Source organism: Parasteatoda tepidariorum, chromosome 1 (genome assembly GCF_982258835.1).
Source record: "Parasteatoda tepidariorum strain Cologne lab strain chromosome 1, Ptep-v5.0, whole genome shotgun sequence".
Classification (NCBI taxonomy): Eukaryota; Metazoa; Arthropoda; class Arachnida; order Araneae; family Theridiidae; genus Parasteatoda; species Parasteatoda tepidariorum.
In genome coordinates, this window is record NC_141755.1 from 62667759 (window position 1) to 62796642 (window position 128884).

The window sequence follows — 128884 nt, forward strand, 5'->3', positions numbered from 1 at the left end:
AGAAAATCATTTGAAGGAAATCCGAGAAGACGTCGTCCACGAAATTTAGGAACAGTTTTGTGTGAAAGTAAATTATTTGCAAAATATTTATGGAAAGAAAATGGATGGAATACAGGATTTGGATTAAATCTTAATTTTAAAATTGCATTCTCAAAGCTACTCAAATTGAAAATAAAAGATGGAATTTTAAGCTCGTCATTTTGTTCTATTAGTTGTGAGTAATTTAAAGTTTTTCTATCAAAAATAGTTTTAAGACAATTGTATGCAAAGTTTGTCACTTTCTTATTACACATATAATTTCTTATACATTTCAGTATCGTTTTCTTTTCTCCAGATGATTCAATGTTATCAATTCCATTTGATAAGATTGATGGTAAAGTTGAAATCTTTTCAAAGCATTCCCTAGCTATTATTTTATATTTCTCGTTCAGACATTTGTTGGAAAATTTACCACTCTGCAAGTTTTTAAAAGTTTTGTTTGTTTGCCTCCTATCTCGAACCCTATTATGTAAAATAGTTCTTTTAGAAAATTTGTTTTTTGATACATATTTTTGTTTATACATCCAGCCATCATTGGCACTGAGAAAGTATGGCGATGTGATTCTTCCATTTTTAGCTGTTGTTTCCGATAGCGTGTTATAATCCAGAATCCTCTTTGGTTTAAAAATTTGCAACCAACTTTCCCATAGAATTTTATTATTATTCGATAAATCTTCGTTATCATTATTACCTGAAAATAAGAACAAATTTATATAGTTTCTGAAACCATAGAGTAAGTTTTATTATTAAATAAAAAATTTTACTATTTCAGTTATATATTGCAGTTACAAAAATATAGATGACTGCAAATGTAACAATATAGGCAATGCTTATAAGTAATTGAATGTATGTTGTACGTTGCTGCTTTCAAAGCCATTTTTTGTAACAATGCTGTTTAAATGCTAAAAAAACGTTAAATTAAAAGTGGAAATAAAATTTAGATAAAATGCTATTTCTACTTTTAATTTAACGTTTTGAACAAATACTATAAGTCTCTGTCCCCTGGTAACTTTGCTCGCCAACTCTCAAGTAAAAAATCATTTTTGTTTCATGTTCTGTTGAAAGTTTATAGTACTAAAATACACAGTCCAGTCACATTAATGTGACCACCACCTACTTTCGACATCAACGTGAAATAACCAATCACAGAAGGCAGGTGGCAGCACATTACAGTGGAGTGTATATAAAAGATACCCTAGGGCATCGGAAGGCATTTCAATCGTTGGCGTAATGCAGAAACGTAGCGATTTATCCGACGTCCAAAAGGGCATGATTACTGGCTTTCGGGCCAAGGGTGGAAGCATTTTGGAAGCGGCTAATTTTGTGAACTGTTCGCGTGCCGCCATTTTAAATGTATACCGTGCGTGGCAAAATAGCACTATCCAGAATCAGCGGCGTGGAGCATGTGGTGCACCACGGGCTATAGATGACAGAGGCGAACAAATGCTACGGAGCTGCATTCGGGTGAATAGACGTACAGCTGTTGAGCAACTGACCGCCAGATGAACCAAGGGGCTACCAAGAGTAAACCTAATTGACTCTCTTCCTGCACGTCTCACAGCGGTCCGCTCTGCCAAAGGTGGTTCTTCTGGCTTTTGACAAGTGGTCACATTAATGTGACTGGACTGTGTATTTCCCAGGATATTATTTTGTAAAGACCACACTTAATATGTGTTTTTAGAATCCTTATCAAAAATTAGAATAAAAATTCATACACACTGAAGGACGCAAGCTAATATTTAAGGGAGGGAAAAACAAGAACGTTGTCGAAATCTGGCATATGCGAAAGAGGAAGACTGATGGAATAAACATCATAACAGGTTTAATGGGAAGTTGAAACTTGAAGGTTTTATAATAATCGTCTTTCTTTCCGCTCTTTTTGTTCGACAATCAAACCTGTTTTGTTTAATTTACCCGCCTTTCTGTATTGAGATTTGTCATATTCCACAGAGTTTTTTCCCTGTGCAAAATATTAATTTTTAACCTCTAATGTGCATACTTTTTTTCTTTTCAATTTGATAAGGATTATAAAAATCCTTATTAAGATAAAATCTATTTACGAGCCCACCTCCCTCCTCACTTTTTTATGAAGTTCAGCATAAACATTAAACTTTGAACACTCTTTTGAGTAAACATTTTTGCCTTAATTTATTAGATCCATGATTCAAATGTGATTTGTAAATTATATGATTTTTACAATAGTATATTTGTGATTCAAATGTGATTTAGTTATAGTGATTATTATGGTTGGAAAATTTAGCCAGTTGAATTTTTTTACGTTTTAAATTTGCCCAATAGCAGCATGGCAATTTCGGAGCATCATAAAATAGTATGTTATTCACCATACCTAATAGCAAAAGTATGAATAATGTTACGTTCATTGCGAAAAATTTATTTAAATTATAACTGATGAAAAAAACATAGAGAAAAAGTTTTGCGTGGAAATAGTCATACGTTATTTGAATTCATTTAAGTACCTCTTAACATACAATTCTCATGTTTAATCTTTGCTCTGAAATGATTTTTTTTCCTTAAAAATATTTACATGTTATACCTTAAATCAATTATAAGCAATGAGATAGTTTCATTACTATAAGTTAAAAAAAATAATTTACCTACTTAAACTTGCATATTTCACAGAATATCATCATTTTATCTTGTCCATTTTAAATCATTAATAATTAACGTAGCATCTTTTTTCAATCAATTTTAGCGAAAGTTCAAAAAAGAAAACAAACAAAATAAGTTTAAAAAGAACGTACAAAAAATATAACGTTGATGGTAAACTGTAATGATACCAACATCAGTAAACAAACAAATAATTTAACTCGGAAGGAAAAGGACACCAAAAACCTTTTACATTTATACTAATTTAATTAAATGATGACACTTTAGCATCCGGGTAATAATTTCCGAAGTGACTATCTAATCCTCTGTTCAAATTATTAGCGAATGATAGAAATGTTTTTTTGTCGTCAACTTACCATTTTCCTCGCATAGTTTCCACCATACAAAACAAAAGAAATTGTCTCTGTCACGCAAAAGTTTTTGGCTCATTAACCATTGTAGCCTCTTTTGAGTATTTGTAGACCACACAAAGTCATTCGCCAATAAAAGGCCGATGAAAAAGAACAGCAATTGGATATAAATGTAGTTTTTTGCCTTGAACACAAGCATGAACTGATTTGGAGTGTCCTACCATATGCATCCATAGAAAACGATAATACCCTGAAAAAACAAAAATTATTTATATAAATATTGCACTTTAATTGATTGAAAAAAATATTTTTTTTGGCCTATATCTTAAAATAATTTCGAGGTTATCCATGATAAGTAGAGTCTGACATTATTTTGTTTCTATTAAATCAATAGCCAATATACACCGAATAGACATTACATTATGACCACCCTCCATCAATAACAATGAGCTGGCCCAGGTTTTCATGGTTTCTCGCCCAGGAACAATGTTTTCATGGGGCACATTAGGACCCATAATCCTCATAGAACAATCCCTGGCGTCTGTTAGCTACTTGAACATAGTTGCAGACCAGGTTCACCCACTCATGGCAACAGTTTTTCCTGGGGGGAATGGTGTTTACCAACAGGATAATGTACCATGTCATAAGGGTCGAATCGTTCGAGGAACATTCCAGTGACTTTCAAGTCATGTCTTGGCCCCCAAATTCACCTGACCTTAATCCAATAGAGCATTTGTGATCCTACTTGGAAAACCATGTTCGTGCTGCCATGCTACCCCCTCGCAATGTGAGGGAATTGCAGGACCAGTTGATGAGCGCTTGGTACCAGATACCTCAGACTACCTATCAGCACCTTGTGGAATCAATGCCACGGCGGGTGCTAACAGTTTTGAGGACTAAAGGTGGTCCTACGTGTTGTTAGCAGGGTGGTCATAATGCAATGGCTCTTCGGTGTATATGAATATTATAGATAAATCCATACAAACACCTATCAGAATTTTTCTGAAACCAGCACAGCTTTAATCTATCCCTTCAATTCAAAGCTACTTCCCTGTAGAAGTGTTTTCACTTTTATTTTAATATTTTTTTATTTGCGTATTTTTGCCAGCAGTTGGTTATGAATTTCCCCCTTAGTTTCAATTAGGGAAACTGCCAATGAATGAAACAATGGGAATTGAGCTCTTTACCTTTAAAAGCGTTAGCGTAGGGAATTCCGGACAATAGCACTTAATGTTGAAAGTTACCCATGCAAGGAATGCTGAGAATGGGAAATGAATCTTAACATTCAAAATAAGTGTATTCCGGAATGCGAAAATTATGCATTTTTGCCACAATAGTTAAATAGTTTTTATCACAATAGTTTAACATTAAAAAAATAACCGGATTAACTAGCATAAAAACCTGTCAGAAATATTTGAGTTATTGTCTGATATGCACTGACCTGCTATTTTCACGCACTGCTATTTCTTATGGTAAAGGGCCATTGTCTGGTATACACTTGCCAGGTATTCTTTACACTAATGTTATTTTAAGGTTCAGAGTCATTATACACTAAACTGACATTTTTTTAATCTAACCTCAGAGTGAAATTTGTAGTCATTATTTTCTAGGGAAAAACTTTTCTCGACAATGAAAAAAATCAATGAATGTTATTTACAATATAAAATAAAATCCTTACAGAATATAACAAAAATACTTTTGGATGCATTTTGTTATTAAAAAAAGAAATGTTTTACTTTTTCCAAACTTTGAAACTGGAAATAAGTTCTGTATGCAGAATCTGTCTAGGAAGAAATAAAAACAACTATTCTTCACTTAAATAAACAACAATCCCGTAGGGATGAATCTTGGAACAGAAAGGTTTGTCTATGAACGGAGCTGGTTTCTAAACAATACCTTCAAATTTAAAATGGCTTAAATATTGCTTTAAATTTTAAAATGTTTCAATTTAAATGACAATGTCTTTCATTTTGGTACCATATTAATTTTGCAGAGCATTTGCATTATATTGTGATACAAAGTGATTCAAAATCTCGAGGAATAAACCGCCGAGATACTATCTGTCTGTCGAAAGAACTACTCTCGTCACAGTGTCTGTTGGTTCTTTACTGTTACGGAAACAAGACAAAATGCATTTCAATGAAAAGAGCTTTGGAAGCTTCTATTTGCTGACTCGAGTCAAAACCTGTTGAACCATTCAAATGTGGAAAGTCAAAACAAGTTGACCCATTCAAAACCTGTTCACCCATTCAAACACGAAATATTTTAATTTAAATAAGATCCCAGTTTACTACATTCTTTTAATTGATGTATTTTTCAAATATCGGGAGACATGTACAGTGCACTAAATATTTACTCCGCACCCCAACAGTTTACCCTCGTAATCATAGTCACCTACAGTGCTCTGCAGTTTGTCTATGAAAAGAACTCCCCTCACCCCGAAGTCTAGAGTCATCTGCTGCAACAGAAACGAGAAATAGCGTATTTCAAGGGAATAATTAAAAAGGAGGATATTAAAAAGGTGAACTTCTCTCTCCTTTGATTCCCATTCTCTCGCCGACCCGAGCCAAAACCACCCTTAAATATTGACCCAAACATCCCTATTTGAAATAGTTAAACCTCGTAACCATAGTCACCGCCACTGTTTCAAACGAATGGTGAGGGGCGTTCTTTCGATTGGCAGACCGTAGACAAGGTAAGGTGATTTATTTCCATAGACAAACTGTAGACAAGACGATGAGGTTCTTTAGTTAGACAAACAGTAGTATAGGATCCTTCTAATGTGTCATTTATTAATTTCTCACCTATATTGTAAACATTGAAAAATAACGTCTTTTAGTGTTTCGTAGTCAATAAATATAATGGCTAATGTACCGTATTGCCAGCTAGTCACTAATAGTAACCATCGCAAAACTAGTTGTAGTATATTAGTGTATAGTTTTCGTAGACAGTATAGACGATTTTAAGAGTTATATTTAACAAAAGATTATAAAGTAACGTTAGTATAAGATTAGATAAAAAAGGTTAAAAATAAATAAAGTAATAAAATAAAATAACGTTAAAAAGATTAACTACGTACGTTATAGATATTAATTTTTTTAAGTTAGGTTTTGAATTAATTGTTCGGCTGACCACCTGACCGGAACATCTGCTCTTGCACCCCAGAGTCCAAGGTCAAGAAAACTGAGATGGGCACAGTAGGCCTTGGCCCTCTAGGGCTGTCGCGCCACTGAGTTCAGTTTTTTGAATTAATACTTTGGTACAATACTTTTGAGATATCAGGTTTCGGTACGAAGCAGAAAATTTAAATTAATTTTTGAACACTTAATGATGATATTTAACCATGCAGATACAGATTGTATATTTAAGTTGACATTGAAACTAGCATTAATCGATTTAAAATGTGACAAAATTGATAGATAGCATTATTTTTTCCTTAAAATAAAACTCGTTCAATCTGAAAGTTAAAGTAGCTATGCAATTCCAAGAAAAATTTTACTGAAACCAATCAATGTAGAAAAATAAAATGTAAGAAAAATAAGTGCAAAAAGACACACGCTTACGACAAATAACAATAAATTTTGCGTGAGTTTCGCGGGTTTCCATTATTTCTTAGAAGTTTGTCATTGATGCTATTGCTCACACGCAAAGGTTAATCGATTGATTTATTATGAAAAAGGTAGAATAAAAAAAAATACTTTTGTAATGACGACAATCTCTGTTGATAAAATGTTTTTTATCACTAACAAATCTTATCTATTTTTTTTCACTTGTGCATAAAATTTGAATAGCTATTGCCTTAAAAGGGAAATTCATAGGATAACGTAACGGTAAAGGTAGTGACATCAGTAACAAAGAATTACTAGTTTTAAATAGAAAAATTTCATAGTTTAGATTGTAAATCGTAAAGGTAGTAAAATCCTTATTGTATATTTATAAAATGTTTGTAAAAAATTGAAATCACAGAAATTCACGTAGGTCGCAAACAAATACTTTAGCCATGATGCAAATAAAAATGTTATAATATACTGAATTTGGAGTGAGAAAGCTAGGACTGGTTATGTCAAAACCTGTTTGATTGCCGTATGGTTATTAGATGGTTATTAGAAACGAGTGCGAACTTTATCTGGAAATCATACTGCTTTTAAGATTACATTTGGTTTTCCTCATTATGGATTGTCAGATTTTAATATCGCTTTTTCTTCTTCCTCGCTTGAATATTAATTTACGAATCCTTATGTGCATGTTTTTTTTTTCTACTTCGTCTTTTGAAAAGTATTTCAACAATAAGAGTAATGATTAAGGAACAATCAGTATAGCGATATTTGTTATTGTGCTTTATTATTACAGAGAAAAATTTCATGAATGTAAAAGGTAGAGCGATTATAATTAAATTCCATTATTAATTAGAAATAATTAATTTTTAAATATAAACAGAAGTTATAATAATAATATTCATAAACTGTCTATTTATTATTTCTTTAAATATGGTCTTCAACCCCACTTGCTACCGCTCGCCATTTTCCAGAAATGAGATTACTTCGTTTGTTCATGACGCCTTACCGCATCTTTTATACATTCAGATCGCTTCGCGATAAGAGCGTATGCATTTTTAATTGTTTTAATTTTGTCCAAACTTAATTTTAACCATATTAAAGGCTAATCCTTGCTCGCTAGTACTCGCCAACCCTCAGAACTGCTTGCGCAGTTGGCTTCAAATAACCTTTCTTGCTCCTTTCACTTCATCGACTAATAAAGCAACGGGTTGGTTGGTTGGTTCTAATGCCACTTGCCACACGGGCAAGCCTACTTGGTGAAACCGAACAAATTTAAGGCAGAGTGTGCGATTCTTGTACTTCAGTGGCGCCATCTATAGCTAAGAATTCGACTTCTGCCACATCATACGTCACACCTATTTATAAGGCTGTTCCATTCATTCATCCACAGATCGTAATTTTGACCTGATTCAGAGAACGCTCGATCCAGTACCACCAGAGGTATTGATTTGTTATGGGAACATGGAGGACTTTGCGACTAGACAGAATTTTAACGTTCATCAGTCACCAACTACACGAGGAGTCTTCGGCCGACGGGGTTCGAACCCACGAACTCTCGGACATGGGGCTAGCGCCCTACTGACCAGGCTATCCCGCAATAAAGCAACTGAAATTAATATATAAAAACCTTTTACCACAAATTTAAAACGAGTAAACTAAAACCCCTTAGGACTTTAGCTTCACCTATGTGATTTGAATTTTATATTTTAAATAGCTGAATTTCCCTTTTGATTTCTAATGAAAAAGGAGCATTTTTCTAAACATAGAACGCAACTGAAAAACGGGGAAGGAAATATCGCTGGAATAAAAGGAAAAATTGAAAGAAATAAGTATTTTGTTTATCTTTCAACATAATACAATAAAATTAAAGAACTTTAAAAACCATAAATTTAAATTTTTATCTTCTGATTTGGAGTACGTGGCTGCAAAAAATCAATATTCTTCTGCTAATAGCTTCCACGCAACAAAATTACGCAGCCAGGGAAAAAAAAACATTGCATGTTTGCAAAAATGAAATTTCTAAAAATGCGTAAAATTTCAGATTATATCATCTAAGTTTTTTGCTTTAGAAGTCAGAATAATGAACATTAGAATCCTCTTATTATGGAGAGATTTTTTTTTAATAAACAGAAAAAACCTCATTCATAACTCCACTTTCTAGAAAAAACATTTACTTGTCATCTCTTGGCTGAATTACAATGGGTTGAGTTAGAAACAGTTTCTATAGATTCAGTTTCTAAAAAGTTGGACGTGGCCGTCTTGCACCGAACACAGTGCTCAAGTAAAATATCCTCAGTGGTAGACGGATCATGGGTTAAAGTCCCCCTTGCTGTCAGGCTAGGCGTTGGAGGTTTAACTTGTTTTCTTCTCCGCGTAACGCAAATGTGAGTTAGTTCCATCAAGAAGTCCTCCACGAAGGAAAATTTTTCTCAATACTTGGACCAGGAGTTCCCTTGTCTTCTGGATTTGATTCAAAATTACAAAGCTGAGTTGAACATTAATAGTCGTAAACCCAAAATTGGGTCGGTTGTTCAACGACGGTTATAAAATAAAATACAAGACCTCTGGTATAATACATATTGAATTCTCTATTAATGAATATACCTCACAAATTTGTAGGAACAAATCAGTTTTCAACCATTTTGAATAATAGTATCAACAATATAAGGTTAATGTTGAGCTCTCTGTATTTAATGTAAACCAATTTTTATGAAACTAGTATTTTTAAGGTCTGCTAAAAAGAATTTTATAATAACTAATAAATTTTTTTTTTGCTTATGTTTCAATAACCTTTTTTCTGCTTATTTTGGTTAGTTATCATTCAGTTATCAAACGTTGGATAAAAAATTACTCGAAAATAATTTAGTTCTGCGCTCTTTTAACCGTATATTTTGAAGTCACATTTTTATTTTGTAATACCATGGAAAATCTATGAGGCTAAATTTTCAAACTACACTACGAAAACTTTATTTTTTTTTAAAAAAAAAGATGACAATAATTAATTGAAGTAGTAATCAATTCTCGAATTCATCACGAAATAATAAGGAAAAATTTCATATCATAAAAATTAACTTTGACTACTAATTTTACAAAAGTGATATCAAAACCTGTAATTCTGGAGAAAGATAATTATCATAATTTAAATAAATCATTATCATTATTTGAATAAATGTATCATTATTTGAATAAATGTAAAGCATTCTGAAATCGAGTTTCGATTAGTACTACTATCACAAGAAAACACGTTTGAAGTTGATAAATACTTTATGAAAGATAATAAACTACTTTTTAAGTATATTACATCATTTCCGTCAGTGAAATCTTTCGCTAGTTAATTTTTAGGTAGTTAGTTTCGTTACTTATTCATTGGTTAAACTATTTTTCACCTTTAATATTGAATTCAAAAAAGCAGTTACACAACGAAAATTATCTATTCTCTTACATATTTGAATGAGTTCAATGTATGAGTATGAATGAGTTTTCCAAAAAAATCCCTTTCTTTTAAAAAATATTACTTCTGAAGGGAAGCAACAGACGTTAGAAAAAAAACGATACGAAGAAAATTGCCTATTTACTCACACATAATTAATTGTATAATTTTTTTTCAATTTTATTTCCAATATTCTTTAACTTTCCTTTTGTGTTGTCTTTCCTTGTCGCAGAAGCTATTTCGAATCGTTTATAACTACATAGAACCATCAATGCTAGGGTTCTGAAATTTAAACAACACAAGGAGCGATTTTAGCTCCTGGTCCGCAAAATCATTTAAAATTCATGTTGATTATTCCGCTTGGGATAGATGTTTTAAAAAGGATTTTTTCGTATTAGTTTAACATTAGCCATGCTTATAAAAAATTATAAACGATTCTGTTTAAGATTTTCTCGCATGTTCTTTGATGTTTAATTGTTTTTTCACAAGTTCAGTCATCAATGTGAATGGCATGTGGATTGGTGCCACGTCATCGAATTAGTATTTCTGAAGTTATCTGTAACCACGTGCTTCTTTTGTTTGGAGCAGTACTTTCAAAACTTGTTTCGGGAAAAAAAATAAGGTACAAATTTTTTCAAAGACTTAATGAATCCTAACATGAAAAAGTGTGAAATTTCTAAAAAAAAATGTTAATGACATTTTTGAAGAAAGCTGATGAAAAGTTTGTGGCTTGTTTGGATTTTTATAGTTGTTCTTATTATTGTTGTACACCGACTTTTTATCTGTTTCCTTTAAAAATTTTATAAGAAATTCTTGCAACACATTTTAAGATAAGCTTTAAATAAAATGAACACAATACCTGATAAATTTGTCGAGACTATCTAAACTCACTTTTTTTTAAATTGTACAAATTTTTTTATTCATCACATTTTCATGCAGAGATAAGTTGTTTCTTGAAGTTTTAAAATTATTTTATTTCAATAAATAATGTTAAAGAGTTTAAAAATAATGATCTTCATTAAAAATTATTTTAAAATATATATATTATTTAAAATATTGGTATTTCGTATTGGTATAAAGTATATTTTTAATTTAGCATTTTATTATGTTAAAGTTAAGTAAACATTTATAAAAATGTTTGAAGCATTTCTCAGAATTCAGAATAAACATACTGAGACAAAATAAATATTCCGAATATTTAAAAAGTATAAAAATAAAAACTTACTTTTAGATGGAAAAGTTGCTCTAAAATCAACTCTTTAAAGAATTTTATAATGTTTAATTTAAATTTAAAAAATTTAAAATTACAGAACAGTAAAAATACCTACAAAAAGAATAGTTTATATTTCTAGGCTTAAAGATTTTACCGAGTCTACTATAGCTGCAAATTCAGAGAGTGAAAAATATTTGCTTCGTGTGTCGAAGACTATGTTAAAAACAATGCTTAAGCAGAATGAGAAGAGGTTGTTTTTGTCTTCCCGCCATATTAATTCTATATTCAAAAAATAGCAAAGTAGTCATGTGACTGGCACTGACATTGTCATGGCAATTGATAAACAAAGTCGATCGGTCGGAATAAAAACTATTTTACTCACGCATTAGTTAGGAAACAATGCCGTATAAAATATCTCACACCATTAATTTAAAACGAAAACAAATATGCATTTTAAATATTTTGTTGTAAAAAATTACTTTCTTTTTTAGCATTGCGAAAAGTGCCAGCTAAAAGCACAGCTTATGTTATTTATTTATTTTTTTAAAAGCTAAAACAATGAATTTGTTTTTCCTTTTATACTTAAATTTCTAAAACTATATAATTACATGGAATAAAAGGAAATTAATAAGTATTTTCCATGCTTACAATTTCTTATTACTCGCAACTTTAATTCATTTCTGACTATGGAAACAGCCTGCGGCTTTCCTCCATTCTTATAATCCTTACTTCTAATTCCCTAATCAAAACAAAATTGCCTTTCACACATTTGTTTACCATGCCTCTAAAATCTGTTCTAAATGCACTCTCATAAAGATTTTTTTGTTCTTGAAGCTATCGTTGCTGACCTAACATCATTGATTCTGCTGATCGAAAATTAATCTCGCAATCCAATAAAATTTTTAATTAAAATCTTGATAATTTGATTGTTTTATTTTATTACACCAGAATCAGTCTCCAAAGTTTATGATGATTAAATTTGAGTTTAAAGAAGTTTTTATTCTAAAAAAAAATAATCAGGAGGTCATGCCGCACAGCGTCGTGATCAAAGACATGCAAGGAGGTCAGCATTGCGCTTAAGCCGCCTTAGCTTCATCTTAAGTTTGTAATCATCAATACTATATGAAAAAGTGCTGACTTCAAGCCGCCACTGAGAATTGAACACCAGTCCTTCACGATGACAGCTCAGCGCCTTTTACCTTTGAGCCATCGCTACGTTTACTATTAACCAACTTAACCTCCCTCATTTTAAATATTATAGAACTGACGTAATTTCAAATTTGTTCACACTCCCTATTAATCAATCCGATTTTTTTTAATTATTATTATTATTTGCCGTAACTTGTGCTTACGATTTTTTCTGAGTTTTTAATTCTGTATTTCGACACAGATGCTTATGTGGTACTAATTGTGCTTTTTCATGCTGTATAATTAATTCTATGCAAGGATTTTTATTCTTGGATATTTCCCCATTTAAATGGTGCATTTTAGACTCTGTAGTCCTTCCAATACAGCATGTATTTAAGTTAATGTTTTAAGAAAGTAACATAAAAAACTTTATCCTTATAAACGTGCGAGCCATTTCTAATGATACCAAACTCCAACATTTTGTTTAAGAAGCTGGAACAAAAAAAATCAAAAACTTACATAATAATTTCACTAGATAATAACTTTTCTTATGTATATTTGAGAGCCTTTCTAAAAATAGCTTATTGAACGAAGTAATCAAACTTTACTATTACAAATGGCTTTTCTTTTTAATTTTCAACGTAACTATTACACGTCATATGATATCGGGATAAATTATGGATCCCTTAACCTCAATTTTTTACTCGAAAAATATTTCGCAATTTTTTTTTCTTTGTAAGATTTATAAAGTTTTTAATGTAGAATATCGTAATGAAGTTAAAACATCAATTTATAAGAAAATACCACAAAAGAGTTGAAAAAAAGTTTTTGATTTTAATATTTCTACAAAATCTGTTATTATGCAACCGCACATTCGAAAACATTTATAAGAAAATAACATAAAATCGTATAAATAATAAAGGTATAAAGATGACTCTCAGATTCTTTGAAAAAACCTTCTCAAACTTAAAACAGCGTTTTTTATATTCGAAGGTAAATAACTTAACATTAATCAATTTAAGGAAATAAGTTAGAACAGCACTGTTTATTACTAATATTATGTAAATATTAGTTTAATTAGCCAATTAGGATTTTTATCAAATATAGAGTTTTACAATTTAATTATATAGGTCTGTGACCAAAAAAAAAAACTCTTTTGAAACCCACTAGGTGATTCTGGTAGATTTTTGGATGTTGATTTCAGGTAAAATAGTAAAATAGTGACAAATTTTCCTCACGTACCCTTTTTTTTAACAAATTCAATTTTATTCTTTGCCACTAATTCTATGTACTGCTATAGAAACGGGTAAGCATAAAATGTAGTTTATTACTACTGGCTAAAACTTGAGGTATTTAGGCTAGTCTTTAATGAGAATAAATCAAAGCAAATTTTTATGTAATACCGTGTGCAAATTTTTTTTCTAGAGAATTTAGTTCAAAATTGCTCTTTATCTGCGAAAGAAATTAAACTAAATATCAAGAGGGGAAAATGGTCCATTTTTCAGAAAAAAGATAAATGGATCGCCATTTGTTACATTTTGAGGTTTACTAGTAACAGTAATCCCTATTACTAATAATTTACTGAAAAATGTTTGACAAATGAATAATGTGGAAAATCGGTTCTCCTTGAGAGTTATTACATGATGAATATGATCTGCGCTACGAAATAAATTTTTTTGTATATTTATAATATAGTATTTTGCTAATTTTTTTCCACACAAGCTTTATGACCTGGAAAAAGAGCGGCAAAATCATGAAATTAATTATTAAGCTTATTGTTATTTCTGAAATTACAAATAAAATCAAATTTAAAATAATTTTGACCTAAAAATATGAGTCTAGAATAAATAATCTTAACCACGTTTATTTCAAATTATGTTAAAACCAAATAAATATTAATTTATTATTAAATTATATTCCAACAAATAGAGGAAAAATAAAATACAAGCTGCTGCAATTGAAATCTATTTCTACTGTTTATTTAGTAGGAAAAAAATTACTTATTTTTATCACATTTTAAACGAAATATAGTTTTAATTTTTAAAAATAGTTTGACAAATAATGTTAGATACCAACTAAACGGCGTTTAATAGAATTTTAGGAGAACACATTTTACAACAGTTATAAAAAATTATATAATTTCTTACAAAGAAAGTTGACAAAAAGCATTTAACAAAAAATAAATACAAAATGTAGAACATTCTTTTTTCACTTTTTAAAATTTTTAACTAAAAATTCAAGTGTGTTGTGATACTAGCAGAACTGCAAATTCGCAGTCTGTCGGCTTCGGCAAATAGAAAGTTTCTAACTAGATCTTCTTGATCGGTCACTTGTACGAGCTTCCAACCATGAGAGAGGAGCTGTGATACCTGTCAATATAGACCACAAATCTGGATGATCCATCGAACCCGCAACTGTGCTGACTGACTGTCCGCTAGTTGTTGTAGCCATAATACTATCGGCGATCTCTGCCAGCTTGTCTAGGTTATCGTTGGAAATCGCCAAAGTCTGCTGAACATTAGTGAGCAACCTACGCAAAAATAAAGATTTAAGAAGCTCATCGTTAATTCTTGCACCGGCTTTATTCAGCATTTCTAATTTAATATTGATTCTTGATTTTCATTCCGAATTTAATATTGATTATGGGGGTTGGCTTTATTTTGGACTATGATTTTTCAATAATTCGCCAACCATGGATCTCTTCCCATGCTGTCCGTTGGGAACAATTCACTTACTTTCAATTTGGAATTATTGGCGATTGAATTGTTGGTCCCAACCGTTGAATAATTAATCTCTACATAATATTCTCGATGTGAAGAGAATGATTTTCTTGATCCCTTTAAGAGACTTCTTTTCTTAATTTTTATACTGTTGAATGTGGTCATACATATTCTATTTTATATTTACCTAATAAATCAATTTTTCCTAAACGATTTTATTCATTTTTCTGAGATAAATATCCCTACAAGCTTTCCAAATTACAATGTATCTGAAACGGCAAAAAGTATGCTTAATACTACAATGATGCTACCTAACCTAACCACTAAATTAACATAAAACAGATTTGATGGTGTCCTTACAATTTTTTAATAGAGAGAATTTTTTTTAAATTTTTTTTCTACTTTAAAATTTGCATTTTATTTACTTTTAACTAAAATTAATATACAATAAAATTAAATTTTGTTTAAACTAGTCAATGTTGTAATTCTTTTTTTTAATATTGAAAAGGTTTTGTTTCAAGCAACGGTGCGGAATGGATTGAAGAGCGTCGGTACGTTATGAGAGTCATAAAAGATATAGGTATGGGGAAAACAAGATGGGAAGACGATTTAGATGTAAGTTAAAAATTTCTTCATTTTTAAAGGCATGTCAATCTCACATTGATGACTTATGTTTCGTCTAATTCAAAGATTTTTAGTATGTCTTCACGTCGAAAATGGTAGCAACTACTCTACACGAAAGTGATGTAGTGCAACGCCATGCAACTCTCTTGGTTCTTAGTATTTCCGGACAATGTTTTTTTTACACTACTTGGAGTAAAGTAACCATCACCATTTTCGTCATTCAGAAAAATTGAAATTTGTAATTGCAATAAGATAAGATACACATAAGAGTCAGTAAAGTTATACTTACAATGCAATATGAAATAAGAATTATTAGTTTAGGATTATATACAATAATTCCATTTGCTAAACACGATGATTAAATATTATGACGATATATACAACAAAATGATCCATATCATAAGAATAATTTTATGTCAATAAGTTCTTACAGATCATACTTTTGACCGTTCATCAGAACTTCTTTTTTTCATTTCATCAATAAATATTTTGAGCCACACTCAGATTTATTGTGAGTACGCAATACTCCAATACAAATTTTTATAATATTGTTCAGATAAACATAAAGGGCAACCAATGCGTTTTTTTTTCACGCAAAACACGTAATAGGTGGTATTTTTTCCTGTACTAAATCTTGATGAAATGCTAAAGTAATATCTTTGGTATATATCTACATGTAATACGACTTGGAAAAAAAAATTTCTGATAACATTACCGTATGTTGCAAAATATTTGTATATGAAACATTAATATGATTGGCGAGTGACACTGTAAACATCCTGAAGTTTTAATCCTAAAAATTACTGAAAACTATTTCACATAAGATAGGAGATTCTAGAGAAACAGAAAATTTAAGTATGATAAGTTGGTTTTCTAATAGACAAATATTTTATTAATATGTTTTTTCATAAGTACATAAGACACAAATTCAATGGACAACTAGTTAAATTTTTATTTGGGACGTAACTAAGTCAACTGCTAACCGAAATCAAAACCGAAACAAAAATATGCTCCTCACAAAGGCCTCATCTCTGCTCTGAATATAAACAAAAACCGGCTCTGTAGCGAGCAAAGACGTTTTCCATCTCTCAAACATACGCAAAGCAAAAGCAGAGCTGGTTACGTGATAGAACCAGTTGAGACTCTTTCCTTGTTTTGAAGATCACCTTAAGGGGCAAACCATTCGAACCGAAACTGTTAAAGCCTTCTTAAGTTGCCCAAGTTCTTGAATCCGAGGATTTGGAGAAATTTATCTGTCCATAGAATTTGAAAATTTCCGGACACTACACATTTTCTGGAATATCAGTAATTGTTCGGATGATTAACTAGCACATGTATACTGTTCATGTTCAAGATTATAAAAATCATTCCTTACATAAAGACAAAATTACAAAATAAAATCAAGTGAAACCATAATAACACAAATGGATACTAAGAGATTAATTTATTTAGATCAGAATACCTGGAAACGAAGAGTAAAATGAAACGATCATATGCTCGTTCGCTGACGTCATAAAATTTCAAAAGCTGATTGGTTATGGAAGAAAAAACTTGGATGTCGTAAAATAGAACATGCTCTACTATTATCCAAGGGTTTAGACCAAGAACACGGAAAATCGCTTACACGATCCAAGCAATACAAATTTCCATCAATTTCAATCACTCTTAGTCCAAGAATTTGGGCTGTAAAAACAGGACTTGATACCCTGAACAGAGCGTATGAACAGGAAGGACAGGACTGGCCTCATCAACAAAACTTGGCGGCTCCCTCTCATTCGCATTTTAACAATTATTTCACACAAGTTTACGATATGCAAATACTATATGAATTGCTTTTATAACTCAAAAAAAGTATCTTTTTACTGTTCTTCCATATTTTTTAAGTAATTTACAAATCTAACTCATGTATACTACTAAAAACGCTGTAATATTGTAGGCAGAAATTGAAAGTTTTCTCAAAAGTGTATCTGAATTTGATGGAAAACCTGTTGATTTGCATAACTACCTTTCTCACAGTGTATCAAATAACATGACTAGCATGGTTTTGGGAAGACGCATACCGACTGGTGATTCTCGGAATAAAATGATAAACGAAGCAGTAGATGGTCTTTCTGTTTTTGGACAGGCTGGAGCGGTAACCTATTTCCCAGATCTTATGAAGTTTTTGGCAAAAACTGGTTTTTCTAAACTTAGAGTTCAGTATAACAATATGAAGAAACTATATGATTTTATGAGGTAAGCATAAAATTTTCAGCATATGCATTATATATATATATATATATATATATATATATATATATATATATATATATATATATATATATATATATATATATATATATATATATATATATATATATATATATATATATATATATATATATATATATATATATATATATATATATATATATATATATATATATATATATATATATATATATATATTTTTTTTTTTTTTTTTTTTTTTTTTTTTTTTTTTTTCAAATTTATATTATCGTTGGCAATGCTAAAATTCATTTACATTTATAGAAACGAAGTAGAACTAAGAAAATCGAGCTTTGAAAATTCAGAAGAATTAGTTTTCATCGATGGATACTTGAAATTAATGAAGTCATCTGAAGAAAAAAACATCGAAAGCAATTTCTCTGGTAATGTAGGCAATGAGTAAATCGAAGGACTAACCAGAAACAATTTCTGATGCATTCTAAATTGTCCTTTTGGAATTTTTAATGCCACTTTTAGATTGAGCAAAATTCGCAAAAATCAGTTTCAATTAAAAACGCTAATAGCCTTAAAAACCAATTTTAAATTTTTTTTTGTTACCCAACTATATTTAGGAAATTGCTTGCATATATACTTAAATGTTTAATTTGCCTTTTAATTCTAAAAAATATTATTCAATTATAAAAAAAACTATGCTTTGAAATGTGAATCTATTATTTTTTTGAAAATATGCTAGTATTTGATTTCAACTTATCTGGTTGGATAAAACCAGGTATATTGAGAAAAAATTATAATAAAATAAAAAATTCTTCCCAAATTAAATATTTATTTATAATTTTAAATTTATAAAATAACCTTTACAAGGAGATGTTTAAAAAACAAGGAGATATTATACAAGGAGATTATAAAAAAATCTTGAAGATTATTTTTTGGCGACATGTTTTATAAAATGTAAGAAAGCTATTATGTAAAATATAGGAAGTTGAATAATAAACACTACAAAATTTAAAGAATAAATATTAAATTTTAAGAATAATCTTCTTAAGAATTCTGTCTTGTAATGCTTAATTATCGGAAGCCTCTAAATTGATATTTTTAATAAGAAAAACAGGAAACATTTATTTTTAAATTTTCTGTATTGAATAAAGAAAGGCATTGGGTGTTTTCTAATTATAAACAAGAAATATGTCAATGCATTTGAGATTTTAATTTTGGTAGCTCTATTATACATGAACGCTAGGAACCAGAGCCTTAAATCAGTATAAATTTTTTCATACATTGTTTGGACTATTTAAAACATCGTAATTTTCAATAATTTGTATCATTAACAAAAACATGCCGATTGAGAGTTAGTTCAATTAATTATTTTACAATTTCCTTTCTTTGCAGTAAATAGCCTTATTGCTAATTCTCAAGCTATGATACTTGCTGGCAGTGAAACGATCAGAACGTCCCTACTGTGGTTATTTCTAGATTTGGCGTCTTTTCCTGATATTCAAAAAAATTGCCGGGATGAGATACAAGGAGGTTTAGGTAAAGATGGAAAATTTCGATGGTCTGATGCAAAAAAGCCTCCTTACACGTACGCTACAACAATGGAAGGTCAAAGATGGAAAACCGTAGCACCATTAGGACTTTCACCATTAGGACTTTTTCGGTACAAACTTATTCTTCCACCTCTTACAAACTGCTAAATATAATCATAACTTTTGAACTTTTTTCTCTGCTTAATTAAAATAATAGAGCATTATTTATTTCGAAAATCTAACATCTAAACGCAGTGTTGACTTTGCAATTAACAGACTGCAATGCAATGAATGGACTTGCAATGAATTGACTGAACGGAGAGAAACAAATATTGAAACAGTCTAATCAGTTTTTTCTTCATACTTATGCAAATGAGATTTATTGAGTAGAGACGAAATGCAAAACCAACTAATTTGCATTTTACACGAAACCAGAGATATTAAGAGGTGTGACGAGAGACAAGAGGACTCTAATCCTTGATCCGTCAACCACAGAGGATATTTTATGTCAGCACAGTGGTCGCTGCGAAAAAGGTGCGGAATTCGTATCGACCAGCGATCGCTGAGATTTGAACCCGGGTCACCTCATTGAGAGGTGAGCGCTCTATTCTCTGAACACCACGGTACCTCCCATTGTATTTATTTTAAGTAATTATACTATAATCAAACATACTATTTTTAATTTAGAAGATTGTTAATATCTGTAATAAATCTATAACCCATAACGTTATGACTTTTTTTGTTAAAATTGTTAAGTTACTTTCTTACGAATTTCAATGATTAACTTGAAATGGTTTAATTTCAAACCCCAATTCATTTGACTTTAAATTCTTCAGAGCAAGAGAAGACACAAAGATTGGAGGTTATCACATTCCAAAAGGAGCTATTGTCATTTCAAATGCATGGGCTCTTCATAATGATCCAGAATACTGGCCTGAACCGGAAAAGTTTGAGCCGGAAAGATTTCTTTTAGAAGATGGAACTTTAAATAAGAAGTCGGAAAGCTACATACCATTTTCATTAGGTATAATAGTTTTTTGTTTCTGTGTAATTGAAATATAATTGATATAATATAATAATTAATATAATATAATTGAAATATGTTACTTTAACACAATTTATAGTTTCCGTTATCAACTCAGGATTGCCATCACAAAAATTTTGAAATCCATAGTAAACTGGGTGACCTTCATTTTCTGTTCGAAGTTTAAAATTTTTATGGCCTGTTTTATGCTGTATAACTTTGCGGTATTTATTTTTTGCATTCAATAATTCACTATTTTCAAATAAAAATTTAAAAAATTAATAATAATTGCATTTTTAACCTAATAAAATCCCTGTAAAGTGAAAAAATAAAGTGTTTGATATTTTAGAGAATACTGAACCATAATATCCCTCAAATTAGCTTCAGCCTTAATATGGTGCTAAACAACCGTAGTTTGACCAATGATCGTCCTTTTTAAACTTGATTAAACAGTATTATGGTTCAACTTGAATGGAAATATGATTAAATTCATCACCTTATTAAGGTTGTAGAAAATTGCACCACGTAGGTTTTTTTTCCTTGCATTTTTATGGATAGAATTAATGAAACTTTGTCAAGAGAGAGTGTCAAATTTCTCAATTTACTTAAGTCATATTATTAAATTTTCTAAGCTAAAAACATCGATAGTGTTCCACAATTTCTGGAAAAGCTTCTAAATTTTTATTGTGCACTAGCTGTCAGCTCTATTTAAAAATTATTAGATTAAATTCCGATTCCAGTTATAGTTTTAAAAATTGTTTTTTCAGATGTGCTGTGCGCAAAAAAAACGGATGACCCTATATAACTTTTGATCTAATGATAGGATTTTCACTATCTGGGACTCAATTTAAATGCCTCGAGGGGGGGGGGTAATTTCAAATATGCTAATTAATAGAAGCAGACTATATTTCAAGTTACGAAATCCGACACAAAAACGTACTTTCTCTGAATAAACATACCTTTTTTGACGAATTCGGATTTTCAACCCCCGAAATATAGGAGTAACCGTAATCTAGGAAATATGTTTCCCTCAGTTTGGTCCGAATTAGATAGTTTCAAATTTTGGAACCTTTAATGTTAATTTTACTAATGTAATTTAACAATGTAATTTTACATGACAAAATACAAAATTTGAGCGAAACTGGTCGAATAGTTCCTGAAAAATCGAATTTTAAGATCTGACTTTTTAGAAACTCTATTTTATCTGACAACTGTTTTATCTAAAACTGTTTGTTTTATATAAGGGCAAGGTATAGGAGTTAGAGCATTCCCTTTTAATCAAGTTTTCCACAATTAATTCCTGGCTTTTGCTGAGCATTCGTTTATTCTTCCTTCTTTTATATTTAAATTCGGATTACCAACGAATTTTTTTAATCGACATATTTGCATTAAGATTCGCTTGCAAAAAAATTATTATTATTAAAAGTGACGATGTAGTTATTTTGTAATTTGATGAAATATTTGCTTGGAGCATTTTTTTACAAGAAACTAATTATTAACTATCTATATGTCAACAATATGCGGCATTTACATAAAATCAAACAAGCTATAAATAGAAAGTGAAAAATGGAAAAGTGTATAGCTATTCACTCCACAAAGTCAAACATAACACTAGCAGATTCTATGTCACTACTTTGCTTAAAATACAGTGTCATGACCATTATTGTACTATAAGGAGTTGAAATCTCAAACTTCCCGTCTACTGCCTAAATATAAAGAACTTAAATTTTATGATGGAAGTATTTTAGACTGAAATTTTTCTACTAAAGGATTGTAGTATTTGATAATATTAAGTTATTAATTTCACGCAAATTAAACGAAATTTTTTTTGTTGAATTATTTTTCAAAAAAGTTAATGGTTTAATGCGTCGAACCTACCCTCATCTAGGTCTTTTAAATATTTTTTCAAAAATAAAAAGAGAAAAATTTGTATACTTTTTGATCTTTTTTTGTAAAGAAAGTTATGTACGCACCTGAGCCTTGAGGAAAAATATCTATAATGAAACTACCAGAGCAGGTTTTCATTTTTGAAACTTCTTTTAAATGAATTGGTGGTTTATATATTTTTTTTTTTGCAATATTGTGGGGACGATATGCTACTTTAAGCAGCTTTATTTATCGAGACTGGGTAATCAACTATAACGAAATGTAGCGAAAGACATAATGCATCGTGATACGGGCTAACTGTTACATGTTTTTTACATCACTTTCATCTCAATATGATTCATCTGTTTACGCAATACCCACTTGTTTCTGCATAATATTTTCAAATTGCTTCTAAATAATCAACGAGACAATCACAATGTTTCTCATTTTAACCAATGATAAATAGTTAGAGTTTGTCCTGAAAGTATTATCACCAAACCAAATATAAGCATATTAAAATGTTTTACATATTCTTCTCATGGTTGATAGATCACTTCTGGCAAAATTTTCAGACACCAAACGCGTCATCAGAATTGGTTTTCTACGGAATAACTTTTAGAACCATGACTCGACTCAAGGTTCGATATCTCGAATATCAAAAAGATGTGCTTCGATTGTGATCGTTTTAGCACGAAAACAGTAGAAGTCTAGAGGAGACCCTTGCCAAAATTGAAAGGTAGCTGAGGAACATTAGAATTTTTGATTGGCTGGAAAATAGGCAATGAAAAAAGCAAAACAGCAAGAAGAGTTGTCAAGGAAAAGATCACCCGCGATTTTTCGAAATGCTTAATGTCTGTGTTACTGAACGAACACACATACCATAGTTTGAGTTTAAACTTCAGTTATACGACTCACCGATGGCTTCCAGAGCTATCGCCTTCATCTCTGACCTCTACATTGTCTTTAAAAAATGCCTTAAATCACTTGCGGTAGACTTGCCATTCCGATAAACAAAAATTACCAATAGCCTTCTTAATCAGAGGGAAACTCCCACTAAGGACTTGTTGAGTTTCACGCAAAACTTGATGACAATTTATCGAGCACTACATGGTGCACAGGAATTGAAAATAAGCTTTCAAGAAATGACTGTCGTTACTCTACTAATGGTCAGAGATGACTAAGTGACCAAACATGCGTTAGTTGACTGCTCCATTTACCGATTTCAAGTGACACGTATTCCCTCCCTAATAAGATCAGTGTCATTACTTTTTGGACAAACCTTATTGATAAACCACATACGATGTTAGTGAACCTACTAATATAACTTATTTAGTTTCCAGTATATCAGAACGATATTTCTTTCTTTAAAGGTCGACGGAATTGTCCGGGAGAATCGATTGCAATGATGGAGATCTTCAGGTATCTGGTTTCCATTCTTCAAAAATATGAAATTCTTCCATTAGAAGATCATCTTCCAGCTCTGGAAGGGGAAGTCGGACTTACTTTTTATCACTACAGACAAGAGATAAGATTTATTCCTCGAGACTAGAGGGACTACTTCTTCTTCATGAATTTTTCAGCATCGCTATGGCAAGGATATTTATGAATAAAGTAACGTTTTTTCTATGTATATTGCAGCTTTCATATTTTCATTCAACAATTTCAAACAATACAATAAATTTCTTACAATAGTCCCCCTTCCACATTTATTTATATTATTTTCACCGGAATCAGACAAATAGGTTTTTTCTTCTGTGTAATGTTTCGAAATGTAATATTTGTATAGAGGATTAAAGAACATATACAGACAATACACATTAAACAACCAACTATCTCAGTTTTATATTTTTGTTTAAAGCAAAAGCTTTTGAATGTATTTTTTTCTACATCTTTTATTATAAGCAATAATAAATATTATCATCATTAATTTTCTGTCTCAATTGTCAGTATTAATGTAGTAATAACTGAGATAACTAACGTGCAAGGTGTTTGCTTTAGGTCTGTAACCAGCTTCTTAACTTTTGAACTACAGCTAAAGTTACGTAACTGATGTCATATCTAAATGAAAATGAGTATGCATTCAAATTAATTTACTATATTTTTGAGTAAATGTCGATACATAGAATTTAGTAGCTTGAAAATAATGCCAGTGCAATCTATCTCAAATCTGTCAGACGCGGCTAAATTTCTCAGAGAGCTCGCATTGCGTAAATTGCACTTTCAGTCCAAAGTAAATATTTTTGAAAAATAAAAAAGTCGAAAAAAGTTACCTATTGATAAAAAAATAATTCCCAATCAGAATCAAATTTTAAAAAAAAAGTTATTGAATGTTGACGATCAGTAACTACTACTAAATCCCTACTGCGAAAGAAAGAGATCAAAATGTTGTTAAAATTCACTCCCTCTCTGTTTCAAAATTAGTGAAAAGATTTTTTTTCTTCATTTTAGTGCACTAAATATTAAGAAGAGCCGAGGTAGCTCAGGAGATAGAGCACTCGCCTCCAAATGACGTGGTCCAAGTTCGGACCCCAACAATGGCTAATCTATACGAATTCCGCTCCCAGCTCGCACTGACCACAGTGTTGACGTAAAATATCCTCAGTGACAGACGGATCATGGGTTAGAGCAGGGGTCACCAAACTTTTTTGATCATCGACCCCTATATAATTTTTCGAAATCTCCATCGACCCCCACAGAAGTAATTTTCTGTTAATTTAAATAAAACTCTATTAGATACTGTGTTTGTACATTTATTTTATGATTTTTAAACATTTATTAAAGTAATAGTACATTGTGCAACAATAGTTTTATGAAAAATATATTAATATTGAAATTTAAATACCTTATTATTAAATGATAAGTAATTATGCATAAGTAGATATAATAAGTAAAGTAACTAAAGATTTACTGCTTCTTGATCAATGAAATGGGTGTGCCTGGTGCTTTTTTTATTTTTTTTGCAAGGTTTGCTATATTGGGTTCAAAATTGGTCAATTTCAAATTTCGTCAAAATTGGTCAATTTTGTAATTTTCGTAAAAAAAAAAAAAATACAAAGTGTGCTATAGTTTTTTCGCGGGCTGTACTAATCCATATTATTAATGCTTACCTTCTTTTTTGTGCATTGATAATTAAAATTGATATCTAAACTAAACGAATGGTTTTATCGAAACAATAACTAATTATTCAAAGCTATAAAAGTTTTAATAATGACACTGCAAATATTCAAAACAGTTTGCAAAGATACCTGAAACTGCGTATGATATTTGCATTTGTGACGTCAATGCTCGTCACACGTGACATTTGGACAAGCGCACATATGCATATGACTTATAAACTGCGCTGAGTTCGTGCCACTGCGCGGTGGTACGTAAATACTTGTTTCACCCCAATAAATATAGGTTTATTAATTTATGTTTTATAAAGAAACTGATATTGAGTCAATTATAAAAAAAAAAATTCGCAAATTTTACATACTTAATTCGGTATGTGTGATTTGCGTATTGAGAACTGTTTTTTTTTTCGACGTACAATCGACCCTTCCGATTCGGATCGACCCCCATTCGCCCCCCTGTCTCAGATCAACCCCCGCTTTTGTTAAATAGACCCCTGGGGGTCCATATAGACCACTTTGGCGACCTCTGGGTTAGAGTCCCTTTTCCTTCAGGCTAACCGTGGGAGACTTTCGTGTTTTTCCTCTCCCCGCAACGCAAATGTAGCTTAGTTCCGTCAAGACACCCCGACACGAAGGGTAGTTTGTCCGAAGCTTGATCCGGGAGTTGCTTCTGGATCGGCTTCAAAATTACGGGATTAAACATTAGTAGTCGTAAACTAAAAATTGGGTGGGCTGTTCAACAACAGTTATAAAACAATCTAAAATAAAATATTAAGAAACTATGAATATGATGATTCTTGGTCATATATTCAGTTTCCTTCTCTAGATTTAAATAAGAAATATAAATATGCTACAAACAAGGAATGGAAAATTTTTCTTGAATCAACTTCTTAATAAATTTAACTATCACTTATTGCATGGAAAAACCTTTAAAGTCGTAACATATCGACTGTAAGTTTAAAAAATCACAATTATAATTGCGATAAAAATTACAATTATAATTGAAATTATAATTTACGATACTAATATGCAATTGTTATGACTAACACTAACCGGAAAAAAAAATTTAAAAAAATTCCAAAAGTGTTTGATTGAACCAGCTATTTAAAACTGGACTTTCCAATATAATATTTCTTTTCATTAATCTTCATCCTTTTATATGTATTTGTAATTCTATAACAATTTATTTATCAAATTTTGATGTATATTTGTTGCATGCGCACATTTTCGTTTAATCGGTTAACTCATATCAATTAAGTAAATGCTGAAAATAAGACAATGAATTTAAACTCATGTATAAAAAAAAAGAAACTTAAAAAGAATTTTTTCAGGGCACATAATAATTTTTTAATATTTTCATACCAGCACAATAGGAGAAATAATAAAAGCTTTGGGACAATTGCTTAAAACTTTCAAAAGACCTAATGTATCAACATTATACAGTGAGAAAAAAGATGAGAATTTTTTTAATTTTATATTAATTGTAATTAGCATTATAGGTATGTTGGGGAAAGGGAACTAATGCGAAAAAATATTATCAAAAAAATGGGTGAATCATTATTCTTTAGACACATTTAATATTTTTTTAATTTAAAATTGAAACGTACGCATTCCCCTCATTTTTAATGGAACTTCAGTTAATTTGTTTGTATATTTATAATAGTATTTTTTCCCACAATCTTTATGTCCTGGAAAAAGTGTGGCAAAAGTATGAAATTAAATATTAACCTTATTGTTACTTCTGAAATTACAAGTAAAATCAAAATTAAAATAATTTTGTCCTAAAAATATGAGTCTAGAATAAATAATAATCTTAACCATGTTTATTTCAAATTATGTTAATACCAAATAAATATTAATTTATGATTAAACTATATTCCAACAAATAGAGAAAAAATAAAGAACAAGCAGCTGCACTTGAAATCTATTTCTAATGTTTATTTAACAGAAGAAAAATTACTTATTTTATTGCATTTTAAACTAAATTTAGTTTTTAGTTTTAAAAATAGTTTGACAAATAATGTTATATATCAACTAAGGAGCGTTTAAAATAATTTTTGGAGTACGCATTTTGCAGCAGTTATAAAAAATTATATAATTGTTTACAAAAAAAGTTGACAAAAAACATTTAACAAAAAATAAATACAAAATGTAGAAATTTCTTTTTTTTTTTACTTTTTAAAAATTTTAACTAAAAACTCAAGTGTGTTGTCATGCAACTGCATATGATATTGTATAATTATATGTTTATATGATTATATGTTTTCAACATATTCCCTTAATTATTAAAATTTGAAATATTCATTGAAAATAAACTATCAAAAACTTATTTCTAGTTTTCCTGAACACTTATTTTATTTCCATTTCCCTCTATCGTGAAAAGCACACTAATTTTTTATTCAAGCTATTATTCTTTTATGAATTAACAGATGGCACTACCAGACAGAATATTTCTCGTACACTTTCTAAAACATTTTCCAGTTAAGTGATAAAATGAGAGGATATCTAGTATTTTTCTCCGTATTTCGAAATTACGAATTCTGAAAAATGCGTTATAGTCGATCTAAATCTTAAATGTTTTTGAACAACTAATAACATCAAGGTATAATTTTAAACAATTTATGTTGAAAAAGTTTTATATATTTTCTACACTATTACATAAGACGCACTTTTTCTCGAGATTTTTTAAAACCTAAACCAACTAAATTTGTAAACTGAAGTTTATCCCACCTTTACTTCTACTGACCTGATTAATCTATTTAAAGGTCGGAAATGTTTTCCCCCTCACTTTAATAATAGTTTGCGGCACCAAATGTTTAGTTTTTACTTAACTTTTTAGGTTAATTCTAAAAGTATACATTTAAGGCGGCCATTACAATCTACCTTAAGTGCATGTTTTTTTTACCGACAGTCGAATTGAGAAATTTTTTATAAAACTTAATGCTCATGAAAGGAATGAAAAAAAAACACGCAAAATTTTATTTTTACAATATTTAAATTACTTTTCATAAAATTAAATGCAGTAGTTCTAAATACGATGAAAGCTGTCAAATTGACTACTGATCTAATTTGTTTTCTTTTATCATGTAAATCGTATTTATAATAAAAGGGCGAAAACATTTGTGTCTTGTCGATCTGTCGACATGGACATAAATGTAATGTATAATTTTCTAACTGAATTACACCCTGTGTGCTGATATTGTGTGCTGATTATTTATTTATATTCCAAAATCGTCAATCAGCAATCACTAATCAAAAGCTAGAACTGGTTCAACGAATTTTCTAGTGTTGTATTTCAAACTTTAACGATTAAGTAATTGTTATTCTATAGAATACCCAGTTAAATCATAGAATTAAATCATTTTATATACTTAAATCCGACTTGCCTAGTTATTTCATAAAATATCAAGTTTTTCTATAAAATAACAGATTTCACACTTTATCGGTAACCTATATAGATATATATGTAACATAAAAAGCTTTAACATATGTTTTCATGTTATTTCTTTATCTAAATTCTCTTTCTTAATTTGTTATTCTAAACTAAACACTTTCTCGCACTTAATTAATCACATCTTGTCTTTTAATCCATTTTTAGTTCAAGTATGCATTAATTAACATTTTAACTTTTCCCCACTACTAAGACTGAGAACTATATTATTCATTTTGTAATTACTAAGGTTTTTCTTTTCCTATGAAACCTACAATATCATCAGGGCTATTTTGCAAGATTTTCCTTAATTTTTATTCAGAGGCACTTCGATTTAGAGTCACTTGGATGTAATATGGATATATAACGTCCAAGGATATATATATATATTAGGAGTGGGCGATATAAGAAATTTTATATCATGATGCATCGTCAGTTTTGCATCGCGATATAGCGATGTATCGCGATATAGTATTTTTGAAATTCATTTACTTGTAAGGCGCAGAAAGTCGGATTTCTATCAAAACTTCATACTCTGATTGATTTAAATCAATTTATGAATTTGATGTATATGTTTTGCTTTAGAAAGATATTAATGTTATATTTTCTAAAAATGATCACGCAAATAACTTAATAAGATTTCTTAGTTTAAAAATAAATAATAAAAAAATAAATAATAAAAAAATAAATAATAAAAAAAATAAGTAATAAAAAAAATAATAAAAAAATAAAAAAAATTTAAATTTATCAATATATTTACCTAACAATATAGAAGGAAAATTTAAAAAATAATTTCGTTAAAAATTATTTGTATGCTTAAAACAAAGCGCTAAACAAATTAAACGAAAAAACACTATTTTTTATCATTATTATTTCACATAAATAATAAAGTTAAATTGAATAATTACCGAATTCTGAACGAAAAAACAAAGTAAGGTTTAATTTCTTAAAAATAAAAGCAAAAGAATTATGATATTCGATAATAAATTCAACTGACAATATTGAAAGAAAATTAAAAAACACGATTATACTCTTTAATAAAACGAAATGCTAAATGATTTTAAGAAAAGAAGTCGCAATCGCAAACATTACTAATTTTTTTGAATAAACAAAGTTGATTGACTTATGTCCAAATCCAAAAGAGGAAAAATAAGTTTTGTTATAATGTTATTTATAAAAACGAAAACAACTATTGATTTATAAATTTAAAATCAGTAATAAAAACCCATTAAATTATTATTATTTTATCCAAGAAGTTTTAATAAATTAAAATAAAGTAAAAAATAGCCTGACAAATTTAATTACTCTTTAATTTAATTCTTTATGGGCACCTTAAATCAGATTTCCGTTTGTAATAAATTCAATAATGCAAAATAATACTTAAACATATAATATCAAAATTAATTTTCACATTTAAAAATAAAAAAAGTTTTGTTTCAAAAAAAAATTTACCTAATTATTTACGAAACACTTCTTTATGTATTCTTCTCAGTAATAGATTACGTTCAGAACAAGGTAACGACGACGATCTCAAAGTCAGTCCCACTGAAATAATCTATCAAGTCGTGACAAAGAAGAAAAAAAACTAAGAGGTGCGGAAACGAACATGCGAGATCACGATATATGTTCTCAAAACTGATTCTGATTCTACCACTCATCAATCAAGGCCGTTTCAATATAACGATACGAACATCGTCTTCCCCAGCGCGAGTTGACATCGGAACGTAAGAGATACTTGCGTGTCTTGTATCGCTATATCGTTTGTCTTCTTTACTCGACGGCTAAAATCAGATTTCTGATGCATCGCTGGAACGAAAATCGCTGTATCGGCCTGCCGATTCAGGCGTTAAATCGATATGTCGCGATATATCGATTTATAGCTCAGTCCTAATATATATATATATAAATATATATATATGTAATTACAGAGCTCCAACCCTGTAATCAGTGTTGTATTTAGCTTGAAATAATTGCAGTCTTAAGCCATCAGACGTTCTAAACAGGTTTATTTAAATATAGGCTGGTATTGCTAACAGTTGACGTCCACGCTCCCTACGGGAGGGGAATGGACAAGACTCCGGACAATTCCGGCACAGCTTACTTGGATCACATCATTATGAAAAGGACACGCAAAACTATGCGTTCTTACGTTTTATACCAACATAGATTTGAAGTAAAAAGGCACATTCGTACATTCCTTGTAACCTTACGCATTAAGGAAAATCATTTCTGCTTCCTTATATGGAATTGAAAAAGGGAACGATTCTAAAAATAACTCTTCCCTTGAAATATAAATCTATTTATATTTCAATGGTATGTTTTCAGCCTTGAATTCCCAAAATAGAATCTCTCTACGCTTATTCTTTAACAAAGACATTTTATGAAAACGAAAGAGATTTAATACTTTTATTAATACAAAAGTATTTACCTTTTGTATTACATATATATATATACATATATATATATATATATATATATATATATATATATATATATATATATATATATATATATATATATATATATATATATATATGTATATATATATGTATATGTATATATATATATATATATATATATATATATATATATATATATATATATATATATATATATATATATATATATATATCACAGAAATCAAACTCACCTATAACTTAATGGATAAACCGCTGGAAAGTTGTTGCAGCATTTGATAATCCAAAAGGTATATACAAAAACTCGAACAATCCAAACGGGGTTGTTAGCACAATTTTTCGCACGTCTTCCGTGCGCACTGGAATCGGATATGTTTTTTCCAGGTCCAACGTAGAAAATACCCTTTTACCTTCCAAAACCTGAAAACAATCTTGTATGTGGGGTACAGGGTATCTATTTGGCACGGTCACGCCAATAGACGACGAAAATCACCACATGGTCACCAGTCGCCATTCTTTTTTAGAACCATGTGTAACGGACTTGCCCAACAGCTTTTGGAAGACTGTCAAACCCCTGATGCTACCAGAAATTCGAACTCTTGTTTTGCAGCTTTCATCTTTACCGGCGAAAAACGTCCAGGTTTCGAAAAAATAGGCGGTCCTTTTGTGACATCTGACCTAATCAGAGCAGAAAACTCTGACAACAAATGGTAGAATTTAGAGCTCTCTAAAATTACTTTTACCGTTGAAGAAATCCCAGCATACCGGGTACCTCTTGTTTGAAACTTGGTCAAGGGATCAATTACTGCAGCATTTTTGATATCGACTAATAGCCCAAAATTGCGTAAGAAGTCAGCTCCGATAATTTGATGGGGCACGGCACCTATGATATAAAAGTCCAGGTGAACTCTCTTCTGTGTCCCAGGTCTAATTTCAACAGGCGTTGGCCAAACGTTGGAATGGTCGTCCCGTTTGCTGAGAACAATTTCATCTGCGCAGTATGGTCACTAGATGCATAGGCAGCACGAGGTATAACAGAGACGTCCGCTCCCGTATCGACGAGATACGTGAGGATGAAGACTTGTCTGTCAGATAAAGCCACTGAATCATCGCTTCGCCGTCACGCATTTGACAGAATGACGGCCTCGACAGCTTTCCGGCTGCAACGAACATGGAGGTCGGCATTTTGTCGCTCGTTACTGGAATTTTTTATGATACCAGCAGAACTGCAAATTCGCAGTCTGTCAGCTTCGGCTAATAGAACGTTTCTGACTAGATATTCTTGACCGGTCACTTGTACGAGCTTCCAGCCGTGAGAGACGAGCTGTGATCTCTGTCAATATAAACCACAAATCTGAATGATCCGTCGAACCCGCAACTGTGCTGACTGACTGTCAACTAGTTGTCGTAGCCATAATACCATCAGCCATCTCTGCCAGCTTGTCTAGGTTATCGTTGGAAATCGCCAAAATCTGCTGAACATTAGTAGGGCAACCTCTGCAAAAATAAAGATTTAAGAAGCTCATCGTTCATTCATGCACCGGCATTATTCCGAATTTCCAGAAGCAGTCTTGAAGGACGGCGGTCGCCGAGTTGCACTCCCGAAATTAAATCCCTTAAACGCTGTGCTTCAGATTCAGCATATTGAGTTCGCATTCTTTCTTTCAGTGCGATGAAATGCTCATGTACAGGTGGACTGATAATAATATCGCTGATAATCGCTAGTTCCTCCGGTTGCAAAGCAGAAACTACGTGGTGAAATTTCGTTGACTCTGTTGTCACTCCAGCAAGCGTGAACTGACTTTCAATTTGCCGGAACCACATCTCTGGGTTAGCTCTCCAAAAATGTGGCGGCTTAACAGCGATACGAGTAATTTCTGGATCAGCAGTTTCCGTAGACTCGGGCATTTCTTGCATTAATCCAAAATATCCAAAAGTCCAACAGGAAATTTGCACTCACAGTGGTTTTTTCTGATACCAAAATTTTTAAAACTTGAAAAATGTCAACATTCCTTCGCAATCCACCAAATAGTACAGCTTCCTATATGCAGCTTGTAGAAACAACAATGCACGTATTCATTCACGGGTCCCCAATTATTGTTTAGTGATAAACTGGAAGATGTCAAATAAAACACTATTGCACTGGGGCATACTTTTTTAATAGAAAAAGTTAACAATCTATCAATAAACAAATAAACTCCAGAAAAAGGTTATTCGTAAAATCATTTTAAAGTAGTTATTAAAACAATTAAAAACTTAAACTGTCGAATGCAATCATCTCCTCCTGAGGGTGGGCGTCACCGGGGAAAACGGAGTATCGGGATGAGGTCTCAGACTCTGCAACAACCGCTATGGCAAAATATCCACTCCTTAAGTACCGGACAGCAGGATGTTTGCCGTGGTTATCGGTTCTATTCATCTGCAAGTATCCTTCCGAGCAGGAACGTGGTGCTGTTTGGTCTTCCTACATTCGGCCTTCGACCTAAACCTCGATCCCTCCACCCCGGACTTCCACGGTTCCCTAGCCGTCACAGTTAACAATATGTTGTTGCTGTAGTTCATTTACGTCGCACTAGAGCTGCACAATGGGCCAATGGCGACGGTCTGGGAAGCATCCCTGAAGATGATCCGAAGACATTCCATCACAATTTTGATCGTCTGCAGCAGTTTTGATCCTCTGTAGGATGGTAGCCCCGACGACCTGCACGCGAAGTCGAGCACTTTACAATAGAACAGTTTAACGAGAACCAATACCGCATACCTTCGGTCCCTACGCAGACTGATCCAAGTTGTAGTTCATTTACGTCGCACTAGAGCTGCACAATGGGCTATCGGCAACGGTCTGGGAAACATCCCTGAGGATGATCCGAACCCTTACGAAAATTTAAGGTATATTTAAGGTTGATTTGAGGTATTTTTGAGGTATTAAGGTTGATTTGAGGTATATTTGAGGTATATTTAAGGTTGCTGAGAAAACAGCAATAAAAATTATATCTCGTAAAGGTTGTAATTAAGGTGTACAAGGTTGTTTTATATATACTTCAGCTTATTTTGAGGTTGTTTCAAATCAACTTCAAATCAACCAGGCTGTTAGGCGATTTTCAAGGTATACCAGGTTGATTTTCTGACACTTGCAAGAAAAGAGGTATTTTTGTGGTATAAAATTTTTTTACCTTATTTCAACTAAAGAGAGTGAGGTATTTATTGAAGTATATGAAGTCATTTTATTTATACCTAAGCTTGTTTTAAGGTTGTTTAAAGTACACTTCATATTAAGTAGCTCACTTCCCAGAGTTCCATGCGAGCCGGCAAATGGCGTGTGTGTTGACAATCGAAAGTCTATTCGAAATTCTGTAAGTGTGCTTGACATTTATTAATTTAGTTTTATCACTTTTAATCAAATATGCTTCAATTTTCAAACTTAAATTTTATTATTTTTGTTTTAAAGACACGTCCTGATCTTAAATAATTTAAGTTGGAGGATATTCTTAGAGGTTATCATTGTAGGCTTAGCAATAAGAGAGAACAATATAAATATTTCTCATCGCTGTTAAGGGTAACGTTACTGGTGAATCATTACAGCAGGTTATACACAGTATATTTTATTTTGTTTAAATGTATATGTTTTAACAGCCTAGGTCATCTCAGCAATATCAGGGAACTGTGTATAAGCCCTGTAAATAAATAAATAAATAAATATATATATATATATATATATATATATATATATATATATATATATATATATATATATATATATATATATATATATATATATATATATATATTTATTTATTTATTTATTTATTTATTTACAGGGCTTATACACAGTTCCCTGATATTGCTGAGATGACCTAGGCTGTAAATAGCACATGCGCAGCGGCACAGAAGAAGAGACTAGCAAGCTACTGCTCACCCTTCCCCTAGGAAATAGATCTAAATTTATACCTAAAAGAAAACGTAAACTACAGAATTTATGTAATTGTATATAACAATAGTTTGCTAGATATTTGATAATTGAAAACTAGTAACTGTAATAGCTCACTTCTTCATGTTTGATCAAAAAACTGCTATTTTCACTACATGTTATTTTTTCGCAATTTACCCACGTTAATTATTTACTATGTAGATTGTTATTACTTATTAGAATATTGAGCAGAATTAAATTAAATCCGATTTCAAGTTTATATGACAATTAGTTTCAAGTTTGCGAGCATTTTTATGCAGCTGTTTATGACTTCAAAAATTTGCGAATTTCGGAAATCTTAAATTTTTTAGAAATAAGTCAGTATTGTGCAATTTTAATCCTGAATTGAATAAAATCAATTGCAAATAAAAACATTTATTGTTGAAAGTAATATGCATTTTTTGGAATTTCATCCAATGGGATGTGTATTTTTATTTAAACAAGTGTTTGTAACAACTAACTATTAATCTTATTCTGCTCGGTGTTATAAGTTATATAGAAGATATTATTCTCAACTTATTTTAAAAGTATTATTTCAAATCATTCTCTCTCAGACATTTTCTTCACATAAAAATGACTCACAATTTTAAAACAAATGCTCCTTATCAGCTTGTAATCTGTTCCATTCGATTGAGTGTAAAATAAGAATAAAAATTGGCACATAACATTAAATGTTTAATTTATTAAACGATTGTTGATTCTTGATTATATTGATTAAAAAATATTAAAATAACTATTTTTTAAGAAACTCTGATGTGATTGACAAAAACGTAAGTCCTTCTCAGAATCAGCGTCAAAAATTTGAAAAAAGCTATTAGATTCATGAAGTCTGACAAAAAGTTTAAAAATATTGACTTGGTTTATAAAGTTTAAAGATTTGTAAAAAAACAAAGAAAGAAAATCTAATTATCAAACTTACAAGTTAATGTTACCAGATGTACAGAAAAATAAGAAGTGCTAAGATTTACTAATTTGTATTTTTTTTTCCTTTTAGGTTCCAATAATTACAAGTTTCAACATGTAGACGGAAACAGTATTTAAAATAATTTGTTGGTTTGTAAAAAAAATGAAATTTTAGTTTTAAATAAAAGTAATTTGATTTTCAGCTGACTAATTATTTAAATTTGTAGTTTTATAGCTTTAAAAATTCAAGCACCTTAAACAACTATCTTCTAAAAATACGAGTATGAGTCCCCATAAATAATTTTTACTAACTGTAGAAAGTGTTATTTTAAGATGATTTAATTCACTCTATTAAAATTATAGAAGAATTATGCATTTGAAACTTTCTTTTACAGCTTAACAAAAGAAGCAATTACTGCCGAAGGTTTAATATTAAAAACTTCAGGTTGATAAATGATCTCTACTAGTGAAAAAAATGTAATGATACACATTATTCTTCATATAATATATATAATATCCTTATATATATTATATTTTTTATGTAGTGAGTCCAAAAATTAATAAACTAGGTGGTCCGTATAACAACCTCACCTTCGTAAGTGCTAAAAAAATTAGGTTGAGCTACATAAGCCTGAAGTGCAAAATGTCACATCGTTGGTTGATAAATTAATACTTCACAAAATACAAAAGTATAAACTTGAGGTTACGAAATAATAACTTAAGGCAGAACATGGAACACATGGCGTTAATAAAAAATAACCTTTCCAAGTGTTGAAAATACACTTCAGGTTGATTTATTACAACCAGAAGTGTAAAATGGCACACCTTAGATTGAAAAATAATTACCTGAGGTGGAACAAAATACACCTGAGGGTGATTTATAATAACCTGAAGTGTAAAATGACACATCATAGGATGAAAAATATATACCTCTACAACCGTAAAATTAGATACCTGAGGTTGAAAAATAATTACCTGAAGTCGAACAAAATACACCTGAGGTTGATTTATAATAACCAGAAGTGTAAAATGACACACCTTAGGTTGTTGAATAAATACTTCCACAAGTGTAAAAAAATATACTTCAGGATGATAAGTAATAGCTTAAGGTTGAAAATGAAACACTTTAAAGTAGTAAATATCTACCTCTCCACAGATATAAATTTAAACACCTCAGGTTGAAACATGTATACCTCTGGAAGTATATTTAAGGTATATTTGAGGTTGATTTTGAGGTATTCTTTTGCACCCTTTTCAACCTTAACGACGTATTTAAATAACAACCACCTTTATACCTTCAAAATATACCTCGTTTATACCTCATTTATACCTCGATTTTTTCATAAGGGAAGACATGCCATCACAATTTTGATTCTCTGTTGAGGGGATGGCACCCCTACTTTGGTAGCCCGACAACCTGCACTCGAACTCGAGCACTTTATGGTACAGTTTAACGGGGACTAATACCGCACACCCTCGGTCCCTACGCAGACAGATCCAAGTGGTCACCCACCCGCACACTGACAGCAGTCAGTGATGCTTGACTTCGGTGATCTGCTGGGAACCGTGTCTTAACGATCAGCCTACTGCGACACACACACACACACACACATATATATATATATATATATATATATATATATATATATATATATATATATATATATATATATATATATATATATATATATATATATATATATATATATATATATATATATATATATATATATATATATATATATATATATATATATATATATATATATATATATATATATATATATATATATATATATATATATATATATATATATAACGTCGTTGCCGAGTGGAAGGATTAAAACAGGTCATAGGTCGGGAAGGAGGGTACAAATTTTATTTATTAATTATTAGACAAGAGCAGTCATGAGAATGAGTGAAAGTGCACACGAAAAGTTGCGCTCCTTGGTTATATGTTAGGGAAAATCTTGCAAAGTAAAATCCGTAAAATGTCTTAATTTAGGGAAAGAGGGAAATCTTAGTAGTTGCTATTGGTTTATGAGATAGATCGAACGTTTCCCACACAAGAGCAAAGGGGAAAATGTCCTGCTCTTAATTAAATGCATACTTGAGCCAAAAATAGATTTAAGAACAGGATGTGGCTTTTAAAAGTGTGAGAAAGTATTTCAAATAGAATAATTAATTAGGATGAAGTTTTATAGCAAAGAAACTAACATAAAAAGATTAATTGAAGCTTTTTATGTTACATCCCCCTTCGCCAAAATGTTTAGTTAGAATCCAAAAATTTTAAAATTATCCATTTGCAAAATCTTCCCTATGGTAGAAGCACATTTAAAATAATCAAATTTGTAATGTTGACAATATATAAAAGTAATATAAATTATAAAACATTTACATATGTTCTCATTGTAAAAATTTTAACAATTAAAAACCTGTAGTAGCTTTATCAGCAAATTTAAAATTTTCATTTTCAACAGTTTTTTTTTTGACTTAACAGTTTTTTCAGTTTCAAAAATCTTTTGTTTAAAAATCACAATACAGCTTTTTCACTATAAGAAGTATTCTTCATAAAAATACAATTTAAGTTAACTCTTCAATCATGATAAAAAATAATAAACATTTGTTAGAAATGTGTAATTTAAAATGTAAAACACAAAATGCAAAATACAGTTTTACAGGAAAAATTTCAATCTGAATTTAGATTTGAGTATTGTTTACCTTGTTTGAAAACAAAATAAAATAAAAAATCTCACAGTGGTTGTTATTCTGAAGACCAAGACTTCAGTATTGTCTTTATTTCACTTTATTTATTATTTACCTTACATATTTATCACTTTAATAGCAAAATATCGACAAAAATTTTTAATTTTATTTTACTTGTTTTTTTTTTTTATGTCCAAAATTTGCCTTTCTGTAACAATTTTTTCTTTTCCTTTTCTCTCTTATTTTTCTTTCTACTTTCTTTTCTTTCCTTTCTACTTTCTTTATATTTATTTATTTGTACTTTTATTTTCTTTCTTGGTATTTTTATTGCAATTATTAACCCGGATTTCAGGAAATATGTGTACAGACAAATTGCTTTTATAATCAGAAAAGGTGATCAGTCTTCTCAGATTTTACATTACAACCCGTTTAACACAATTTATCACTAATTGAAATCCAAAACAAAGCTTTCAAATTTAATATGGTATTAAGGTAAATCAGTTTTTAAATTTGACTGATCTAGCTATTTTCCTTATTTTTAATCTGAAGTGCAAGTTAGGTTTATTTGCAAATTACCTTTTTTTTTTTTTCTTTTCATTTCTATCTTTCTTTTTGGACATAAATATTTTTTTTTTTCAAAATTTTAGTTTGGACACTTTTTAAAGTAATTTCTGTGCAGAGATCTTAATTGGTAATTCAATTTGTCACAATTGTTAGGGAATTCAAATATTTTATTTCTATTTCTAACGTGTTTTTGAAGTGAATTTGGTTACTAATACCTTTCAATTTGTGTTTGATCATTTTCCTATCTGTATGCTGGAATTAAACATCAGAAATAAAGAAACGATTTGTTTATGGAAATTACTGAGCTAGAACAGAGCTTTGAACTAATTACCAACGTTGGACTCAAGCATTAATGTTTGGTTACTCTTCAATTCAAATTCTAACAACAAGTATTTTGTTCATTTTTCTAACTATTTGTATGAGTTATAACATTTCCTAATTTAATTTTTGTCACACCGTAATTGCATTCATATATCTAAAATAAATTTCAACAATTTTTGCAGTTGCATTACGAAGAGAAAAAAATTTAAATGGCATTTTCATCTTAACCCTAATCACTGTAAAACAAAAATATAATTTCTACTATTCAAAAAATCATAGAAGCTGTAACACATAAAACAATATGAAAATAATTTCTCGAAACACTTTTCAATCAAATAAATCAATTAACTGAAAATAAAAATTTAAAGAAATAAAAATTTCAACAGTAAATACTATCAATATATAAAAAGTAGTTTCACTTTGAAACATCAAATATGGGAAAAATTAAAATCATAATCATTTAAGAAATTGATTTATGAGAAATGTAAAAAACTTTAACTCAAAGGATACCTGAAAAAGTTCGAATTAGTCCGAGATATTTTGAAAACCACAACAGAGATGGGAATGCGTTGAAATTCCGTAAACACAATTCCAAAACCAAAGACGTGAGCTGCTAGGGAAAAATTTGTTTCTTCGTTAAGATGAATCGTAAATTAACACCAATAGTGACGGAGAAATTGAAGCTTATTTTTCTTTTGAATGTCGAATATTTAAGTAGACCATCGTGGGTGTGAGAACAATTATTCATCGACGATAAGATCCAGCTCAGCACTTAAGAGTGGCAAAATCAACGCTTTCTCAAAGGGATAGTTTCAATAAAACATTTTAATTAACAGGAATTCGATGCAGTTTTTCTTTTTAGTCCAAGGAAGGAATTGAAGCTCAGCTTTCTAGTATTCTCAGGAACGTAGACAAAATATGCAGCATAGACATGGAAAACGGATGATCGTTTAGTTCCACTGTGCGTAGGTATAATTTATAATAAACTAAACGTTTGATGATTGAAGAGATTATTTTTTTTTTTGATGAAGATACAGGATGAATTAATTATTGCCATAAGTTGAAGAAGAATTTGACTGCTTATTTACCAAATGTCCATTTGAATAAATGATTTAAAGTTATTCCATATTTTTGAAGTACCCTCTTCCGAAGTTGATTTATTTAATTTCAAATGAGATATTAAATATCTTTAATGTACCGTACGAACTGTACCCCTTCCCGACCGTTAAATCCTGGCGACTTATAACGTCGTTGCCGAGTGGAAGGATTAAAACAGGTCATAGGTCGGGAAGGAGGGTACAAAATTTATTTATTAATTATTAGACAAGAGCAGTCATGAGAATGAGTGAAAGTGCACACGAAAAGTTGCGCTCCTTGGTTATATGTTAGGGAAAATCTTGCAAAGTAAAATCCGTAAAATGTCTTAATTTAGGGAAAGAGGGAAATCTTAGTAGTTGCTATTGGTTTATGAGATAGATCGAACGTTTCCCACACAAGAGCAAAGGGGAAAATGTCCTGCTCTTAATTAAATGCATACTTGAGCCAAAAATAGATTTAAGAACAGGATGTGGCTTTTAAAAGTGTGAGAAAGTATTTCAAATAGAATAATTAATTAGGATGAAGTTTTATAGCAAAGAAACTAACATAAAAAGATTAATTGAAGCTTTTTATGTTACATATATATACATCGAAATTGATCACTTATGGAAATTTCCTGAGTGCAAAATGATTCTGATCATTATTAATTTAGAAAAATCTTAAAAAAAGTGAAGTGGAAGTGAAACTCGAATAACATTTCTACAAATCAGAGACTCGTATTCTAAAAATATTGCACTGTTGCATTAAATAATTCAATTTTCAGTAATCATAATTTTCCTATTATTAGTCAAGGAATATCGAAATATCATAATTGATTGTTTACTTGTTATCTCAGCAAACAGGTTTGCGAAGAGATAGTAAGCAACCTTTACACAATTTGTGATAAAAACAACTTATTCTTGTTACCAGACTAAAAATAGTTTCCACGCGTTTTGTGAAATGACGGGGACAGCTTTCTCATTTTTTGATATAATTCTGATTCTATTAATTTTAATTTCTGCATTTTATTTCTTTAATAAATATGTTGAGCAGCGCTATGTTAAACTTCCACCAGGACCAGTTGGACTACCATTGGTGGGATATTTGCCATTTCTGGGAGATTTGCCTTTTAAAGCATTCAAAGAACTCAGTTTAAAATATGGAAATATTTTTGGGTAAGTCATTGATTTTATATTATAAAATATCAAATCTCTTGTCTGGTGTTACTGATGAGTAGCGTGCAGGTAAGACCTGGATAACTTCTCTATTGAATGCCCTCGAAACAAGGAATATAATTTCTGAAATATCCTGTATCATTGGGAAAATACATAATTAAAAAAAGCTTAATCCCTATTTTATTAAAAAGAAACTTAACGCCACGGTAAAAGATAATTATCTCCAACAGTATAAACTTTATAATTTTTCCTCTTTAACTTAGAAAATATTTAAACTTTAAAATGTTTATTTCTCTCTATTAAGTCAACTCAACTTCGTAATACTTTTATTCAAAATCATATTAAATTTTCTTTAAAATGTATTCCTGGAGCCAAGCTTTTAATTGTAAAAAAGTGTAATTTAATAATCAAAATAAAAGTAATTGATTTAAACTTAATCAGCTCTTTAGTCAACTCAGTTTCGTAATACTTTTCTTTAAAAATCAGACTATATTTCCCTTAAAAATATTCACAATGGAAGACGAATCATGGATTAGAATACCCTTGCTATCGGGCTAACCGTGTACAGTTTCAGTGGTTTTTCCTCTCCTTGTAACTCAAACGCGGATTAGTTCCCTCAAAAAGTCCTCCACGAAAGCTAGTTTATCCCAATGCTTGATCCAAGAGTTCCCTTATCTTCTGGATTGGGTTCAAAATTACAAAGATAAGGCTTAGGATATAAATCGGAATTAAAAATCATAAGATTTAATTTAAGAATATGATGAAAGGTGATGGGGTTTCTAAAACCGCCCTTCAACTACTATTTGCTTTCTGTAACAGTCCAACTTTTCTCAAAAGAGATTCATTAGATTTCGAAGGCGATTTTTTCTCTTGCTTAAATATTAATGTGGAATCTTGAATGGGTATACTTTGTTTACTAGAATTCCGTAAGCTATTATAATGAAAAGGATTGCAAAATTTATACTAAAGCTAGTAATTTTGGAGCACTTATTGATTTGAAAACCATATTGAGATTTCAAAAATCAACTGTTTATATGATCAAATCGCTGCTTCAAAACTAAAAAGACGCATCTGCAGGTATAATACATTTGCAGATCTGTCGTTTTAGTTTTAAACCAGCGAAATGAAGGTCATTTGTTTCCTCTCATTATAAATTTAATATTTTATTGCATTAAAGACTTTTTTTGTCTATATTTTGTGTGGACTTCGTAGTCTTGTCGAAGCTAGAATACCTAATTTTAAGATTCGGATATACAGTTCTTAAATTTTAAACAACTAGTTGTCGTTTGTAAACGCCCGAAACTACTAACGCAGTTAGTTCACTTCAGATAGCGAAACAATCTGAGCTTGATCTACTTGACTATCTGAAAAAATCTGAAAAAGAAATATAATTTCAGCAAACGATTTTTTACTGTGTTTTTGTTTGATATTATTCGCGATCGCAACGCTCGAGTACGCCGTCTAGCGGGAGCCTGTAAATATCGGACATTAATTTATCACGTTTTCATTTAGTTCCATCAAAGTCATTGACTGAATCAGACGCCATTTTTTAGCAGCAAATAAGAAACAAAATTTCCCTAAGGAAAAGGCCGAAGAACTTGAAAAAAATCTACAGAATATTAGTAAATCTTTCAGAAACAGAACACGCCAAACATTTGAAGAAACATTGATCAATAATTTTTTATTTCTATTATCAACAAACTTACAACTGATGACTTCCGATTTCGGATACTGTTACAGATGTGTGTATTAAGGTAAAATGCATTTCTTCTGTCTTCAATTCATTACGAATTAAAGTGAAGTCAACATTGCTTTCGTCATTCCAGTGAATAAATATGAATTCATAACATACAGAATTGTAATAGTTATAGCATATTCTTTTTCGTTATAGAATAGTATATATTTCTGTATCCATATAATTCGGAAAACAACAATAAAAAATTATCCAATTTACTTGAAATAGTGCCATTTGTGCTGATTCTCAATTAATTTTAATCGTTTTCTTGGTAAGTATTTTTTAGTTTTGAAAGAATAAGTTCAACTAGAATTCAGCTATTCTGTTTTTAGCTACATATTCAAATTCATATCAATTATAAAATTTTGCTGTGTAGTATGTTATCTAAAAGTATTGAAGGGATAAACTATGTATCTATTATTTGAGAATAAAGTTTTCAAACAAGGAACTTATCATTTTGGAATAAATCAGGTAAGTGCAATGATTTTTACAATAAAAAATTTGCTTGTAAATATTTTTTTTTCATTTGATGATGGTTCTCTACTGAATGGTTTTTTACGTCTGATTAAGAACTATATGAATAATAAAAAAAGAAACAATATGAAAGTTTTTATTTCAATGTAAAGAATTCTTAAAATCGTTTTTTTTATCCTAAGAATTCTTTATTTTCCGTTTTTTAGTTTATAATTTTTTGATAAAAATTGTTCTCAAAATACTTTTTTTTAAAAATTAAATGGTATAACATTATGTGTTTACGTATACTTCTTGTATATTCCAATGTTTGAAGTAATATGATTCAGAAAAGTATAGAATAAAAATTCGGTACTTCCGTATTAACGCCACCGCCGCTACAGATTTGGCGGTTTTTATGTGCCACCAATCTACACTTAAAATTTTTGCGACAATTCATAAAATAAAACACTTTATTTAAAATCAAAATAGTCAATCGGATTTCGGTGGAAAATGAGCCGATATAGAGTTTAGCATAGATTCAAAACAATCATATCACCATATGAACTCTGATAAATAAGATTCCAAATGAAATAATAATTCCAAAAAGCACGTTTACCAAGATAAAGTTTCATGTTGTGGGAATTGGTACATTTTCGTTTTTTCGGTAAAATATTTCCCTCCTGAAAAAATAAAATTGCATCTTGTTTTGTTTTTGGCAAATCCCAAAGACGAATTTTCGTAGCACTAAAAATGGCGACAAAAAAGAATTGTTTTTTTGTTTTTGTTTCGTCAGCATTCTTTATTTTACGTTTCTTAGTTTCTAAATAATGATTTTTATTGAAACTTGAAATTTTTTGATAAAAATTGTGTCAAAAAACTTTGTTTACAAAATTAAATTTCATAAAATTATGAGGCTTATGTATACTTTTTATTCATTTTAATTTTTGAAGTAATGATTCTTAAAACTATAGAATGTAAAGTTTAAATGGGCCTTTCATGTTATATCATTAAATTTAGTAATACTATTTCTCGGGCATTAGGTTTAAACTCTTATAAGAATATACATATTTTTTTCTGTTAATGTACAAATATTTTTCCGATGTGTTTTGGATATTCCTTCTCTAATAAAAAGAGATACCATTTTGTTTTCGTTTGCATAGGAAAGAATATGAAGCATTTTTCTTTTTTAAATTTAATTAGCCACAATAAAGAAGGAACGTTGCAATGCTACGTGCTACATTAACGACGTCTCTAGAGACTGTTGACCGTCTCTAATGACTGTTCATATAGAAATCGCAGGTATTAGTCTCATACAACAACGCCCCCTATAGTTCGTTGCGATCGCGAATTTAAAAAAGATAATAACATTATGTTAAAAAAAAAATTTCTTTCCCAAGATAAAAATTTTGAACAATTATGTAACATTTCTAAACAAAATTGTATTTCATAATTTAAAATATAATGTCTTATTTTCTTTTATCATTTGTAAAATATAATTAATTTTAAAACAAAAACAATTTTTCAAAAGGACTAATAATTAAACTGAAAACGATTTTTTAAAAAATATTTTTATCGTAATGTTGGATGTTATTTGAGAATTTATTATTAATTCCGGAGTTATAAATATCAATATCGGCTGCAATGTCTGTGTCGCTTCTACAATATCTTATTCGCGATCGCAACGCTCGAGTACGCCGTCTAGCGGGAGCCTGTAAATATCGGACATTAATTTATCACGTTTTCATTTAGTTCCATCAAAGTCATTGACTGAATCAGACGTCATTTTTTAGCAGCAAATAAGAAACAAAATTTCCCTAAGGAAAAGGCCGAAGAACTTGAAAAAAATCTCCAGAATATTAGTAAATCTTTCAGGAACAGAACACGCCAAACATTTGAAGAAAAATTCCTCAATAATTTTTAATTTCTATTATCAACAAACTTGCAACTGATGACTTCCGATTTCGGATACTGTTACAGATGTGTGTATTAAGGTAAAATGCATTTCTTCTGTCTTCAATTCATTACGAATTAAAGTGAAGTCAACATTGCTTTCGTCATTCCAGTGAATAAATATGAATTCAGAACATACAGAATTGTAATAGTTATAGCATATTCTTCTTCGTTATATAATAGTATATATTTCTGTATCCATATAATTCGGAAAACAACAATAAAAAATTATCCAAGTTACTTGAAATAGTGCCATTTGTGCTGATTCTTAATTAATTTAAATCGTTTTCTTGGTAAGTTTTTTTTAATTTTGAAAGAATAAGTTCAACTAGAATTCAGCTATTCTGTTTTTAGCTACATATTCAAATTCATATCAATTATAAAATTTTGCTGTGTAGTATGTTATCTAAAAGTAATGAAGGTATAAACTATGTATCTATTATTTGAGAATAAAGTTTTCAAACAAGGAACTTATCATTTTGGAATTCTCCGGGAATCATAAATCAGGTAAGTGCAATGATTTTTACAATAAAAAATTTGCTTGTAAATATTTTTTTTTCATTTGATGATGGTTCTCTACAGCAGGGCTTCTTAAACTTTTTTATATAGCGACCCCCTTCAAGCTTAGGAAATTTTAAACGACCCCCTCCTCCATATAATGAAATATATATTAACCGTAGATGTAGATGTAATATCGCACTATTTTACAATGTAAATAAAATAAGGATTAAAGAATACGTACCCATTCATTTCACATATATATAATTGGAAACGTTGACGGGATATCGGTCGTAATAAAACACAATAAATAGAATGACATAAAACTATATATATATTTATTCAATAGAAAAAATAAACTTTTGTAACAATTTTTTTTATAAGAAAACATAAAACTATATCTATATATTCAATAGAAAAAATAAACTTTTGTAACAATTTTTTTAATAAAAACATATTATTAACATCAAACAATATTAATGTGACGGATGTGATTGTTTATTTTTACACAAATAATTAAATCTAGGCTCAATTTGAGTTAGTGCAGATCGTAATAAATTTTCAACGTTTATTAAAGTTGAGCGGTATTTTGATTTTATGTAAGTTAATGTGGAAAAGGCTGATTCACATAAATATGTTGTACAAAATGGCAGTAATTTGTTCATTGCCATTTCCGATAGTAGGGGATATTCTGATTTGATTTCTATCCAAAATTCATGCACAGGCACTTGAGAAAATCTAAGTCGCAAGGTAGTATCACTTGTTAATTCGGCAAATTCTTCTTGTGCTTTTAAGTTTAAAAAATTAATTTCTTCCATTTCAATTGAAAATGGATTGCAAATCCATTGTTGTGTATCGATATCATTGGGAAAATACCTATGCATGTAAACTTCCATATCCTTCAAATGATTAACTATAATTTTTGTTATAGGAGTATCTTTTTTTGAAATATTGTTACCAATTATATACTTGTCAGTAAATGGAAACATTTCGAGCGATCCACTTTCCACTCTGTTCTTCCATATAAGAATTTTTTTAACAAAGGCCTCAAGTTTATTTTTTAACATAAACATATTAACGCAGACTCCCTGCATTGATAAATTCATATCATTGATTTTATCAAAAATATCTGCCAAATAGCATAGCTTGAGAAGCCATAAATTATCTTGAAAATAATCGGCCAAATTAGAATTTTGCTCTGTTAGAAATATAAGAACTTCATCTTTTAAAGTTAATAATCGTTTCAAACTTCGACCTCTTGATAGCCACCTAACTTCAGCATGTAGCAATAAACTTGTATAATCCGAATCCATATCAATGCACAAATTTTTAAACAATCGACTATTAAGTGCTCGACTTTTAATAAAGTTAATGATTTTGACTGCATCAAAAAACACAGTGTTTAATTCTGGTGCAATTTTTTTAACAACAAGTGCTTCTCGGTGAATCATACAATGTGTAAATGTAATATGATCATTTCCAGCTTTAACAAATGCTGTAAAACCAAGATCTTGTCCGGTCATTGCTGCAGCACCGTCCGTGCACACACCAACACAATTTTTCCAATTTAATCCTTCTTTTTCAAAAAACTCATTTACTTTTTTATATATATCTTTTCCACGAGTATGACCTTCCAGAGGACGACAAAACAGTATATCTTCATGAATGCTTCCCTCATAAATATATCTTACAAAAAGTAACAACTGTGCCATTTTTGAAATGTCTGTCGACTCGTCCAGTTGTATTGCAAACTTTGAGCTGTCTTTAAGCCTCATAAGAAGCTGTTGAAATTGATCATTGCTAATGTCTGAAATTCTTTTGGACACAGTGTCATTTGATAATGGAATTTTACTAATTTCAGCAGCATACTGTTTTCCATGAACAATTTCAGACATTCTTATAGCTGCAGGTAGTAAAAGTTGCTCTCCAATAGTAAAAGGCTTTTTCGTTTTTGCTATCAAATACGAAACTTCATACGATGCCAATAGATATTTATCATTCAAAGTAACATACTTCTCCAAAGTGTTCTTTTCTTTATTTGATGTTTGCAAAAGACGCTCAAAATATTCTATTGGCTTTTTTGATAACGTTGCATGTTTAGTATTCAAATGTCGTTGCAGTTTTGACGGTTTCATGCTTTCTGCAGCCAAAACTTCTTTGCAAATTAAGCACACTGGTTGTTCTTCATTGTTGTGAGAAGAGCATGTGAAGCCATACTGCAAATATGATTCGTCATATTTTCTTTTTTTTGTATTGCTAGAAGTCGGATTTGAAGCACTGCAACTTGGTTGTGACGGCGTGGCAGACTTATTAGTTGGAATTTTAATTAGCCATTTATCCATGATGGTTAAATAATAATAAATAATTAAACAAAATGTAGTTGAACTTTAACGTAATAATTAAAAACACCAACTGAAAATTACACAGTAAATACACACATGTCACTACGAAGACAAAGCTGAGTCCAAACTGAAGTACAAACAGAAAAATAACTACACTCGAATCTTTACCAGTGCAATGACAACAAATTACGATCAGATCAACCCCGACGCATGGCGTGTTCAAAGTGTGCAGCGCACAAAGGCACCGTATCACAAAGACGCCGAAAAAGAAGCTTTCATTTAATTTTTTTTATTATTCTTTTATAAAAATAATATGCCGATTCGCCTAGCCTAGCTTGATTATGCTTCCGTATTGTATGTGTAAGCTGTAAGGCGACGCGGCGTCTGGGTACTTATAATCACTAAGTTATCTTGCAAACACTGACGCCGGCGGCCAGACATCAATGTCGAACGTTCAGTTGAAAATCGAGGAGCGCGTTGTATTTATTATTTTAAATGCTACTTCCATATTTTCATTTATAGGCCCCTACATAACAGTTTTGCATTGCCACTTTTTTCAAAAAATAGTTATAATAAAACTACAATAGTATTTTGTATGATTTTTATTTGTATTTATATTTGTACGTAGTGTGTATACTAATTTTAAAATTTTATTTATAATGATTGAAAAGTATCAGATCTTTGCGACCCCCTTTCAGTAGTCTCGCGACCCCCCTGGGGGTCGCGACCCACAGTTTAAGAAGCCCTGCTCTACAGAATGGTTTTTTACGTCTGATTAAGAACTATAAGAATAATAAAAAAAGAAACAATATGAAAGTTTTTATTTCAATGTTAATAATTCTTAAAATCGTTTTTTTTATCCTAAGAATTCTTTATTTTCCGTTTTTTAGTTTATAATTTTTTGATAAAAATTGTTCTCAAAATACTTTTTTTTAAAAATTAAATGGTATAACATTATGTGTTTACGTATACTTCTTGTATATTCCAATGTTTGAAGTAATATGATTCAGAAAAGTATAGAATAAAAATTCGGTACTTACGTATTAACGCCACCGCCGCTACAGATTTGGCGGTTTTTATGTGCCACCAATCTACACTTAAAATTTTTGCGACAATTCATAAAATAAAACACTTTATTTAAAATCAAAATAGTCAATCGGATTTCGGTGGAAAATGAGCCGATATAGAGTTTAGCATAGATTCAAAACAATCATATCACCATATGAACTCTGATAAATAGGATTCCAAATGAAATAATAATTCCAAAAAGCACGTTTACCAAGATAAAGTTTCATGTTGTGGGAATTGGTACATTTTCGTTTTTTCGGTAAAATATTTCCCTCCTGAAAAAATAAAATTGCATCTTGTTTTGTTTTTGGCAAATCCCAAAGACGAATTTTCGTAGCACTAAAAATGGCGACAAAAAAGAATTGTTTTTTTGTTTTTGTTTCGTCAGCATTCTTTATTTTACGTTTCTTAGTTTCTAAATAATGATTTTTATTGAATCTTGAAATTTTTTGATAAAAATTGCTGTCAAAAAACTTTGTTTACAAAATTAAATTTCATAAAATTATGAGGCTTATGTATACTTTTTGTTCATTTTAATTTTTGAAGTAATGATTCTTAAAACTATAGAATGTAAAGTTTAAATGGGCCTTTCATGTTATATCATTAAATTTAGTAATACTATTTCTCGGGCATTAGGTTTAAACTCTTATAAGAATATACATATTTTTTTCTGTTAATGTACAAATATTTTTCCGATGTGTTTTGGATATTCCTTCTCTAATAAAAAGAGATACCATTTTGTTTTCGTTTGCATAGGAAAGAATATGAAGCATTTTTCTTTTTTAAATTTAATTAGCCACAATAAAGAAGGAACGTTGCAATGCTACGTGCTACATTAACGACGTCTCTAGAGACTGTTGACCGTCTCTAATGACTGTTCATATAGAAATCGCAGGTATTAGTCTCATACAACGCCCCCTATAGTTCGTTGCGATCGCGAATTTAAAAAAGATAATAACATTATATTAAAAAAAAATTTCTTTCCCAAGATAAAAATTTTGAACAATTATGTAACATTTCTAAAGAAAATTGTATTTCATAATTTAAAATATAATGTCTTATTTTCTTTTATCATTTGTAAAATATAATTAATTTTAAAACAAAAACAATTTTTCAAAAGGACTAATAATTAAACTGAAAACGATTTTTTAAAAAATATTTTTATCGTAATGTTGGATGTTATTTGAGAATTTATTATTAATTCCGGAGTTATAAATATCAATATCGGCTGCAATGTCTGTGTCGCTTCTACAATATCTTATTCGCGATCGCAACGCTCGAGTACGCCGTCTAGCGGGAGCCTGTAAATATCGGACATTAATTTATCACGTTTTCATTTAGTTCCATCAAAGTCATTGACTGAATCAGACGTCATTTTTTAGCAGCAAATAAGAAACAAAATTTCCCTAAGGAAAAGGCCGAAGAACTTGAAAAAAATCTCCAGAATATTAGTAAATCTTTCAGGAACAGAACACGCCAAACATTTGAAGAAAAATTCCTCAATAATTTTTAATTTCTATTATCAACAAACTTGCAACTGATGACTTCCGATTTCGGATACTGTTACAGATGTGTGTATTAAGGTAAAATGCATTTCTTCTGTCTTCAATTCATTACGAATTAAAGTGAAGTCAACATTGCTTTCGTCATTCCAGTGAATAAATATGAATTCAGAACATACAGAATTGTAATAGTTATAGCATATTCTTCTTCGTTATATAATAGTATATATTTCTGTATCCATATAATTCGGAAAACAACAATAAAAAATTATCCAAGTTACTTGAAATAGTGCCATTTGTGCTGATTCTTAATTAATTTAAATCGTTTTCTTGGTAAGTTTTTTTTAATTTTGAAAGAATAAGTTCAACTAGAATTCAGCTATTCTGTTTTTAGCTACATATTCAAATTCATATCAATTATAAAATTTTGCTGTGTAGTATGTTATCTAAAAGTAATGAAGGTATAAACTATGTATCTATTATTTGAGAATAAAGTTTTCAAACAAGGAACTTATCATTTTGGAATTCTCTGGGAATCATAAATCAGGTAAGTGCAATGATTTTTACAATAAAAAATTTGCTTGTAAATATTTTTTTTTCATTTGATGATGGTTCTCTACAGAATGGTTTTTTACGTCTGATTAAGAACTATAAGAATAATAAAAAAAGAAACAATATGAAAGTTTTTATTTCAATGTTAATAATTCTTAAAATCGTTTTTTTTATCCTAAGAATTCTTTATTTTCCGTTTTTTAGTTTATAATTTTTTGATAAAAATTGTTCTCAAAATACTTTTTTTTAAAAATTAAATGGTATAACATTATGTGTTTACGTATACTTCTTGTATATTCCAATGTTTGAAGTAATATGATTCAGAAAAGTATAGAATAAAAATTCGGTACTTACGTATTAACGCCACCGCCGCTACAGATTTGGCGGTTTTTATGTGCCACCAATCTACACTTAAAATTTTTGCGACAATTCATAAAATAAAACACTTTATTTAAAATCAAAATAGTCAATCGGATTTCGGTGGAAAATGAGCCGATATAGAGTTTAGCATAGATTCAAAACAATCATATCACCATATGAACTCTGATAAATAAGATTCCAAATGAAATAATAATTCCAAAAAGCACGTTTACCAAGATAAAGTTTCATGTTGTGGGAATTGGTACATTTTCGTTTTTTCGGTAAAATATTTCCCTCCTGAAAAAATAAAATTGCATCTTGTTTTGTTTTTGGCAAATCCCAAAGACGAATTTTCGTAGCACTAAAAATGGCGACAAAAAAGAATTGTTTTTTTGTTTTTGTTTCGTCAGCATTCTTTATTTTACGTTTCTTAGTTTCTAAATAATGATTTTTATTGAATCTTGAAATTTTTTGATAAAAATTGCTGTCAAAAAACTTTGTTTACAAAATTAAATTTCATAAAATTATGAGGCTTATGTATACTTTTTGTTCATTTTAATTTTTGAAGTAATGATTCTTAAAACTATAGAATGTAAAGTTAAATGGGCCTTTCATGTTATATCATTAAATTTAGTAATACTATTTCTCGGGCATTAGGTTTAAACTCTTATAAGAATATACATATTTTTTTCTGTTAATGTACAAATATTTTTCCGATGTGTTTTGGATATTCCTTCTCTAATAAAAAGAGATACCATTTTGTTTTCGTTTGCATAGGAAAGAATATGAAGCATTTTTCTTTTTTAAATTTAATTAGCCACAATAAAGAAGGAACGTTGCAATGCTACGTGCTACATTAACGACGTCTCTAGAGACTGTTGACCGTCTCTAATGACTGTTCATATAGAAATCGCAGGTATTAGTCTCATACAACAACGCCCCCTATAGTTCGTTGCGATCGCGAATTTAAAAAAGATAATAACATTATGTTAAAAAAAAATTTCTTTCCCAAGATAAAAATTTTGAACAATTATGTAACATTTCTAAACAAAATTGTATTTCATAATTTAAAATATAATGTCTTATTTTCTTTTATCATTTGTAAAATATAATTAATTTTAAAACAAAAACAATTTTTCAAAAGGACTAATAATTAAACTGAAAACGATTTTTTAAAAAATATTTTTATCGTAATGTTGGATGTTATTTGAGAATTTATTATTAATTCCGGAGTTATAAATATCAATATCGGCTGCAATGTCTGTGTCGCTTCTACAATATCTTATTCGCGATCGCAACGCTCGAGTACGCCGTCTAGCGGGAGCCTGTAAATATCGGACATTAATTTATCACGTTTTCATTTAGTTCCATCAAAGTCATTGGCTGAATCAGACGCCATTTTTTAGCAGCAAATAAGAAACAAAATTTCCCTAAGGAAAAGGCCGAAGAACTTGAAAAAAATCTCCAGAATATTAGTAAATCTTTCAGGAACAGAACACGCCAAACATTTGAAGAAAAATTCCTCAATAATTTTTAATTTCTATTATCAACAAACTTGCAACTGATGATGACTTCCGATTTCGGATACTGTTACAGATGTGTGTATTAAGGTAAAATGCATTTCTTCTGTCTTCAATTCATTACGAATTAAAGTGAAGTCAACATTGCTTTCGTCATTCCAGTGAATAAATATGAATTCAGAACATACAGAATTGTAATAGTTATAGCATATTCTTCTTCGTTATAGAATAGTATATATTTCTGTATCCATATAATTCGGAAAACAACAATAAAAAATTATCCAAGTTACTTGAAATAGTGCCATTTGTGCTGATTCTTAATTAATTTAAATCGTTTTCTTGGTAAGTTTTTTTTAATTTTGAAAGAATAAGTTCAACTAGAATTCAGCTATTCTGTTTTTAGCTACATATTCAAATTCATATCAATTATAAAATTTTGCTGTGTAGTATGTTATCTAAAAGTAATGAAGGTATAAACTATGTATCTATTATTTGAGAATAAAGTTTTCAAACAAGGAACTTATCATTTTGGAATTCTCCGGGAATCATAAATCAGGTAAGTGCAATGATTTTTACAATAAAAAATTTGCTTGTAAATATTTTTTTTTCATTTGATGATGGTTCTCTACAGAATGGTTTTTTACGTCTGATTAAGAACTATAAGAATAATAAAAAAAGAAACAATATGAAAGTTTTTATTTCAATGTTAATAATTCTTAAAATCGTTTTTTTTATCCTAAGAATTCTTTATTTTCCGTTTTTTAGTTTATAATTTTTTGATAAAAATTGTTCTCAAAATACTTTTGAAAAATTAAATGCTATAACATTATGTGGTTATGTATACTTCTTGTATATTCCAATGTTTGAAATAATATGATTCAGAAAAGTATGGAATAAAAATTCGGTACTTACGACGTATTAACGCCACCGCCGCTACAGATTTGGCGGTTTTTAAGTGCCGCCAATCTACACTTAAAATTTTTGCGACAGTTCATAAAATAAAACACTTTATTTAAAATCAAAATAGTTAATTGGATTTCGGTGGAAAATGAGCCGATATAGAGTTTAGCATAGATTCAAAACAATCATATCGCCATATGAACTCTGATGAATAAGATTCCAAATGAAATAACATTTCCAAAACGTACGTTTGCCAAGATAAAGTCTTATGTTGTGGGAATTGGTACATTTTCGTTTTTTCGGTAAAATATTTCCCTCCTGAAAAAATAAAATTGCATCTTGTTTTGTTTTTGGCAAATCCCAAAGACGAATATTCGTAGCACTAAAAATGGCGACAAAAAAGAATTGTTTTTTTTTTTTTTTGTTTTTGTTTCGTCAGCATTCTTTATTTTACGTTTCTTAGTTTCTAAATAATGATTTTTATTGAAACTTGAAATTTTTTGATAAAAATTGTTGTCAAAAAACGTTGTTTACAAAATTAAATTTCATAAAATTATGAGGCTTATGTATACTTTTTGTTCATTTTAATTTTTGAACTAATATGATTCTTAAAACTATAGAATGTAAAGTTTAAATGGGCCTTTCATGTTATATCATTACATTTAGTAATACTATTTCTCGGGCATTAGGTTTTAACTCTTATAAGAATATACATATTTTTTTCTGTTAATGTACAAATATTTTTCCGATGTGTTTTGGATATTCCTTCTCTAATAAAAAGAGATACCATTTTGTTTTCGGTTGTACAAGAAAGAAGATCAAGCATTTTTCTTTTTTAAATTTAATAAGCCACATTAAAGAAGGAACGTTGCAATGCTACACGCTACATTAACGACATCTCCAGAGTAACTGAATGACGGTTCATATGGAAATCGCAGGTAAGCGTCTCATACAACAACGCCCCCTATAGTTCGTTGCGATCGCGAATTGAGGTAACTCGAAGCATTTTGAGTTAAGCATTGTTCTGCAAAAATATTTGTATGTTAAGCTAAATTGGAATACTAATTTTAACGTACATAACAATGTAGGATTTTCGAATAATTTGGATTGGAACCCCTTAAAAATTTTGATTTCAATAGATTTTTGCAGATTTGATGAAATATAATTGAAATATTTGTAACTGATTGGGTTAACAATATCAATATTTTAATTGTAGTTCTGGTTTCAAAACCTTTTTTTCTTAATCTAATAAAATTGAATAGATATTTTTACAGGCTATATATGGGAAGAAGTTATGTTGTTGTACTCAACAATTATGAATCAGTAAAAGACGCTTTCTCTAATCCAGTAATTCTTGACAGACCCCCAAAATTTTTTGATTTCCATCCGGGTGGCTTAGGTAAGTATTCGTAATTTTTTTTTAAAGAAATAATAATGTGATGCCACAATATACATTACGTATTTCCAAGCTTTTAAAATTTCTTTAATTTCTTTAACTTATTTTTTTTAATCATTCTTAATCGAATTTTGATTAAATTAAACCAATTGTTTAATTTTATTGCATTTCAAAAAGCGAATATAAAATATTAAATTCTTTTCTTCACAATCAATGTAACGGCTAACTTTTTATTTCAGTACTAATGTAAGACTCATTAATTTACTGTCGCGACTAAATCGAAAACAAAAATCTATTTATAACTCTTTATTCTTTATTTCTAACTGCAAAATATGTTTCAGTTACATGGTTATACTAATTCTCAGTCTTTTTAGCGATTCCCTTTCGCCAAATTATTTTCAAATTTAATATTAATTATGGGGGGTTGGCTTTATTTTTGGCTTTGTTATCTTTCGATAAATCGTCAACCATGGATCTCTTCCCATGACATGACATGATTTACTTTCAATTTGGAATTATTGGCGATTGAATTTGTCAGTCCCAACCATTGAATAATTAATCTTCACATAATATTCTCGATGTGAAGAGAATGATTTTCTTGATCCCTTTAAGAGACTTCTTTTCTTAATTTTTATACTGTTGAATGTGGTCATATTCTATTTTATATTTACCTAATAAATAAGTTTTTCCTAAACGATTTTATTCATTTTTCTGAGATAAATATCCCTACAATCTTTCCAAATAAAGATTTATCTGAAACGGCCAAAAGTATGCTTAATACGACAATGATGCTACCTAAGCTAACCACTAAATTTGACTGAATAAAATAAATAAAAATAATGTTCAAAGATTTGAAGCTTCAAAAGTTATATCTTATCGAAGGAATTGATTAAAAAATATCTAACAAACTTATGTTACTAGAACAATGATATAAACAAGGGAGTTTGAGACGTTCGAAAATAAAATCGAAACTTTTCCATTCTTAATCCAAGTCTACAAAATTGAATTGAATAACTGTTCTGGAAATTTCAATGGGATACCTGTAAGTGACGTAGCATGGGTCTCGATCCTGATTGGTTGTAGAAACGTGGCATTTGTTTACGTTCACAACTGTACTTCCCATTTTATTTCGAGAGCTTAGCCCGTCAAGTATCAATTCTCTTGAATAACACGTTCTAAATTCTTTCACAAAGACTCTTTCTCTAAGATTTCAATTCTTTCACTATATATTTACGCAGAAATTTAACACAAAGACAGGCACGAAACCATGTACAACACAAACAAAAAAATATGCATTGAATTTTGCCAGGTACACAAAACAAAAATATATTACGATTACAATAAAATACATAGACAAATAATAAATCTAAGTTAAATAAAAGAAGTCGATGAGAAAGAATTATATTTCAATTAATTCGATGTGCGATACAGCTGTGTATTTAATTAACTTATAGTTAATTAACATTCCAACTTATGTGAAGGAACTCTGTATCGTAATTTCAAGTTAATGACTTTATACATTTTGCATACCAGAATAAAAAGTTGAACTCCCAAACGAGATTTTGCGATGTTTTTTCAACTTTTTAATATGGAAATTTTTTTTTACAATTTTTCTACTTTAATATTTGCATTTTACTTACTTTCAACTGAAATGCTATTCAACTTTCAACTTAATATGCTACAAAATTAAATTTTGCTTAAACTTGTCTACGTAATTCTTTTTTTCTTATATTTCAAAGGTTTTGTTGCAAGCAATGGTAAGGAATGGATTGAAGAGCGACGGTATGTTATGAGAGTCATAAAAGATATAGGTATGGGGAAAACAAGATGGGAAGACGATTTAGATGTAAGTTAAAAATTTCTTCATTTTTAAAGGCATGTCAATCTCACATTGATGACTTATGTTTCGTCCCATTAATAAAAGTTTTTTAGGACACTTCCGCCTCGGAAATGGTAGCAACTACTTTACACGAAAGTGATGTAGTGTAACGCCATGCAAATCTCTTAGTTCTAGTATTTCTGGACAATGTTTTTTTACACTACTTGAAGTAGAGTAAAGTAACCGTCACTTGGATGTTGAAAAATAGAACATGCTCTACTATTATCCTAGGGCTTAGACCAAGAGCACGGATAATCGTTTACATGATCCAAACAAAACAAATTTCAATCACTCTTGGTCCCAGAATTTGGGCTGTAAAAACAGGACTTGGTTACACAGAATAGGGCGTATAAACAGGCAGGACAGGACTGGCCGTATAAACAGGACTTGGCGATTCCCTCTCATTCGCGTTTTAACAACTATTTCACAAAGGTTTAAGTAAAATTGAAATCTGATAAGTTGGTTTTCTAGGAAGCAAATATCATATAAATTTCTTTTATAACTGAAAAAAAGTATCTTTTTACTGTTCTTCCATATTTTTTAATTAGTTTACAAATCTAACGCATGTATACTAACGCATGTAAACGCTGTAATGTTGTAGGCTGAAATTGAAAGTTTTCTCAAAAGTATATCTGAATTTGATGGAAAACCAGTTGATTTGCATGACTACCTCTCTCACAGTGTATCAAATAACATGACTAGCATGGTTTTGGGAAGACGCATACCGACTGGTGATTCTCAGATTAAAATGATAAACGAAGCAGTAGATGGTCTTTCAGCACTTGGACAGGCTGGAGCGGTAACCTATTTCCCAGATCTCATGAAGTTTTTGGCAAAAACTGGTTTCTCAAAACTTAGAATTCCGTATAACAATATGAAGAAGCTATATGATTTTATGAGGTAAGCATAAAATTTTCAGCATATGCATTATATATATATATATATATATATATATATATATATATATATATATATATATATATATATATATATATATATATATATATATATATATATATATATATATATATATATATATATATATATATTCATTTTAACATATATATACTAAAAGAAATTATGTTTGCTTACGCTTGTGCCTCTACTTCCAACGTCCAAATATTACTATTTATTAGTATTATAAACAATTAGATCTCTTGGTGAACAGAAGTGATTTTTCGAAGTAATCATTTTTTAAAATAACATTTATATTCTTATAACATTACATTGTCCAAACAAATTTCATGAGTTTACAACCATAAATTAACGTTTTCGCTAATAATAGCAGTACTGGAAAATAACTTTAAATTAAGGATACAAAAATATTTAAAGGAAAGCAATATCTTTACAACTTTTGTTAATTTTATACTGATCACAACCAAAACCATAATGAAATGAATGAGGAAAAACTGGATCCACTCAGCTTTAGATGGTAAGTTTAGTTGTAACATTTTGGCGAGAAGCATTATTAAAAATTATTACCTTTTCACACACATGCGTTCTCAATTTTAATTGGCTGTTTTGTTTGTTACTAACCGCAAGTGTTCTGTGATTGGCTATTTGTGATCATTTTACTCTTCTTATATTACTATAAGATATATATTATTCTCATATATATATATATATATATTCAAGCTCATATTATCATTTTCAATGCTGAAATTCATTTACATTTATAGAAAAGAAGTAGAATTAAGAAAATCGAACTTTGAAAATTCAGAAGAATTAGTTTTCATCGATGGATACTTGAAACTAATGAAGTCATTGGAAGAAAAAAACGAAGAAAGCAATTTCTCTGGTAATGTAGGCAATGAGTAAATCAAAGGACTAACCAGAAACAATTTTGCATGCATTCTAAATTGCCATCTTGGAATTTTTAATGCCATTTTTAGATTGAGCAAAAAATAACCAAAATCAGTTTCTATTAAAAACGCTAATAGCTTTAAAAACCAGCTTTAATTTTTTTTTTACAACACAACTATATTTAGGAAATTGCTTACATATATATTTGAATGTTTAATTAGCTTTTTAATTCCAAAAAAATAAATATTATTTATTTTGAAATGTGAATTTATTTTTTGAAAATATGCTAACATTTGGTTTCAACTTATCTGGTTGGATAAAACCAGGTATATTGTGAAAAATAATAATAAATTTAAAAAAAATCTTCCCAAATTAAATATTTATTTATAACATTAAATTTATAAAATGAACTTTATACTCAGAGAACTACATTGGGTTGAAAAATCAAACACAAGTAATTTTAAGTAGTGGTGGTACCTTTTTTTTTGTAGTGGTAGTACTTTATTTACGTCACACTAGAACTGCACAATGGGCTATTGGTGACTTTCTGTGAAACATACCTGAGGATGATCCGAGGACATGTCATCACAGTTTTGATCCTCTACAGAAGGGATATATCTCATCCGCTTTGGTAGCCCAACAACCTGCGAGTGCACATTAATTGAGTTGAGCACATTAAATTTAACGAAGGCCGATAAATAAGTATCCTAACAAGCTGATTCAAGTGATGTACTTTCTATTATGTAAAAGCTATTATGTAAAATATAGGAAGTTGAATAATAAACACTAGAAAATTTAAAAAATAAATATTAAATTTTGCGAATAATCTTCTAAAGAATTCTGTCTTGTAATGCTTAAGCATCAGAAACCTCTTATTATTTAATTGATATTGATATTTGTTAATTGATTTTTTTAATGAAAAAACAGGAAATATTTACATTTTAATCTTCCTGTGTTGAATAAAAAAGCCATGAGGTGCTCTTGTGATACAAGATCTATAATGAAAATAAATATCTAAGTTCATTTGAGATTTTATTCTAAAAACTCTATTTTACTACATCACTAGAAACCAGATCCTTAAGCCAGTATAATTTTTTTCATACATTGTTTGGACTGTATAAAACATCGTAATTTTCATTAATTTGTATCATTAACAAAAACGTGCCGATTGACAGTTCAGTTAATTATTTCACAATTTCCTTTCCTTGCAGTAAATAGTCTTATTGCTAATGCTCAAGCTATGATACATGCCGGTAGTGAAACGATCAGAACGTCCCTGCTGTGGTTATTTGTCAGTATGGCGTCTTTTCCCGAAGTTCAAAAAAATTGCCGGGATGAGATACGAGGAGTTTTAGGTAAAGATGGAAAATGTCGATGGTCTGATGCAAAAAAGCTTCCTTACGCTTACGCTACAGTAATGGAAGGTCAACGATGGAGAACCGTATCACCATTAGGACTTTCGCATAGGTACAACCTCATTCTTGCATCTCTTGCAAACTGTTAAATATAATCATGGCATTTAAATTTTTTTTCAGCTTATTTGAAATATTAGACCATTATTTCCTTGGAAACTCTAACAACTAAACGCACTGCTGGATTTTGCGATGATAAAAATTGGCAACCGTCTAACCAATTTTTATTTTCTTCATACGTTTACAGTTGAGAATAATTGAGTAGAGCCGAAATGCAAAATCAACTAATTTGCATTTTATACGTAACCAGAGATGTTAAGTGGCTTGATGTAAAAAAACTATTGTAATTGTTTCCATCGTTTCGCTATACAGGAATAAATCAGAAAACTATCATATCGTTGCCTCGTTTAACGTCAGGAATAAATTTTTTGAATACGGTTTTACATTCTAGAAATATTCCACCCGAAAATATGTTTGAGCCATATTTAAGTTATGTTTAAACTGAGGAAAACTCTAACGCCATTATTTACTCTACCATTTTATTTTATTATTGGCATTAAACAGCTTACCCCTTTTTATGGTTAAATATCATGTTCAACTTCACAGTCTTGTTTAATGAACCAAACTCAGAAGGCAAGGAAATTCCTGAATCGAGCATTTTGGCAAACTGGCCTTGATGGATGACTTTTTTATGGAACTAGCCCGCATTTGCGTTACTTGAAGAAAATCTCAAAACCTCCCATGGTTAACCAGACAGCAATTGTATTCTAACCACTGAGGGTACTTTAGGTCAGCGCCTTGTTCGGTATTAGCTGGGAGCAGAATTTGTTTTTGTTGTAGAAATACTCTAATTGCATTTATTTGAAGCAGCTTTCTTCTGCGTCTGCATGCAATCAAAATACTCTTGAGTGGACGCTAAGTTTGCCCCTAAAAGGCTATGAATACAAATTAATTCTTAACTCAGATGTTTTTTTCCCTATTCGTCCTGTCCCACTGTACGTTCCAAATGTATTACTAACTGTTTAATGTACTAATAATTATGTCATTCTCCGATCCACTGATCTCTGAATTCCATTTCAATAACAGTATCGACTAACCATTGATGAGATTCGAGCCAGGGGCGTTTCATTAGGAGGTAAGCGCTTGAGCTACTGCTGTTCTCCTCTCATCGTATTTTTGTCTATTATTTTTATAACCGTCTTTAAACAGCCAGTCCAACAACTTTACGGCTACAACCAATGTTCAACTCCATCGCCTTGTAATTTTGAACCCTATCCAGAAGACAAAGAAGCTCCTGTATGAAGTATTGGGAGAAATTTGCAATCGTGGAGGACTTCTGATGCGACTAATCCGCATTTATGTCACACGAGGAAAAAAAGCACGAATACCTCTTATGGTCAACTTGGTGGCAAGGGAGCTGTAACCCTAAATCCGTCTACCACTAAGGATATTTTACGTCAGCGCTGTGGTTGGGGCGAAACAGATGCGGAATTCGCATCGACCAGCCATCGCTGGGATTTGAACCCGGGACACCTCATTAAGAGGCAAGCCCTTTATTCTCTGAACCACCACAGTTCCTCCCATTAAGTTATTTTAAGTAATTATACTATAATCAAACAGACTATTTTTAGTTTAGAAGATCGTTAATATCTATAATAAATCTATAACCCGTAACGTTATAACTTATTTTATTAAAATTACTCATCTAGTTACTTAAATATGGATTTCAATGATGAACTTGAAATGGTTTAATTTCAAACCCCAATTCATTTGACTTTAAATTCTTCAGGGCAAGAGAAGACACAAAGATAGAAGATTTTCACATTCCAAAAGGAGCTTTTGTCATTTCAAATGCATGGGCTCTTCATAATGATCCAAAATACTGGCCTGAACCGGAAAAGTTTGAGCCGGAAAGATTTCTTTTAGAAGATGGAACTTTAAATAAAAAGAAGCCGGAAAGCTACGTACCATTTTCATTAGGTATAATAGCTTTTTGTTTCTATGTAATTGAAGTATAATTGATGTAATATAATCGATATATATTATAATTGATACATAATATAATTGATATACAGGGTTATTCATAATTCCCTCCGAAGTTTCGAAGCGTTATAGTTAAAAGACGAAGATGAATATGGCAAAAAAGAGCATATGAAATTATTCCGGAAGTATTCAAGTTTTAATTTAAGCAGTTGCCGGTAGATGGCAGTAACATGTACCACTGAAGTCAGTTGTAGTAAAGAAAAATGGCGTTTTCAGGCGGAGGGAATTATGAATAACCATGTATATATATGTTACTTCAATACAATTTATTGTTTCCATTATCAACTCAGGATTAACATCACAAAAATTTTGAAATTCATAGTAAATTGTGTGACCTTTATTTTCTGTTAGAAGTTTAAAATTTTTATTCAGTACAGTTTCGTGGTATTTATTTTTTCGCATTCAATAATTCACTATTTTTAAATAAAAATTTAAAAAAGTAATAATAATTGCATACTTTACCTAATAAAAATCCCTGTAAAGTGAAAACATAAATTGTTTGAAATTTTAGAGAGTACTGAACCAAAATATCCCTCAAATTCGCTTCAACCTTAATATGGTGCTAAACAACAATTATCGCCCTTTTTAAACTTGATTTAACAGTATCATGGTTCAACTTGAATGAAAATATGATTAAATTCATCACATTATTAAAGTTTAAGAAAATTGCACCACGTAGGTTTTCCTTTTATTTTTATGGATAGAATTAATAAAAGTTTGTAACGCGAGAGTGTGAAATTTCTCAATTTACTTAAGTCATGTTATTACATTTTCTAAGCTAATAAAATCGATATTGCTCCACAATTTTTGGAAAAGCTTCTAAATTTTTATTGCGCCTTAGCTATCAGCTCTACTTAAAATTTATTAGATTAGATTCTGATTCCAGTTATAATTTTAGAAGTTGCTTTTTAGATATGCTGTGTGCTAAAGAAAGGACCACCCTAAATAACTTCTGATCTAATGATAGGATTTTTACTATCTAGGACTCAATTTTAATGGCTCGGAAGGTGGGTAATTACAAATATGCTAATTAATAGAAGCTGACGATATTTCAGGGTACGAAATCTGACACAAAAACGCACTTTCTCTGAATAAAAATACCTTTTTTTTTGACGGATTCGGATTTCCAACCCCCGAAATATAGGAGTAACCGTAATCCGGGAAATATGGTTCCCTTAGTTTGGTCCAAATTAGGTAGTTCCAAACTTTAGAACCTTTAATGTTAATTTTACTAATGTAATTTAAGAATGGAATTTTGCATATCAAAATACAAAATTTGAGCCAAATTGGTCGAATAATTCTTGAGGAATCGAATTTTAAGATCTGACTTTTTGGAAATTCTATACCTGATTTTAAAATTATTTGTTTTATTTGACGGGATGATACAGGAGTTAGACCATTCCCTTTTAATCAGGTTTTCCATGATTAATTCCTGACTTTGACTTAGCATTCATTTACTTCATTTACTTTTCCTCCTTTCAGTTTCAAATTCGGATTGCCAATCATTTTTTAATCGACATAATTGCATTAAGCTTTGCTTTTAACCAAATTATTATTCTTGAAAGTGACAATATAGTAATTTTCTCAATTTGTTGAAATATTTGCTTAGAGCATTTTTTATAAGAAACTAATTATTAACTAGCAATAGGTCAACAATATGCGGCATTTACATAAAATCGAAAAAGCTATAAATAGAAAGCGAAAAATAGAAAAGTGTAGCTACTCACTCCACAAAGTCAAACATAACACTGGCAGATTCTATGTCACTGCTTTGCTCAAAATACAGTGTCGTAACCATGATTGTACTATAAGGAGTCGAAATCTCAAACTGCCCGTCTACTGCCTAAATATAAAGAACTCTAATTTTAATATGGAAGTATTTTAGATTATATCGGCAATCTTTTTCTACTAAATTATAGTAGTATTATTAGTAGTAGTTGATAATATTGAGTTATCAATTTCAGGCAATTTAAATGAAATTTTTTTTAAGTTGAATGGTAATCATTGTTTTTCAAAAAAGTTTTTAACTGTTGAATGCATCGAACTTCTCCCATCTAAGTACTTTGAATATTTTTAAAATATTAAAAAAAGGAAAAATTTGTATACTTTGTATCTTTTTTGTATAGAAAGTTACGTGCTTTTGCGATCACTAATTGCACACTTAAGCCTTTAGGAAAAATATAATGAAACGACCAGAGCTAGTTTTCAGTTTTAAAATATCTTTTAAATGATTTTTTGGTTAATATTTTCTTTGCAATATTGCGGGAACGTTATGCTACGTTAAGCAGCTTTGTTTATCGTGAGTGGGTAATTAACTATAGCGAAATGTAGCAAAAGACATAGTGCACCGTTATGCAGGATAGCAGTTACATGCTTTTGTCCCTCTTAGCCATCACTTTCACCTCAATATGACTCATCAGTTTACACAATACCCATTAGTGTCTGCATAATGGCTTCTAAATAATCAACAAGACAATCACAATGTTCACGTTTTAATCGATGATAAAGGTTTGGGTTTGTTCTAGAAGCATTATCCCCAAGCCGAATATTAACACATTAAAATGTTTTGCATAAACTTCTTATAGTTGATAGATCACTTCTAGCAAGATCTTTCAGACACCGATACGTCAGGATTGGTCTTCTATCGAATAACTTTCAGAATCGTGATTCTCGAATCTCGAAGAGGTATCCTTCGATTGAATTTTTTTACCACTAAACAGTAGAAGCCTGGTGGGGATCGATGTCAAAATTTTAAGGCAGCAGAGAAACATCGGAATCTTTAATTGGCTGGAAAATTGGCAATGAAAAAGGCAAAACAGCAAAAATCGTTGTCAAGGAGAATTTACATCGAAACGCTTAATGTCTGTGTCATCGAACGAACTCTCATCTGATAGTTTGAGTTCTAGCTTCTACGCGTTACATTTTTGTAGGTTTGATCTCATCGATGGCTTCCAAAGCTATCGGCTTGATCATTAGCCTCTACATTGTCTTTACAAATTGCCTTAAACCACTTGCGGTAGACTTGCCATTTCGATAAACAATTATCACTAGTAGCCTTCTTAATCAAGGGAAAATTTTCCTCTATAGACTTGCTGAGTTTCACGCAAAACTTGATGGTAATTCATCCAGCTTGATAGCTTGCACTGGAATTGAAAAAAAGAATTCAGGAATGACTGCTCTTACTCTTTCAATGGTGAGATATGACTAAGTGACCAAACATGCGTTAGTTGAGTGCTCCATTCATCGATTCCAACAGACACGTATTTGCTTCCTAATAAAATCAGCGACATTACTTTTTGAACAAACCTTATTGAGAAACCACATACGATGTTAGTGAATCTAATATAACTTATTTAGTTCCCAGCATATCAGAACAGTCTTTCTTTCTTTAAAGGTCGACGGAATTGTCCGGGAGAATCGATTGCAATGATGGAGATCTTCAGGTATCTGGTTTCCATTCTTCAAAAATATGAAATTCTTCCATTAGAAGATCATCTTCCAGTTCTGGAAGGGGAAGTCGGACTCACTTTTTCTCCCTACAGACAAGAGTTAAGATTTGTTCCCCGAGACTAGAGGGACTACTTCTTGTTCATTAATTTTTCAGCAACGCTAAAGCAAGGATATTTATGAATAAAGTAATATTTTTTCTATGTGTATTGCAGATTCCATATTTTCATTCACAATACAACAATTTCAAACAAACTCTTACAATAGCCCCCCCCCCTCATTTATTTATATTATTTTCACCGGAATCAGACAAATAGGTTTTTCCTTCTGTGTAACTTTTCAGAATATAATATTTGTATAGAGGATTAAAGAACATATACAGACAATACACATTAAACAACCAACTATCTCAGTTCTATGTTTTTGTTTAAAGCAAAAACTTTTGATTGTATTTTTTCTACATCTTTTATTATAAACAATAATAAATATTGTCATCACTAATTTTATGTCGCAATTGTCACTATTAATGTAGTAATAATTGAGATAACTAACATGCAATGTGTTTGCTTTAAGTCTGTAACCAGCTTCTTAACTTTCGAACAGTTGCAGCTAAAGTTACGTAACTGATGTCTTGTCTAAATGAAAATGAGTATTGATTCAAATTAATTTTCTATATTTTTTAGTAAGTGTCGATACATAGAAATTAGTATTTTGAAAATAATGCCAGTGCAATGTGTCTCAAATCTGTCGGATGAGGCTATATTTCTATGTTTCACCTTTCTCCCCCTTTTTTAATTGCATTTAAGCTTGCAGTTAATTGAAAATATTAATTTATACAATTGTAATAATAGTTTTATAAGTAATATATAGCACAGCTAATCAAAAATACAGTTTTCAAATTGTTTTAGAATAAAGTAAAATTATGAATAAAGTCGAAAAGCATAACCAAAGCCACCTTATCTAGGACGCTTTGACATAACCCGATCACAATTAATGAAAATAATATAATTTCATTTTTTTAAATTTATTATTTGCTGTCTTTTCTGGCAGCTTTACGTAATTAAACTAAGCTCAATTCACACCTTTCAATGCAAAATAATTTTTTTTTCACTTCAATTACTGTTGATTTTAATTTATTTACATCTTAAAAAATATGTTTTACAAGATAAACAAAATAAAATTAAAATAATTACAAAAAATAAATAGTTTTCATAACTTTAGGAATACTAATTTGGTAACGTAGTCTCCCCAAGCTACCACGTTGAAGTTGCTGAATGAACTTATCTGACGCAGCGAATAAAAAATATTAAATCACTTACAATATTTTTTGTTCAAATAGAGCTAGCAAATATCACTGATGTTATCTTTAAATTATTTGATAAAAGAGAATCTTCTATAGCTCAATTTAGAACAACGATTAACCAATCATTAGAATAGTAGAATGTTCAAATGTCGACAGTGACCTTCCCCATACTTCGAACTATCAGTATGACAATTTTAACCCTCTCTGTCGGATAGTTTAGGATTCTAGATAGGCAAACATTTCTTTTTTAAATGGAGTTTTTGTATTTTATCAAAATCAGTACTCTTTATAAAAATCAGAATAATAATGAATTTTATTTTTTTTAAATATTCATATTTTTCTATATCTTCTGAATTATTACAAGCAGAAACTGTGGCTAAAATCTTCAGTTATAGAATATAAAATAAAATGGCACTTCATTCGCTGGTTCTATCACTGTAATAACTGTAATTGTTGCGTCAGTCAAGGTTATATTTATTGATGTTATGTTTTTTTTAAATATTTGCTTGAGCCTTTACTATCAATAGAAAAATTACGTCATAATACCGGAGGCTACATCTAACCTTGTCAATCAAAATCTTCAGAGAGACACCACACGTGATATAATTATTTACATTTCGACTTTCTTCGATAAACCATCGTCTCAGACAAAGATCCGTGTAGTAACTTAATGTGTGCTGCGCTGAGTTAGACTTCGTCTTAGCAGTTAAATTCCGATTTCTCTAAAAAAAATGGATATGACCATTCTGTTATTGGAAATAATTTTGTTTTCCCTTATAACTTTAATTGCGTTAAGTTATTTTAATAAATATGTAAAAAGCAACAATAAAAAACTTCCACCTGGACCAAGCGGGATACCACTGTTAGGATATTTACCATTCCTAGGAGATTTACCTTTTAAAACTTTTAAACAACTCAGCCAAAAATATGGAAATGTGTTTGGGTAAGTTGACTTTTTGATTAAAAAAAATTTTATGATTTTACGGGGTAGTAAAACTAGTATTTAATTTAAAACAATTTACGCCTTTGACACTTTTACACCACATGAGAAGCCCTGATAAAAACCCTTCAAATATGATTTTTTGAGGAAAATTAAAACTTATTTAAAATAAATCACCCTCGTAATTTCTTCTCATTCATCATTCTTTATTTCTTTTTGAATGTAAGTATTTTCTACAAAAACATTAAACAGTTTGATTTTTAAATACACAATTATTGTACCTTTATGTAAAATACACAATTATTGTAACATTTTGTTGAAAGTCTTAATCATAACGAAAAAAAACTCTGTTACTTTCATAAACACATTTTCAGCATGCCACTGTAGTTGCATTCGTGTGCCCTGTAGAGCTGCCTCTATGGTGCTTTATCGAGGTTTAATAGTCAATTAATAATCCTCGTATAAATTATCGAATGCTAATTTTTTTCATTACGTATTAATTTCTGTACACTTTGCTACACCCCTTAGTAATTTTAAGTTTTTATGTCTTGTAGGTTTTGCTCAGCGAAGCAAATTGCAACGTTAATTTTAACACTCAAAACAGCAGCGTCCTTAGCGATTTTTTAATATAGAAAAATTTTATCATTTTTATGATCAATTACAATACTCTTCAATATTTATACTATTCAATTTTTTTCGATTTGAATTTTCAACAGCTTCTAATCTTATGTTTATAAAAAAATTGTTTATCAAGCAAACATTGTAATGTTATATAATGCTATTGTAATTTCATATATCACACCCTTTTCGAATGTTTTGAAATCTATTCAAATTTAATTTTCTGCACACAGGGGTTCTCCCCAAACCTCCCTCACGTTTGTGTAGTATCACGTTTCTTTTTATTATCTTGTTCAAGCTCGTTCCCCTGTCCCTATTGGTTAAACCACTTTGCAAGCATCTATGTCTTTCCTTTTTTATCGTCATTTCATGATAAGGTACTGAGGAAGGTTCTTGTTACGAGAACAGACACTCCAGTATCATATGTCCATTTCTGTAATATATTTGTGCTTTATTTGAGTTGCTTTTTGCCTTAGTCTAAGTAACACAAAGTATACCCTATGCTCCTTTTGCATACTGTAGTTAATGTAAAATTGTAATTGTATAAAACAAAGAGAATTTCAATATTTCAACGCTTTTGAAGAAAATAGACTTCAATATATATTTACCTCAATCAATGGATAAAAGTCATTACAAGAGATAAAATAAAAATGCAAACGGGTTTTGTAATTTTCCTTATAAAATTCGAAATGCGTCAAAATGACGCGTCCCGTAAACCTAGTGTTAAGCATTAGAGGCAGCTAAATGAAAAATGAATATTATTTTATTCTTAATTTCATAAGAGTTAACAGATTTATTGAACTTGGAGAAGAGGAGAAAGAATACCAAATTAAAGACCTGAATTATTCATTTTGTATGGGGTGCGATTGTTCTTGTTTTCCAGCGGCGCCATTTGTGGCCAGGAATTTGACTTCTGTCTAACCCATACGTCAAATCCGCTTATAAGGTGGGCGCATTCATGTATCTAGTCATTCATCCACAGATCATAATTTTGACCTGAACCAGAGAGCGATCAATCTCCAATCCAGTACCTCCAGAGGTATAATTTGTTATGAGAACATGGAGGAGTTTGTATCCCAGCAGATTTAGCGTGTACCAGTCACCATTTACTACACAGGGTGTCTTCGGCCGGCTGGATTCGAATTCCTGCTCTCAAGAACGTGAATCCAGAGCCCTACCAATCAGGCTATTCCGGCCCCAAAAATGTTTATAAACTATAAAATTTTATTGTGTTTTATGTATTATTTTTGTAAATCCCTACTACTCAGACTTACAAGGGTGAAAAAATTTGTAAAATACTCTGAAATAAGGATCAATCATAAAAATGTTTCGTATTTTATATACTTTTTATTGATAACTAGCTAAATACCCTCTCTTGTACTGGGTGAATAAAAAAAATCAATCAATCAGTACAGGACAACACTTCGAAATTATACACAAAACCGAAAGGTATGAACCAACACAATTAAAGAGCTTAGAGGAAGAACCTAATAAGTGATATTTTAGGGGTATTTATGAATTAAGGAAAATAGCATGAAGGGGTTGCATCAATATAGGCATATTTAATGTAACAAAATGGTTTTTGCTTTCATTTTTACCTTAGAGTAACTAATTCACATAGGATTTTAGTTTGTACGCATTATTTTTATTTTTGAATTAGACAATGGCAAAAAAAAATGAAGAATTATTAGTTCCGTCTTCCAATAAATCTATAATAAAATAGTTCGGACCAGCACCCGGTTCGCACCGACCACAGTGCAGACGAAAAATATCTTCAATGGCAGCCGTATCATGGGTTGGAGTCTTCTTGCCGTCAGGCTAACTGTGGGAAGTATTCGTGGATTTCCTCTCCATGTAACACAAATCCTTCACGAAGGCGTATTTTTCCCAATACGAAGTCGAGAATTTCCCTTATCTCCTGCGTTGTGTTCAAAATTGCAAGGCTATGGAGTGAAATATTAAAACCCATAATTGGCCCGATCATTCAACGGTGGTTATAAAATAAAATAAAATGCGTATTATCAGCATTAATTAAGCATCATTGTCGTCAATAATAGTACAGCGATTTTTTACGTTTCTATTAAGCGAATTAGTACCACTTTTTCATTACATTTGCCCTTAAATACGTAACAAATTTTTTTTTCATATCAATTACCTTTGATTTTAAATTATTTACTTTCATGGAAATGCATTTTAAAAGAATTAAAATAAACACGCGATATCAGATAACTTTAGAAATATTTATTTTGGTGACGTAATCCGCAAATGCTACCACATTAATATCGTTCGTTGAGTTTGTCTGACATAGCGAATAAAAAATAATTAAATATTAAAGTACGCGCAATAAACTTTTTTTTCGATCAACTAGTGATCTAAGGAAGCAGATATCACTTATGGAGTACTTAAAATATTTGATAAAATGAAGGAGATACCTGTAAGTGACGTTGTGTTGGTATTTGGATGAGATGCTGAATGTCCAAATTCCGACACTGAAATTCCTAGAGCTTTGAACTATTTGTATGCCAAATTTCATCGCTTTCGGTAGGACGGTTTAGGTACCTGTAAGAGACACACAGACAGACGGATAGATATTTACTGATATAGAGAGAAAGATGGAAAAGATACAAATGTACACATAATTGTTTTCCTGTTACAAAGTGACTCTCTTACTATATATATATATATATATATATATATATATATATATATATATATATATATATATATATATATATATATATATATATATATATATATATATATATATATATATATATATATATGTATATATATATATATATATATATATATATATATATATATATATATATATATATATATATATATATATATATATATATATATATATATATATATATATACAAGAAAACACGAAGAAAGTTAAGAAAAACAATAAGTTTCATTTATTGCGCTTATTTTCCAAAACTATTTATGGTCAATTTTCGAAATTATCCAGTATAATATTACCTTGCGCACATCCATTTCGGGATCATCCTTGGTAACTAACAAATCAATGCACAGAATAACAAATCACTTCAGCAGTGCAGTAAGAACGGCACTTTAAAACCCTCTTGTTACCCTCAATTTGCGCTTTTGTTTTCATATTTTGTAATCTGGCAATCTTTCTGCGAAAACATTTTTAAATCATTCTTGAGAAATTTCCCGTCCATGTAAGTTGATCTGATTTCGCTACTCGCTTTATAGTCCATTTTTATACTGTTTTTTCTTTTTCTTTTATTTTATTTTCTGTTTTTACATGTTATTTTTACTTATTTTTACTTTTTGTGTTCTATTTTATTTGTTGTAATTTTTATAAAAAAATTTTTTGAGTGCTCCTCACACTATTATATTAATATATTTGCTTTGGCTTTATTGATACAATATCAGAAAGCACTCTGTTTCGCGGATATAATCGTGTGGGCTGATGAAATGATTATATCTTTTTTTTTCCGGTTTCTTAAATAAAATTTCTTTTTTTTTTTCTTTTAACTGTTTTTTTTTACTTATTATTCCCCCCCCCCTTTTTTTCATGCGTCTATAATTTTTCTTTGTTTTATTCTTCATTTTGAACTTATATATATATATATATATATATATATATATATATATATACACCGAAGAGCCACTACATTATGACCCCCCTCCATCTATAACAATGGGCTCGCCCAGGTTTTCATGGTTTCTCACCCAGGAACAATATTTTCATGGGGCACATTAGGACCCATAATCCTCATAGAACAATCCCTGACGTCTGTAAGCAACTTGAACATAATTGCAGGCCAGGTTCACCCATTCATGGCAACAGTTTACCCTGCTGGGGATGGTGTTTACCAACAGGATAATGCACCATATCATAAGGGTTGAATCGTCATAGATTGGTTCAAGGAACATTCAAGGGACATTCAGGACTTTCAAGTCATGTCTTGGCCTCTAAATTCACCTGACCTTAATCCAATAGAGCATTTGTGGTCCTACTTGGAAAACCAAATTCGTGCTGCCACGCTACCCCCTCGCAATGTGAGAGAATTGCAGGACCAGTTGGTGAGCGCTTGGTACCAGATACCTCAGACTACCTATCAGCACCTTGTGGAATCAATGCCACGGAGGGTGCTAGCAGTTTTAAGGGCTAAATGTGGTCCTACATGTTATTAGCAGGGTGGTCATAATGTAATGGCATAATGTGGTCATAATGTATATATATATATATATATATATATATATATATATATATATATATATATATATATATATATATATATATATATATATATATATATATATATATATATATATATATATATATATATATATATATACACTACCGGTCAAAAGTTTGCGAAAATTTTGAAATTTGCAAAAAAAAGGTCTAAATTCAAATGCTTATAGAACTTCGAAAAATCATTCAAATTGCATGAAAATTTGAGATGTTCCAAAATGAACCCTCTACAATTAGTTACATATGATCAAATTGCAATACTTTGCTTTTTGCGAACTGAATCCAGCTTTTCATCTTGGGTTGTTTCTATGGTGAAAAAAGTTGTTAAGTTTGAACTCCTGCCAAACTTGCAAAAAAAAATTTTTGTCCTTTTTGTTGACAGAAGATAGTTATTTGAACCGTTCTATGCAAGCCCTCAAAATTTCAAATCGATTTGATTTTTTTTGACGAAGTTATAGAATTTTGATTGTACTTTTCTCGATTTTTGAGCATTCCGCATATGCGGTCTTTTGGTCTTCTACCAAAGAGCTTTTTAATTTTAATGTTTTCTATATTTTCAAATAGTTAATATTGATTATAAAACAAATATTCTTATTCATTGTAATTATTGTTATTACAAGGAATTTATTATGAATATAATTAAAACTATATCTCATAGATGTCACATTTCATCGAAAATTTGTTTGTTCTTGCAAACGATGCTCTGATATTTCGAATCGAAATCAGTTATGGGACATTTTACAACAGGAATGGAACTCTATATCACTTAAAATTATTAATGGTTTGTTAGAACGAATGCCACAAATATGTAAGGTTATAATAAAAGCAAAAGGTTGATGGTTCGAGAAATCTAAGAATTCAATGTTAATTTATTTAATAACAAAATACAAATAAGAATATGTTAAATATTTGACCTGTTGTAAATAAAATAGTTTAGCAAAAATGCAAATTTTTTATACTATTGTTGTTATTTTCTTAGAATTATTTATGTAATTATTGTTATAACTTTTTATTTTAATTTAATGTAAAGTAAAAATATCACAACAAAGCAATAAATATAAACAATAAATATAAACAATAATAATTACAATAATGAATAAGAATATTTGCTTTATAATGAATATTAGCTATTTGAAAATATGGAAAACATTAAAATTAAAAAGTTCTTTGGTAGAAGATGTATAGACCAAAAGACTGCATATGTGGAATGCTCAAAAATCGAGAAAAATACACATGTTTTTCAAAATTCCATAATTTCGTCAAAAAAAAATCGAATTGATCTGAAATTTTGAGGGCTTACATAGAACGGTTCAAATAACTATTTTCCATTAACAGAAAGTACAAAAAATTGCTTTTTGCAAGTTTGGCAAGTGTTCAAAGTTAACAAATTTTTTCACCATAAAAGCAATCCGTGATGAAAAGCTGGATTCAGTTCTCAAAAAACAAAGTATTGCAATTTGATCATATGTAACTAACTGTAGAGGGTTCACTTTGGAACATCTCAAATTTTCATGCAATTTGAATGATTTTTCGAAGTTCTATAAGCATTTGAATTTAGACCTTTTTTTTGCAAATTTCAAAATTTTCGCAAACTTTTGACCGACGGGTAGTGTATATGCAAGCACTTCGAATAAAAAAATATATATACTTTTTTCTAACAACTCGCTACATTTTATAACTTAAACTTGTATTATATTCTAGACTTATAGACATTTTTATGGAGCATATTTCTTTTATCTAAAATTTTTCAAATGTTTTTAGAAAAGTCAGCCGCTTGACTGATAACATAACATTAACTGTAACATTAACGTGATAATTCTAACATTTTTCCAATTGCAGTCTTGGAAATTAATAACGCCTGTACATTTCCCAAAAAGAAACATGAATTTTTTATTTTGTGAATATTCTGTATTACATGATCTGCACATATTAGGCTTTTAATTTTTAGGATATACATGGGAAGATCATTTGCTGTTATTCTCAATGACTTTGAATCTGTTAAAGATGCGTTTAGCAATCCAGCCATTCTTGATAGACCTCCAAAGTTTTTCGACTTTCATCCCGGTGGATTAGGTAATAATTTAACAATGTTCAATATATTTTATCAATGATTAGAACTACTGTGTTAAACTCTTTCTAAAATATGAAACGTTTACAATATGAAGAAATCTATGTAGATTAAAGAGAATGTTTCTAGTCAAGCACATAAGGAAAAGACATGGGAATTAATTGCAAAAATTATACACATTTAAACCATCAATACACTTATCTAAAAAAATTAACGATATTAAACTGTACAAAACTATTCAAAGATTACGAGAACTCGCACCTTAAACCCGATGAATCAATTCTCCTCTATAACAAATTACTGTGAATCATTAAATATTAAATATATTTTTACTAGATGCTTGAAAGGTAAATCCAGAGCGCGCAATAATTTAAAAGCAATGATTACCAGCGTAAAAAAAGTTTCTCCTTTATTTCATAGAGAAAACAACGTTTCTTCATAACAATAACTTGATACCACTATTTAGCAAAGGTCTCAAAAATGACATGAAAGTTTGTCGTTCTGAAAACACTGTTCGAAAATTCCAAGCATTTTCTTAAGCCAAGTGAGTAGAATTCGTTTGTCGAAATTACCTTTGGGGGCAACAGAGTTTCCTTTCATCAATAATAACATGCAGAGGTCCCATACTTTAACCACGAAAAACACTCTTAAATATAAAAACTGATTGGATGCAAATCCAATTGTGTTCTGTTCAACATAGTACAGCTCTAGGGTTTAGAATATCGAATGCATTCTTTAGTTAAATAAGTATAATTAAGAATATTGTATTTATTTTTGCAGGCTTTGTTTCGACTAACGGAGATGCATGGGTAGAAGAAAGGCGTTACGTTATGAAAATAATAAAAGATATTGGCATGGGCAAATCAAGATGGGAAGAAGATTTAGAAGTAAGAATTCTGCATTTATATTTTCTAAACTTGTGGATAAAAATACTAAAAGATTAAATTTATAAATTTCTTACTTTTAAATGATGTATTGAAAATACCCACCCGCATACCATATGCTTCAAGTATTATGGCCTTTGGTTGATGGCGTATTTTGGTAGTTTGTAGTCTTAACAAAAAAATGTATCAATTTTTAGCTTTTAGGCAATATTAGAAGATATTGAATAACTTTATGTAATTACTAGCTAAAACCTCATTCTACGTAGGCTGTGAAAAAAAATAATATTATCAATATTACAGAATAACACTATGAGTTCATTAGGTAAACTAAATACTTATAGCCACACAATTAAGCTAAAACAATTCCAATTATTTCATCAGTATTTGTTAACAATCTCATTGGCCTTAAGTTATTGAAGTAAGAAAAGACATTTTTAAAATTTCCAAAATTAAATGGCTTCATTAATAATATGGCTGTTTTTTATACTTTTCCTAGGAGTTTTTTCTTAACACTTTCTAAGCCGAAAATAACGATCAAATTCTATTTCAGCATTAGAAAATCTCTGTAACCTTTACTTCTATATGCATTATATGTGTCGCCACTGTCACCTGTTTTACATTTATGTGCTGAAAATTAAATCGTTTAAATATCACACTATGTTTTATCTGTCACACAAATTTCACGAGTGGGCTCGGCATCTTCCTGACCTGATTTAATGGCCAGTAGTGTATATTGGTTTTATATTTTTTTCATTTGGGATAGCAAAATACTATTTAAAGGGTAAAAAACAAAAACATTATTAAAATAAAAGAAATTACTAACTTGGTCAATCACAGTAATTATTTATTTATATTAGTTTTATATCTTTCGCATTTGGAATCGAAATTAGAGCTTTAATGGTAAAAAAACAAAAACAACATGCAAATCTGAAAATTCATTATCGAAGTCAATCCCAGTGAAGACGTAACAAGAACCGGCTTATTTGTGACATAGATCTAACAAATGCAATTGTGAGAGTGACTTTCAGTTGCATATGAGAGTCAAACAGATTTCTAGTCTTTAACATGGAGATTTTAAAACAATATGTACACCGAAGAGCCATTACATTATGACCACCCTCCATCTATAACAATGGGCTCGCCCAGGTTTTCATGGTTTCTCGCCCAGGAACAATGTTTTCATGGCTCATTAGGACCCATAATCCTCATAGAACAATCCCTGACGTCTGTAAGCTACTTGAACATAGTTGCAGACCAGGTTCACCCATTCATGGCAACAGTGTTTCCTGCGGAGGATGGTGTTTAACAACAGGATAATGCACCATGTCATAAGGGTCGAATTGTCATGGATTGGTTCGAGGAACATTCCAGTGACTTTCAAGTCATGTCTTGGCCCCCAAATTCACCTGACCTTAATCAAATAGAGCATTTGCGGTCCTACTTGGAAAACCAAATTCGTGCAGCCACGCAACTCCCTCGCAATGTGAGAGAATTGCAGGACCAGTTGGTGAGCGCTTGGTACCAGATATCTCAGACTACCTATCAGCACCTTGTGGAATCAATGCCACGGCTGGTGCAAGCAGTTTTGAGGGCTAAAGGTGGTCCTACATGTTATTAGCAGGGTGGTCATAATGTAATGGCTCTTCGGTGAATATATTTGAATAGTCAATTCAACTATTTTGAAAATTTCAATGGTCTATTCAACTGTTTCGATAATCTGTTAATTTTAAAGGTTTTTTTTTTTTTAAATTAACAGTGCAGTTAATAGTGCACAAAAATAAAAATTAACATTTTTAATTTCGTGCAGGCTGAAATTGGAGATTTCCTTAAAAACTTATCTCAACTTCAAGGTGAGCCGACTGACATACGAGACCTCCTTTCTCACAGCATTTCCAACAATATGACAAGTTTGGTCCTGGGTAAGCGCATCCCACTGCATGATGCGCAAACAACAACTATCAACAATGCCGTGAACGCACTTTCTGCACTCGGCCAATCAGGTGCAGTTTTGTTCTTTCCAGATCTCATGAAGTTTCTTGCCAGAACAGGTTTATCGAAATTGAGCGTTCAGTACTATAGCATGAAGAAACTGAATGATTTCATGAGGTATTTGAAATTTATTTCATTTCTAATTTATGAGAGATTTGGATTTTATAATGTAACATTATGCTCTACTTGATGCTGTTTATATTTAAGAGATATAAAGGAATATTGCCATCAATGGACCGCTTTAACAAAATGTTCAGCAAATGGATTTTATAGTTTTGCACATGTTAATGTGTTAATTAACTTACAATTAAATTACTTCCCATCTTACGCCTATATTATGAAATATTATTTGAAAAATAAGTGCTATTGGCTCAGTGAAGGAAACATGTCACCTACATCGAGGCAAAAAGCACTTGTGAATACATCTAAACTATTAAAATTTTGAATTAATTATCACCATATACAAGTCAATAAAATGTTTAAGATTATTAACATGATTCGTAAGAATAAAATACTGATTAAAAACCCACACAGGCTGTAGAAATTACATTATAACATTTTACTATGTACACAGTGTTCATAAAGAAGAAATAAATTATATAATTATCTAATTATTGGAACAACTATCGCTGGTACGCTTTCAATGAATCAAATAAAACAGCATTTTATTGCACAGCTTGAAACATTTGTAATATATTAGCCTCGTCAGGATTTTTTGTGATTGGGGCACAAGCTCATTCATGACAACTCAGGTGTACTACTCACAGTATACTACTAATTATGCCATAATTCATACTATACTGCCTCATTCAAGGCAACTTCTCTATATAAAGGCAAGGCAAATTTTTTATATACAAAATAATAAGAAAATTTTATAACGTTCTTCCTTTTAAAAACGGCGAATCGACATTTCTTTCTTTTAAAAGAGGCGAAATACAGAAAACTGCCATATAAAATTGTGTTAATTTCTTTAAATTTAGAGGGGAAAAAAACTTTCGTAAGTGCTGAAAATGGAAGAAATATAGCAGAATAGAAATATAGCAGAAAGTATAATTTCCAAAGCAAAAAGCAAAAAAAATTTTTTTTTTACTTTGTAGCGCTATTTTTTTTTACTCAATCAGTTTTTTATCCAGAAAATGAAATTGTGTTTTCAATCCGCGTTTTATTAAAAAGACAGGTCTTACGCGTTCAATGAAGCGCATAATCGTGCAAAAAAGAAAATTTCAAGTAACTGTTACTTTTGCTGTCTTAAAAAACACTAACATGAACACTAAGCTAATCTTTGAGCACTAACCTGAAAAATTAACAAAGAAAATTCAATCGTTTCTTACGTTATCGATTAACAATCGAAAAGCAAGATGATGTAAAGCCCTGGAAACAGATTTATTGAACCGATCTGCAGCAAAATCTTCATAAAATAAAATTTTACAGTGATCACAACACTGCCATTTGAAAATTATTCTAGTAATAATTAAACTTAATGGAACATGTATAAAGCAAAAGTTGCAATACTTTAGATTACTTTATGTTTGTTATAAAACTTTAAATTGTCCAGATTACTTTATGTTCATGATAAATGAAATTTAAATTTTGGTAACTCAGAACCTATTCTACAGATTGTGCTCAAATTTTGAATTTTGCTGTTTAAAAATACATTCCTTAGAAAGATGTAAAAATTTATGCACATTACAATTTAAAAAAAATTATATTCTGTTTTTAAACAGATTAATAAAGTATATTAATTATTAAAGATTATTTTTTTAGGATATTGTCTTTAGATGAATGAATTTTATAGTTGGTTTTGAAAATGTTTCGCTTCGCTTATAGCTTTCGAAACATGGTAAAATACGCAAAAAGTAAAACTAACAGTTAAGGCTCCAAACTTTGAACCGCTATATTGATTATACTATTGGAACCGTATTTTCCAGATTTGCTGCTATCCCCCCTCCATATCTTGAGAGTCAAAAATTCGAATCAGCTAAAAAAAGAATTATGTTTATTCAGAGAAAGTACGTTTTGGTGTCTGATTTCGTAACTAAAAATATCATCTGCACTATTTAATAAGCATATTTGAAGGTTGGGTGGCTATTGAGGTTTGGAGTCATTTCCTTGAACCATTAAGATTGAGTCTTAGTACATGAAAATCCGATCATTAGGAACATAAGTTATTCAAGATATTCCATTTTTTATTTTGAGCTGTGCGTACGTACATTACATGCACAGCGCGCCAAAAAAAAAGGACTACCCTGAATTACTTTTGATCTAATGTTCGGATTTTCACGTTCTAGGACTCAATCTAAATGGTAAAAGAGGGTGCTAATATACTAAAAAATTATAAGTGCAGACGATATTTTAAGTTACGAAATTAGACACAAAAATGTACTTTCTCTGAATAAATATACGTTTTTTTGACGGGTTCAGATTTCTGACCTCCAAAATATAGGGGGTTGCCACAATTTGAGAAATATGGTCCCAATAGTTTCGTCAGGAGAGCGCTTCAAAGTTTGGACCCCTTAATGCTAATTTTACTTTTCACGAACTTCGCTATACAGTTGGAACATACTCGAGAACATTTTAAGCGAAATGAAAAAATTTTACACATAATTACGAAGTTCGTTTATCCAAAGATAATTACATGCAAAAAATAATTTTTAGTAAATATTTATTATTTTTTATTATTTCATTTAAGAATGGTCGAGAAAGTTTTAAGATATACAATTTTTTGCATCAATTTAAAGAATGTAATTTTATATAGCAAAATACAAAATTTGAGCAAAATTGGTCGAATAGTTATACTTAAAATTTGATTTCTCATGAACTATTCAACAAATTTTGCATTTTGGCTGTATAAAATTACATTCTTTACAATGATGCCTAAAATTTTATAATTTACAATTTAAAATTTTTTCAACCATTTTTAAATAAAATAATAAAAAATAAATATTTAATAAAAGTTATTATTTGCATGGAATTATCTTTGGATAAACGAATCTTATAATTGTGTGTAAAAAATTTTTAATCGGCTTAAAAAGTTCTCGAGATATAGCGGTTGCGAAAAGTAAAGTTAACATTGAGGTGTCCAAACTCTGAAGCGCTCTCCTAACCAAACTATAGGGACCATGTTTCCTAGATAGCGGCAACACCCTATATTTTAAGGTCAACGTAAAAAAAAATCGAGTAAAAAATATTGTCAAGCATGAAAAGCGGAAAACAAATGGGCGCATCAATATGTTACATCTACTTTAAACTGATTAACGTACTAGTTAATTACATCTTCAGTATTTTTTATTACTCAATAATTATTTATTTATAGAAATGAAGTCAGTTCTAGGAAAAAGATATTTGAGATGACAGATGAAACTGTTTTCATAGATGGTTATTTGAGACAAATGAAATTATTGAAAGAAAAAAACATTAAAAGTTGTTTCACTGGTAAGAACAACCGTTATATTTCTTTCATTCAATAAAATCTTCATTCATTCAATGAATTGCTTAAGAAAGTGATAAGATAGAAAAATATAGTAACTCTTTGCAAATGAGGTCAAAAATTATATAAATTATTTATGAGTGAAAGCAATGAAATTGTTTCTTTTGCGTGTGTATAATGAAGACCTGATACAGGGAGGGAGAGAGCCCCCCCCTTTTTTTTAGATACCTCTGTGATCACCATGCATATCAACTGTCATAAATTTGCATTTATCTAATAGAAATTTTGATGAAGTTATGAAATTGAAAACGTATTGAAGTAAATCTTCCATATTTGTATTTGTAAACTTGTTTACCTAAAAGGTTTTTACCATCTTCGGAGTTAGAAACACCTTTTAGAAACTACAAAATTAATCATTATGAAAATAAAACAAAGAAAAAAGAACTCCCTTTCGTTGGTTGTCAGTTATAACACAATAAAAAATATTAAATTAATAAATACAGTAGGAAACTGTTCTCAAATGCATGAAAACAATGAAAAAAATTAAAAAGTACACAACTTATTCAGTTTTCATACAAATTTCTCTTACGGATAAATAAAATGTTTTAAAAAATATTTATTTTTAAAATAAACTGATTTAGAACGGATCTTTGTGGAAATGATATAATACATGTTTTTTTAATATGTTTTTTTATTATTATTAATACATGTTTTTTTAACGATGCAGTAATTTATTTGAGTAATCTCTTTTGAAACTCGGATTTACAATTTGTTATATGACACCAGTAAAAACTTGCCATTTAAGTAAGAATTTAATTTTTTAAAATAGTTTTAATACTTCAATATATTGAAATACTGAAACTTTTTCAATGTTTGAGGGCTTACTTTACTTACCTCTCATAAATTTCATGATAACTGATTTAAAACATAAAAATTAGAACGAAGTAAAACTTATCGATACAACAATAGTATAGTTGCTGAATTGAGTTTAATTACACTCATACACATAATATATTTATTTATGAGTAATATGTATGTGAGAATAAATTTTAGTTGTATGAACTTTCCATGACTATTGTACCACATGAATGAGCTCTCATTTTTATTGTAAAAATACTACCCTTTCTTCATTTCGAAAACTTATTATATTTTGATAAATATTGTTTCGTATGTTAATTATTTAGAGGAAAATCTGACAGCCAATGCTCAAGCACTGATACAAGCCGGGAGTGAAACAACAAGGACATCTCTGTTATGGCTGTTCTTCGCTATGGCATCGAATCTAGGTGTACAAAACAAGTGTCATCAAGAAATTGACAGTGTTTTAGGCACGGACGGCAAATGTCAGTGGTCAAATGCAAGGAATTTACCTTTTACTTATGCAACAGTCATGGAAGGTCAAAGATGGAGAACAGTGAGCCCGTTAAATCTTGCACGCATGTAAGATATGCATTCAAAATTTTTAAAAATTATGCAAAATATTTTATGGCTTAGAGGAAAAACTAAAGTGTCAATTTAACACAATACGCAGTTCAATTTAACACAATACGCATTTGGTTCATAAATTCTTTAAATAATCAGAATTTCAAGTTAAAAAATGTTTTTTTAAGTATTTTCTTTAGATTTCCTACCCAATTTTATCAAATTCATTATTATCTTGAAGCATCTGAGCATTTTTGTCGGAAAAATCACCCCGTTCTAGCCTTTTTATAAATTGCGATTTTTAAGCTTTCTAAATCTCTTTGGTTTTTATTTCGATACCTTCAATAGAATCAACGTTTTAGAACTTTAATCGTAACATTAGTACTTTAATTGTAATTTGTATTATATATCTCCCCCAAACTCATAATTGATGGAAATAAATGAAGCTGATTATATTAATATGCTATGAAAAAGATACATAGTTCAGTCACATTAATCTGACCACCAACAATTAACGTGAAATAGGATATCACAGGGGGTAAGTAGCAGCATTAGAAGTAGAGGATAAACTATAAATGTATCTGGGAGAAGTCGAGTATAAGGCCATCTTGGCATAATTCCGGAACAGGGTGATTTATCTGAAATTTAACAAGGCAAGCCAGAAGCTTCGGGGATAAAAATTGTCGAAATGGCTAATTATGTAAACTACTTAGGTGCAGCATAAGTAGAACTATATGCCTTCCCAAACAGAGGCGTATCAAATGTGAGGCAACGCATCTTGTCAATGACAGTTCAGCGAATGTTGCTGTATAAAGCCATAACCAACTAGAGTAGAAGGCCTAGTAGATGTTGCTGCAGACGCTACCTTCTGTTTGCGCAGTCACAGGGTTGAAATCGCTGAGCCACCGGGCCTTGACCTTCTAGTAGGTGTTGCCTAAGTACCCCTTGTACACCCCTTGTCTAGAAAAACACTGCTGCTCATCAGCGATTAAGGTTCGAATTTGTCTGCCAGTACCTCAATTCAATTTACAGCGAGTGGCATGTCGTCACTGATTAATCATCTTTACTGATTAATCATCTTTAATCGAACAGATGGATGAGGACGTGCATGGCGCAAAACATCAGAACACACATTATGCAACGTTATGGTATGGGGAATTTTTTGATGCCATTTTTTAGGTGGAAAGTGTGATGGATCGATAGATGTATACAGCTGTCCTTACGAACTATCTACATGATCGCTTTCTTATGGCAGGACAATAAGACGTGTACACGCTGAAATGTAAAAGAGTGGTTCAATAAGCATAATGGTGAGATTACTTCTGTCATGCTGTTTGAACTATGGATTCTCAATCCCTCAACCTAGCACAGTTGATCATGACAATGGAATAGGCGTGGCACCATATCTTTTTAGAATCTTAGCATAGGTCACTTTCTGCTTATCTCTCAGCAGTCCAGTCAATTACTTTCTCTGGAGCGCACTCTTCATAACATACGTACAGTGGCATTTGTACAAAAATAAAATTTGAGAAAAGAAAGAAATAACTTTGTTACTGAGGATTCATTATTAATTGACAGCTAAGCAATTAGATAAAAGTTATTTTCCAAATTTTGCTCTCAGGCAGTGCATTTTTAATATTATATTTTCGGTTAATTGAGAATACATGCAAACTAAGCATCCTAAGAATGCAGCGATGGTTGCAAATTCTTCTCCGTCATGATTCAAACATTTTGCTAATTAGTGAATTTGTTCCCGAGTTGTTATTAAAAAACTATATCATCATTGGCAAATAATTTATCAATTTAATTTAAAATTCATTCATAAAACATTTTAGTAAAAGAAGTTTAGAAAAATATTACGATAAATACTGTTTTAGTTCCACATGAATAGTTATGTTCATAATGAATTACTTTTTGCTGCTAAAATCTTAAATAAGATGATATTTTAATGTGAATTTTTTTTATAAACATTGTTTTATGTCTTTCTTGCAATATACTTTAAATCTAAAGTTTTTAATTCTCTAAAATGTCTCTTGGTATTTTTTTTCGAAGTACGCTTCTTAGGTAATATTTTATTACATGAATTTTCACGTAAGTTCATATTATATATATGTCTCTTAGATAATTATTAACTAGCCGTTTAAATAATGCAACTTTTAATAATGCAAGCCGTTAACTGACGTAAACTCCCATAAAATGCTTTCTTTCTATTATTTCTACTCTTTTTATAATATATTCATTTGCTCCAAGCAATTCATAATAATACATGGCTATATTTCTTAAGCGAAATATTCTTAAACTTCTAAGAGGCATTTTGTCAAATACATATAATTAATAAATTTTGTTCTCTCTGAAATTTTGCTGTATGAGTAAAGAAAAAATTATTATTTTCAAAATTCAAAATTTTTTTTCCTATTCTAGGGCCAATGAGGATACAACGATCGGAGATTTTCATATTCCCAAAGGAACACTTATCTTTTCACATATGTGGGCCTTGCATAACGATACGAAATATTGGCAAGATCCAGAAAACTTTATGCCAGAGAGATTTCTTTCAAAAGATGGTTCCTTGAGCAAAACAAAACCTGAAAGTTACATTCCTTTTTCAATCGGTACAATTTTATGAACTCATTACTTTTTTTTTAAATATTTATACGTAATCGAAGAAATATTTATTTGATGCTATAACATTAAAAAAAACTCAAGCTAGTTACCGAACATCAGATAGTAGCTTTTGTTGACCTTTATTTTATAACCGTTGTTGAACAGCCGACTCAAATTTTGGGTTTGCGACTGCTAATGTTCATTTCCGTAACCTTGTAGTTTTGAACCCAATCCAGAAGACAAGGGAACTCCTGGATCAAGTATTGGGAGAAATTTGCTATCGTGGAGTACTTTTTCGTGAAACTAACCCACATTTGTGTTACATAGAGCAGAAAAATCCCAAAGCCTCCCTCGGTTAACCTGGCGGCAAGGGAACTCTAATCCATGATCCGTCTACCACTGAGGATATTTCACTTCAGCACTGTGGTCGGTGCAATGCCGGATGCGGAATTCGTATCGACCAGCCTTCGTTGGTATTCGAATCCGGTTCACCTAATTGTAAGGCGAAAGCTCTATCCCCAAAGCCATCGCGACTCGTTGACCTTTATTGAATAACATCAAAACACGATTAAATGCTAAAGATTGTCGTACTGTAGTTTTACGGGATACGCTCATGATATTCAAACAATTTTAAGCGTGTGTCTTTAATGCACATTATTGAAATCTATAACTATTTATTACAACAGCATGGAAAAGCTTCACGTACTGTTAATCACAAATAAGACCAATAAGTTTTATGAAAAATATTCGAAAAAGAAAGTAATTTACAAAGATTAAAATACTCTAATAAGCTATTGATAGCTATCTCTGACATCAGTTTGCAGCTTTTAACTGATAAAACTCATCCACTAGTACGAATGGAATGAAAAACAATTTTCGCATCTCCTCTAAAATATAAACCATAAAGACCTTGAGTTTAAGAAAGTAATAACATTTGCATAGAATTTAAATAACATAATTAGAGTAAATTTATAGCTGGATTACTAATTATAAAACTGGACGTATCTGATCCAACATAACTGAACTGGACATAAATTAAATCTAAAACTGGACATTATTGAAATATTTTTTAAAAAAAAAAGGATTTACAATGCACACGATTGTAAATACTCACACAAAATTAACCATCGTTGCCACATTAGGAAAACAAAATTCAGAACTAGTGAACTTATTTTGATTCCATTTCCCGATGAAATCGTAGTAAAAAGTAAATTTTATCCTTTCCGGTGCAGCGCAGCTAGTCTGTCTACACAAATTCAACAAATGTTACAAACCAATAGTAAAAATTATTGCTTTTAAACGTTTAGCATCCACTATTTTTTTAACAACAAAGAGCTGAAGTATGTAGCTTCACATAGTTTTATACTGTTTAAAGTCGCACTTGCTAATGTCCTACCTGACTAAAATTATCAGTCGAAATTTTCTGTTTCGGAAAGGGTTAATGTTCTCGTAACTTGCCTTGACGTGTCAAATGTGATGCAACACATTGCATCATATGGGATAAACACATTGCATTGTCTTGACGAGGAACTTATTTTCTGGATAACCCGGATAATCCGTAACCTGAATAATCAGATCCCAGTTAATTCAGAGTCTATATTTTATTAGAAAATAAATAAAAATTAATTTTTCATACAATTATTGAATAACCTATTTTTATGAAATGATCTTTCTAAAAGAAGATGACGTTTTTATAGGTCGGAGAAATTGTCCAGGAGAATCGATAGCCATGATGGAAATTTTTAGATATTTTGCTTCGGTACTCCAGAAATTTGATATTCTTCCTGAAGATAGCCACCCACCAGATCTTGAAGGGAAATTAGAGATTACATACACACCTCGCCGACAAAAACTAAAATTTATTGCCAGGAACTGAGGTGGTATTGATTCTGGATTGATTACATACTTAAACTTGTTTTGCATCACATTGTTTGCATATACAATGAAAATCTATGTAAATATTTTAAAAAAAACACAATCGAATTAAAGCTTTTTACTTAAACTCTTTCTTTGTTTCCAATCTTTCTTTTTTTCTCGATACTTAATATGTTTACGAAAGATGCAAGTAAGCAGTATTAAGATATTTCTTTCAAGGGCCGAGATAGCCTGGTTGACAGGGCGCTGGACTACCGTTTGTGAGAGCGGGAGCTCGAATCCAACCGACCGAAGATTCCCCGTGTAGTAAATGCTGACTGGTGCTCGCTAAATCTGTCGGGCTACAAAGTCCTACATGTTCCCCTAACAAATCAATACCTCTGGGGGTACTGAATTGGAGATTGATCGTTCTCTGCTTAAGGTCAAAATTACTATCTATGGCTGAATGAATGGAAGTGTGAATGGCTCCGCCCTATAAACGAGTATGATGTATGAGTTTGGCAGAAGTCGAATTCTTGGCCATAGATGGCGCCACTGGAAAAGAAGAACAATCACACCCCCTCTGCCTCAATGGCAGATCACAACGACATTCCTTTCAAGGATCATTTAAAGAAACGGGGACAATTTTACATACTGATACAGCAATGTTTGATAAATTCATAATAATGGACACATAAAAATTTAACAGTTATTTTTCTTTTCAAAATCTATTCATCAAATTTTTCTTTTAGCTTCTGCTATTTTATATGTTTACGTATGAGATAGAAAAAGCTATTTTATATGTTAGAAGGAATTTTGTAGAAAGATATTTCTTTCAGGTGCAATAGAAATAAAAACAGATTATTATATATCCGTATACATCAATATTAGTTACATTCCTAATACTGGATACATTAAAAAATATCCTTTTATTAAGGGCTATTTATTAAATCTTTCTTCTCATTATCAATGCTTTAATCAACAAATAGGTAGTATTGTATGACGATATTTCTCTTGGAGACAGTAGATAGGAACTAAAAAGATCTTAAATAAACTGAGGGATCATTATTTGATAAAAAAAAAAAAAATAAAACTGAGTATAGTTAAAATCTAAAACTTATCAGAACATATAAAGTTAATTTTGTTTTATGAAATTAGCGCTCAGTAATTTTCGTTTTTAACTATTATTGCATTTATATAATGATTGCGAGGTTGAAATTTTACGATAGGAACTTCGACAACTTTTCGACTAGCTGGGGACATTTAAATCTCTACTGGTACTCTCTGTCTGATGTCAATGCAAGTTTAAATTGTTTCTTCATCGCTACAAACAGAATTTATAACCATATTGATACAAAAGAATTTATAACCATATTGATACATACTCATTAAAATTTTTGACCATGTTCTGAACACAAATTTAAATTGGATCTTTTCTCTGGAATTAAAAAGATATTTTAATCGTTCTCTGACCACTACCAGCAGAATGTAGCTTATTTTGGCTATTTTCCGGCATAAAAAACTAACAGACAAAAAAAAGCGGATATCACAATAGTTTGATTTATTAAATGAGCCAACCCACCCTATTTTTAAGTCATTTTCCATTAATATATCACCATTTTGTAAAGGTATTTTTAAAAAACCACATCATTGCAATATGTAAAGATAAATATCCATGTTTTTATTTGCTATGCCATTAAGAAATGTTAGAGGCATTTAGCGTAATAAGTGTTCCACCACAATCATAATCATGTTCCTACACCTTAACTTCTAAGTAATTAAAAAATAAAAATGGTAAACGCAGTTGTTATATAAGTGTTATATTTTCATTAGCAAATTTATCATATTTTCGTGGCAAGTTCAATTGTTAGAGAAATATTGAGTGTAGCTAGTGTTATATAAGTGTTATATTTTCATTAGCAAATTTATCATATTTTCGTGGCAAGTTCAATTGTTAGAGAAATATTGAGTGTAGCCTAAGTAAAGTGCCATTCTAGAAGGAAAAAGTTAAAAATTAAATTTTAATTTTGGATCATAGCACAGCGATAACTTTTTGAGACAATCTCAAGATGCTCTTCTTTAAGGCTGTTTCGGAAAGTTTGTGTAAAAAACTATAATTGCAATTAATTTAAAATAATAATAATTGTGACAAATTCAAAATAGTATTAAAAATTGTAATTAAGTAAAAATAATAATAATTGCAACTAATACAAAATAAAAATAGTTCAATATTAAAATAAATAAATTAAAATCAAAATGGTCTTTTTTTCCTCATATAATGTTTGTGTATTAAAATGAAAAGTATTTCTGCACAAAGTAAAAAGTATTAAAAAATGTAAGCTTTGATTAAATCCTATTCTATATCAAAATTAAAAAAAAAAACAACATTCAAATCTAATTTATAACAGAGATACTAAAATTACAACATAATGCTACTAATAAATATAAACGTAGAAATAAAATTTAGTATTATATTTTTTCATGAATATGGCGAAACACTTTTTAGGCTGATAATACATACTATCCACTAACCTAAATTCTGTTTAAAAATGCATGACTAATGCTATGTAACAGTTTTAACAAATTTAGAAAATTACGTAATATCATTTTTCATCCCTTCTTTTTATAATTTTGAAGGTGAAAAAAAAAATAATGGTTCAAGGACTAGGATATTTCGAACCAAAACAAAAGTATATCATATTTGAAATTGAGGAAAAAAACCGGAAATAATCCCCAAAACAAATATATGACATAAACGTCCTCTTTTTCTTATGATGGTAATATCGTTCTCTATCTGCAGTAAGTGAAGAGCTTTTAAGTCCACTTTGTTGTCATTTATCTGTCAATAGTTACACAAGATGATCCGAAATAACGATCAATCTAAATGGGTTTTTCTTAAGTGGGTGGGAGGTGACTGAAAAAAGAAGAGAATGAAGAACGTCATAACGTCTGCCTTGGACAAACGACCAAAACAGTCATGGATCATTTATTGGGGATCGAACGCCGTTTTCAAAATTCTCCTTCTCGATGTAGATTATGTGGTCGTGCCATGCATAAAATTTCCCCGCATACAGCAATAAAACCTCGTGGGTCGACTCGACTAGAGCGTGGTAAACAATATAGCTGTACAGCTGTTTTGCGTCCAGTAATAGCTACTTTAAGAATAGTTGGTGTTTGTGTTTTGCCTAGTTTTGGTTGCCGATTATGGGCTATTATCGTCACTCTTTTCAGATTACTGTACTTAGGCTCATGCATTGGAAACATGGTCCTCAACAACAGTTTTGCTTTTGAGTTTATATCTGTTGTGCTTACAACTACCAGTAGCATTTTGGCATCGCTTCTCTTAAATTTAACTAGCAATGAACTAAGAAAAGCAGTGGAGAAACTGGATGGTACTATTAAGCAGATACCATCGAGTAAAAGTTCGTTGAGAGGATGTTTCCGAAAAGTTATAATCCTCACAATTGTTGGTTGGTTTTATCTCTCTCTTCGCATGATAGCAGCGATTAGTGTAGTGGACAATGCCCCTGCCACACAGCAATATCAGAGCATATTTTACAGCAAGCCACCCGATTCTTATACAGATGAAATAGCATATTTTTGTGTGGCACTAGTATCAGGCTTAGAAGTGTTTTTTATTCAAGGAACGCTAATATTCACGCCCATTCTGTTCATGTCAGTCTGTATGATTCTGGCAGAAGCATATGCTGAACATAATAGAGTTATATTAGGCTTAATAGGTCCATCAAATCCAACAGAAGATCTTGGTAGCGAGTTTAATCGCATACGTTCTTTCCATGAGAAACTTTGTTCTTTAGTGACATATATAGATGTTATATTCGGAAAAGTTATATTTTTCTGGTTTTTATTTCTCGTCATTGCGGTGTGCATGGACATAACACAACTTTTTACAGACGATACTCTGCTTAAAAATAAAACTCAAGACGATGTGTTCTTCTTCAGCCTTAAAGTCATATACTCGGTTTTCTCTTTCCTAGGCACGTGCGCTACAGCTGCGAATGTCTCTCAAGAAGCCCATGCCTCATTGTCAACTGTTCATACATTCACTTTACGGACGAGTAGAATGGATTTGGACACAAAACTTCAAGTTCAGTTTTTTCTGAATCGTCTAACCTCGCCGACAGTGGGACTGAGTGGGTGGAATTTCTTTACCATCAATAAAGGATTCATACTTAATGTTAGTGCAGCTTTAGTTACATATACTGTAGTAGTAATTCAGATGAATCCCAAAGCCATGAGGGTAATACATCATCTGGTTGCCCAAACTGTGAATAATGGAACGAACAACAATGGAAACAGTGAGACTACGGAATCTAGCGCAAATAACACGAATTCTAGTATGTACTAAGAGCTATCCCATCCTTTCAATTTGAAAATAACTTTATTAAAACTGGCAATATTTTACATGACTCATGCATAGTTTTATGACATATATATGGCAGTACATTCGAAAATAATTGTTTTGAACTTAACAATAATTTGTATTGTTCATATACACGTATAATTATCATCCTCAATTGGTAGTAAATCATTTAGTCGCTCAAAAGTGAAACTTCAGGATCTAGTGCGAATAGCCAAAGCTTTGACTCTTAGAACGAGCTATTCCATCTCTTATTGACTTGAAACTAAATGCATTAAGACTATCAACATTTTACATGCCAGCTCCAATATTTTATTTATTATTTGTAACTTTTGACGGAGAGTTTGATGCGTTTGAGCTTTTGAACAAAACAGTATTTTCTGACAGACATTTTGTATGTTTCTGCTGAAAGTGAACTTCTAATCGTGAAACATTTTAAACGGTGGCTTAATTTTCCACAAGCTTTACTTTTGATATTAACTTTTAGAGATTTCACTTGATGTTAATTGAAAAAAATCTTTTAATAATATTTGATATCTTATACAATATCAGGTAAGATTAAAATAATGATTGTTCATTATGTCTAATGTATTTTTACTTTATTATTGCCATCAATATCATATAAAACCTAAATAATCTTTGACACGTAGAAGTTTGTTTTTAATTTCGATCAAAAAATCGAAGCATGTATGTAAACATAAAATTATTCTAAATTTTAAATAATATAACATTTTGAACACACAGTTTCGCACTACCAACATTTGGAGAGAAAAAAATTTACCTATTTTTATAATACATGACTGGTTTTATTATGGAAAAAATATGCATACAAACTGATACTTACTGTAAATATTATATGCATACGTTTCTGTTTTTACCGAAAAAAATATTATAATTTATTTATTTAATTTTAATGCTACCAATTTTACATTAAAGACATATAGTCATTTTGACTTACTTTAAATGTAAAATAATTAAGTAGTTATAATGTCTAATTTATATATTATAATTTTAATTTATGTTTGCTTATGTATAGATAAATTTAGCAAATTTATTAGGTGACAATTCAGCTTAAGCAATGTATCGAAGTTTGTTAAGAGAATAATATAAATTATGCAATAACATATCATTAACTTGCAAAATTATTACTTATTAACTAGAGTAAAAATATTTATGTAATTTATTTCTTGTAAAAATTATCAGATAACACTTTCCACTCATAATGGGACTTGCAAGTTTTGATCGAACGAGAGCAGCAACATTCCTGAAGATTTATATTGTTGCACGCATGCGAACTATAAATTTCATATTATACTATTTATTGATATTGTTTTCAAACATTACGAACAACTAACGATTTAATAATTAAACATAATTTTTTATTAAATTTTATAACACAAAAAGATTAGAATGAGCTCAAACCTTCCAATTTAATAACTTGCAAAATTATTGCTTATTAACTAGGGTTAAAAAAAATAGGTAATTTATTTCTTGTATCGATTATCAGATAATACTTTTCACTCATAAAGGGACTTGCAAGTTTTGATCGAATGAGAAAAACAACATTTCTGAAGATTCATATTGTTACAAGCATGCAAACTATAAATTTTATATTATACTTTTTATTGATATTGTTTTCAAACGCTATGAACAACTAACGATTTAATAATTAAACATAATTTTTGATTAAATTCTGTAACTCAAAAAGATTAGAATGAGCTCAAACCTTTCAATTCATAAAAAAAATAACTTAGATTGACCAACTGAAGATTTGAATGTCAAAACAGTTTCTCGACCATTTTTCCTTTTGAAAAAACAATATATTTTTGTTGTAGAGACGTTGTAGTTTGTTTTGTTGTATTCGGGCCCTCAACCGTCCCTATTTTCCCTCTCATTCCCCTCTACCTCTTGAGTACGACATTGATTATATCACATGCAAACTACATGCAAAATTTTCTTAAATTGTCAGATAAGATAGAAATATCTGGGATTTTTTTTTCGGCTTAAATTCTAATATTTCTAAATTTTCCATAGATTTCATGTGTTTCCCAGTTTTTACCTCTACAGTGGAGAAAAGCCGGAAGTTTTGACTTTCTCTAAGAAATAAAAATCATTTATAAGAAAAGTAGTACGTAGAGGGGTTTTTCGAGAGTGCTATATTGCTTAAAACTAAACAATGAATATTTAGGCTAAATCATTATTAAAAAAATTAGTACATCGAGGGATTTTTTTAGAGAGTGCTATATTGTTTAAAAGCAAAAAATAAATATTTTGGTTAAATCATTTATAAAAAAAGTAGTACGTCGAGAGATTTTTCGAGAGGGATATATTGTTCAGATCTAAATAATGAATATTTTGGCTACATCATTGGTTAAATCATTTATAAAAAAAGTAGTACGTCGTGGGATTTTTCGAGAGGGATATATTGTTTAAAATTAAACAATGAATATTTTGGTTAAATCATTGGTTAAATTATTTATAAAAAAAGTAGTACGTCGAGGGATTTTTCGAGAGTGATATATTGTTTAAAACCAAACAATGAATATTTTGGTTAAATCATTAATAAAAAAAGTAGTACGTCGAGGGATTTTTCGAGAGTGATATATTGTTCAAAACTAAACAATGAATATTTTGGTTAAATCATTTATAAAAAAAAAGTACATCAAGGGATTTTTCGAGAGTGATATATTGTTCAAAACTAAACAATGAATATTTTGGTTAAATCATTTATAAGAAAAGTTGTACGTCGAGGGATTTTTCGAGAGTGATATATTGTTTAGAACTAAACAATGAATATTTTGGTTAAATCATTGGTTAAATTATTTATAAAAAAAGTAGTACGTCGAGGAATTTTTCGAGAGTGATATATTGTTTAAAACCAAACAATGAATATTTCGTTTAAATCATTAATAAAAAAAGTAGTACGTCGAGGGATTTTTCGAGAGTGATATATTGTTCAAAACCAAACAATGAATATTTTGGTTAAATCATTAATAAAAAAAGTAGTACGTCGAGGGATTTTTCGAGAGTGATATATTGTTCAGATCTAAACAATGAATATTTTGGTTAAATCATTGGTTAAATCATTTATAAAAAAAGTAGTACGTCGTGGGATTCCTCGAGAGTGCTATATTGTTCAAAACTAAATAATAAATATTTTGGTTAAATCAGACAGTTTCTAGGTAGAACTTTAACAGGTCTTCCAATCCTAGCTATCCGGTATTACCCCAGCTTTCCTTATACATTGTAATTGTACGACAGAAATCTTTGTTCAATGTCTAATTCAATGAAACAAATAATAGTTAAGAAAAAATTACTACATGCATATTTCATAAAAGTGCTCTTGCATAAATATTAATATACAAAAGTGTCCAATTACACTTTTAAAAAATCAATGGTCGTGGAACATAATTTTCGGTTTGCAGTATATCAGGCTTATAATCAGGCTCTATTGTTTATATAAAACCATTTTTTAATAAATCTTACTAACAACTTTTAAAATTCATTTTCACAGAAAACAAATCGAGGTGAGTTTCTTTAGAAATCATAAACTGTTGAAAATACAGAAATGAACATAAATTTTATTGATATGTCTTTTTTAAAAAATGAATTTCAAATCCTTTTTTTTTCATTAAGGAGTAGTAAAATTTTCATTCCAATAAATCTTAATTAAATTGATAAAATATCTATAAATTGTTTAAGATTAATGCAAGTACATTAATTTTTGTCCAAGTATAAAATGGATGAAATAAGTAAAGGTAAATATGTATAAAAGGAAAAATAGTATGAACTTTATATCAATATATTTGCGTTGTTAAATGTTTTTACATTTTTCAGTTTTAAACTTGCATTATCTTTCTCCAGTATTTATTACATTTTTAATATTTTCTAAAAACTATAAAAGTGCTCAAATTCATACACCAAGTACTAAACTCACTAATCTTCAAAGATGAAACCATATTCTTGGCATTGTTTATGGAAATCTCAGAAACTATTTATTTGAAGCGTTTTATTTAAATAAGATTTTGAATAATACGATTCAGTACAGTGTAACTTAAGGCTCTTTTTATCTTCAGTTTTGACATTACAATATTATGTTACAATAAATTGAATATCTGAGCACTCACAAATTGTTTAATTTCTAATATGATTTAAAATAAATTGGCACCCCAATGAGGCGCCAGAACATAACTGGCAGAGACCATAATTTAAAAAAAGAATCTGAACACTTAACTCACATAGAACACAATTTAACACAGTTGAAGGGGAGAACACTCATTACACATGCCTGCATCCTAAGTAGTGATTAGAATCCATTAGCTAATTCTGGATAGTGATCTTATGGAAAATAGTGAAAAAATTCTGTCACAAGCTTTTTTTCATGCATAAAAATATGACTTCTAGATAGGAAACTGAAATATTCTTATCTAGATAAAGAAAGGTATATGTATTTTATAACGCTGATCTTAATAAAATCCCAAGTCGATATGACTAAACATTTAGAAATAATTAATGTTTCATATTAAAAAGTACAACTTCGTACCTAGTTGTACTCTGCGTATAGTGAGCAAAATAAAAAAGATATCACCTTGAATAACTTTCGTGCTAATGATTGGATTTCCACGTACTAACTGTCAATCTTAATTGTTACTAGAGGTGATTTCAAATATGTGGATTAATTAGTGCTAATTTACGAAATCAGACATAAAAACGTACTTTCTTTGAATACACATTTCTTTTAACATATTTGGATTCCTGACCCTCAAAATAGGGGGTAGATACAGTTTCGAAAGGATTGGATCATAAATTGGGGGGGGGGGAGCCAATAAGTTATATATATACATGGCGATAGTCCAAAAAAATAGCCAAACAAAGTCGCCGCCGCAACAAATGATTATTTTAAGATAACCCATAGAGTAATTCTAGAGAGGAGTACCTAATTTTACAACGGTGAACTTGGTTGCTAAGCAAACGAGTTCATGCAATTAAAAAAATATTTAAATAATGTTCTGTGATCGCTCGGAAAGTTTATTTATTAATAGTTAATGGAAAATATCTCGAAGTTTCTAGGCAATAGACAATCTTTAAGCTGATTTCTGTCCAAAAAGCATTTTTTTTTCTTTTGAAAAGAAAGTTTGAAGCGATTTATAAATTATTTATGATTTTCTAAGCTTTCAGAATTTGAATACATGAACTTTTTATCTGACATTATTTGGAGTTTTTAAATGTTGTGTTTACTTTATTTATACGAGGATTTCATACTAAAATTATACTTACATAATTTATTATATACAAAATTTTAGGGATAATCATTTTCACAGCTTTGATCGAGTCTTCTAGACAAGAAAGTTTAAAGAAACAAAAAAAAAAGTTCATGAAAAAATGTAGAGGTTATGTACGGTCTAATTCACATTCACAAGGTTTTATATAATTTACGATATTTTTTTCTATAACTGAAGAAATTGGTGAAAGTTAAGCGGCATTTTAAAAACATTGAAATATGTTATGTTTAAGAATAACTTATCGTAATAACATGTTGTATATTGTATGATTCATTGTTTGAAAAATCGCTTCATTCTGCCAAATATTTAGGTTACATGGTTTTCTTTGGATAAAGACAATTTGTTAATAGTATCCTGAGGTTTCGATACATTCTGAAACTTATTTTCGCAAATTCGGCATAAAATATAGCTCAGCGTGTTCTTTAACTGTAGTCAGCTACATTTACCACAAAATACAATTTCGTTGTTTGTCTTTTTTCCTTAAGTTGCAAACTTATCTTACGATTCTCACCATCCCTATAAATATCTGATGCCCTATAAATATCTGAATAAATATCTCTCCTTTTAAACAGAATTCGCAAGGTCCTTAAGATACTGAAATAATAAGAAAAAAGGAAGCTTTGTTGCACAAATAAATTAATATTTTCCATAAATATATGGGCGTCCTTGAATCGTAACAATTTTTGAGGATGCTCAGCTGATTTGTCCTCAAATCAATTAGAAATCTGGTCAGCTAACATTGCAGACACTTTTTCATAACTCAATACTTTCATACAAAATCGCTCAATTATCATACAAAATTGCTCAAATCGCTCAAAACTTTCATACAAAATCGCTCAAATAATTTTAGTTATTTGTCTCCGTCAAGAGAATCCATGTATGAAAACATTTATAATTAAAAACAAAAGTAAAATATCTTTATGATTGCTCGCGTGTGAAATTTCATGAGTCGTTTGTTATTTAATTTAATTTGATTCGATTCGATTCGATTCGATTCAATTTAATTTAATATTTAATTTTATTTGATTTGATCTGATTTAATTTAATATTTAATTTAATTTAATTTAATTTAATTTAATTTAATTTAATTTAATTTAATTTAATTTAATTTAATTTAATTTAATTTAATTTAATTTAATTTAATTTAATTTAATTTAATTTAATTTAATTTAATTTAATTTAATTTAATTTAATTTAATTTAATTTGATTTTCATTCATTCATTCATTCATTCATTCATTCATTCATTCATTCATTCATTCATTTATTTATTTATTTTTTTTTTTTTTTTTTGTGTAGCTATAACGAATTCCCTAAAGTCTTCATAAAGATGTATCACATTTTTCAAAAATATTTCATAAAGCTCATTTCAAAATTACTCAATCAAAGCTCAATCATTTCAAATATTATAATTACACTGAAAACAAACGACATTAATATGTAACATATTTCATCAATACGTAAAACACTACTATAAAACTTTATAGGTTATAGATGTTGCGCAGAGAAATATGGGGAAAAAAAAGCTGAAGGCAGGCAAATTATTTGTTTTTTGATGTTAGTAACACATTAATGATTTTTTCAGCTTTTACGAACAAGATTGATTGATATGAAAAGATAATGTAAGGTAAGTATTAATTTTAAAATTTTACGGCTATTATGAGTTTTATGATACAATTGATCGTTCTAAAATAACGTCTTGACTGTTCTTTTTTAAATACGTAGCACAAAATAAATTTATTGTTAGTTATGTCCTTTAATGTATTTTAAAATAATTGCCCAGCGTGAAAAAAAAACGTTCGAATATGCCCATAATTTGTTCAGGGTTGTTAACGTTAGTCACGTGACAGAGTCACGACATATAGCAAATATTGCTTCTAAAGTACCTTATAGAGCTATGATAGAAATTCATAAAAAGGTAAAGTAAATAACAAAATGAAATATAAAGGTAAGAAAAAATTAATTTAATTTCTATTTTTTTTTTTTAAATTAAAGCACAAGACGGGTGAAATTTTTTTAGTGGCTACAGAAGTTTATGACATAAGTGATGCACCTGACAGATTTCGTTTTAAGTTTTGACAAAAAGAAAATGTAATGCAAATAAAAAAAAAAAAGAATTATTTTTGTAGCACTATTTAACCAATTTGTAACCTTTTAATTTTCAAAAGGAATGCTCCCCAATATAGGTGCGACAAATTAAAACGAAATGTTTTAGGCGTGATGATCAGAACGACACACTTTAAAGTTCCTTCTCAAGTTTTGAGAATAAAAAGAGAGAAATTACTAGTTAGCAAATTAAACAAATACAGATAACAATTCTAAACAAAAATCAATTTTTGATATAACAGCATACCTAATCAATAATAAACATAATATATAATATCAACATATTATCTGTCAATGTATTTATTTCCAACTTTTCATTGATAATGTTATTTTTTACTGAGCATTATATCTTTGAGAAAAATTTAATCTAGCTATGAAGACAAAAGTGAAGGCAAATAGAAATATTTCTCTCTCAACTGTTGTAGAATATGTCGTATTCTAATTGTAAAATCCAGCTTTATGCAAACTGCCGACGTGCTTTGTTATGTTCATTGCAGTATCGTCGGCACATTGCAAACTGACGTCGGAAGTTCGCAAAAAAACTGAACTTTCTAATTGCCTACTCTATATGTCAAGATAAATTAATGAAAAATTAATTTTTAGAATAAATAATAATTAAAAAAATATAAGCAAAAAAATGTTAAAAAATTGTTGCACATCATGATAATTTCGTAAATACGTATACTCTCGATATATCAAACTTCGATTTCTTGAAAACCTTGTTCTGCCGAAAAAGAATATTTTTCTTCTTGGCATTAAATATCCACCTAATGTTAATTTGAATTCCTATGTCGAAGAGTTTCTTCTCAAAACCTTGTTGCTTCGAATTTGTTTCAAAATAGGAAAGGATTTTTCAGAAAAATCCCAACGTAAGTTTATTGTAAACTAATGCTTTTCTATTTAATGAATAATTATTTTTGTTTCACTTTTAAAAATAATATTATCATTGTTGTATTTAGACTTACAATTAACTATCATTACTTACATATTTATTAGTTGTTATTCCTATGCTTCATGACTACTTTTTCGAGTAATACTTTAAAATATATTTTTCTGCTCTTTTAGAATATATTTAGTACTGAGCTTGTTAACTCGAAACTTCGCTACTTCGAAAATTTCTTAGCCTCCCTTCAACTTTAAAATATCGAGAGTATACTATATTCAAAATCTAAATCTTGAAAGATAAGGCCGTCCTAGGATTTCGTCGAAACTTTTCTCTCTCCCCCTTTTTCTTATGCTTAAAATGCATAATTAAAAGGAGCCATACCCAAACGTTTATGAACTGTAAGAATTTCTAAATACTCAAATTCGATATTTTTACACAACCCTTCTGTGTCCTTCGCGTGTGTCCAGAAATCTTCGCTTAGGCTACATTCTTGACGGCGGCCGAACACATTACTCATCATCAGTCACTATATCGATTGACTTCAAATTTAAACGGAATACTTAAAACAATATTTTTTTTACAAAATTCCACAGAAATATTTCATTTTATTGCATAATTCCTTATTCTAAATAATTTTCTAACAATTTCAGGGAGAGACTTTTAAAATGATTTTTTGTTTACGTACTGTTTCTGCGAAAATTGGTACATCAGAAAAAAATTTTTACATAGTTCTGATCGGAACTGTACTCTTTAGAAAAAAATTCTTACAAAAAAAGGCAGTATATCCGCTATTTTACTTTGATTTAATTCTAAAATATAAATTTTTGCACACAATTATTTGCATAATAAAGGACCCTTTTCAAAATGTTGATTTATTCCCTTATGTGGCTGAAAATAATTCTCATTACTCATTTATCCCGCTATCTCATACCTTAAAATTCAAACCACGTAATCATGGAATTTTTAATCCAACATAATTTTTTAATTAGCCTAAAAAGATGTCTTGATTTCAATCAATAATAAATATTCATTTAATCAGATTTTCGAAGCGTTTTTGATGTTAATTAGATTAAGAGTGTTACATATGGTTAAAGACTTAACAATAAGACAATACTTTATTACAATAAATGAATTATTCTCTTCATCATATAATCGATTTTAATTAGAAACAAAAGCGGTGTTTAGGTCAAGGAAAAAAAGACTATGGAAATGCGTGTGTGTAAATACCAAGATAAAAAGAATCATTCTTGTAATTCTTGCTTTTTCTTTATTGGAAACTAAATAAGGACAATTAATCAGATTTTCGTTCCAGACTTCTGACCTCGAAGGTATATTACACTGCACCTAAAACCATCTCTGAATCATGTAATTAACTTTATTATTTTTGTTCATTGCCGTTGAAACACGTTTATTGGCGAAAAGTAGAGAACCAGATGAATTAACGCCCCTTATTAATGCAGTTCTCACAGATAAAATTACAACAATTAGTGGCAAATGTTAATGTTTTTAATTGAATCTATCTTATTACTCATTTTTTTACTCTTTTATAAATCAGACAACGTTGTTTTATTTTTATTGCATTGCCTTGCATTAGTTTACTCGATAGCTTTGCGATAAATGATATATAATTTGTCAACTAAGCATTTCTCGCCAGTAGAGATTTTATGATTAATCTAAGCTATTTCCAGAAAAATGAATCAAGCACTTTTCTTTCGAATAGAAATTATAGCTTTAGTCATTAGCAGCTGAAATATAGGGCAGACATTTAATTATAAATAAATAACAGTAACAGATAATCGGTCATCATTTGGTGTGATAGAGAAAATATTTTGTCTCGCCAGATGTATCGAATATTAATGTAACTTCATGCTTTACACTTCTCATATAAGAAACTGAGAAAATAATAGTTTAAATTTTAGTTTTTGAAGTTTAAAATTATTGCATTCTTATCTTTTTTTAACACTAAAATTCATTAACACTATTTCTTATCAGATTTTGCATCCACACAAGATTTCTTTGAACACATTTGCATTTAAATGTTTTACGGTAATACTCTGGTCAATGCGAGCCAGGAGCAGAATTCGCATCAATCAACCACCACTGGGCCATCTCATTGAAAGGGGATATAGCAGTGTTTCCCAACCTTTTTTGTGCCATGCCCCACCTAAGCATTTCTAAAATTCTTATGTCCCCCTATGTAGCATATACATAATTTTTAATATTAAAAAATTGAATTCTTAAGAAATTTAAATGATAGGTTTTAAAAAAAATTCACTAGGAAATTGTTAACGAAACACAGTAAATAAATTTTCAAAACATATAATGAAAAACTAAAATTCAAATTCGAAATAATTTTAATATAATTTTTAATATAATCAAATTCGAAATAATTTTAAGATTTTTCTATAATAATTTAATATTTTAATTTATTGAGATCCTTACGTTTGATGCTTGCTGCACAGAGATTTTATATTCCGATTTAGTTAGCTTCAGTCTCAAGTCTCCCTTTTTTATTACATCCAGGTGATTTCTTTTTTTACCAGTAAATCATTTATAGAACTAAATCCACAGTCAGCTAAATATGAAGATGGAAATTGTAACAATAGTTTTCTGGCACATTTGGTTGAATTTGGGAATTTGATTTCTGTTTCCTCACAAAGCCATGCCATCACTCCTTTTATATTAAATAAAGTTTTAAGTGACTCATCATTTAGCATTTCTGCGAGTTCTTCCTGATACTGCATATTTGACATATATCAGACAAGTCCACTAACATTGACTGCATCATCCGTGTTGGAAAATCAATTTGTTTTAAATCAGAAAATATTTCTTGTAAATCAGCCGAAAGAATTTTCAGATAATCGACAATAAAAGTAAAACGGTATCATTTACTTCACATTTTTGGAGCCAATGAAACTGTTCAAAGCTTTTGTTGTTAATATATTTCTGACATAACTCAATAAGGGTAATGAAACCAAATATCTTCGCTTTTGCATCAAACAGAATTTCATTTGTTCCTTGAAGTTGCTAAGTTAATATATTTAGTTTTTCAAAGATGGTAACTGACAAATGCTTTACGATCGACTGTTAACAGATACTTCATTTCAGGTTTGTCGCCTAAAAAATCGCTAAGTCACGTAATATTTATTGGCCTCAATTACTTAAGAATTTGCTTTTTTCTTTCAATTTTGGCACGGAAATCTAACATTGCATTTAAATGACCCGGAGCAAAAGGGTTAAACTCGTGTCCAGTCAATTTTCGAATTGCCCCCCCCCCCCCAAACAATCAAATTGCCCCCCAGTGGGGCGTGGGCCCCACGTTGGGAAACACTGGGATAGAGCATTCTCCTCCCAATGGAGTTACACATGTTCGAATCCCAGCGTTGGCTGGTTGATTCGAATTCTGCTCCCGACTCGCACCGATATTTAAAACAAAGACTTCGCAAGGAAACGTAATCACAGAGTATTTGACCGGAAAAGTTGAGTTAAGATAGATTGCATAGTGAACCATGTCTTCGTTCGAACGGAAAATGCCAAATCAAATAATAAAATGATTCAATTTTTTCACAACGAAAAAATTACATTTAGTAAACGGTCAAACACTGAAACTAGATAGGACTAGTCAATTTATATGAAGTAAAAAACCAAAACAATGGATTTAGAAGAAATATAAATTTTATGAAAATTTGCTATGCAATAAAATTTAACTTCATGAACAGTAAGACTAAGAGAATATTCCAAATGATTAGAAACCGTAACAAAAATTATTAAGATAGATTTAATTTCACTCATTTGATTAACACTTGAATCTTTCTTTAATACTCTATACACTCCAAACTTTCTGAGATACTTCTAGATTAACTAATGTATCTGAAATCCCCATTAATGTTTAAACAGTTCGATAATTAGTACTATGCTTTGTTGTATGTTTTTTTTATTTTGTTCAGATATCATGGAACGCATTGACAAAAAAAATAGAATACTGCTACTATTCGTTTATTTTGTCTTGAAAATACTTGTCGTGTGTTTAAAAAAATAAAATTATGCATCTTTAATAAAAAGAAATAAGTAGTGCGAAATGTAAATAAAAATAATTAATCGTTTAAGCTACGACAGTGTGTGTTATTAATTATAAACGTTGCAAAATTATAAATGTTATGAATCTTAAAATCGTGTTCTTTAAATGCGTTTTTTGGATTCCCACGCTGAGCAAAATTACAAACAAAAACAGTACAAAAAAAATGAAAAAACTTAAACCATAGTTTATATAAAACGCCATTGTAGTAAGTGACTCAAAACAAACCCTTTAACATACTTTGTTTATATCCCGGAAACGCATTTATTTTGCTTCTATCGTAATTATTTTAACACAATAACAAATGGAAAATACATTCATATTTGATACACATTTATTTACTCGAGCAATATTGCTTCTTTTCACAAAGGTGCGGTTACAGTTTGTTTCCAAATAATTTAGGGGACAGTATGCAAATGAACAGCTTTACTTTTGTTGAGGGGAAATTAAAAAACAATTTTCTGCAACCACACCTAAAATGTAGGAAGTGATGCCTTGTCCACCCACCACATTTCTTACGATTTTTGAGAACTCATAATCTCCAAAAATATTGCATAATAAACAACGTGATATTCATGTATCCCATATCGAATCGCAAACAATAAAATTTGCATGTTTAGAAAATGTTTCAAACTAAATTTTTAACGAACTTCACTAAGACTTATCATTTTTTTGAATTCATTAAGCTATTTTGATTATTAATTTTAGCTTTCACTATGTTAAAATTTTTATATTATCATTGAATATTAACTAAAAAAATCTTTTTTTTTCTTTAGCAATCTGAATTATTACAATGAGTAATCATGTAATAAAATAAGTTATTCAGCCGGAAGCTAGGGGATGAAGTTAATGGGGCTGAACTATTTTTCCCACACTTTATTTGGGTGTATAATTATATTACATTCTAGTTTCAAGCGCATAAAACATTTTAGGTTTAGTCATTAAGTAATGAAATCTAGAAAAAAATCGAGCAAATTATTTTCGTTCTATTATAAATTGCGTGTAATTTACCTCTTTTCTTAATATTTCTTTCTCAAAAAAAATTTAAAAAATGCTTTTTTTAAGCGGATAGAAAGGAAAAATTATTTAATTTCTTCACACCTGAAGAAAAAAATTTATGACTCATTACATTTTTGAAAAAATTGTTGGAAGTTATAAAACTTAATTGCAAAAAAGAAAAACTCCGCAAGTTTTTGCCTTAGGTGTGATAAAAATACATTTTCCCTTAATAATCACACTTGAAAACGTGATTTTTAAACGTTTTTTGCTTTCATATTGTAATTTTTATTAAGAACGTTTTAATAAACTATATTATATTGCCAAATATAAAATGTAAATTCAACTATATAATTTACTTTCTGAATATTTAAGTTGCAATAAAAGGTGAAAAGTAGGAATACTTAAAGGTAAGGTGGAGTACTTAAAGTGGAATAGAAAGCCTGTAAGAAAGGATTCTTTAATGAATTTTACAATTTGTAATGATTATGATAAACTTAACTGAAAACATTCTTGAACTTATTTTAATCATCATTTTATCATATTACAAATACAAATGTATAAAAAATTAGCATATTTATAGTACAATATTTCTAACTTATGTTTTAAATTACCCTTAACTTACTATGCTCATAAATTGAAAAAATCATACAAATTTGATACCGTTTGGATTTTTTTTTAAATACATGAATATAGTTTTCGTTGTACGTAGGATTTTTAAAAAATAAATTTCACATAACAGTGGCGTTTGAAAAAATAAAATTTAAAAAAATAACCTAAAACAAATTACCTTTTCGGTGATTACTCAAAACCAAACAACAAAACTAAAACACCTCTATGTACAACGAGAACTATATTATGAATATTGCCTCAAAATTTGAAGTAAATCGGTTAAAAATTGCCCTAGAGATTCATCAAGTAAAATAAACATTGTTTTGAGAAAATCGCATTTAAAGTTTTATGATAAATAATACATATAACTATGTAAAATTTTGCAACTGCCTATAATGTATCAATACTAGATCCATAAGAAGTCTCTTCTCCATTATTAACAGTCTTAAGTGTTAGTTTAGCCTTCTTTCTTGTTCATCAACGCTCATGTGACGTCTTTTATGTTTTTTAAGTAGCATCCGAAACTCTGCAATCATAGCATATTATTTGGTTGATGACCCTACATTTGTTTCTAATTGCTCCAAATCTGTCAATAATCCTTTGCAACCTTCAAAAGAAATTATCACGGCCAAATAAGTAACAATTTCAACTAGTATTTGTATAGAAAGTACTATTAATTCGTTTTCTTACACAAATTAAATTATTTCAACAAAATACGTCCAACGTCACACCAGGTCCTGTGCCATGCTCGATATATATTATTCTGTTATTTGTAAATTTTTACGAAAAGTCAATTCAACATTTTGGTACAATGATATTAAAGGGATAAACTATCAAAAAATGCAATAGACTTTTTATTTACATTTAAAAAAATTTATTGTGTTGTTTTGTAGCCTTGGTAGCTTAACACTTTACAAAATGAGTTTGTGACGTGTTGCGATAAAAGTATTTGGTTTTGAACTTGTCATTTTGAGTCATCCTGTATTAGTAGTGATTTAGCAAATAGCGGGAAAAAGAATGTTTCATAAATTTTTACCTGACACGGTTGTTGTATGGACTTGGAACTATAAATTAAAGGTGGAACGTTTAGACATCTCACCAATCAGTTAGAATTTGTCACAATTTACTGGAATCGGAGATGACTTAGAATATTGAAATATACATCGAAAACATTGAAACACTCCACACACAGGAATCGATACACATACACTATTTATTTTCTCAAGCTCAAAGAATAATTAATTAGGATGCGCATAGCGCCATCTGTGGACTGTAGTATTAAACATACCGCCCCCCTTGAAACACGGAGGGGTTTCAAAATTAATGAATTTAGTTAAACAATAATTAAGTAATCAATTGACAATAAAGCACACTTCAATTAATAAAATTAGGCAACTGGTTTTACATACATAATTTCAAATGTTCAAGTGTTTATAGGAAGAGGACACAGTTTTGCTATAGGTCTCACAAGTTCCCCAGTATGAGTTTTTACTTTAACCACACGAACCTTATCGTCTTTACCAGGGAACGTTTCCGTGACTTTCCCTAACTTCCATTGTAGTGGGGGTAAGTTGTCGTTTTTGATTAAGACAAGATCTCCGATGTCAAGGTTCTTTTTAGAGATACGCCACTTCGATCTTGATTGTAACAATGTCAAATACTCAGAAGACCATCTATTCCAAAAATGTTGGGTCATTCTTGTAAGTAATCGCCAACGGTCGCATTGACGGATGTCGTCTGGAACCGTAGCTTGTGGAATAGCTGTCAATGCCTTTCCTATCAGGAAATGTCCTGGTGTCAGAACAGACGGATCATCTGGACTGCTAGATAATGCACATAGTGGTCTTGAGTTAAGGCATGCCTCGATTTGGCATGACAGCGTGGCCAGTTCTTCGAAGGTGAGACTAGCATCTCCAACAACTCTTTTCAAATGAAATTTGAACGATTTCACTGTAGCCTCCCAAATGCCTCCGAAGTGGGGAGCAGATGGAGGATTGAAGTGAAAGGTGATGTTGTCTGTTACCAGGAATTGTTGAAGGGCATCTTCCTTCATCAACTGCCGGAACTCCTTTTTGAGCTCTCTGCTAGCTCCGTAGAAATTGGTTCCCTGATCGCAGAAGATATCTGAAGGTCTACCTCTGCGTGCCACAAATCTTTTTACACAAGCAATAAATGCCTTTGAGGTTAAGTCGCTGACGACTTCAAGGTGAACTGCCTTCGTTGCGAGGCAGACGAAGACGCATATGTAGCACTTAGTATTGCGGCTGCTTCTTCCCTTGGAGCTCCGTATTAAGAATGGGCCGGCGAAGTCAAGACCAGTTCGTTGGAAAATAGAAGAGGGACAAACTCTGGACTCTGGAAGATCTCCCATGATTTGCTCGGCGAGCCTTGGACGATTTCTGAAGCATGGGATACATGTTTTCACCACTCTTCTAACTGCATCTCTGGCTGAGAGAATCCAAAATTTCTCTCTGAGAGTTGCTAGGAGAAGTTGCGGTCCGGCATGAAGAAGTTTCAAGTGATAATCCGTGATAAGTAAGTTCACAATATGGTCGGTTTTAGGAAGCAGGATGGGATGCTTCTTTGATTCTGGAAGCAATGAATTTTTCAGTCTACCACCGACACGAATTATTCCGGAATCATCGAAGAACGGAGTCAAGGGAATAAGCTTGTTAGTCGAAGGAAGCTGCTTGCCTGTTGAAAGGTAGGAGACTTCCGTCGGAAAATGATCTTGTTGGATGAATTTGACAATTCTCTTCTCGGCTTCATTCAATTCGGCCGTTGTTAAGAAGGATTTGTTTCTTTTATCTGCAGCGACAGAACAGTTCTTCATGAATCTAAAACAATAGGCAACTACTCTTTTCAGTTTGTTCCAAGACGAGAATTTTTGAAAAAACTCTGCCTTGAAAGTAGCATCAACTACATTCAACATTACCAGCTTGGTTATTTTGGCTTCGGCAGTCATGTTTTCTTTTAATTGTGGATCATCTTCAAACCTTCCATTAGGAAAGGTAGAACTATTTAACCAATCAGGTCCGTTGAACCACAAGTCGCACTTTTCTAGTTTAGTTGGTGGTATCCCTCTCGTTCCACAATCAGCTGGATTCTCCAAACCGCTCACAAAGTTCCAGTGCACGTTAGGAGTCAGCTCTTGAATTCGTGCTACTCGATTAGCTACGAACGGTTGCCATCTTCTTGGTTCGGACTTCAACCATGCCAGTGTGATCTTGGAATCAGACCATGCAAATGTCTCAGAGATTGGCACAGTTAGTGTTGGCAAGGTAGCTTGTAACAAATTGGCCAGAAGTAAGGCAGAACAGAGTTCCAGTCGAGGTAGAGACTGTGGTTTTACTGGAGAGACACGTGTCTTGGAAGTTAGCAGTCTAGATGTCACGACTTGGTTTGCATCTTTGGAACGAATGTATATAGCAGCACAGTAGGCCTTTTCTGAAGAATCACAGAATCCGTGTACTTGTACGTCGGTAGCCTGTGGAATGAGGATATAGCGTGGAATCTTGATATTTGTAAGTAGAGGAAGCTGTTTTTGGAATACTCTCCATTGACTTGCCAGAGAGTCTGGTAGCTCCTCATCCCAGCCTAGATGATGACTCCACAGCTCTTGGAGGAAGATTTTGGAAGTGATAACTGTAGGTGCCAACCAGCCCAAGGGGTCAAAGATTTTTGCGACTTCGGAAAGTACCTTGCGTTTAGTCCATACGTCGCTCTCATTGACGGTGATGGTAAAGGTAAACGCGTCAACATCTGGAAGCCAAGCTATTCCCAGAATCTTGACCGGTTGGTCGTCGTTTATCATGTGTTTGGAATCAACGGTCTTTAACTCTTCCGAAATGGTTGCTAGTACGTCAGGATCATTTGACACCCATTTTCGTAGAGAAAATCCTCCTCTCTTCATCATCTCCTGCAGTTCGGACACCAGTTGAATGGCTCCCTGTTTTGTTGCACTCCCGCTCAGCAAATCATCAACGTAAAAATGACAAAGGGTGGCTCTTGAAGCGTTTGGATAATTTTCTTGTTCGTCTATGGCAAGCTGTCGTAAGGTTCTCGTGGAGAGGAATGGTGCCGAGGACGTACCATACGTAACGGTAATAAGACGATACTCCTTTATTTGTTCGGTTGGAGAATCCCTCCAAAGAATTCTTTGCCAGTCTACGTCTTCCTCATGAACTTTAATCTGGCGGAACATCTTTTCAACATCAGCGCAAATGGCTACACTGAAAAGTCGAAACTGGATGAGAATAGGGAAAAGTTCTGGTTGCACTCTTGGACCAACCAGGAGCAGATCGTTGAGAGAGAGTCCGGATGAAGTTTTACTGGACGCATCAAAAACTACACGAAGCTTTGTTGTGCAGCTAGTGTCTCTGACAACTCCATGGTGAGGAAGGTATAAACTTTCGATTTTATTAATGTCAGAGTCCGGAACCAGTTCCATGTGATTTAAATCACTGTATTCCTTCATAAATTTTCGATAGAGGTTGTATTTCTCAGGATTAGAAATGAGATGACGTTCCACGCTGATTAGCCTACGAATTGCATTTTGTTTTGAATTACCTAACCGCGTGGGAGAAGTGTGAAAAGGCAACCTTACTGTGTATCTGCCATTCTCATCCCTAGAATGTGTCTTTACGAAATGATCTTCACAAGCCTCTTCTAAAGAAGTTAAGGGTTTGACGCATGGTAAAGAATCTAATTCCCAGAATTTATTGATTAGAAGATCCGATTCTAACTGAATATGATTGACATGTAGAGATTTTTGACCACCAGAATTTGCCTTACCACCAATTATCCAACCCAGTTCTGAACGAATGGCAAATGGCTTATCCTTACCTAACGATAATGTTTGACCCTTTAGCAATGGCAAAGTAAGGTCAACACCAAGGAGTACATCAATCGGAGCACTCTTGTAAAATGCTGGATCAGCCAGAGAAATATCCCCAAATAATTCGCGCATTGAGGAATCTAAGTCGTGATGTGGAATCATGCCTACAATTTTGTTAATCACATAGACGGATGCATGAAAGGAATTTTGAGATGAAAAATGTGAGGTGAATTGAATCTCAGCAACCCCATTTGTACGCGTATTGGATGCGCCTAAGCACGAAATGCGAACATTGGCCTTTTCCTTTTGCAAGCCCAATTTCTCAATACACTCATTTGTAATAAGCGAAGCCTGGCTACCGCTGTCCAGAAGACATCTACAGGTCTGATAGTTACCCCAAATATCTCTCACCTGAATCAGAGCAGTGCAGAGGAGGGTTTGAACGTCTGGCCCCACACCCGAAATACACGATGTAACATCTACCACTCTAGAATTATCACTTAATTGACTAGTACTTGGAATAAGGGCAGGCGAAAACGCAGGAGCGTTGATAGAAAGTTCACTAGAATTTGACTTATTTATAGCACTCTGTCTTCCCCTATCGCTAACATTTTCGATATGAAGTAAAGAGTGGTGGGGTTTTTTGCACCTTTTACATCTAAACTTGCTGTTGCAAGTTTTCACACTGTGAAATCGAGTTAAACAGTTAAAACAAACATTATTCGATTTAACGAAATCTAAACGGCCTTGAACTGATAATTTTAAGAACGTATCACATTTCGACAATGTATGATCTCCATTACATAGAGGACATTGTGACTGGGCGTTGGACGCGACCAAAGTCACCTTTCCTTGAATGTTTCTCTTAGTAGTTGAACTCGGGATAGATCTAGCTTGTGTTGCAAGGAATTGCAACAGTTCGTCCAACTTCGGAATGACATCAGTTTGAAAGGTTCTCTCGAACCAAGTTCTTGAATTTGCATCAAGCTTGAACAATATCATGTGCATTAAAAGAGTATCTGTAGTTGGATCAACCTTGTATTCCAGGGACTCTAACATTCTTACGAATTCCTTAGTGGAATCTATCAAATTTAAAATTTGTGTGGATGATTCTCCACTCAAGGGCGTTATATTGATAAACTTTTTCATTAAGGAGGACATAATTTCTCTTTTGTTAAAGTATCTATCTTTTAGCAATTTCCAAGCGATTTCGAAATTATCATTAGTAATGGATAAAGAGTTTACGATTTTTAAGGCATCTGATTTTAAACTCCCCTTTAAATATTGCAATTTTTGCGCTCCCGTCAAATTTTGATTGTTTGAGACTGCAGCTTCAAAAAGATCGGAAAAGGCAAGCCACTCCTCATTTGCACCAGAAAATGTAGGTAAAGATAACGTAGGAAGTTTCACTTCAGCAAACTGAGATGAGGCAGAAGCTTGGCCAGAACTTTGGTTTTTAACCTCAAAACTGGAATTCACTACGGGAGGCAAAAGCCGGGTGTCGATATCGACAAGTACTGACTCTAACGCATCTAAAATGTCGTCCTTTTCCGTAGAATAAGTTTCCTCATCCTTTTCCTCGCAAATACTTATAATAGAATCTAAAATCTCTTTTGCCTCAGTTCTAAATTCCAAAAATCTATTTTTTCGAGCCAATAAACCCGCATTATTTAAATTCCCAATTTCCTCTTCTGTTTTCTTTTGCAATTTAGTAATCGATGATTTAATACTCTTTTTTTTCTTTAACAAGGCCTCCATATCTATTAGAATATATTAGAATAAGAAAAATAATTTATTAAATCAAAAACCACAGAACAGAGCTGTTTACAAAAGTCTAACTGTCTAGCCCAAACAAAAATGATTCCACTGACGCCTGTGAACGTGAACGGGGGAGAATGCGAAATTGCAAAAAGAATTACAGCGGTATAAAACGAAACAGTAATAAAGAAAACAATAATAAAAGGGAAGGGGAAAACGAAAGTTTTTTGTAAATTATATTACAGGAATGACAATGGCAGAATACATCAGTAATATAGCACATAAGTAATTAATCAATCAAATAAGTAAATAAGCACATTTAAGCAGATTAAACCCTTTTGAATACACTTGAATTTGAAATATTACACTACAAACATTTCTTTCGTTTTAAGCTTAGCATATATGAATAAAATTCGAATTTTACTTTTTTGAATTATGACAATATTTTAGAAAAAATATTTGCCGAAACAACAACAAGCCAGGAATTTTGAATTAGAATATTTCAGCTGGGTTCCGGCGAGACTTGACCAAATGAATTAGCAAATAGCGGGAAAAAGAATGTTTCATAAATTTTTACCTGACTCGGTTGTTGTATGGACTTGGAACTATAAATTAAAGGTGGAACGTTTAGACATCTCACCAATCAGTTAGAATTTGTCACAATTTACTGGAATCGGAGATGACTTAGAATATTGAAATATACACCGAAAACATTGAAACACTCCACACACAGGAATCGATACACATACACTATTTATTTTCTCAAGCTCAAAGAATAATTAATTAGGATGCGCATAGCGCCATCTGTGGAATGTAGTATTAAACAAGTAGTATTCAACAAACGAGTACTTTCTATGTTAAAATTAGCACTCTATTCTGTTTTTTCTATATTTCTACTATTTCTTTCGCTTGAAGGTAAAGCGCATGTTAAATAAACCACATCATTCAACCTCATTTTTTCTGAGCTGTATCTTTAAACTGCAATGATGGGCACGTCACATAATTTTAACCCCAACCAAACGACGAAGAAAGGGCTTGAACTGGTATCCCATTTTCACCAAACTGCCATTGACTTTCAGCTAATTCATACTAACCTGCACTTTGCAGATGCATAAGCCGCCAAGTATTATATTTTAAATAAATTACTTTAAATCTCACTGTTTAGCAAGAATGTGCGAAATTTTCCTTATTTCAAATTATTTTTGTACACAAAATTTTACTCCCGTTGAGCTGAAATCTCACTCGTTAATGTCTTTTTGCAGAAATAAAGCAACAAATGGAGATAAATGTTATATTTAATTACATAATTTCGATTACGCATTTGAATATTAAGTAATAGGAAAAATTTCAAAACGCATATCTCCAATATCACATCATATGTAAGGAAAGCCTATAATTATTTCTATTACATAGAATTCTCTTACATATTTATAAAGTTGATTATTCTGAGTTAGTTTGTGGATGATTTTAAGTGCTTCCATTGAATAGTAAATCATCAGAAACCCATAATTATCCAATAACAAAAATCACGAAGGCAACTGTAAAATTTCATAAGATTAAGAGAAACTTAATTTATACATTGTATTGAATATTTTATTTTTAAGAAAACTGTTTTTTGACGGAACTTTTTTTCATCTTTGTGATATACTTTCTTTGGTGCAATCGTCATCTATGCGAGATATCACTGTGTCCTAAATGTATGAATTTTTGAATAAATCCTAAAATTGTTTTAAAGCTAGTTTTAAGAGTTAATATTGTTACTTAAAAGTTGGTATTATTTATTCTAAATAAAATAAAAAGTTGACATATTCCATTCCCAAGATAGATTGTTTTTAAAAACAGAGTTTGAGTGAGAAGTTTCGTTAACCATATCAGAGAAGCTCAATTTTAATCAAATCTGAAATTTTTTGCAATTTCTTCTACTGTTCTTAATTCTTGAACAATTTCTACAAAAACAACATCTTTTCCAAAAATATAATCAACACTGTTACAAGCTTATTAGGTTTTTTTAAGAAATAAAACTAACTACCGAAAAAAGCAGAAACTTTTTTTTATTTTTTATAAAACGTTATTCGAAAGAATTTATAATTCAGCTCACTTTAAAATATTTTTGAATTAATACAAAGTGTTCCGTAATGACCGTTCTAAATATATATTTTTGTGATCGAAAATTTTCTTAAAAAGCATACGTTTAATAGTATCTCTGATTCTGCAGCTAAAGATCTAATTTTTTTTTATAATTTGTAAGGCACTGCAGCTTTATTTCCAATGCGGTCGTATCAGTTTAATTTACATGTTAAAAAAGTTAGTGCTAACTTAAAAGAAAGGAATATATTTTAACTTGATTTGATTTCAATATCATAAATTACTTTTTCAACAAATTACTTTTTACTTTTTCGTTCATAAATTACATTTTGCATACGTAAAACTCCTATTCAAAATTACTTGCATGAATACAAATTTAAGCCTTTATAATAACAGTAAAGATTATAATCTTTACCGTTATTTGGAATTGATTTCGCGTGCTTACGTAACTTGCAACTTAAACTTTTCGAAGTTTTCGTCACATGTCCCTCATTTTTGACAGATCAGAGAAATTTGAGCGGTATTTCGTTACTTTTGATAATTATTTCGCGATAAAATAATGTGCTTTTTGACAGAACGCTTCTTTGCGATGAATAAATATGACTTTAATTTAGGATCATCTCAATATTTTTATTATGCCATGCTATCCGAGCTATTTGTTAAGGGAGAAGATTTTATTCATTTCTATTTCAAAACGCAACATTTAAATTTTTTTCCCTTTTGAAAGGAGAGTTCAAGAAAGAATAATAAAGAAAAATTTTGTTGAAAGAATTAAAACTATTTTTTGAAGACTCTGTTGTTGCATTAACTAATTATAACTAAAAATAAATAGCACGTTATTTTTAGTATTTAATATATTACTTTTCAACTGTTATGGAGCTCTAACATTCCTAACACTAAATTTAGCCAGTGTTTTCGTTGATAATTATGAAAATATCGCGAAATGTCAATTTGAAAGAAAAATCACAATTTTATTACAATGAAGAGCTTTCGCGATCTCTTTTTCTAAATATTTGAAAAGTTACTCCAACAATGCATGGTTGCACCAGTGGCCCCCATCCCCCCCCAAACTCTTGGGCGCATTCTTGGGCAAATTCTAAATTCCCTCCAAACTATTCGTTTTATTTAGTGTAAAAATCCCCCCCCCCAAGCTTTAGGTGGGCTCATCGTGCACCCACCTTCTCCCCTGATGGGGGCCAATGGGTTACACTCATCAAAATGAATAAAAATAGAGAAATATTATATTAATATTAATCATTTTTATCTAGGTGTAAAAATGTCGCCAAACTGGCTATTTTTTGAAAAAAAAATCCATAATATTTTAAATATTACATTATTTCTTGACCGTTCTATATCTCGGAAAATTCTTCTCAGCAAAAAAGTATACATAGTTTCAAATTGTAACTTTGCTTCGAGTTCAAGGCTGTGGCTATTTTATTTTCTTTGGAAAATGAGCTTTGAAAAATACCCTTTATAAAACCTATCACTTTAGGGCAAAAAAAGACACATAAGCAACTGTAATTTATGCCCCATGACTAAATATGACCTGAACAAATTGGAAATTCAATGATAATCTTTTGCGTCGATGTTTTCAAACATTTATCTGAAAACAACTCTATTACATCTATATTTCAAGCTGCTGTCAAAGGTATTTAGGAAAAAACACTTGTGGCACACAAAGGAAGCTCGTAATTTGAAAGGGAGACCTTCACAAGGTAAAATAGGTTACACAATCTAATATTAAAGGTATTGATGGACCGAAATATCGCTGATAGGGACGATGAAACGGAAGCTTGTTTGTGAGGTAAATGGAGCAAGAGTAATGTTTAATGTTGGTAGTTGCCTCTGTTTGAACAATCGATTGAATTATCTTATTTCGACTTACTTCTGGAAATATTAATAACAACCTCCTTTACCTACAAAGTAGTAAAATTAAAAACAATAAGAACTTCTTTATTTTTAGATTGGTATTTATGATTTTGCTAAGTTTACATTTTTTGAATAACATTTCCTCTGTATTTAGACACATTGGAAAAACTTTAATAAATATCATTGGGGTTTCTGATAGAAATTCTTCTATTTTAGAATAACATAAATTATTTTTTTTTATTGTAATTAGTTGCTGTTGTTTTTTTTTTTTTTCAATTGGTTGAATGGCGTTTTCGTCTTGAAAAATTAGGCAAATTAATTTTACAAACTTTAATAAATATTTTGAATTCTAATAGTAAAACATTGTAAAACAATTAAAATCTTCTTATTTTAATTTGATTGTATATTTATTTATAATAATATGATTGCATATTTATTTATTTCATTAGATTTTAATTTTTTAAAGGAGATTTTATTCAAGCAAACTTTGTCAGCTTCATTTATGTACTTTGATAAAAAATTTTATAAGTATACGGATTAGTTTTTTAAACTGCAGAGCCCCGCTCCCCAAAAAAATAAAAAAAACTGAGCGTGTGAAGAAGAAATAAAGAGTAAACAGGGTCAAACACCGAAGAAGAGAACAATAGCTGTCGATCGAAATTTGTGTCTTTCAAAATACAGTAGTACTTTAGTTACATCGCATTAGATTTGCCCAATTGGCAATATTTTTTGTATATATATATATATATATATATATATATATATATATATATATATATATATATATATATATATATATATATATATATATATATATATATATATATATATATATATATATATATATATATATATATATATATATATATATATATATATATATATATATATATATATATATATATATATATAACCGTCATTCAACAGCCGAACCTAGTTTGGGCTTACGACTACTAATGTTCAATTCCGTGATTCCGTAGCCTTATAATTTTGAATCCAATTCAGAAGACAAGGGAACTCCAGGATCAAGCAAATTTTGGGAGAAATTTGCCTTCGTGGATGACTTTTCGATGAAACTAACCCGCATTTGTGTTACATGGAGAAGAAAAATCCTAAAGCCTCCCACGGTTAGCCTGACGGCAAGGGGACTCTAGCCTATGCTTTGTCTACCACTAAGGATATTTTACATCAGCACTGTAGTCGCTGCAAGCCGGGTGTGGGAATTTATATCGACCAGCCATTGTGGGGATTCGAAATTGTATCACTTCATTGGAAAGCGAACTCTCTATCCCCTCTGAGCCACCATGACTCCACAATTGACTAGAGGTGATGGTTCATCCCTATGGATAGAAACATCCCTGCAGATGATCTTACGACGTGCCATGAAAGTCTGCGGAAAGGGTGGCTCTCTCGCTTTGGTAGCACCTGGGCGCGAGGTCGACGCACTTTACGGTCGAATGGTTTAACAAGGATCGATACCGAGCATTCTCGGTTCCCCTGCAAGTCTGATTAAATTGTTCATCCGTCCACACACTTATAATGACTTGTAATGTTTGACTTCAATGTTCTACTGGGAATCGTATCTTTACGATCAGTCCGCAGTTGGACCCTTCAAAATAAAGGGCGATTATTAAATAATGGGAAATGTTTAGAGCATCATTGCTAAAATTACTTGTTGAAGACATTTACATTATGAAAGTCTTCAATCCTGGAGTTCCCTTGTCTTCTGGATTGTATTACATTGTAAAAGAGCTTGTTGATAAAATTACAGATAATTTCACAAAAATTTAGTTTAGGACATAGAAAACAAGAATCCGGAATTAGTTAAATATTATTATAAAAAGTTGATCTTTGAGATAAATAAGTGTGAACAAATTTTTAAACTAATTTATTGAAAAATTCAACCTTATTTTATGCAAGTTTTTTTTTTAAATAAAATTAAAAATTTTTCATGTCTTTCATCAATTTTTTTGTTGTTTTTTTTTCTCCTGAAACTTGAATATTTATTTTAAAAATATATATGATTGCAAATGCGTTTTGCAGTATTTTCTTTATGGTGTGAAGTGTTTACGTAACAAAATTCATATTGTTATTATCCAGTAATTTATTATCCTGCAGTTCAAGTTTTCAAATTCCTCTTTAATGTATAACTTACAAATGATTACTTTTGAAAACTTTTGAAAAACAAATTAATAACGCAATTTTTTTCTCTTTTATGCATAAACAAATATTTTTGCTTCTAGAAAATTTAAATAAGCAAGTTTTTATTTATGCTTTTTATACAAACAATATTATATGTAAACAAATTCATATACTATCACATTTCATAAAAGTAAGTTCAGAAACTATCACATGTATAAAAGTACTCTTTTAAACGAAATTTATAAATGATATCTGCATTAAATTAGTTTCTGAAATCAACTCTACATTTTAGTAAAAGATTTTTATTTTTTAAACACAACCATTTTATTGAAACCCTATTCCACGCGAAACGAAATTATAAAAACAATAACAGAAATGTTTGACTACTTAAACTAAATGGTAGATTCTTAAAATAATACGCAACTATTTTCAAAAGCGTAAAATAAAATTGAAAATGAATAATAATAATGGAAGTTTGCAAAAGTAGACATACTATCATACTATAAGCGTAAAAGAAACATTGTAATAAAAATTTTCTAGTTTATGTAACTTTTCCTTCTACATTCTTCTAAGTATGAGGAATTGAATCGGAAGGCTTTAATCATAGATATTACCATTACCAATCCTATTATGTTGACGTAAAATACTTTTTTATGCCAAATATCTATTTTTGACCTCGATTATTTTACAAACAATATCTTGGTAAAATTTTAAGCAAAACTCAATAGAATGAAGATTAAAGTGTCAAACAGAGAGACGAATAAAAAAAATTTAAAAAAAAACTGTGAGCTTTATATGCAAAGTATTTTAATTTTCTCAAAAGAAGAAATTTTATATTAAGTTAACCTTTACACTGCAAAAAAATTAGGATCAAATTTACGGAACAAAAAAATCTGATAAACCAAATTAGTAGTTTTAAATCACATAAAATCACTGAATCACACTATTTAAATAAATATTGCTGTAAGAATTACGGTTCAATATTTTAAGATAAAAAATGAATTTTACGGAGGAAGCACCTTAAGTGCCAGTACTTAATACCATAATTTGATCCGGAAATTTTCAATTGTGCGTTACAATGGTTGATTAAAGCACAGATGTATTAAACAATACTGAAAATGGAATGAAAGTATGTAACGTTAATTAAGACAAAATTTAATTTGATTATCCAAGTTAAATATCTATAACATTGAAAATTATAGAAAATACATTACAGATAATACATTTATGTAGTATTAGAAGTATAGATAAATATAGATAATACATTTTATGTGGTTTTGATAGTTAAGTAATTTTAATTTAAAAATATATAATGTCTGTTTTAACCATGCCTTATTTAATTTTTTAATTCTAATAGATAATCGAAATCTTTTTATTTACGTTTTCTACAAAACAACATTTTAACCCTTTGACACAGATGGGACACGGATGTCCCTTTAATAAATTTTTTCTAATGCTCTAATTACGAGCAAAAACTATATTTTGATATTTTTTAATTAAAAAAAAACAGTTTAATAGTTACTAGAAATAAATCTGTTAGATTATCAGAGATTATTTATGTTAAAATATTAGAATGAAAAAACAGTTAGAATCTTTTGCCTTTATATTCAAAAACTTATCAATGATTGACTTTGTAAATTATAGAAATTTCATTGGTGAATAACTATTTCTCTTAGATCTAAATAACAGCAAATAAGTGCAAATTTGAAAAATTATTCTTTGGAAGTGAGTCGTGTTTGGAAGATTTTTACCTTTGCATAAAAAGACACCAGTATTTCACGCTATACTTCATAAAAATAAAATTTTAAAATGCTAAATGTGATATTTTCCCCTTATTTTGAGCTGAGTACAAAAAATAAGCAAAGTTTTATAACATGTTTAATAAAAATTATGCTTCAAAGAGTTAACAATCTCTTCAAATTCTACCATGGTTAAATATTGAGTAAATTATTTAAAAGTACTTTTAATGCTAATAATAATACAATAAATAGTTTTTCGTTATCTGTTTATTTATTTATTTCTTCTGCTTGCAAATAATGTTGAAAAGCAGATTAAATTATACAAATAAAATTAGGTATACCTTAAAGAATAATTTATTTTTGAACAAAACAAACTATTCCTTAAAATATACCCAATTTCATTAATACCATTTAGTTGTTTCTCAACGTTATTTATTTACAAAAAAATCAACATATTATGAAAAACAATTCATTGTTTGAACACTTACAAACTTGTAAGTTTGCTTAAATATATGTTGTCCCGAGAAATTGTAAGTTCAGCTACATGTATTGTTTATCATTAATCTCTTCTTAAGCTCATGTTTTTTCAGACATTACAAACACGATTGTGTTTTAGCTTCAAACAAAATTCTAAAACATTTGAAAATTTATTGCAACATTAAATATTATTTAAAATTCTTTAGAATAGAAAACACTTATGAGATTAATAAATCTTGTTAAATGAAACCCGAAATCCAATTATGATGGCAGCTTACGACCAAGTCAAAACGTTGCGTAATGTCAATACCGCAGATTAATGTCTTAGAAACAGGTACGCTCTGCTCAGGACTCGCCCTTCTGAAATATGCTTACTTGACAGCTTATTTGTTTCTCAATCTCACTCAAATTTAAATCACCCATGAACTCTAAATATAAATAGTACTAAGCAGCATAAAACATTTCATTTTATGTGACATTGGGTACGTTTTTGAGAAAACGCCCAACACCCAATGTATTTTAAACTTGTTGAACACAATTCTACTACCTCTCTCTAATTTAAACTGAATTGAAATATTTGTTTTTAAATTGTGAAAGATATTTCAATTGGAAATTATTTATTTAAATATACAATGTTGCCATACATGCCAAAAGGTTTGGATGTAAAACACTATAAAGTGGCTTGGATTTGGCAATATTGAAAAAATTAATTATAAATTTTTTTTTAATATAAATATAGCTGAACAAAAGAATTTGATTGATTGAAAATTATTTCGATGCATAAAAATTAATAATGAAAGCTTTATATTTTCAGCTGCACAGTTACATAAATAAATAATTACTTATAAGTATAGTGTTATTTGTATCTACAATTGTTTGTACCTAATAATTGAGGGGAAGAAGCTACGAAATGAAATTATGAGAAAGCACAAAAATCTAAGGTTAAAAAAACATTTTATATTTATCAAACATCCCTCTTTAAATTTTATTCAAAATAAAAATAATAATAACGTTTTTCCCACAAGCAGAGAGTTAGAAAACGATTATAAAACAGCGTCTGTAATCGTCTGCTAAAAATGTTTATTTTTGCGGATTTAAAATATGAGCTTCCGTTGTTGTTTTGGAATAAAATATTGGACATAAAGAACAATTTTTGTGATATTAACTTTATAAATAACTTTATATTAACTTTATAATGTGAAAAAAAAATTTCGTATATCGCCACTTCAATGAAAACTATACTTAAATTAAAACAAACTTTTACAACCAATAAAATTCTTTGACCAATCCTAGCATTCAAGCTAAATAAAAAATTCTTTTTAGAAAACAATGGAAAACATTTTAATAAAAATGATTAAAACTTTGCCTGCAGATTCCAAGTATGGGAGTGATATTTTTGGGTACATATTTGAAGTTTTGAACAATGTTTAAATTAAAAATTATTAACCTATTATTTCCTTTCTTTAAAATCTATATGTATTCAAAATTTGAGCTCGGATGAAGAGTAACACTTTAGATACTTTCTGTGTATGCGAAAGATTTTTCTGTTAATCATTACTTTAAATTTAAAACACGGAGAAGAACATGGAAAGTACTCACTACACAATGTCAGACATGTTAAAATGCGACAAAAATTTTTTTCAAAGGGGGACGACAACACTTTCTAACCAAATGCGTACAGCGACAAACAATTTTTTTTTAAATTTTTTTTTATTTCCTATGAGCTGCACAATCAGTCTTCCCGATGAGCAGACCTAGTGCGTTCTCCAGAAGTGGTATCCACTCTTTAAGGACCACCACAATGGGTGAGATACCGTTGGCCATGTTAATTTGGACGTCTAGTTTCTGCCACATTAGATGGCAGCACCGAGACTCTATATGGATACTAAAGTGCACTAGGAATTTAATTTTGCCGGAAATGCCAAGGGCCAATAAGGCACTCCAGGGATCTTTTACATGCCGCATAATCATACGACATGGTCGCTGAGGATTTTCTGCATCCCGAAAATCCGGTGTCTGGGCCGGGGATCGAACCCGCAGACTGGGGCTCAGAAGGCCGACAACAAATCACACAGCGACAAACAATGCGCCTCCTTTTTATACTGTTAAACATAAAAATCAGACACACTTTTTTTAACAAGGAAATGTGTGCAACGTTTCTCTGCAGTTATAAGTGTAATTACTAATTGAACGACAAATTTATGATTTGATTTTATAATTTTCAATTGTGAATTTATGAATCCGCATTAACCGTTCGTTTATTTGTTTAATTTTAATTTCATAAAATGTTTTGATGTTTTATTTAAATGATGCCGAGTGTTAGTGAAAATAAGTGCATAAGTTATGATTTGATTTAAATATCTCAATATCTATTTTTTTTTCTTAATTTTATTTTTGGGTTATATGTGATACATATTTATACGCTTGACATGCACTATTAATTCGTATAAACAAATAGAAATTAAATATGAGTTATTACTATTTCTTATAATTATTTTATAAGTAGAATTATGGAATAGAACTAAAAATAATGGACTAAAAACAACATGCCAGACACACTAAATTATTGTACAGTGTCTATTCTTGAAATTCACAATAAGCGCCGTTTGTTTCTTTTTAAAATTGATCGAAGATTTTTCTGTGGCTGAATCGAAGAAAAATTATAATTCATAATAGTTAATAATGACAAATTCCTAAGTTATGGAAATTTCAATACATTTGAAATAAAATTGTATTATAAATTATATTAATATTTGTACAATAAACTATATTAATATTTGTACAATAAATTTCAGAATATTTTTATTTCTAATCATGTATTTTAAAAAATTAAATCTTAAGTTCTTTCGAATTGAAAAATAACAATACAGAAGAGTTATATTCATAGAACAATCTAGATCATTCAAATTATTTTCTCAGACGCTATCATATTAAATCAACTCTTAACGCCCACTTACCTCTAGTTTCAATTTGACAAATTAACTAATCTAATTCAACCCAATTTTTTAGAACCCAATAGGCTGAAATACTGTTCTTTTGAATTGATGTCACTATTTACATAGTTTCGTGACAACTTTATATCCCATAACCCGTGCAAACAATTGTACAGTCCAAAACTGTCAATCAAAAATTTTATATTCAACATTATGTTATCGTTTTCATCTATTGGCACCTGAAAAATATCAGACGATAAATGTATCTTTAATTGTCAGACGATTATTGATATTTTTATGTGTTCTAATCATTTCCATTTCACGGGTAAAGCAGTAGGTGTGGTTCAAGCATTTAAAACCTGAGAAAACGATCGGTAAGATAGCCTCGAGCAATTTAAGAGTGAGTCTAGTAGAGCGAACGAGTTTAGTATTGTGTTCGATTTAAAAAGCATATTATTTTCTTTGACCTGGTTGAACGGCTGTCTGCGAATGTGATCAAAATATCCATTCACGGGATGGAGTTGAAAATTGATTTTCAGTTCAAATACAAATCGTTTTATTAATTATGTTTAAATTAAAGCTTTTATTGAATTTAATCAATGAAAAAAATTTTAATATACGTACTGTACAAAACTATCAACTTACTTTCATGATTTGTAAATATGCTATCAAATCGTAAAAATGGAAAAGTATTGATACGTTATGGGGTTGGCAAGGGACAACGGGAATATGAAATAATTAAGCACTTATCGAACAAAAACTAACGTTACGCAAGTAAAATAAAAGGACATTTAACACAGAATAACAGGAAAACTTTTGAACTAAAGCAAATAAGAATTTAGGAGTAGTTCTATTTAATAATTTCCTATCACTATACACAGTTGTTTGAAGTTTCAATCATTAACTGAGAAAAAGCGTGGTCAAGACTAAGTGAATGTGATAAAATTAACAGTGTTTCTAGCCTTATGGGAACACCAAAAAGCTCAATAATCAAAGCGTTTTAGTTTCATAGTATGTGAAAAAAATTGGTAAATGTGATAAAATTTGGTAATTTTATCATAATACAATAGTGATTATGATAAAAGAGATTATGGCATAAGAACAATTTATTCGGTTAAAATTATTGTATTATGATAAAATTACTACATTTTATCATAATACAATAGTGATTATGATAAAAGAGATTATGGTACAAGAACAATTTATTCAGTTAAAATTACTTTTCATTTTTGTATTTTTACTAAATGTTTGCTCATAACAATTACATGCTTAAGAGCCAGCATTTCCGGTAAACCACTCCCATATTAACGGAAAAATTACCAGCAAAATGGTTTAAATAGCGTATATTTTGGTTTTATTAACCAGAATTATGTTGTTGTTTTTTTACCAAAAATGTCATTGCAGTAACATGAAACATTACATTAGTTTAAGCAGAATTTTTTTTTTCCTTACATAGTAAATTAATAAATTTCTATGCTGAAAATATAGTCAATTAAAATGAAAAAGATACAGCTTTAACTTTAGGTTTCACTGCAATTATGCTTTTAAATCTTCTCTTAAAGCAAAGCATTTTAAAGCATTTCCTAACATAAATGAGCTAAAAAAGAGCTGTTTTAAATTAATGACGGAATGAAAAGTTTTAAAATTTACTTATAACTATAGCAAGATGTTGAGATTTAGATTTAAGTTAAAATATTTGCAAGACAATTATAAAAATTTAAACATTAATTTTTTACGTTTTCAAGAATACGCTTCTTTTGAACTTTTATGAAAAACAAAATCTATTCAGGGAATGAAAAACATAATTAAACTCTTCATGAACCTTCATAAGTTGAATCGAAAGATATGGTCACATAAATAACAAAAAGTAAACGAAAAAACACTCATTTCATTTCAATAACATTTAACTTAAAAAAAGCATAATTTATTAAAATCAGAATCAATTCATCAAAATATTTCTAGCTTATATAAAATTATTGGAGTGAACTATGTAATTAAAAACTTCAAAAATAAGCCAGCTTATGCACAAATAAATAACAATGAGAAAAATACGAAATTTCTCATTTTTCTGTGTATATTAATATTTCTCTGATTTAACTGAACTTTGACTAAATAAAAAATATAGCAATTATTTTTCATGAAGTTTAAAATTACATTAACTATCTCATTTTTATTCTTTTGATTGTTGGAAGTAAATAAGAACATTATCATTCCTTTCAATTTCTCATAAATTTTCTTGAGAAAAATATGCTTTTTCTCGAATTATTTCACTAATAGATGCGAATTTCTGAACTAAGATGCCACTGATTTCCTAATGTTTAAGTATTTGAAAATATATTTATATCTTTACTATGCATATTTAAGAAGAATTATAATTAGTTTTAAGCTTGATTTAGAATAATTTCTAACAAAAGAAATTCTTGACCTATGTAATTTTATTAAAGAACATATATTTTATTTCATATAACAGAACTAGATCAAGGAATATTGCATTAATGTCGGTTTTTTGCTATTGTATTTATAATTTCCATTATTTTTCAATTAATTTTCAATAAATTAAAATAGAAAAAAAGAGGACACCTTTGAATATTTTTTTTAAATCCCTGTTTTTTTCGTTAAAATTTACATGATTGTGAAAGTAAATAATGATTTGAAAATACTTTAACATTTCTTAAACTCATAAAAGTAAAACTGAAAATTTTTTAAAAGCTAGAAATAAAAAGCCTAACCTACAGATATTTCAAGTTTTAACTAGTTGAAAAATAACAGTTTAAAAATTGTGTTATACTAAAAAAATCAAGTTTTGAAATATTTCTATGCAAAAAATGAAGTATCTGCTAAGTCTTTATAATTACAAAGCCTTAAATACTTGTGCAAATAGAAAACTAAACTCTTCTATACGTATTATTTAGAGATATGATCAAACGATAGAACAACCATCTCAAGAAAACAAAGTCTACACATAATTGTTGTCGTAATTTAGAGGTTGAAAATCATGAAGTATAATTTCCTAGCTCATAAAGACGTTTTTTGTTCTTGTCTTGGAACACGAAGTTTTGATTTTGACCCAGAACTTTGTACATACAGCTCCGGGTGGATTACAACCGAACTAAATTAGTGGTTTTAAGAATTGTTTCTAATCATTCTATCATTTTGATGATTCAAATAGAGTTAACGTCACGGCCTTTATTTCAAAATATTATAAAACATGTGCTCAACAAAATAAATCACTTTCTTTAAGCTTAGTTTATCATGATTGCGTAAGCTTAATTGCTGCTTTAAATATACTTAAGTCTTATCACTTTTTTATGCTTTAAACATATTTGCTAGAAAACTATTTATCAGCCTTAAGCAAAACATAAAACATGCATTGTTTGTTGTATTTTTTTAATAAGTGACGAGAATTTCTTTCATCATAGCTTCAAACATGTAATATATAAAATATGAAAAGTTTCATGAGTTATTGTTTCTAAATCTTCAGGCGTATATGCTAGGCAATGCTCTAGTTTTATGAGCACTTTACACTAAAACTTTTATATACTAGAGAATTTATTTAAATATTTAGTGATCCCAAAAATAACATGACAGCAAATCAAAAGCTTCATGAGTTATTATTTTTATCTTTTAATGTAGATGCTAGGCAATGCTCTGTAGTCTTATGAGCACTTCACAACAAAACTTTTATGTACTAGAGAATTTATTTAAATCTATAACGATCACGAAAATAAAATGACAACAAGTGAAAAGCTTCATGAGTTATTATTTTTATCTTCTAACGCAGATGTTAGGCAATCCTTTATAGTTTTATGAACATTTTACAGCAAAACTTTTATGTCCTACAGAATTTATTTAAATCTTTAGTGATCACAAAAAAAAATTCATGTTTTATTTTTCAAAAGCAAAAAATTATAATTCATGAAATTTAGTACCTGCACGAAGAATATTTTAGTTAAATATTGCAAATTAAAGCTTTAAAAAAATATTTCAGAAAAATATTGATTACATCTTTAAAATACTTCTTTACATTAAAAAAGCTAATTAAATTCAACATATTTTCAGATTGTTTACTTATTTTGAATCCTTTACAATTGGATCGCTCAAATGAAATGATTTTTTGTTCCTTTGTATAATACATCTAAAAATCAATACTTAAAGTTTAAAAATTGTTTTTCAAATACAAATGTGTTCGTAGTGAAGCATTAATTTGACATAGAATAAAAAACATTCTAAAGCGTCTTTAACTATTTCAATTGTATGATTTAAACATTTCATTGTATAATTTAAACATGTTTCAAGATTCCTAGAGTGTTTGATATTCACGGGGACGGAATGAAACTGAATAAAGTAAATCACCTAAATATAATCCATCTAATCCACCTAAATCCATGTAGATATAAATTGTTGTGAATTTTAGTACTTGTTTTTTTAGTGTCATTTTTTTTATAAGTATCTTTTACTTTCTGAGTGTTTTTTTCAAAACCCTTTTTCTTGTAATTC

General features: G+C 30.1%; 7 protein-coding genes across 7 annotated transcripts in view; 4 read left to right on the top strand and 3 right to left on the bottom strand.

Annotated features, from left to right (window-relative positions):
- Positions 1–3267, bottom strand: part of LOC107452950 (uncharacterized) — a 23034-nt gene extending 19767 nt beyond the window's left edge. The window contains exons 1-2 of the mRNA XM_016069581.4: positions 3024–3267; positions 1–730 (exon numbers count right to left, since the gene is read on the bottom strand). The exon at positions 1–730 is cut by the window's left edge and continues 8717 nt beyond it. Coding sequence (XP_015925067.3) covers positions 1–730; positions 3024–3216 — 923 coding nt within the window. The 5' untranslated portion in view covers positions 3217–3267. The remainder of the gene's footprint in view (positions 731–3023) is intronic.
- Positions 3268–14519: 11252 nt separating this feature from the next.
- On the bottom strand, positions 14520–65250 carry LOC147816479 (uncharacterized). The gene is made up of 3 exons (XM_087165257.1): positions 65145–65250; positions 60901–60957; positions 14520–14875 (listed from the first exon to the last, which is right to left on the bottom strand). Exons 1-3 carry the CDS (start codon positions 65213–65215, stop codon positions 14650–14652), a joined length of 354 nt encoding a protein of 117 aa, XP_087021383.1. The 5' UTR covers positions 65216–65250; the 3' UTR covers positions 14520–14649.
- Positions 15573–23948, top strand: LOC110282503 (cytochrome P450 2J2-like). Its single transcript, XM_087154577.1, has 6 exons — positions 15573–15680; positions 17626–17924; positions 18222–18340; positions 19305–19572; positions 20272–20465; positions 23702–23948. Exons 1-6 carry the CDS (start codon positions 15624–15626, stop codon positions 23878–23880), a joined length of 1116 nt encoding a protein of 371 aa, XP_087010703.1. The 5' UTR covers positions 15573–15623; the 3' UTR covers positions 23881–23948.
- Positions 41595–67067, top strand: LOC147816480 (cytochrome P450 2J4-like). Its single transcript, XM_087165256.1, has 8 exons — positions 41595–42004; positions 56159–56283; positions 58020–58126; positions 58761–59059; positions 59839–59957; positions 61174–61429; positions 63164–63354; positions 66812–67067. Exons 1-8 carry the CDS (start codon positions 41790–41792, stop codon positions 66988–66990), a joined length of 1491 nt encoding a protein of 496 aa, XP_087021382.1. The 5' UTR covers positions 41595–41789; the 3' UTR covers positions 66991–67067.
- A 1708-nt stretch (positions 67068–68775) lies between these two features.
- Positions 68776–88363, top strand: LOC107452943 (cytochrome P450 2J3). Its single transcript, XM_071180320.2, has 8 exons — positions 68776–69110; positions 75911–76035; positions 76811–76917; positions 78722–79020; positions 82217–82335; positions 83515–83770; positions 86174–86364; positions 88054–88363. The coding sequence occupies exons 1-8, from the start codon at positions 68899–68901 to the stop codon at positions 88230–88232; spliced, it is 1488 nt and encodes a 495-aa protein (XP_071036421.2). The 5' UTR covers positions 68776–68898; the 3' UTR covers positions 88233–88363.
- Positions 88364–91169: 2806 nt separating this feature from the next.
- LOC139425499 (uncharacterized) lies at positions 91170–92746 on the top strand. Its single transcript, XM_071180507.2, has one exon. The coding sequence runs from the start codon at positions 91188–91190 to the stop codon at positions 92577–92579; it is 1392 nt and encodes a 463-aa protein (XP_071036608.1). The 5' UTR covers positions 91170–91187; the 3' UTR covers positions 92580–92746.
- Positions 92747–107970: 15224 nt separating this feature from the next.
- Positions 107971–114811, bottom strand: LOC147816481 (uncharacterized). The gene is made up of 2 exons (XM_087156582.1): positions 114791–114811; positions 107971–113082 (listed from the first exon to the last, which is right to left on the bottom strand). Exons 1-2 carry the CDS (start codon positions 114809–114811, stop codon positions 107971–107973), a joined length of 5133 nt encoding a protein of 1710 aa, XP_087012708.1.
- Between the last annotated feature and the right edge of the window lie 14073 nt (positions 114812–128884).

Excerpts from the sequence above, each read along its gene's own strand:
- LOC110282503 (XM_087154577.1), top strand. The coding sequence starts at position 15,624 with ATGAGAGTCATAAAAGATATAGGTATGGGGAAAACAAGATGGGAAGAC. Across the intron at positions 18,341-19,304 it reads CATCGAAAGCAATTTCTCTG|TAAATAGCCTTATTGCTAAT; the intron begins GTAATGTAGGCA and ends CTTTCTTTGCAG. Across the intron at positions 20,466-23,701 it reads CTACATACCATTTTCATTAG|GTCGACGGAATTGTCCGGGA; the intron begins GTATAATAGTTT and ends CTTTCTTTAAAG.
- LOC147816480 (XM_087165256.1), top strand. The coding sequence starts at position 41,790 with ATGACGGGGACAGCTTTCTCATTTTTTGATATAATTCTGATTCTATTA. Across the intron at positions 42,005-56,158 it reads AAATATGGAAATATTTTTGG|GCTATATATGGGAAGAAGTT; the intron begins GTAAGTCATTGA and ends ATATTTTTACAG. Across the intron at positions 56,284-58,019 it reads TTTCCATCCGGGTGGCTTAG|GTTTTGTTGCAAGCAATGGT; the intron begins GTAAGTATTCGT and ends TATATTTCAAAG.
- LOC147816479 (XM_087165257.1), bottom strand. The coding sequence starts at position 65,215 with ATGGTTACGACACTGTATTTTGAGCAAAGCAGTGACATAGAATCTGCC. Across the intron at positions 60,958-65,144 it reads GTTATGTTTGACTTTGTGGA|ATCTTGTATCACAAGAGCAC; the intron begins GTGAGTAGCTAC and ends TTTTCATTATAG. Across the intron at positions 14,876-60,900 it reads CAACACAGGAAGATTAAAAT|GTTGCTCACTAATGTTCAGC; the intron begins GTAAATATTTCC and ends ATTTTTGCGTAG.
- LOC107452943 (XM_071180320.2), top strand. The coding sequence starts at position 68,899 with ATGGATATGACCATTCTGTTATTGGAAATAATTTTGTTTTCCCTTATA. Across the intron at positions 79,021-82,216 it reads AAACTGAATGATTTCATGAG|AAATGAAGTCAGTTCTAGGA; the intron begins GTATTTGAAATT and ends ATTTATTTATAG. Across the intron at positions 86,365-88,053 it reads TTACATTCCTTTTTCAATCG|GTCGGAGAAATTGTCCAGGA; the intron begins GTACAATTTTAT and ends ACGTTTTTATAG.
- LOC139425499 (XM_071180507.2), top strand. The coding sequence starts at position 91,188 with ATGGATCATTTATTGGGGATCGAACGCCGTTTTCAAAATTCTCCTTCT.
- LOC147816481 (XM_087156582.1), bottom strand. The coding sequence starts at position 114,811 with ATGACGATTGCACCAAAGAAA. Across the intron at positions 113,083-114,790 it reads TGACGATTGCACCAAAGAAA|AAAACAGAAGAGGAAATTGG; the intron begins GTATATCACAAA and ends AAATTGCAAAAG.